The sequence below is a fragment of the Gossypium hirsutum genome, chromosome D05 (assembly GCF_007990345.1).
Source record: "Gossypium hirsutum isolate 1008001.06 chromosome D05, Gossypium_hirsutum_v2.1, whole genome shotgun sequence".
NCBI classification, from domain to species: domain Eukaryota; kingdom Viridiplantae; phylum Streptophyta; class Magnoliopsida; order Malvales; family Malvaceae; genus Gossypium; species Gossypium hirsutum.
Genome location: NC_053441.1, coordinates 65,283,537 through 65,427,715, shown reverse-complemented (window position 1 = coordinate 65,427,715; position 144,179 = coordinate 65,283,537). Strand labels below are relative to the sequence as shown.

Below are 144,179 nucleotides of genomic sequence, written 5' to 3'. Positions count from 1 at the left end.
ACAATGTAAGTTTAAGGGTTATTTGATAAACAATGTAGGTTTAAGGGCTAAAAAAAGATGAAAAATTAAATTAAGGGCTAAAATAGTTTTTTTTATTATAAAGTTAAGAGTGAAATGAGTTTTGGGGAAAATATAAAAAAAAGTGAAATGGGAATGTTTGTACTAATACACATGGCATTATTGGACAATAGACAATAACTAAAATGTTGCGTTTATATTGTTGTTAATTTGTGTGGAATTATTGGACATTCTTCTGCCATACATACTAAGTGAATAGACATTCACATTGTTTACGTATTATAAGGAAGAAGACTAAATTAATCTACTTTGTAATCTCATCAATTTTAATTTTCTCAGTTGTTTTAAGAGTTCAAATGAAACACAAAATCTTAGTAAAAAAAGTGTATCCAATTTTAAGAATGAAAAATATATGGTAAAAAAGAAGACTAAGTGGTGGTTGATGATTGTGAAAAATACAAAAATTTTGTAAATCTAATATCGACCATGGCTCAAAATCAAACATTGGTTTTGGGAGGAAAGTGGTGTTGTTAGGTTATGGATGTGAAGTAGTGTTTGGATCGGCTTTCGGATATGTTGGTTTCCAAACTGGTAAGCCAAAGTGGATTGTGAGTTTGGTTGAAGATGATATTGAGAAGGGGCGAAGTAGAAAGCCGAAGTCCAAGAATGGCAACAATGGAAGAAGAAGGATATAGGGAGAGGAAATGGTGTTCAATGAATAACTCAATGAATAAAGTAGGATTGAATATGATTATATCTATTGAATCACAAATCATCGTCCTGTTTGAGCTCCAATGCCTTACCATAATCAGTTGGGAACTACAAGCATATACTTAACCCTGCAGATAACAACTCAATGAGTTGTCCAACAAAGACATTTAGAATTACAAAAGATTGAATTATTCAAGTTTGAGTTGCAATATTTATAAACATGTGATGATGAGAATTCATGAAAATAAGGTATGGTTTAAGGTTTCATGATGTTTAAAATTACAAAACAATAGTAACTAATAAAAGTTATATGGACAAAGCTGGGGTTAATGATGAAATTGAACTCAAACATCAATTGGTGGATCACATGTGTTTATTGCCTTTAGCTACCTTATTGTCTTCTTCCTCTATTTACTTTATAGCTACCTTATTGGTGGATCACTCTTCCAATGATAATCACTCTTCAACCATAGACTGTAACGGTTTGTACCATAACCAAATCACAGACTGTAACCAAAACCTCATGTCTTCTTGAACTTGTCCTCTTCTCTAAGGTCTCTCAGTCTTGGTTCTTGTCATTTGCAAGGAAAATTCCCAAGAGACAATTTGCTCAACTTTGGACGCAGCCAAAACCTCAGTCTTGATCTTTTGAAGTTCAATCGGAGCAGCAATCTTGAACATTTGGATCTATGGAGGATGTCCTTCTCTACAGAATTGATTGATTCCGTTGATTATCTACAGGCCCTAAAGTTCTTGGTCCTATCAGAAAATTCGTTCATTCAAGGATTGTCTATCTCAATCACTAATTTATCTTCTCTGGAGCACTTAATTATTGTAATGGCAAACTGTTTTGGAGGATTGCCTGACTGGATAGGGAATCTTGTGCCCATGAAGTTTTTGGATCTCACCTATTCCAACTTATCAGGACCAATTCCATCGTCAGTTCTAAACCTAACACAGACTGAATACTTGAATATGGCTAAAAATTCATTAGAAGGTTCCATTCCAGATGAGGTAACCGCTTTTCCTAATCTAATATATTTATACTTATTTGACAATTTACTCAATGGAACATTTCCGTCGTAGTTGTATACTACTCCCTCAAAGAAAATATCTCTCTCTCAAAATCAATTCAGTGGGCATATCAAAGAATTTCAATCCAAATCACTAGGTTTCTCTCCCCTGTATTGCAAGAATTTAATGCATACTAGCACGGAGGAACAAGATGAAGATGAAGATCAAGTTGGAGGTGGAGGTGAAGATAAGGAAGAGCTAGAACCCTAACTACGATGAAATCCTACTTGTAACTGACACCCACCAAGTTGTGGCACACATTCGGGCCAACAACGCCGATGATTTTTTTATTTTAAATTTTTCTCATGTAAATTATCATTTAGTTTGTTAATGATCAATTTGTATTGTATTAAAAATTTTCATCCATAATGTGTTTATTCCAATTTTATCAAAAAATTATTTTCGACTGTATTTTAAATCAAAAAATACATGTAGAATTACAAAAGATTCAATTATTCAAGTTTGAGTTGCATTTATAAACACGTGATGATGAGAATTCATGAACATAAGGTATGGTTTGAGCCCTTTTGCCATATGCATTTATGTTGCAGATGTTCAGACATGGAATAATTCAACCTGCCTTTGTGTTTTCTTAATTTTGTGCCAAACCTATATATGTATTGACAAATTTAAGAGTAATATTTACAATAGCATTGCAGAGTAACATATTTAAGATTGGATTACACAGTCAAAAGATTGCAGCAACGATGAGATTAATCCAATTACAGGAATTGATATCCTAAATGGCTTTTAGGTACGTAGCTTCATTGACGGTACAAACGAGTTAAAAATTCCAGCATTCATGTCTTTGTTTTCCCTCAAGTAAACGTAGTCAATACTGCAAATGGTGTGGAAGTATTGTACATTGTGGCCCAAATGTCCAAAATTTCCACACTGCTTGTAAATTAAGTTTGGGAGAGAGAGATAGGAGGAAGCAACAGCAAGTGTGAAGTCAATAGACAATTGATAGTCTTAGTCTTGGTCTTTTTTTGTGGAGTTAAAAGTGTAGTCAATAAACTATTGATAGTCTTAGTCTTTTTTTGTGGAGTTAAAAGTGTAGTCAATAGGCAATTGATAGTCTTAGTCTTTGTTTGTGGAGTTAAAAGTATAGTCAATAGACAATTGATAGTTAAATCTGTAGCAGTCTTCTTCCTCTTTATTCTTTTGTGTGGAAAATTATTTTACTTCTTTGATAAAAAGAAGTAATCAATTTTATGAATGAAAAATAAATAGTAAAAAAGAAGTAGTTGTTGATCACTAACAACATGATGACTGTGGAAATACAAAAATTCTCATATATGTGTTGAATTCTACATAATGTAAATGTCCTGCATTGCATGTGAATTCTGCAATAGACCAAACTTTACGTGTTATAGTCCTCTAAACTGAGTTAATGAAAAGTAACAATTCTTATCAAAATTAGTTATACTCTTAATTTATAACAAAGGAAAGAGTAATTTGAGTTTAACTCAAAGATTAATATGTCATCAATGGGCGATGGTGTGACTCTACCATGTCAGCGATTATTGATCATGTGGCATTATCACATCAACAAACAGTGTTGGCTTGGTATCTGTTAACAATTATGTAGGTGTTGCCATTAACTTCTAAGGGTCAACATCAGCCACGTAGGTGCTAGTTTTATTAGTCTTTTTCATCATTTTATTTGGGTGATTTAATGAACCATATAAGTTTCAAGGCTAAAAGAGACAAAAAAAAAATAGAAAGCTAAAATGACTTTTTGTTTGTAAAGTTAAAAAATGCCAAATAAATCATTATGTCTTTTTGGTTTTAATTTTTTACTTGATTAAAAGAGAAATAATTAACGAACGAATAATTACTACTTCCAGATAAATTTATCAGAATTTATAACAAATGAGATTTTAGATTTGAACTATGAGCTTATATATATATATATACATATATAAAAGTATACACGTTTTTATTGAATCGGTGGATTAAAATTCCAGCAGTCTTCTTCTTCAAACGTAGTGAATAGAGCACAATTTTATTCTTTACATGTTTTTTAGTTGTTTAGGGACTTCAAATGAAATATAAGATTTTGCTAAAAGAAAAGCATCCAATTTTAAGAACGAAAAATATATGGTAAAAAGAAGACTAAGTGGTTGTTGATGATTGTGAAAACTACATAAATGTTGTGGTATTATTTGTTGCCTATAAATACCATTCCTATCCTTCCTCTTCCTCTACAAACATAAAATGGCCCCCTATATCTTTCTCTGCCTATTCCTCTTTTTTCCCCATTTTTATGCTTCTTTTTCTTCTTCAAGATCTCACTCCTGCTCTTCACTAATCCAGTTTAAGGACTCTTTTTCCGTAACAGAGGATGCTTCTTCTTATTGCAATGAGATTGCTGGCCATAAATCTTATCCCAAGACAAATTCATGGAAGGAGGGTACAGATTGCTGCTCATGGGATGGGGTCACTTGTGACCACCTAAATGCTCATGTTATTGCCCTTGACTTGAGCTGCAGTTGTCTATATGGCAACTTCCCTTCCAATTCCACTCTCTTCCTTCTTCCTCACCTTCAAAAACTCAACCTTGCCTACAATGATTTTAATTTTTCCAAAATTCCATCCGAGTTCGGTCGGTTTACGAGCCTATTCTACCTCGACCTTTCTTATACAAGGTTTGCAGGAGAAGTCCCATCCCAAGTCTCCCACCTGTCAAAATTGGTTTCACTTGATCTCTCCTCTTCGATTTTTGTGTATGAGCAATTTACAATTGACAAACATGCTCTGGAGGGTCTTGTTCACAATCTAACCGAGGTCAGACATCTGTTTTTGGATGGAATCAACATGTCTTCTGTTAATGCTCATGTCTTCATGAATCTATCCTCTTCTCTAAGGTCCCTCAGTCTTGCTGGTTGTGATTTGCAAGGAAAATTCCCAAAAAACATTTTTGATTTGCCAAACCTCAATCTCCTCAACTTGGGAGATAACCAAAACCTCAATCTTGGTCCTTTGAAGTTGAATCGGAGCAGCAATCTTGAACATTTGGATCTGTCGTGGATGTCCTCCTCTACAGAATTCATTGATTCAGTTGATAATCTACAGGCCTTAAAGTACTTAGATCTATCAGGAAATTCTTTCTTTCAAGGATTGTCTGTCTCAATCACAAATTTATCATCTTTGGAGTACTTGATTATTAGAGGCGCAAAATTTTTTGGAGGATTGCCTGACTCGATTGGGAATCTTGTGTCGTTGAAGTTTTTAGTTCTCTCCCATTCCAACTTATCAGGACCGGTTCCAAGATCACTGGGGAATCTCTTGCAACTCACTCATTTAGACTTGTCGCAGAACCAATTGAGTGGACAAATTCCAAGATCATTGGGGAACCTCTTGCAACTCACTGATTTAGACTTGTGGCAGAACCAATTGAGTGGACAAATTCCATTGTCAATTCTAAACCTAACCCAGCTGGAATACTTGAAAATATCTGAAAATTCATTAGAAGGTTCCATTCCAGATAAGGTAACCGCTTTTCCTAACCTAATATATTTATACTTAGATAACAATTTACTCAATGGAACACTTCCGTCATGGTTGTATATTGCTCCCTCCTTAAAGACAATATCTCTCTTTCAAAATCAATTCAGTGGGCATATTAAAGAATTCCAATCCAAATCACTAAAACATTTATATCTAAATAATAATAAACTCCAAGGTCCTCTTCCATCTTCAATATTCCAACTTCTCAATCTTACCCACCTCTTTTTATCCTCAAATAATCTTAGTGGTGTCATAGAGTCTCGCATGTTCTCAAACCTTTCAAATCTCGAATATGTTGACCTTTCATATAACAGCCTATCCTTAACATCTAATACTACTTCTAGTGTTAATCATATATTGCCTAATCTTACAGACTTACTTTTGTCATCTTGCAATCTTAGTGAATTCCCCCAATTTTTGAAAGGGCTTAAAAGTTTGGAAAGGTTAGACCTCTCTTGCAACAAAATTGAAGGCAAGATTCCACAGTGGATGCAAGAGGTGGGGAATGACTCTTTGACTTACTTAAATGTATCTCATAACTCTTTGACAGAAGTTGAGCACTTTCCATGGACAAATATTGCGGTTTTTGACTTAAGCTTCAATTTGATCCGTGGAAATCTTCCGATTCCAGCTTCGACGATCAATGTCTTTCTGATCTCAAATAATAGTTTCAATGGAGAGGTCTCTTCTTTAATATGCAATGTCACTTTTCTTCAAATTCTAGATTTGTCCCACAATAACTTGAGTGGAACAATTCCGCAATGTTTTGGAAATTTGAGCAACAGCCTTCAATTCTTGAATCTGAAGAAGAACAAGTTCTATGGGACGATTCCTCCAACATTCGCAAAGGGATGCCAATTGAGTAATTTCAACTTAAATGGAAATCTGTTAGAAGGGCCTTTGACACCATCCATCCTTAATTGTAATGGTCTGGAAGTGCTAGATCTTGGTAACAACAAGATCAATGATACATTTCCTCATTGGTTGGGAAGTCTTCCACAGCTACAAGTTCTTGTATTGAAGTCAAATCATATGCATGGTTCCTTATGTGTCAATAGCTCCAAGTCTAGCCCTTTTTTCTCTAAAATCCAAATTTTTGATCTCTCAAGTAATTATTTTTCTGGACCCCTACCAGTGAGATACATCAACAGCTTCAAGGGTATCATAAATCTAGAGAAGATTGGGAGTACAATGTCGTACATGGGAGTGTATGTTCAGAGTGGTAGTGGCTTTTATACCTATTCCATTGGAATTGTTATGAAAGGACAATATATGGAATTGGTGAAAATTTTCACCATGTGGATGATCATTGATCTATCAAACAATCAGTTTGAAGGGGGTATTCCAAAGGTTATTGGGAAGCTTAACTTACTGAAAGGGCTCAACCTTTCTCATAATAACCTTAATGGTGGTATCCCCACCTCAATAGGGAATTTGACAAGTCTTGAATGGTTGGACCTATCTTCAAACAGGTTGTCTGGGACGATTCCAAATAGATTGGCAGATCTGGCATTTCTTTCGTCCTTCAATGTTTCTGAAAATCAACTCCATGGTCAGATTCCTCAAGGAAAACAATTCAACACATTTGGAAATGATTCGTATGAAGGGAATAAGGGACTATGTGGGTTTCCGGTCTCCAAAGGTTGCGACATCGTTGAGCCAGCACCTCCAAATGTGCTTCAAAAAGATGGCTCAAAATCAAGCATTGCTTTTCGTTGGAAAGTGGTGTTGATAGGTTATGGATGCGGAGTGGTGTTCGGAATGTCCGTGGGATATGTTGTTTTCCTAACTGGTAAGCCGAAATGGTTGGTGAATTTGGTTGAAAACCAACAAGAGAAGAGGCGAAGAAGAAAGTCAAAGAAAGGAAATCGAAGCAATAGGCGAAGAAGGATCTAATTACTACAAATGACGTTTAAGAATTAGAGTTGTATTTTCATAATTTCTTGTTCTGTAGACCGCTTTGCCTATGGTGAAGGGTTGCATTGGTACGTGTCTGTCTTTATTATCGCACCAATTCCTCTGTCTTTCATTGCATTTCGTACTATCAGTAATGGTTTGTTTGAGTGTAACATTTTGTACGGTGGTGTTGTTTATGTCTTCTTTCATGACTTTCAATTTAGTCTCGGTAATCTTTGCTACTGCTCAGTAAAGGAGAAAGGAGAACAATATGTGTCAATGATCTGTGTTGTATTTTCATAATTTTTTTACAAGTTAGCAGTAAAAGGTTTGGTTATCTGGAGAAGGTAATAATATATAGCAGAGTTGAAGGGATGATGTAATGAATTGAAACATGGAAGAATGCAGACTGTAAAAGGTACATATAGGTTGCTTTAATTGGTGGATGTAAACTCCTTTTTTCCTTTAGTTAAGCTTATTAATTGAATTGGTGATTCAAAGATGGACTAATTTCTAGCTAGCAGTCTGCTTGCCATCTCATTGGCAAACCTATATGTAATAGGTGGTTTCTGTGCAAATTTTGATTGTTTGTGGTTGAGGACACTTACACACACACACACATTTTGTAGCCATGTAAGTGTTATATGGAACTTAAAATTGAATTGAATTTTATTTGATTATCATAGCACCCGTAAAAGTGAGAATTTAATAAGACATTTGATGAGTGTTATGTAATTTGCAACGCCAGAAAGCAATCAAATTAAAGCAAAAAGGAGTTTAAAGGGACCAAGGATGAAATTTTATCAAAAGTGAAACGCTACAAAGTTTGGCAAAAACAACATAAATTAATTTATGTGCAGGTTTTACTTAGCGGTAATTATGGTGCAGAAATCTTGTGGGGTTAATATCAACTCTAATTTCACCCAAGTGAATGGGCATATTCTGCCAGCACCAGGGTAGGTGAATATGCCTGTGTATTGTTCCTTGATAGAACAAACATTTGTGTGTGTTGTTGAGAGTTACATTTTATACGAGATCTTGCTGCTATTTGAGTTCTCTTGAGTGGGCAATGGTGAAGATATCTTTCCAAGGAATGGACGTTAGAATTTTAACAATAAGGTCATTGCCCTTTGTAATCTTTCAGCCTTCTATCCTGTAGTTGTTTTATCCATTGATTTCTTTAACAGTTTATGTATGCTTTCAGAAAATTGGCGGAGCCATCTAGGATTGAAAGATGAGCTGTTGTGATCCAAACAACATTGCAAGGGATTTGAACCGTTTTCAGCGTATTGATCCTCCATTTGATGTATTCAATGAGATGAACCAGAATAGACGCCTTTCACCTATGTTTCCTTCTTTGAAAAATGTTTTGAACAGGTACAATCTAAAGTTCCTGGAGCTAATAGGCTTGCAAGTCCCTGTGATTAGGATTCCAAATGTGATCAAGGAATTTGCAATCTAAAATGTTGCATCAACATCTTTATCATTAACTTGGATAAAACATTTCTACTATAATAGGCTTGCAAGTTCCTTGATGAGAATTGAAATCCTAAGTTTGCACAAAAAAACCATCCTACCAAGTTTTTTCCAGCAAGGATCTCCTGACAATGTGCTTCCTGGTGATTTTTTAATAAAGATCAGGCAGGACAACTCTTGTAGTCGTTAAAGCTGGTGATTATTCTAGGGTGCAGGTACTGTCATTGACAACAAAGTATGCCTTCAGAACAAAGTATTCCTATGGTGAAAGGTTGCATTGCCATGCATCTGTCTTTATTATTGTAACCATTCATCTATATTTCATTGCATTATGTAGTATTCGTAAAGGTTTGTTTTAAATGTAACATTTTGTATGGTTCAACTATTTTTGTCTTCTTTCATGACTTTCATTTTTTAGTCTCAATAATCTCTGCATTCAAGATTTTGTCAGTAAAAAGCATAGTTCTATGGACATAGTACTATAGGGAATTCAAACATTAATTGCTGGATCAAATGTCTAGCAATCTTCATGCTCATCTCATCATCTTTTTCTCGAGTTAAACATAGTCAATACTGTACAAATTCCTTCCGTGTGGAAAATAATTTGGCATTTTGCAAATTTCCACAGTGCTTGTGGATGACCTTTGGTTGACAGCTATACATATAAAGGAAGGAAACAAGACCATGTCAAAATTTTCAAAAATTAGTCATTGATTTTTGAACGGTTAAACTTTCGTATTCTATTTTTCAAAAGTGTAAATTCTCAAATAATGTAAATTAGTCCTAAAACTCAAGTTTTGAAATATTTACAATTTAACCCCTTATAGTTTCAAACTTTACTATTTTATGCTCAACTTTCTAAATTTTCATATTTCATAGTCATATAATTTAGTTACTACATCGATATTTTATATTTCACCACTCAAACCCTTACTTCATTTTGGTCCTTACTTCAATTTTATCAAATTAAATCATTTTTCAACTTACTCATCCAAATAGTATTCAAAATAAATATTTATCACTTTCAACTTAATTAAACATAAATTTATATTCTCTAGTGTACAAAATTAATAATTAAGCTTAATTAAGTAAATTAAGATTAATTAAAACTAAAATATGATTAATTAAAATATATATAAGTTTTATGAAATAAACTCAAGTAAACAATGAAAACATAACAAAATTTCAAATATATGTTTATTTCATTAAAAATAATTTTTATGAAATATTTTCACCAAAATTTGTCAAACACCAAAAAATATTAACTTTTTCAGAAACTAAAATTATTTTTTAAAAATCATTTTTAGTGTAACAAACGGAGTGTTAGTCCATATTGTAAATTATTTTGTGGGTGTGGAATTCTGGTACATTATGCTGCAAATGACTGAAATTTCCTTATTGCTAGTCGATCAAGTTTGGTTGACGGTAATAGGAAGCAAGACCAAGTGAAGTGAATAGACATTGTAGTCTTGGTATTTGAGCAAGACCAACTAATCTATTTTGAAATTGAATGCACTGATGTGAAATTGAGGGACCACTAAACAATGTTGATGCGTGTTTTGATAAAATTGGTGGATCCCATCTCTTTAGTAATTTCTTTATGGATGTAGCTGCTTTCACACCGGTGGAGGATGATGAATCATTTGACAATCAAACACAGAATTTTTAAATACAAAAATGAACGGGGACAGATATATTGAATTCATTATTGAAATTATAATCAAATTTAATATATTTTTTATTGGCTTAAGGGCGTAAAAAATTTTCAAATTTTTTTATAAAAATAAAAATTAAGTCCCTCATTTTTTATACTCAATTGAGCACTTGAACTTTTAAAATGTATCAAAAATACCTCATACTTCTTTAGAAAAAGTAATTAAACCCCTATTTTTTTCTACTTAATTGGGTACTTGAACTTTCATAATCCATCAAAAATATCTTAATTTTTTTCAAAAAAACAATTAAGCCCCTGTTTTTTTCCCACTCAATGGGTACTTGAACTTTCATAATGCATCAAAAAGGCCTTAAAGTTTTTCAAAAAAGCAATTAAGTCCCTACTCTTATTAAAATTAGAAAAAAATCATAAAAAATAAATTTTAGAAAAAAGGCCTTGTTTGCTAGGAAAGAGAGTGAATAGAGCACCATTTTCTTCTTCTGCGTGGAAAATAAGTTGGCATTATGCCAATTTCCACATTCATACATAGAAAGGAAGCAAGACCAAGTCAATATACTTTGTAATCTCATCAATTCTTCTTCTTTCTTTAGGGAGTTCAAATGAAGTACAAATTTTTGGTAAATCAACTCTTCATTTTTATGAATAAAAATTATATGGTAAAAAGGAAGTGGTGTTCTATGGTAAAATTTTACAAATTTTTATATATTTTTAATAAATTTTTAATATTTGATTTTTATTAAAATTTAATAATATTATAGATTTTATTGATTTTAATTTTTTTTCTAATTTTTAATAAAAGTAGGGGCTTAATTGCTTCTTTTTTTTTTAAGTTTGAGGGTCTTTTTGATGCATTTTGAAAGTTCAAGTACCCAATTGAGTGCAAAAAAAAAGGGGCTTAATTGCTTTTTTTGAAAAGGTTTGAGGGCCTTTTTGTTGTATTTTGAAAGTTCAAATATCCAAATGAGTGCAAAAAAAAAATAGGGGTTTAGTTGCTATTTTTGAAAAAGTTTGAGGACTTTTTGCACCCTTAAACCTTTTTTCTTTTTCTAAATTTAATATAGAACCAACTTTGAGTAAAGACTTGGGAAATTTAATTAGCAAAATTTCTTTCCATGTAAAAATTTCCCCTATTTCTTGTTTGAATTTAAAGCAATACAATATTTTTCTAGCAAGTAATAGAAAATGACAGTCTAATATTAATTCCAAGCAATACAAAATTTCCGGTCCAGTGGAGAATTTGTTTCTTAGATAGTACAATTCTTCAACTTTTATGGCATAAGTTTGAATAAAGGGACTAAATTTTTAAAGTGTTGTTTACTTTAAAATCTATTAATATATACACACTTAGGGACCATAAATATATATTTAATTTGTATGCTCTAGATTAGAGTAAAAGGAATTAGTGTTGAAGTTTGGGTTATTCAATTGTTGGAATTCATGTGTGTATTGTTTTTGAGTATCTGGGTCCTTGTCGTGTTTTGTTGGTTGGCTATGGCCTTCTTCTTGTTTCCACTGTTTGTGGTCTTTGTTTCTAAGTCATAAGTGACAATATAGAGAGAGAAAATTTGACCGCGAGTCTTAAAACTTGAATTTAAAATAATTTCTAAAAAATATTTATATGAACATATTGGAAAAAAAAGTTCATTTTGTCTCAAATCTTAGGGGAAAACTTACATGAAACAACCCTTCCATCTATATGACAAGTTGGCTCGATTCCCGTGGAAAACTTTTTGAACTTCTGGAAGATTAAAGTAAAATTGCACCCTTAATGGAAGACAAATGTCTACTTCTGTGCTAACTATATGAACCAAGACTAAAAAATAAATTTTTACACTTTTGATATAACCAATAAAAGAAAAATATATAGCACAAAATTAATTTTACTCAATTGATTAGTTAATTCAATTCTATCGGAACTTATTTTATATGTACTTTCGAATTAAAGTAAAGTAAGAGGAATGTAAAGAAATAAATGAAAACATGTTTTCCTAAGTCCAAATCTAGCTCATTTTCAGCATTTAGGAGGGCGAACGACAACAAATAGCTTTTGTGGGGAGTAATTATGAGCATTGGTCTTCAAAGTAGCCAAACCGGCCTCGAACTCAAGGTTTTTGCATTTTGCACTTCAAGTGCTTGCAGCATCAATGAGACACCACCTCCAAATGTGCTGGAAAAGGATGGCTCAAACGCAAACATTGCTTTTGGTTGGAAAGTGGTGTTGATAGGTTATGGATGCGGGGTAGTGTTTGGAATGGCCATGGGATGTGTTGTTTTCCAAACCGGTAAGGCGAAAAGGTTCGTGAATTTGGTTGAAAACCAACATGAGAAGAGGCGAAGAAGAAAGCCAAAATATAGCAATCGCATCAATGGATGAAGAAGGATCTAGTTGGTGCAAATGAAGTTAAAGCATTTGTGCTGTGTCTTCATAATTTCTTGTTTAGTAGTCTGTCAGAAAGTTTTTCCCATGGTGAAAAGTTGCATTAGTATGGTGTTTTTATGATATTGTACCAATTCCTCTGTATTTCATTGCATTTCGTACTACTTGTAAGGGTTTAGTTCGAGTGTAACATCTTGTATGGTGCAACTATGTATGTCTTCTTTCTTGAATTTCAATTTTTAGTAAACATTATACTGCTCACCATAATAAAAAAATGCATGTAGAATTACAAAAGATTCAATCATTCAAGTTTGAGTTGCATTTATAAACACGTGATGATGAGAATTCATGAACATAAGGTATGGTTTGAGCCCTTTTGCTATATGCATTTATGTTGCAGATGTTCAAACATGGAATAATTCAACCTGCCTTTGTGTATTCTTAATTTTGTGCCAAAATTTAAGAGTAATATTTACAGTAGAAGTGCAGAGTAACATATTTAAGATTCGATTACACTGTCAAAAGATTGCAGCAACGTAAGATTAATCCAATTATAGGAATTGATATCCTAAATGGCTTTTAGGTACGTAGCTTCATTGACGGTACAAACTAGTTAAAATTTCCAGCATTCATGTCTTTGTTTTCCCTCAAGCAAACGTAGTCAATACTGCAAATGGTGTGGAAGTATTGTTCATTGTGGCCCAAATGTCCAAAATTTCCACATTGCTTGTAAATTAAGGAGGAAGCAACAGCAAGTGTGAAGTCAATAGACAATTGATAGTCTTAGTCTTTTTTTGCGGAGTTAAAGTATAGTCAATAGAGAATCGATAGTTAAATTTGTAGCAGTCTTCTTCCTCTTTATTCTTTTGTGTGGAAATTTATTTGGGACCAAACTTGACGTGTTATAAGGAATAAGACTTTGTAATCTCAGGAATGTTAATTATTTTACTTCTTTGGTAAAAAAAAGTAATCAATTTTATGTTAAATTTGTAGCAGTCTTCTTCCTCTTTATTCTTTTGTGTGGAAATTTATTTGGGACCAAACTTGACGTGTTATAAGGAATAAGACTTTGTAATCTCAGGAATGTTAATTATTTTACTTCTTTGGTAAAAAAAAGTAATCAATTTTATGAATGAAAAATATATGGTAAAAAGGAAGTAGTTGTTGATCACTAACAACATGATGATTGTGGAAATTATACAAAAATTCCCATATATGTGTTGAATTCTGCATAATGTAAATGTCTCGCATTGCATGTGAATTCTGCAATACACCAAACTTTACTTGTTATAGTCGTGTAAACTAAGTTAATGAAAAGTAACCATTCTTATCAAAATTAGTTATACTCTTAATTTATAACAAAGGAAAGAGTAATTTGAGTTTAACTCAAAGGTTAATATGTCATCAATGGGTGATGGCGTGGGTGATGGCGTGGCTCTATCATGTTAGCGATTATTGATCATGTGGCATTGTCACGTCAACAAACAGTGTTGGTGTGGTATCTGTTAACAACTACGTAGGTGTTGCCATTAACTACTAAGGGTCAACATTAGCCACGTAGGTGCTAGTTTTGTTAGTCATTTTCATCATTTTTTTGGGGTGATTTAACGAACCATATAAGTTTCAAAGCTAAAAGAGATAAAAAAAATGGAAAGCTAAAATGACTTTTTATTTGTAAAGTTAAAAAATGCCAAATAAATCATTATGTCTTTTTAGTTTTAATTTTTTTACTTGATTAAAAGAGATATAATTAACGAATGAAAAATAACTATTTCCAAATAAATTTATCAGAATTTATAACAAATGAGATTTTAGATTTGAATTATGAGTTTATAAATATATATATATAAATATACATGTTTTTATAGAATCAGTGAATTAAAATTGTAGCAGTCTTCTTCCTCAAACGTAGTGAATAGAACACAATTTTGTTCTTTTGTGTGGAAAAGAATTTTCACATCAATTAGCTTTGGTTGACAGGCAAGTGAATAGCCACACACATTCTTTACGTGTTATAGAGAAGACTAAATGAAAGACAAGATTTTGCTAAAAAAAAATCCAATTTTAAGAATGAAAAATATATGGTAAAAAGAAGACTAAGTGGTTGTTGATGATTGTGAAAAATACAAAAATTTTGGAAATCTAATATCCATAGCTTTTCAATGTAAAAGAAAAAAAAGACTGTAACACCAATGTTGTGGTATTATTTGTTGCCTATAAATACCATTCCTATCCTTCATCTTCCTCTACCAACATAACATGGCCCCCTATCTCTTTCTCTGCCTATTCCTCTTCTTTCTCCATCTTTATGCTTCTTTTTCTTCTTCAGGATCTCACTCCTGCTCTTCACTAATCCAGTTTAAGGACTCTTTTTCTATAACAGAGGATGCTTTTTCTGATTGCAATGAGATTGCTGGCCATAAATCTTATCCCAAGACAAATTCATGGAAGGAGGGTACAGATTGCTGCTCATGGGATGGGGTCACTTGTGACCACCTAAATGCTCATGTTATTGCCCTTGACTTGAGCTGCAGTTGGCTATATGGCAACTTCCCTTCCAATACCACTCTCTTCCTTCTTCCTCACCTTCAAAAACTCAACCTTGCCTACAATGATTTTAGTCTTTCCAAAATTCCATCCGAGTTCGGTCGGTTTACAAGCCTATTCTACCTCAACCTTTCCAATACAGGGTTTGCATGAGAAGTCCCATCCCAAGTCTCCCACCTGTCAAAATTGGTTTCACTTGATCTCTCCGGTTGGGCTCATGAAAACACAATTGACAAACATGCTCTGGAGGGACTTGTTCACAACCTAACCATGGTCAGACATCTGTTTTTGGATGGAATGGGCATGTCTTCTGTTAATGCTCATGTCTTCATGAATCTATCCTCTTCTCTAAGGTCTCTCAGTCTTGCTGGTTGTGATTTGCAAGGAAAATTCCCAAAAAACATTTTTGATTTGCCAAACCTCAATCTCCTCAACTTGGGAGATAACCAAAACCTCAATCTTGATCCTTTGGAGTTCAATAGGAGCAGCAATGTTGAACATTTGGATCTGTCGTCCATGTCCTTCTCTACAGAATTCATTGATTCAGTTGATAATCTACAGGCCTTAAAGTACTTAGATCTATCAGGAAATTCTTTCTTTCAAGGATTGTCTGTCTCAATCTGTTGGTGCAAGAGGCAGCAACAGACTGTTTTCAATCTTACTTGTTTAGCAAGCCTCGAGCCTTGCTAAAGAAACAAACTCAGAAGCAAGAACAGAAACACATGCGAATGGAAAACAAAAGAAATTGAGAGAGAGTATTTTGAATGAAAAGAACTGATATTTTCATTAACAACTCAGGAAGGCATAATGCCATTACATATATTAGATAACAACAACAAAATGAACAAGTCTTTACCTAATGACATACCTAACACCACTAAATTTACATTGGAAATTGTTAATCAGCTTACTTAAGTTTCTTTGCTGATTTTTCAGTCAATCAATCAACAAAACATCATAAGGTTTACCAACTTAGTTCAACATGAACTAGATTACAAAATGATAATTAAAAAATACAATCAAAACATAACAAGTAGTTAGGCAACTTCAAGCTCCAGTTTCTGCACTTCATAGCTCGACTGCTTGCTGCCACTTCTCCTTGCATGGCCACCTTTGTATGTCTTGCATGGGAACTAAATTGAACACTCCTCCTTAGTTTCCATGCTAGTGACACCTAATTGCCTTCTTAATTTAACAAATTTAGACACATTGAGTGCCTTTGTAAAGATATCAGCAATTTGCTCTTCTGAATTGCAATGAACCAGCTCGATTTCATGAGCTTGCTCCATCTCCCTTATGACATGTAGCTTGATGTTGAAGTGCTTTGTTCTACCATGAAAGATAGGATTCTTTGCAATTGCAACAGCAGATTTGTTGTCACAGTAAATCTCTGTTGCCTTTCCTTGATTTTGATTTAAATCAGCTAGGATTTTTCTAAGCCATATGGCTTGATTTACAGCAGATGCAGCAGCAACATATTCAGCTTCTGCTGTTAACTGTGCTACCAGACTTTGCTTTTTAGAACTCCAGCAAAACATGCCTGAGCCAAGACTAAAGGCATATCCAGATGTGCTTCTCATGTCATCACAAGATCCAGCCCAGTCACTATCAACATAGCCTATCAGCTTCATGTTTTCAGCCCTTTTGAACAATACACCATGATCAATGGTGCCTTTGATGTATCTAAGCACTCTTTTAGCTGCTTGAAAGTGCTGATCATTGCAGCAATTCATGTATCTGGATAGCACACTAACAGCAAACATGATATCGGGTCTTGTTGCAGTCAAATACAACAGACTACCAATGAGACTTTTGTACATAGTCTCGCAAATTGGTTCACCACTCCCTTGCCTCGAAAGCTTCACTCCAACAGCCATTGGTGTGCTTGTTGGCTTGCAGTTCTTCATAGAGAACTTATCCAGGATCTTCATAGTAAAAGAACTTTGACTAAGAAAGATTCCCTTTGCTGTTTGCTTCACTTCCATTCCAAGGAAGTAGTTCATTCTGCCTAAATCAGACATTTCAAACATTTCCATCATTTTTCTTTTGAAATCTTCCAGCATTCTTCTATCTCCTCCAGTCACCAATAAATCATCAACATAGAGTGATAGGATAAGCTGAGTTTCAGCTTGGTTCTTCTTCACATACAGTGTTGGTTCACTGAGACTTCTCTCGAATTCTAAACTGAGGAAGTAAGAATCAATTCGAGCATACCAGGCTCGAGGAGCCTGTTTCAGGCCATACAAAGCCTTTTTTAGTCTGTACACCTTGTGTTCTTTGCCAGCGACCACAAATCCTTGAGGCTGTTCGATGTAGATCTCTTCTTCTAGGAAACCATTGAGAAATGCAGACTTAACATCAAGCTGATGAATGGTCCACTGATGTTGAGCAGCCAAGGCAATTATAATTCTAACTGTGTCAAGCCTGGCTACTGGTGCAAATGTCTCCAGATAGTCCAGACCATACCTTTGGCTAAAACCTTTGACAACAAGCCTGACTTTTAGCTTGTTCAGACTGCCATCTGCATTCTGTTTTGCTCGATAGACCCATTTTACTCCAATGGTCTTCTTTCCAGTAGGTTTATCAACTAGCTCCCATGTCTGGTTCTTCTCAATCATGTTGATTTCATCGACCATAGCTAGTTTCCAGCCTTCATCTGCCTCAGCCTCTTCAAAACTGCTAGGTTCTGCTATTGCAACCTGTGCCCTTTCATAAATATCATCTAGGGGCCTTGTGCCTCTCACAGGCACATCATCAACATCCATTTCAGGTCCTAGCTGCTCAAGTTCAGCTTGATTAGGCACCAGGTCTTCTGAAGCAGCTTCTGGTTCATTCTTTTTCCAATTCCAGCAAGCCTTCTCATCGAAGATGACATCTCTGCTTACTTGAACTATGTTTGTCAAAGGATCCAGCACCCTGTAGCCCTTCTTAACTGAGCTATAGCCTACTAGAACACCTGGTTGAGCCCTTTCAGAGAGCTTGTCTCTCTTTGCTGCTGGTATTTGTGCATAACAAGGCAACCAAACATCTTCAGATGTGCCAAGGAAGGCTTGAAACCGGACCAAGCCTCGAAAGGTGTTTTGGATGCAAGAGCTTTGGTAGGAAGCCTATTTTGAAGGTAGACAGCAGTGTTTACTGCCTCAGCCCACATGGTCTTGGGCAGTTTCTTCTCAAACAGCAGGCACCTGGCCATATCCATCAAGCTTCTGTTCTTTCTTTCTGATACTCCATTCTGCTGAGGTGTGTAAACATTTGTAAGCTGGTGTTTGATACCAGCATCATTGCAAATGGCTTGAAACTGAGCTGAAGTGTACTCAGTGCCATTGTCTGACCTTATCGATTTCAGCTTGCAACCTGTTTCTGTCTCTACTGCAGTTTTAAACTTCACAAACACTTGAGCTACCTCAAACTTGTGTTTTAAGAAGAAAATCCAGCAAAACCTTGTAAAATCATCAATGAAGAGGATGAAATACCTATTTTTGCTGAGTGATTCAGTCCTCATCGGGCCACATACATCAGAGTGCACCAGCTGCAGTTTTTCAGTAGCTCTCCAAGCTGAATTTGTAGGAAATGGCAGTTTTGCCTGTTTCCCCATCTGGCAAACTTCACACACATTATCATGCTCCACTGAGCTAGTAAAGTTCTCTGCCAAGCCTTCTTTGGCCATTCGAGCCAATGATCTGAAGTTGGCATGCTCAAGCCTTTGATGCCAAAGCTTGGAATCATCAACAGAGGCTGTATATGCAGACTTTGAGTCATTTGGCCAGTGTACCTCAAAGCATTTGTCAGTCATTGTGACTGTCATAAGGCTTGATCCACTTGGATCAGCAATGTGGCACTGTTTGTTTTTGAACACAACAGAATAACCTTTCTCGAGCAATTGAGCTATGCTGAGAAGGTTTCTGTCGATTTCTGGCACTAACAGCACATTTGGAATGATCTTGTTGCCTGTGGGGGTACATATCAGCACCTCTCCTCTTCCTTCAGCCCTTATGAACTGACCATTTCCAACCTTGACCTTGGTTTTGCAACTTCTATCCAAGGTTTTAAATAAGGAGGCATCTGGTGACATGTGGTTAGTGCAACCACTGTCCAATAACCAGCCTTTTGAGCATTTCTTCTCAGCAGCTAAGCAGGACACAGCAAAGACCTGCTCTTCTTGGTCACTACTGTCCTCAGCTACCTGAGCTTCAACCTTTGGTTGTTGAAATTGGCTCTGCCTTGGCTTGGTTCTATTTTTGCAAACCCTTTCAACATGACCTTTCTTCTTGCAGTATTGGCATACTGCATCTGGCCTGAACCAGCATCTGCCTTCTGGATGACCTGGCTTTTTACAATATCTGCAGGGCTGGTCATTGCTCCTTGCAGCATCAGGCTTAGGTCTGCTTTTCCAAGGCTTTTTACCTCTAGGAGCATTGATGCTCGAGGCTTCTCTGGCCTTGACATTGAATGCACCTTCCTGGTTGTCTTCAGTTCTGCTAGCTCTCCTTTGTTCCTGAGCATAGAAGGTGTTGATTAGCTCAGTCAAAGAGATGGTAGCAAGATCTCTTGAGTCATCTAGAGAGGATATCTTGGCCTCATATCTCTCAAGCAAAGTGGAGAGGACTTTCTCCACTATCCTTGCCTCATCAAAGTGCTCACCTAGGAGCCTTATACTGTTAACCACTGCCATGATTCTGTCTGCATACTGCTTCACTGTTTCTTCTTCCTTCATTTTCAGGTTCTCGAAATCCCTTCTCAAATTCAACAGCTGCTGTTGCCTTGTTCTCTCAGTGCCTTGAAACTCCTCCTTAAGCTTATCCCAAGCCTGTTTTGGAGTCTCACAGGCCATGATTCTAGTGAAGATGACATCTGACACACAATTCTGGATGCAGGACATGGCTTTGTGCCTTTTGGTCCTCTCATCAGCATATTGCCTGATCTGAGCTACTGTGGGATTAGCCCTCAGTGGTGCTGGCTCAGCATCTGTGTTGACAACTTCCCACAGATCGAAGGCCTGTAGGTAAGTCTTCATCTTGACCAGCCATATGTGAAAGCCTTCTCCATTGAAGGCTGGTGGGGCTGCTGGTGAAAATCCTGAAGAAGCCATCAGGTTCCTTGGTTTGAAGCAACAGGTCCACTAAGACAAGGGCTCTAGATACCAATTGTTGGTGCAAGAGGCAGCAACAGACTGTTTTCAATCTTACTTGTTTAGCAAGCCTCGAGCCTTGCTGAAGAAACAAACTCAGAAGCAAGAACAGAAACACATGCGAATGGAAAATAAAAGAAATTGAGAGAGAGTATTTTGAATGAAAAGAACTGATATTTTCATTAACAACTCAGGAAGGCATAATGCCATTACATATATTAGATAACAACAACAAAATGAACAAGTCTTTACCTAATGACATACCTAACACCACTAAATTTACATTGGAAATTGTTAATCAGCTTGCTTAAGTTTCTTTGCTGATTTTTCAGTCAATCAATCAACAAAACATCATAAGGTTTACCAACTTAGTTCAACATGAACTAGATTACAAAATGATAATTAAAAAATACAATCAAAACATAACAAGTAGTTAGGCAACTTCAAGCTCCAGTTTCTGCACTTCATAGCTCGACTGCTTGCTGCCACTTCTCCTTGCATGGCCACCTTTGTATGTCTTGCATGGGAACTAAATTCAACACAATCATAAATTTATCATCGTTGGAGTACTTGATTATTACATACGCAAATTTGTTTGGAGGATTGCCTGACTCGATGGAGAATCTTGTGTCCTTGAAGGTTTTAGATCTCTCTTATTCCAGCTTATCAGGACAGGTTCCAAGATCATTGGGAAACCTCTTGCAACTCACTTATTTAGACTTGTCGGTGAACCAATTGAGTGGACAAATTCTAAGATCATTGGGGAACCTCTTGCAACTCACTCATTTAGACTTCTGGCAGAACCAATTGAGCGGACAAATTCCAAGATCATTGGGGAACATCTTGCAACTTACTTATTTAAACTTGCGGCAGAACCAATTGAATGGACAAATTCCAAGATCATTCGGGAACCTCTTGCAACTCACTCATTTAGACTTGTCGCAGAACCAATTGAGTGGACAAATTCTAAGATCATTGGGGAACCTCTTGCAACTCACTCATTTAGACTTGGGATGGAACAAATTGAGTGGACAAATTCCATTGTCAATTCTAAACCTAACGCAGCTGGAATACATGAAAATATCTAATAATTCTTTACAAGGTTCCATTCCAAATAAGGTAACCGCTTTTCCTAATCTAATATATTTATACTTAGATGACAATTTACTCAATGGAACACTTCCGTCATGGTTGTATACTGCTCCCTCCTTAAAGACAGTATATCTCTCTCAAAATCAATTCAGTGGGCATATTAAAGAATTCCAATCCAAATCACTAGAATTGATAGCGTTAGAGAATAATAAACTCCAAGGTCCTCTTCCATCTTCAATATTCCAACTTCTCAATCTTGCCCACCTCCTTTTATCCTCAAATAATCTTAGTGGTGTCATAGAGTTTCGCATGTTCTCAAATCTTTCAAATCTCAAATATCTTGACCTTTCATATAACAGCCTATCCTTAACATCTAATACTACTTCTACTGTTAATCATATATTGCCTAATCTTACAGACTTACTTTTGTCATCTTGCAATCTTAGTGAATTCCCCCAATTTTTAAAAGGGCTTAAAAGTTTGGAAAGCTTAGACCTCTCTTGCAACAAAATTGAAGGCAATATTCCACAGTGGACGCAAGAGGTGGGGAATGACTCTTTGACTTACTTAAATGTATCTCACAACTCTTTGACAGAAGTTGAGCACTTTCCATGGAAGAATATTGAAGTTCTTGACTTAAGCTCCAATTTGATCAGTGGAAATCTTCCGATTCCATTTTCGACCATCAATTTCTTTTTGATCTCAAATAATAGTTTCAATGGAGAGGTCTCTTCTTTAATCTGCAATGTCAGTTCTCTTCGAATTCTTGATTTGTCCCACAATAACTTGAGTGGAACAATTCCGCAATGTTTTGGAAATTTGAGCAACAGTCTTCGATTCTTGAATCTGAAGAAGAATAAGTTCTATAGGACGATTCCTCCAAAATTTGCAAAGGGATGCCGATTGAGTAATTTCAACTTAAATGGAAATCTGTTAGAAGGGCCTTTGACACCATCCATCCTTAATTGTAGAGGTCTGGAAGTGGAAATCTGTTAGAAGGGCCTTTGACACCATCCATCCTTAATTGTAGAGGTCTGGAAGTGCTAGATCTTGGTAACAACAAGATCAATGATACATTTCCTCATTGGTTGGGAAGTCTTCCACAGCTACAAGTTCTTGTATTGAAGTCAAATCATATGCATGGTTCCTTGCGTGTCAATAGCTCCAAGTCTAGCCCTTTTTTCTCTAAAATCCAAATTTTTGACCTCTCCAGTAATTATTTTTCTGGACCCCTACCAGTGAGATACATCAACAGCTTCAAGGCTATCATAAATCTAGAGAAGATTGGTAGTACAGTGTCGTACATGGGGGTGAATGATCCTGGAGGTCGTGGCTTCTATACCTTTTCCATTGGAATTGTTATGAAAGGACAGGAGAGGGAATTGGTGAAAATTTTCACCATGTGGATGATCATTGATCTATCAAACAATCAGTTTGAAGGGTGTATTCCAGAGGTTTTTGGGAAGCTTAACTTACTGAAAGGGCTCAACCTTTCTCATAATAACCTTAATGGTGGTATCCCCACCTCAATAGGGAATGTGACAAGTCTTGAATGGTTGGACCTATCTTCAAACATTTTGTCTGGGACGATTCCAAATAGATTGGCAGATCTGCCATTTCTTTCGTCCTTCAATGTTTCTGAAAATCAACTCCATGGTCAGATTCCTCAAGGCAAACAGTTCAACACATTTGGAAATGATTCATATGAAGGAAATAAGGGACTATGTGGATTTCCGGTCTCTAAAGGTTGCAACATCATTGAGCCAGCACCTCCAAATGTGATTGAAAAGATGGCTCAAAATCAAACATTGCTTTTGGTTGGAAAGTGGTGTTGATAGGCTATGGATGCGGAATGGTGTTCGGAATGTCCGTGGGATATGTTGTTTTCCAAACTGGAAAACCAAAATGGTTGGTGAATTTGGTTGAAAACCAACAAGAGAAGAGGCGAAGAAGAAAGTCAAAGGAAGGCAATCGAAGCAATAGACGAAGAAGGATCTAATTACTGCAAATGATGTTCAAGAATTAGTGTTGTATTTTCATGATTTCTAGTTCTGTAGACCGTTTTGCCTATGGTGAAGGGTTGCATTGGTATGTGTCTGTCTTTATTATTGGACCAATTCCTCTGTCTTTCATTGCATTTCGTACTATCTGTAATGGTTTGTTTGAGTGTAACATTTTGTATGGTGGTGTTGTTTATGTCTTCTTTCATGGATTTCAATTTAGTCTCAATAATCTTTGCTACTGCTCAGTAAAGGAGAAAGGAGAACAAAATGTCTGGTGGAACTAAGAAAACAGAATGAGAAATTTTGACAGAAACTTAAACATAAAGCATTGATATCTTGCTCAACAAACAAAACAAAAACAGCAAAAGCTTTGTGAATAAAAATGCTTAAGTAAAGACCAAATGAAGAAGAATTTTCTGAAAGATTTCATTACATTTGAATGAAGGCACAATGCCATTACATATAGCAAGCAATCAGCTGGTCAAAAATAAGAAAATGTTACCTAAACACATATCTAACTCCACTAAGTGGCTTAGTAACTTGATAAACATTGCTTGCTCACTTGGTAAAGTTGATTTATCAATCTATCAGCACCTAATTACATCAAGCATATCAACAACTTAGTTTATATCTAAGTAATAAAATATCTATTTGAAAGTAACAAAACAGCAGCATAAGCTTCAGCTGCAACTTCCATGGCTCGGACAACTTGGTCTGCTTCTTGGTCTGCATGCAAGCCAACTTCAACAATGTCTCAATGATCTCTGTTGTATTTTCATAATTTTTTTACAAGTTAGCAGTAAAAGGTTTGGTTATCTAGAGACGGTAATAATATATCGCAGAGTTGAAGGAATGATGTAATGAATTGAAACATGGAACAATGCAGACTGTACATATAGGTTGCTTTAATTGGTGGATGTAAAGTCCTTATTTCCCTTAGTTAAGCTTATTAATTGAATTGGTGATTCAAAGATGCATGAATTTCTAGCTAGCAGTCTGCTTGCCATCTCATTGGCAAACCTATACATAATGGGTGGTTTCTCTGCAAATTTGGATTGTTTGTGGTTGAGGACACTTAAACACACACACACACTTTGTAGCCATGTATGTGTTATATGGAACTTAAAATTGAATTGAATTTGATTTGATTAACATAGCACTCGTAAAAGTGAGAGTTTAATAAGACATTTGAAGAGTGTTATGTAATTTGCAACGCTAGAAAGCAATCAAATTAAAGCAAAAAGGAGTTTAAAGGGACCAAGGATGAAATTTTACCAAAAGTGAAACGCTACAAAGTTTGGCAAAAACAACATAAATTAATTACTGAAAAATGTAAACTAATCAGAAATGCAAAAAACAAAATAGATAAAGGATCCTTCCACAAAATACAACAGTAAAATGCAAATCTATTGTATCAAACACTGAATACTTAATGAAATACAATATTCCACAACAAAAGATCAATTATGTGAAGAATGAATAAAACTAATTTTTACTTACAAAAATAGATTTACTTACAGGAGCATGACTAGATGGCTCATGGCTATTCTTAACCTCTCTCGCCTCTGTTGGATGGGAAACCATTGGTTCATGAGTTGAACCAGAATCACCATTGAAGAAATTGCTATGGAAGTTTGGATGATGAAGAGACGATTTTTCGTTTGTTCTAGATGATGGTAGAAATGGCCCATTATAACCATATTAAAAAATTTTAAAAATAGAAAAAAATCAGTCAAATGGCCTGATAATTTCTTTTCAAAATTGTTCACTTTGATTCTTCAAGCATATTTAACTTATTTCAAGAAAGTATTGGAAAAAAAGTATGGCATACAAATATAATCCTAATAGGAATGAATTGTTGAAGAAGGTTTTTAAGTGCAGGAAGCATGTCAAGGTGCTTATCAGTTTCGTTGTATTTAAAATTAGTTCTAAATAAATAAGAGTGACATATAATGAAAATTTTAAGGTTAACAATTTTTACACAACATTCGCCTCAATAAACAAGTAATTTATTTTATTTTCTTAAGAAATAGGTGACAATATAGAGAGAGAAAAATTGACCACGAGTCTTAAAACTTGAATTTAAAATAATTTCTAAAAAGTATTTATATGAACATATTGGAAAAAATGTCCATTTTGTCTCAAATTTTAGGGGAAAACTTACGTGAAACAACCCCTCCATCTATATGACAGGTTGGTTTGGTTCTCGTGGAAAGCTTTTTGAACTTCTGGAAGATTAAAGTAAAATTGCACCCTTAATGGAAGACACATGTCTACTTCTATGCTAACTATAAGAACCAAGACTAAAAAATAAAGTTTTACGCTTTTGATATAACCAATAAAAGAAAAATAGCACAAAATTAATTTTACTCAATTGATTAGTTAATTCAATTCTTTAAGAACTTATGTTATTTGTAGTTTCGAATTGAAGTAAAGTAAGAGGAATGTAAAGAAATAAACGAAAACATGTTTTCCTAAGTCCAAATCTAGCTCATTTTCAGCATTAGGAGGGCGAAAGCCAACAAATTGCTTTTGTGGGGAGTAATTATGAGCATTGGTCTTGAAAGTAGCCAAACCGGCCTCGAACTCAAGGTTTTTGCATTTTGTGCTTCAAGTGGTTTTGATGTCGGAAAAGTAATTATTTTCATCAATGGCATTGCATTCTTTCTTGATGTCATTATACAATGAGTTGTTTATCATCTCCCAAAAGAAAAGGAAATCAATTCTTGCAATATCGTCTAGCTTTTTACGAAGTGGTTCCCAACTGTTCAAAATACTTACAATTAGAAAAATAAAATAAAATTCACAATAAAACCTTTAAATTAACATTGAATTGAACCTAAGAATGTTTACTAGAAAGTTGAGTTGCAACATATGTTATTTTTGTTCTATCAAGGCCCAATAAAATTCCTAAAGATATTTCAGGATAATTTTAGCTTTTTTATGTTAGCGTCGATACTTAATCTAAATCAAAATTTATTGTCTGTGATGTAAGTAATGAACAATAATTGAAGTCGTAATGATTTAATCCAAAACGTAGATGTCGATATCCTAATCCAATCTAATAAATATCATAAGTCATCTTGAATTAGGCAAGTTACTCAACGATGATAATTTCTAACTAATCCTTCTATGCAAATATATTGTAAAGTGGCAATTAAATTTGATTGTTTAGATAAAATTTTATTTACAACCAATCCTTTGAGGTTAAATTTGGATTGCTTGGATTGCTTGTTGTTGTCAATCAAAGCATTAGCAAGATTTGGTACGAAGTGTCCTAAAAATAAAAATCCACAAATTTAATTCAAGTAATGGACATGTTATATTGTTGGTATTGTTGTATAGAAACTTACCCATAAATGATATTAAGTCAAGATCATTTGATTGTTATATTTCTATTCTATAATTATTTTTTAAATTTTTTTTAATTTAATAAGAAATTTGATTAATTATTTGAGTCTGAATCTAAAAATAATAATGTTTCAAGCTTTATATGTAAAAAATAAAGTATAATATATATTAGCACTGTTAGAGTTGTGTGACTCGAATTTTTGTTTAAAAAAAATACACTGGTAAAAATACAGTTGGTACGGACCATGCCGCACAAGGAAAATTCGTATAGAACTACACTTCTTTTATTTGATATTGATTAGAATAAGGTTTTTCAATCGTTAAATAAATTTAGTTGAAATTTCTCTTGTACCATTCGAATTCGACATTAGTAAATTTTTTTCTCCTTTGCCCGTGGCTTTCTCAAGAGGGTTTTCACGTAAAATCTCTGTGTTTTATTTTTCCTGTTCTTATTGCTTTGCGATCGTTCTATATTATCATTATCAACGTTAGTTTTAACAAGAGCAAAATTATATGCTAGAGATCACATTATATATATTTTAGTTAGTCATTAAGTATAGTTTGGTTTATTAAAAATATGTTGATATACAACCAAATGAGAGAAAAAAAAAACCCAGAAATTGTTCACTGCAAAACTTGATCTAGCTATATATAGATCTTTGGACTTGAAGACTAGATATTTTTAATACCATTTTTGCATGAATTTAAGTAATATTTTATCTGTACAAAACAAAAAATTGAAAAATATCAATATATAATACCCAAACTATTTTATTTAATAATGAAGAATATATATTTTGATCTTACTAGTACTATCATCTCCGTTCTTGTAATCACTACTTGAGTTTGAATATGACCATCCATATCCAATAAGGGAGTCGATGAACAATAGATTTGACATTGAAACATATATTATATGGAAATAGAAAAAAAACCAATATAAGAAAGACAATGCAATTCATTTAAAGTACACGATGAAAACAAGATGTACTGTAACATTTTATTGTTCTAACACATTTAATATTTTTTGATAATGTATATGGATATCAAAGAAATAACTATGAAACATGATATTTTAGTTTTAATTTTAATTTTTTTTAGATTTATACATATTTAATTATTTTTATATTTTTAGATTTAAATGAAGTTTTGACCTAACAATATTATAAGTCAACTTTTTCATCCATTTTGAGTGATTTGATAAACAACGCAAGTTTAAGGACTAAAAAAGATGAAAAATAAATTGAGGGCTAAAATGATTTTTTTTAGTAAAGTTAAGAGGACCAATCATTGGATACACATCATCACCTATATATGTTTACAAGTACCTCAGTTTCACAGGATAGATCAAATAGTTTACACAAATTTCTCATTAACAACTGAAAATGTGAAAATTCTTTTAAAATTAGAATGGATGTCCATAATTATCCCACTTCTTCAATTATATATTAATACACCAAATTGTTCTTTTTTGCGTCTGGAATTATACATTCAATTAGCTCCTTTCCACACTGCTAACTTCAGCATAAACCATTTGATTGTTAGCATGGTGGTGTCATGGGACTCAAAATTTAAAGACTAAACCTAATTGGTCTCAGATTTGATGTTACCTAATTAGGGGGATTGATATCCTTAGCGGCTTTTAGTCGACGGTACGAACAAGTTAGTGGATACTGCTTATTGTTGTTAATTTGTGTGGAATTACTGGACATTCTTCTGTAATTGTTCGAACTTTCCTCATTGCTTGTGGATTAGGTTTAGGTGACAGTGATAAGTGGAAGCAAGAGTTTAAGTGATGTGAATAGAAAACTTCCTCACCTAATCGCCTTTTTCTCGAGTAAACATATATACTCAATACTGCAGAATTTTCATATTTGTGTGGAATTCTGCATTATGCAAATGTCCAACATTGCTTGTGGATTAATTAATCAATCCATGTGTATATCAAGTTAACTTTGTTGACATGATCGTGTATACCAACTTTCAGCTAGTTTTAACAGATCTGCTGGAACTAAGTAAACAAAATTAGTGAAGATGACAGTTGCTTGAGCTAGAAGGCTCGATGTCTTGCTGAGCAAACAAGAAAATCAGCCAAGACTCTCTGGACAAATTGCTCGAGTAAAACCAGAAAATGAATAACAATTTTGATGGATTTTCATTACAAATGAATTGAGGCATAATGCCATTACATATACCATGCATTCAGCTGGTCAAAATGAGACAGACACCACCTAATCATCAACCTAATTCCACTAAGTAGCCTTGAAACTTATGAAAACATAACTTGCACACATAGGTAAGCTGATTTATCAATCTATCAGCACCTAATTACATCAAACATATTACCAACTTAGTTCAGATCAAACCAAGCAACAAAACATTAACTTAAAGTAACAAAAAATGAACAGCAGCGTGAACTTCAGCTGCAACTGCATGGCTCGAGCAGCTTCTCTGCTTCTTGTCTGCATGCAGACCAACTTCAACAAGATCAGACTGAGTAAGGCTAATTTGTCCAGAAGTTGCATCATGCAAAACTATTTAATGGCTTTTAGGTAGCTTGGTCAACGGTAAAAAATGAGAAAATTAGTCAAATTTCTTCCATTTTTATAGTTAAAAATTGGATTTTGTGCGTCAACATGAAGTACATGTGGCATGTACATGCAACTGTCTGATTATTTTGACATTTACACTAATTTTAACGGTAAAAATGAAAAAAAAATATTTAATAGACAAGACCAATTACCTCTTTTATCTAGCATACAAGAATTATTCTATACATCTTTCAATAAATGGGCAAAATTACATCCACACATTCTCCACATTTCGGATCTAGCCAATTGGTCACAAGCATACATGTCCCACTACCCTCATATATCGAAATTTTGGTTGTAGTGCATGTACTCTTTTAACTTTTGGTATTTCAATATTCAAAGATCTGATTTGATTATTTTATTTTGTGTTCTGTTGTGGGACATAGAGGTAGTGATAAGCCCCAAAATAGTTCCACTTGGCACATCTCCATACATTTCAAGCATACCAAAATCTGCAGGCAAGCAATACAAGACAAGTTCCAGCCACTTCAACATTTGGCTCCTGTTCATTACCAACAGAAAAACAAAAAACATTTTTTATATTTAATTGGAGGTCAAAAACACATAAAAAGACAACCGGACAGCTAGTATTTCACCCAATCTTCACAACATGTTTGTGTGCGTGCAGATACTTAACTTTCCAGAATCTTTTAACGCATATTCTATTATAAAATCACATATTACTATTTAAATAATTAATAAATTATTTAAAGTATGAAAATATACATATTTTTTTATTGGCTTAAGAGTGTAAAAAACTCTCAAATTTTTTCAAAAAAAAAATTAAATCCCTCATTTTTTTTACACTCAATTGAGCACTTAAACTTTTAAATTGCATAAAAAATACTCTCAAAATTCTTCAGAAAAAGTAATTAAACCGTTATTTTCTTTTCCACTCAATTGGGTACTTGAACTTTTTCATCATGTTTTTTGGGTGATTTATTACTATATAAGTTTCGAGGCTAAAAGAGACAAAAGGGAAAAAAAAGAAAAAGAAAAGCTAAAATGACTTTTTGTTTGTAAAGTTAAAAAATGCCAAATAAATTATGTCTTTTTAATTTTAATTTTTTACTTGATTAAAAGAAAAATAATTAACGAATGAAAAATAGCTATTCCCAAATAAATTTATCAGAATTTATAACAAATGAGATTTTAGATTTGAATTATGAGGTTATATATATATATATAAGTATACCCGTTTTTATGGAATCGGTGGATTAAATTCCCAGCAATCTTCTTCCTCAAACGTAGTGAATAGAGCACAATTTTGTTCTTTCGGGTGGAAAAGAATTTCTGTTAAGATATGATACGAACTAATCTTTTATTAAACTCTTGAAAACTTCAGTACAAAGTTGCTGTTTATTTATAGAGCAGGAAGGTTAAACTGCACTAACTGACTTTAACAACAGACGTAATAGTTTGTTTATTAACTAACTAGTTAACTGATTATAGTTATAACATTCTCCTGGTTCGGTTTGAATTTTTCACTTTGATCACACAGTTGAACTTTTAAATCCTGTCGAAAACCAGCAAACTGCTTTGGAGGTATGGGTTTTGTGAGAACATCAGCTATCTGTCTTGCAGAGGGAACAAAATTGACCTGGAGAGCTCCTGCAGTAACTTTTTCTCGTATGAAATGATGGTCAATCTCGACGTGCTTCATGCGTGCATGATGGGTTGGATTGGCGGCCATGGAGACAGTAGACGTGTTGTCACACCAGACAACTGGTGTTTGACACAAAGAGACCCCGACCTCGTCAAGTAACTGTTTAATCCATAATAACTCAGCAACGCAATTAGCCAAACTGCGATACTCAGCCTCAGAAGTTGACCGAGATACAACTGATTGCTTTTTAGAGCACCATGCAACTGGATTGGGACCAAGGTAAATTACGTACCCCGTGGTGGAACGCCTATCTTCAACCGAGGCAGCCCAATCTGCATCCGAGTAACCCACTAACTCGCACTGCCCTTTGGAAAAAAATAAACCATGGTCCATAGTCCCAATGAGATATCTCAGAACACGTTTTACTGCTTTCCAATGATCATCACTAGGAGAGTTCATATATTGACTTAGCTTGTTGACGCAAAAGGCCAAGTCGGGACGTGTAACACACAAATATTGAAGCATGCCAACTATGCTTCGATATAGCTGACCATCAGCAAACAATGAATGACCATCAGATGTAACAAGTTTTTGGTTACTCACCATGGGTGTTGGAGTGGATGCAGCTCCTGTCATCTCCGTTTTCTGAAGAATCTCTGAAACATACTTTCTTTGACTGAGGAACAGTCCCTGAGTTGTGTGATGAACCTCAATCCCTAAGAAGTAGTTCAGTTGCCCCATATCTTTGAGTGCAAATTTTTCGTGCAGTAAGCGAACAACAGTGTCTATCTCCTCATCAGAACTCCCTGTGATTACAATATCATCAACATATGCCATAAGCAGTAATAGATGTCCACCAGATGAGCGAATGAACAAAGATGGATCTGCTTTTGAAGCCCGAAAACCAAGATGAGAAACAAGATGCTGTTTGAGTGTCTGAAACCAAGCACGAGGGGCTTGTTTCAGCCCGTAAAGCGCTTTGGTCAGTCTGCACACAAGTGTCTGCCCATTAGCTCCTTTTATTTCAAACCCAGGAGGTTGAGCCATATATATCTCCTCTGTCAGATCACCATTAAGAAAAGCGTTATTCACGTCAACTTGCCTTAGAACCCAGCCATGCATGACTGCAATAGATAAAACAGTTCTAATTGTTGCTGCTTTAACAACGGGGCTAAATGTGTCTCGAAAATCAAAACCCGGGTGTTGAGAAAACCCTTTGGCCACCAACCGCGCCTTATACCGCTCCACAGTGCCATCAGCCCACTTTTTGACCTTAAAAAGCCATTTGCAGCCAATAATCTTTCGATTGTCAGGGAGAGGGCAGAGATCCCACGTCTTGTTGCGAAGTAGGGCCTGTAACTCCTCTTGAACAGCAGTTTGCCAGCAGCCATGTTGCATGGCATCATGAATATTAGTAGGAGTCTCTGGAACCTCATGACTAACACTACTAAGATATGCCTTTGGTTTATAAATACCCGCTTTGCTTCTGGTAGTCATTGCATGTGAGTTTACAGGCAACGAACTAGGTTCAGTAGGAATAGTAGGGCCAACTGAAGACTGGTGTAAGCTGGTATGTAACCGAGAACCATGATCTGAATTAGTGCTGTCAGAAAGCAAATTATTACTGAAGGAGACCATTGGACTGTGCTGTCGAGCTAAAGTATTACAAGGCTCAGGTAAAACTGATGTAGTGGATGGAGCTGAAACAGTTGGGCTGGAATGAAGAACCAGCAACTTGGAGCTAGAAACAGAAGCAGGAGGTTGAGCAACTGTTGTCTGGGAGGGAGACTGTTTGAACGGAAACTCTCCTTCATGAAACGTAACATGGCGAGAGATATACACCCGACCATCAACTGCCTGACAACGATAGCCTTTATGACTAGGGGAATACCCTAGAAATGTACATGGACTGGATCTAAACTGCAACTTGGAGTTATTAAATGGCCGTAGATTAGGAAAACACAAGCAACCAAATACCCGTAGAAAACAATAGTTGGGACGCTCATGAAACAACTTTTCATAAGGGGATACCCCTAAGGGAGAAGTAGGCAACCTGTTCACCAAAAAAACAGCACTAGAAAACGCATCATTCCAGTAGGTGATGGGTAGACTTGCGTGAGCCATCATAGAGAGACCGGTTTCAACAACTTGCCTGTGTTTGCGCTCTACCAGACCATTCTGTTGAGACGTATATGGGCATGTGACACGTCGAATAATACCATGATGTAACAGATAACCAGCCAAAGATTGAAACTCTCCACCACCATCAGTTTGCAAAGCTTTCAACTTGTACCCAAGAAGTCGTTCAGCTTGTCTATGAAAAAGAGGAAACACACTTAGAACATCAGACTTTCTTTTAAGAAAATATATCCACGTATATCTTGAATAGGCATCTGTGAAAGCAACATAGTAGCGAAAGCCATTTGATGTGACTGGAGCAGGTCCCCAAACATCAGCAGCTACTAGTTGTAATGGGGCAGTGTATTCAGAATTAGAGTGTGCAAAAGGTTGCTTGCGTTCCTTCCCTAAATGACAAGCAACACAACAAGCAGTATTTTTATTTTCAACAACTGAGATATTACATTGAGTCAACGCTTTTTTAAGCGTGGCATTACAGGGATGCCCTAGTCTATAATGCCAAACATCAAGTGGTACCATAGTGCTGGCAGTTAAACAGTGAGCAGAGTTCATCTTTGAGTCAGACGCATTCGAGTGTAGCTTGTATAACCCGTCACTTACAGAACCAGCAAGAAGAACCTTTCTCGTCTGTAGATCACGTACTTGGCACTGTGTGGGATAAAACTCAAACATCACATTATTATCCTTGGTAAATTTGGAAACAGAAAGCAAATTCTTTGTTATGCCAGGAACATGCAGCAACGACTTCATAAGCAAAGGTCGTGATCGAGTAATTAAGGATGATTGACCCATTGACATAACAGGAAGAGCGGATCCATTACCCACATAAACTTTACCTGGACCGTTGTACGGTATAGTTTCACTGATTGATGCCCCTGAATTGGTCAGATGATGAGTGGCTCCAGAGTCGGGGTACCAGGCATTATCCGCCACCGTTCCAGGAGTTGTAAGAAAGGCTTGAGACTGTAGAATTGGAGTGGATGCAGAGACCTGAGACACGTTACCATGCTGTGGAGAGGCAGGAAGAAATGGATTAGACCAGTTAGAAATTTGAGTAGGTGGACAACACCAACCTGGGGAAACATTCGGATTCACTGCAGGTGTAGGGCCGACCCAAGATGGAGTCGGATAACCTGCTCCAAACATACTGAGATTTGCTTGAGGGGCTGAAGAAGGTCTGTAACCTATACTTTTATATGACGCATCGAAGCGATGGTAACACCGATCAACAAGATGCCCGGTCTTCCCACACAACTGACATTGCACTCTTGACCCATACGAACGACCACGCCCACGTCCTCTGTTATTAGAAGAAGGTCGATAATCTGGTGTGGATACATTCTCATTCACAACATTCGGAACCTGACTAGATACTAAATTTGCCGAACTAGGAACCTCACATACGATAACTTGTTGTCGTGTCTCAGCATCAAGAAGAATGGTTGTAACTCCTTGGAGCGTATACGGAACCTGGCTGGAGGTGACAATCGTGATGACGGACTCATACTCAGGTGGCAAGCCATTAAGAATGGCAGTGATGTGCTCATGATCACTAATAATTTCCCCACAGCTCGCAAGACTATCACAATAGGTTTTGATTTTCACAAGAAAATCTTTCATAGAGAGATCTCCTTTCCTTTGTGCATGCAAGGCTCTCCTATACGACATCAACCTAGATGTTGTCTTGCTACCATACAAAGTAACAATGGCATTCCAGATTTGAGCACTGGAATCCATACCAATAAGATGCGGCAATACACCCGGACTTACAGAAGATAACAGCCAGGAGGCAAGAGCGCAGTCTTGTTGCTCAAACCTGGCAAACTCCGGATTCTCCTGAGGAACCCCACTTTGATCCATAACCTGTTGAGGCGGAGCAGTCGTGCTTAAGTCAAGAAAATGCTGTAGACGATGGGTTTTGAGCGCCAAAAGAATCTGCTGACGCCATAGCAAATAGTTATTATCATCAAGCAATACGCTGATTTTCTTGGTTGCAAAAAAACGACTATCAACAATTCCATCAGCAAGATTAGACACCATTGTATAAGCAGCGGATTGCACACCAGAAGGACTGGAAGGCAGATCCATCAAACACAAAAATAAGAAAAGAAGAAAAAAAAACTACAAGAAGTAATAAACCTCTGATACCATGTTAAGATATGATACGAACTAATCTTTTATTAAACTCTTGAAAACTTCAGTACAAAGTTGCTGTTTATTTATAGAGCAGGAAGGTTAAACTGCACTAACTGACTTTAACAACAGACGTAATAGTTTGTTTATTAACTAACTAGTTAACTGATTATAGTTATAACAATTTCCACAATAATTAGTTTTGGTTGACAGGCAAGTGAATAGATAAACACATTCTTTATGCGTTCTTGAATGGAGACCTTCGAGAAGAGATCTACATGTTGCAGCCTCCGGGGTTTGAACAGCAAGGCGCCAATGGTCAACAGCTAGTGTGTCGACTTAGAAAGGCCCTGTATGGTCTCAAACAGGCACCAAGGGCGTGGTTTCACAAGTTGCGAGAGTTTTTGGTCGATTTGCAGTTTAAAGCATCCAAAGCTGACAGTTCTTTGTTCATTCTACAGTCGGGTTCGAGGATGGTCTATGTGTTAGTTTACGTGGATGATATTATCATCACAGGGAATGATGATGTATTCATAAACGAGTTTGTCACTCAGCTAAATGAGAAGTTTTCCCTGAAAGATCTAGGCAAGCTGCATTATTTCTTAGGCATAGAAGTGAGTTATACTACTCAAGGAGTGTTTCTTACTCAGAAAAAGTATGTTGCTGATCTTCTTCAGAAAGCTTCTATGGATAAAGCTAATGGTTTACCAACGCCTATGGTCACCACGAGCCGATTGTCAGCCTATGAAGGAAGTCCTGTTGAGGATGAACGTCAATACAGAAGTATTGTTGGTGCTGTCCAATACGTTGTCATCACTAGGCCTGACATAGCATATTCAGTGGATAAGGTGTGCCAGTTTATGCACAAACCTTTGGATCTGCACTTTAAGGTAGTGAAGAGAATTTTAAGGTATTTACAAGGAACTTTGGACTATGGGTTGAAATTCACCCGAACTTCAAGGTTTTTACTTGAGGGATATTCGGATGCCAGCTGGGGCTCAGATGTGGATGATCGGAGGTTAACATCGGGTTTTTGTGTGTTTCTCGGAGGGAATCCAATATCTTGGAGTTCCAGGAAGCAGCAAGTTATTTCAAGATCAACAGCAGAAGCTGAGTACAGGAGTGTGGCTCTTGTCACTGCCGAGGTTGTGTGGATTCGGGCGTTGCTAACTGAGTTGGGTATCTCAGTACCAACGAAGGCCGTGGTATGGTGTGACAGCTCAGCAGCAGTTGCAGTTGCAGGAAATCCAGTCATGCACTCTAAGTTTAAGCATGCCGAAATGGACTTACTCTTCGTCAGAGAGAAGGTTGCAGATGGAGTACTTCATGTAGGGCATATATCTGCGTCTGACCAGACTGCAGATATACTAACAAAGCCTCTGTCAGTAGGAATGTTCTCTAAGTTTCGCGACCGTCTCTGTATGGTTAGTACTAGTGGGAAAAATCTTAGTTGAAAATAGAAAATTGTTGTGTACGGGGCATGTTAGGGGTAATAGTAGTTACTACTGTTAGTTAACAGTTAGAGTTGTTGGTAGTTTCTGTTACAGTAGGTTAGTCAGTTACTATTCCCTACATGTATTAAATACGTGCATGCTTCTCTGAAATAATTCAAGATTGTTTCCATTCTGGAAAACTAATGAAAACAGAAGATTAATAGGTGTTAATAATAATAACAAGATTAACAATAGAAAACTAATAAAGCAAACAATATATTACTACAAATGTAGCGTACAAAATATTGAAAGAAAACTAATAATATGAATGACACTATTATGACCAGTATTGAAATTATAATATAAACGTAAGACATGTTTTCTTTTCTTTTTCTAAATTTAATTTACAACCAACTTTGAGTAAAGACTTGGGAAATTGAATTAGCAAAATTTCTTTCCATGTAGTTTTTTCTCCTATTTCTTGTTTGAATTTAGAGCAATACCAAATTTTGTGGCAAGTAATAGAAAATGACAGTCAATTCATTGCAAACAATACAAAATTTGCAGTGGAATTCATATCTTTTAGGTAGCTTCATTGAGGGTATAAACAAGTTAGAATCTCCAGTCTTAATTTGTGTGGAATGATTGGACATTCTTCTGCAATCTTAGAAATTGGTGTTGTTATTATGGAGTTCAAAGGTTAATATTTGATGCTTGCAGATTTGAGGTGGAATGTAGATGAACTGAAGGCTGTTTTAACTTTTGTCTTGTAAGCTATATATAAACAAATATTTTTTTAGCTTTTGCTTATGAAATGTTGAAATAGTAAGTTTATATTCCTTAATTAATAAAAAGTGAGATGGAGATAGTCAAACGTCAATTTCCACATTGAAATTGAATCCAAACATTAATTGGTGGATCACATGTCCTGTATTTTGTCAAGTTAAAGGGAGTGAATAGAGCACCATTTTCTTCTTCTGCGTGGAAAATAAGTTGGCATTATGCCAATTTCCATGTTCATAGATAGAAAGGAAGCAAGACCAAGTCAATATACTTTGTTATCTCATCAATTCTTCTTCTTTCTTTAGGGAGTTCAAATGAAATACAAATTTTTGGTAAATCAACTCTTCATTTTCATGAATAAAAATTATATGGTAAAAAGCAAGTGGTGTTAATAATAATAAAAAGATTAACAATAGAACACTAATAAAGCAATTTAGTCTATGATCTGCGCAATATATTACTACAAATATGCCGTACAAAATATTGAAAGAAAACTAATAAAGAAATCCAAAATTTTAACAAGTTCCGCAAATAATGTTTATGATTTGCTTTAAATTGGTATGCCAAATTAGGCTCTCCATAACACTTAAAAGCTTATTTTCGAGCAATTTAGATATCTTTATTGCGTTTTTATTTTTCAACTTATTCATCCAAATAGTATTCAAAATAAATATTTACCACTTTCAACTTAGTTAAACTTAAATTTATATTCTCTAATGTTCGAAAGTAACAATTAAGCTTAATTAAGTAAATTAAGATTAATTAAAACTAAAACATGATTAATTAAAATATAAATAAGCTTTATGAAATAAACTCAAGTAAACAATGAAAACATAACAAGATTTCAAATATATGTTTTTTTAATTGAAAACAATTTTTATGAAATATTTTCTTCAAAATTTGTCAAACACCAAAAAATATTTTACCCCAATTTATTCAAACACACAAAAAAATTAACTTTTTCAGAAATCAAAATTATTTTTTGTCAAACAAACGAAGTGTTAGTCCATATTGTAAATTATTTTGTGGGTGTGGAATTCTGGTACATTATGCTGCAAATGACTGAAATTTCCTTACTGCTATAGTCGATCAAGTTTGGTTGACGGTAATAGGAAGCAAGACCAAGTGGAGTGAATAGATACTGTAGTCTTGGTTTTTGAGCCAAACTAACTAATCTATTTTGAAATTGAAAACACTGATGTAGAATTTTTAAACATAAAATTAACGGGGACAGATATACTGAAATCATTATTGAAATTATAATCAAATTTAATATATTTTTTATTGGTTTAAGGGCGTAAAAAATTCTTAAATTTTTTATAAAAATAAAAATTAAGTCTTTCCTTTTTTTTACACTCAATTGAGCACTTAAACTTTTAAAATGTATCAAAAATACCTCAAACTTCTTCAAAAAAAGCAATTAAACTCCTATTTTTTTCTACTCAATGGGGTACTTGAACTTTCATAATACATCAAAAAGATCTTAATTTTTTTCAAAAAAGAAATTAAGCCCCTGCTATTTTCCCACTCAATTGGGTATTTGAACTTTCATAATGCATCAAAAAGGCCTTAATTTTTTTCAAAAAAGCAATTAAGTCCCTACTCTTATTAAAAATTAGAAAAAAAATCATAAAAAATAAATTTTAGAAAAAATTATTAAATTTTTATTAAAATTTAATAATTTATTATAAATTAGAAAATTTTTTGGAAAAATAGTCAAAAAATAAAAAATTGTAAAATTTTATAAAGATCATAAAAAAATATAAAATCCATCAAAAAGTCCTTTTAACAATTAACTTTAACTATTGATCGTTAAAGGTAACTTTGAGTAAAGACTTGGGAAATTGAATTAGCAAAATTTCTTTCCATGTAGTTTTTTCTCCCATTTCTTGTTTGAATTTAGAGCAATACAAAATTTTGTGGCAAGTAACAGAAAATGACAGTCAATTCATTCCAAACATTACAAAATTTGCAGTGGAATTCATATCTTTTAGGTAGCTTCATTGAGGCTATAAACAAGTTAGAATTTGCAGTCTTAATTTTTGTGGAATTCATATGAATGTAGTGGATGCTGCAAATCGTTGTTAATTTGTGTGAAATTATTGCACATTCTTCTGCAATTGCTAGAAATTGGCTGAACAAAAGGCACACTTAACATTTCATGGTTTTCAATTTTTCTCTTTATTTTTAGAGTTTTAGTTTTCTTCTCCATAACTCTAGGGTTTAATTCATGTTTTCTTTTAGTTTTTCTTGGTTCCAATAATAGTAGTTAGTTAAGTTAATTATCACTGTAGCTAGGATTTATTTGCTTGTTTAGTACCTTTAACTCTTTGTATTTTCAGCTTAATCCTTGGTTTTAATATAAATCAATTCCCTTCATCATTAAAAATCTGATTTCTAAGGTTTTTTTTTTTTTTTTTTTACATTTCCTTTGCTACCATTGTAATTGTTTTCAAGCTTTTCTCATTGTTCTCATGTTTTCTAGTTATGCCTATTTTGTGTGATTGTTGTATTTTTGTTTGTTTAAATATGATTATGGTAACTAAATCTGAAGTGAAATTTGGCATTATGAAAATGTCCAACATTGCTTAATCCATGTGTATGTTTTATTTATTCAAATGATTAATAGCTAATTTGATCCTTAAATTATAGTTCAAAAAGTATTTTTATATTTTCAAATTTTCATAAAAATAATTGTAACAAAATTTAAAAATCTTAAAAATAAATAAAAAATTTATATAAAAAATCAATTGGTGCAAGAAAAAAAAATTTCCAACTAATTTTTCCACATCCAATCTCATAAATAATCAATCTTTGAACTTTCACAAAAAAAATATTAAATACCCATTTACTTTAATTTTGCTTGTTTTTCATTTGCTTTATTGATTTATGCTCTCTTCATATTAACTTTCTTTGCCTGTTTTTTTTTTCTCCTTTTCCATGTAGATCGACGTCGACTCTACAATTCTTAGATCATTATAAACATAATATATGTTTTATTTATAGCTGAAAGTAAAACCTTGAGTTGAAATTTGACAGAAAAAATTGTGGGTTTAGAGAAGAAGAAGAGCACTTCGTATTTAAATTTCCACATTGCTTGTAAATTAAGTTTGGGTGAGAGAGATAGGAGGAAGCAACAGCAAGTGTGAAGTCAATAGACAATTGATAGTCTTAGTCTTAGTCTTTTTTTGTCAAGTTAAAGTGTAGTCAATAGACAATTGATAGTCTTAGCCCTTTTTGTGGAGTTAAAAGTATAGTCAATAGACAATTGATAGTCTATATTCTTTTGTGTGGAAAATTATTTGGGACCAAACTTGACGTGTTATAAGGAAGAAGACTTTGTAATCTCATGAATGTTAATTATTTTACTTCTTTGGTAAAAAAAAGTAATCAATTTTATGAATGAAAAATATATGGTAAAAAGGAAGTAGTTGTTGATCACTAACAACATGATGATTGTGGAAATACAAAAATTCCCATATATGTGTTGAATTCTGCATAATGTAAATATCCAGCATTGCATGTGAATTCTGCAATAGACTAATTACGTGTTATAGACCAATTCTTATCAAAATTAGTTATACTTTTAATTTATAACAAATGAAAGAGTAATTTGAGTTTAACTCAAAGGTTAATATGTCATCAATGGGCGATGGCGTGGCGCTACCATGTCAACAATTATTGGTCATGTGGCATTGTCACGTAAACAAACAGTGTTGGTGTGGTATCTGTTAACAACTATGTAGGTGTTGCCATTAACGACTAAGGGTCAACATCAGCTATGTAGGTGCTAGTTTTGTTAGTCTTTTTCATCATTTTTTTGGGCTGATTTAACGAATCATATAAGTTTCAAGGCTAAAGAGACAAAATAAATCAATAAATAAAAAGCTACAATGACTTTTTGTTTGTAAAGTTAAAAAATGCCAATAAAATCATTATGTCTTTTTAGTTTTAATTTTTTACTCGATTAAAAGAGAAATAATTAACGAATGAAAAATAATTATTCTCAAATAAATTTATCAGAATTTATAATAAATGAGATTTTACATTTGAATTATGAGGTTATAAATATATATATATAAGTATACAGGTTTTTACGGAATCGGTGAATTAACTTCCCAGCAGTCTTCTTCCTCAAACGTAGTGAATAGAGCACAATTTTGTTCTTTTGTGTGGAAAAGAATATCCACATTAATTGGCTTTGGTTGACAGGCAAGTGAATCTATGGTACAAAGTCAATCTACTTTGTAATCTCATAAATCTTAATTTTTTTAGTTATTTTGGGAGTTCAAATGAAATATAATATTTTGCTAAAAGAAAAGCATCCAATTTTAAGAATGAAAAATATATGGTAAAAAGAAGACTTAGTGGTTGTTGATGATTGTGAAAAATACAAAAATTTTGAAAATCTAATATCCATAGCTTTTCAATGTAAAAGAAAAAAAGACTGTAACACCAACGTTGTGGTATTATTTGTTGCCTATAAATACCATTCATATCCTTCATCTTCCTCTACAAATATAACATGGCCCCCTATCTCTTTCTCTGCCTATTCCTCTTCTTTCCCCATCTTTATGCTTCTTTTTCTTCTTCAGGATCTCACTCCTGCTCTTCACTAATCCAGTTCAAGAACTCTTTTTCCATAACAGAGCAAGCTTCTTTGTTTTGCGGCCTTAAATCTTATCCCAAGACAAATTCATGGAAGGAGGGTACAGATTGCTGCTCATGGGACGGGGTCACTTGTGACCACCTAAATGCTCATGTTATTGCCCTTGACTTGAGCTGCAGTTGGCTATATGGCAACTTCCCTTCCAATACCACTCTCTTCCTTCTTTCTCACCTTCAAAAACTCAACCTTGCCTACAATGATTTTAATCATTCCAAAATTCCATCCGAGTTCGGTCTATTTAGAAGCCTATTCTACCTCAACCTTTCCAATACAGGGTTTGTAGGAGAAGTCCCATCCTAAGTCTCCCACCTGTCAAAATTGGTTTCACTTGATCTTTCTTGGATGGAGGAACAATTTCCAATTGACAAATATGCTCTGGAGGGACTTGTTCACAACCTAACCGAGGTCAAACAGCTGTTTTTGGATGGAATGGACATGTCTTCTGTTAATGCTCATGTCTTCATGAATCTATCCTCTTCTATAAGGTCTCTCAGTCTTGTTGGATGTGATTTGCAAGGAAAATTCCCAAAAAAACATTTTTGATTTGCCAAACCTCAATCTCCTCAACTTGGGAGGCAACCAAAACCTCAATCTTGATCCTTTGAAGTTCAATCGGAGCAGCAATCTTGAACAATTATATCTGTGGTCCATGTCCTTCTCTACAGAATTCATTGATTCAGTTGATAATCTACAGGCCTTAAAGTACTTAAATCTATCAGGAAATTCTTTCTTTCAAGGATTGTCTGTCTCAATCACAAATTTATCATCTTTGGAGCAATTGATAATTTCATGCGCAAATATTTTTGGAGAATTGCCTGACTCGATGGGGAATCTTGTGTCCTTGAAGTTTTTAGTTCTCTCCGAGTCCAACTTATCAGGACCGGTTCCAAGATCATTGGGGAACCTCTTGCAACTCACTCATTTAGACTTGTCGCAGAACCAATTGAGTGGACAAATTCCAAGTTCATTGGGGAACCTCTTGCAACTCACTCATTTAGACTTCTCGCAGAACCTCTTGCAAGTTCGGGAGCCGATTACGCACGAGGAAGGATTAGCACTCTCGATACGCCCAAAATTGGTACCTAGTTGATTAATTAATGTCTTAAATGCCGAATATCGAAAACTCAAAAAGATTAAAAATACGATCTTTTTATTAAAAAAAATTTGTATAAATCAAAATGCATGCTAAGACCCCCTTCATTTCGGGAGATAGAATGTCACATCCAATGAGTTAGGATGTGATGTTTCGCATCCTCGAAAATGAGCTTGTCTTTTGATTTTTTTTAAACTCATGCAGTGAAGTTTAAAAAGGATATTCAATTGTTTAAGTCAGATGAAAAATCGAAGCCCAATACGTTAGGGCACAATTTCTCAAAATTCCAAGCATTAAATATTGCCTTTATTATTTTTTTAGAAAAAATCATCATCTCGAGAAAACAACATGTCATATCCAATACGTTAGGACACAACGTATCGAATTCCCGAGAATGAACTTTTTATTTATGTGTTTTGATTAAAAAATATTCTCGATTTTTTAGATTCAACGAGGAAAATTGGAACCCAATACGTTAGGGCTCAATCTTCTCGAAGATCCCAAATGCCGAGTATTGCGTTACCTTATGGATAAATCGATTTTAGTGCTTAAATTAAACGTAATCCCCTTTTTTAAAAAATGATGGAATGATAATGTAACGCGAAATGATAATTCATAAACCAAAATGTATACTAATGAATACAAATAATCAATTAATACAAATAAGCAATACAATACACATGAGGGCAATAATCTTACATCACACGTAAATCTCAACATTAATATTTAAAAGCGAATAAAAAAACTAAGAAACAAGCAAATTAACACATTATATATGAAATAAGTAAAAAAATACGTAAATATGAAATCGACGATATATTAGGTATATATATGTATAATAATAATAATAACTTAATACAAATTATATATAAAATAGTATTATATAAAAATATTATTGATTTTTAAAGCACAAAAGTATATATAAATTAACATTTTAAGAAAAAATTATTATAAAAATAAACTCATTAAAAATGTATAGAGAATATTGAATTAACATAAAAATATATACAAATGCATTAGATAAGAAAAAGAAATAAAATAAGAGTATATAATAAAATAAAATAATGTACATACATAAAAATAAGTAAATATATAAACTAATAATAGTAATACCAATAGTAATAATAAACTAAATAATTCTATAGCAATAATAACAAACAAAGAACTAAATTGGCATTAAAGAAGTAATTCAGGGGAAAATCTAAAATAAATAAAAGGAAAGGATTAAATTACAAAGCGCGAATAACATGGGGGACTAAAATAGGAAATATTCCTTGCCCACGAAAATGCAGCGCTGCAAATGGACTAAAAATGAAGTCAGCAAGAAATTATGTAGCCCAATTTGAAGTATCAAAAGAAACTGAATTAAAACAAAGTGCAAAGGTGGAGAACCTAGCGCACAAATATCCCACCAAAGTGAAAACACGCGGATCCTCCCAGGGTCGGGTCACCGCACGGATCTCGGCCCTATACGACGCCGTTTTGAAACAACTGAAATGGCATTAACGTCGTCGTTTCATACACCATATATAAGTCAACATAAACCCTAAACATTAGCAGACACTCCATTTCTAAAAAAAATCTAACCAACCCCAAAATCTACTCTGTGCGCCGCTTTTGATTCGACCATTGCCCACCCCATTTTGATTTGAATCAGAAGGGATGAAGGCTCCTGGCGGCGCAATATGTAGGTGAGAACTTCCCTTTTTTTTTTTAATCTTTTAATCAACAAATAAAAACAAATCCAAGGAAAAAGAAAAAAAAGAAGTAGAAATCGGAAATCACCTTAAAAATATGCTGCTATTTGATTCTTTTTTTTCTTTCGAATGCGTAATCCCTTTTACAGTATCCCAAATGGCTTTATATAACCGAAAAATGATAAAAAGAAAAAAATACAAAAAACTAATTATTTTTTAGCTGTCAATCTGTTATTTTGCTTCTCTTGTTGCTTGCTGTTTATTGTTCGTTGCAGGTACATGCCAGCTTGGAGGCGCACGCGCGCGGAGGCTCGACACGCGCGTAGGGCAGTCTGCAGCGCTTGGGCCACTGTTGCGGCGGCTGAAACTGTTGCTAGGGTTTCTATTGTTTTTAGTGTTGTGGGCTGCAAGCTGCGCTTTTGGGGTTTGTATTGGGTTAGGGTTTAGTTGGGTTTGTAATTAGGTAGTGCATTTGGGTTTTGGGCCCGCTACTTATTGGGTTTGTAGTAATAAAACTGGACTGTTATTAAAATTTTAATTTGGTTAATTATGGGCCGGGCAAAATGGGTTATTACAGCGTTAATTTGTTTGGATGATTTGATAAATAACGTAAATTAAAAGTTTAAAGAAGCGAAAAATTAAATGGAGAGTTAAAATGATTTTTTTTAAAATAAAATTGAAGGACCATATAAGTGATAACTAAAATGTTGCGTTAATTTGTTTGGAATTATTGGACATTCTTTTGCAATGCTTCCAAAGTTTCTCATTTCTTAGAAAATTTTAATACATGTTTTATTTTAAAAATTTTTAAAATTTAAAAATCGATTAATTGTTTATATGATATCGATATGTATGTTCCGTCAATAAAGTTAACAAATGTTAACTTTTTTATCTATTCTAGGATGATTTGATAAATAACATAAATTTAAAAGCTCAAAGAGGCAAAAAATTAAATGGGGAGTTAAAATGACTTTTTTAAAAAAAAATAAAATTGAAGGACCATATATAAGTGATAATGTCAAATTTTTTTTACAAAATTTTATCTAAAAGAAGATGTAGTTTACCGGATAGTTTTCTTGCAGTTAATAGAAAATGACATATTTAATGCCAACCGATTAAAGTTTTGTGGAAAATATGCTTCTTGGATAAAATTATTCAACACACATGCCTTGAATTTTATGCAATAAAATAAATGAATATTGGCCACACATGCTTTGAATTTTAAGTAGTCCACAAATTTGTTCTTTTGTGTGCAAATTTCTACATTGCTTGACAGCCATACATACTAAGTAAATAGACACTCACATGCTTTACGTATTATAAGGAAGAAGACTAAGTCAATCTAATTTGTAATCTCATCAATCTTAATTTTCTCAGTTGTTTAGGGAGTTCAAATAAAATACTAAATTTTAGTAAAAAAATGTATCCAATTTTGTGAATGAAAAATATATGGTAAAAAAGATTTGGTATCGATACTTCGGCCCGGGTATCAATACTCCATACATTGCTTTTGGTTGGAAAGTGGTGTTGATAGGTTATGTATGCGGGATAGTGTTTGGAATGGCTATGGGATGTGTTGTTTTGCAAACCAGTAAGGCGAAAAGGTTTGTGAATTTGGTTGAAGACCAACATGAGGAGAGGCGAAGAAGAAAACCAAAATATAGCAATCGCATCAATGGATGAAGAAGGATCTAGTTGGTGCAAATGAAGTTAAATCCTTTCTGCTGTTTCTTCATAATTTCTTGTTTAGTAGTCTGTCAGAAAGTTTTTCCTATGGTGAAAAGTTGCATTGGTATGTGTCTGTCTTTATGATATTGTACCAATTCCTCTGTATTTCACTGCATTTTGTACTATTTGTAAGGGTTTAGTTCGAGTGTAACATCTTGTATGGTGCAACTATGTATGTCTTCTTTCTTGAATTTCAATTTTTAGTAAACATTATACTGCTCACCATAATAAAAAAATGCATGTAGAATTACAAAAGATTCAATCATTCAAGTTTGAGTTGCATTTTGTACTATTGTAAGGGTTTAGTTCGAGTGTAACATCTTGTATGGTGCAACTATGTATGTCTTCTTTCTTGAATTTCAATTTTTAGTAAACATTATACTGCTCACCATTAAAAAAATACATGTAGAATTACCAAAGATTCAATTATTCAAGTTTGAGTTGCATATGGTATGGTTTGAGCCCTTTTGCCATATGCATTTATGTTCCTGATGTTCAAACATGGAATAATTCATCCTGCCTGTGTATTCTTAATTTTGTGCCAAACCTATATATGTATCGACAATTTTAAGAGTAATATGTACAATAGCACTGCAGAGTAACATATTTAAGATTCCATTACAGTGTCAAAAGATTGCAGCAACGATGAGATTAATCCAATTACAGGAATTTATATCCTAAATGGCTTTTAGGTACGTAGCTTCATTGACGGTACAAAGGAGTTAAAATTTCCAGCGTTCATGTCTTTGTTTTCCCTCAAGTAAACGTAGTCAATACTGCAAATGGTGTGGAAGTATGTACATTGTGGCCCAAATGTCCAAAATTTCCACATTGCTTGCAAATTAAGTTTGGGTGAGAGAGATAGGAGGAAGCAACAGCAAGTGTGAAGTCAATAGACAATTGGTGGTCTTAGTCGTAGTCTTATTCTTTTGTGTGGAAAATTATTTGGGGCCAAACTTGATGTGTTATAAGGAAGAAGACTTTGTAATCTCAAGAATGTTAATTATATTACTTCTTTGGTAAAAAAAAAGTAATCAATTTTATGAATGAAAAATATATGGTAAAAAGGAAGTAATTGTTGATCACGAACAACATGATGATTGTGGAAATACAAAAATTCCCATATATGTGTTGAATTCTGGATATGTAAATGTCCCGCATTGCATGTGAATTCTGCAATAAACCAAAGTTTACGTGTTATGGTCCTTTCAACCGAGTTAATGAAAAGTAACCACTCTTATCAAAATTAGTTATACTCTTAATTTATAACAAGGAAAGAGCAATTTGAGTTTAACTCAAAGGTTAATATGTCATCAATGGGTGATTTAACGAACCACATAAGTTTCAAGGCTAAAAGAGATAAAAAAATGAAAAGTTAAAATGACTTTTTATTTGTAAAGTTAAAAAATGCCAAATAAATCATTATGTCTTTTTAGTTTTAATTTTTTACTTGATTAAAAAAGAAATAATTAACAAATGAAAAATAACTATTCCCAAATAAATTTTTCAGAATTTATATAACAAATAAGATTTTAGATTTAAATTATGAGGTTATATATATATATAGGTATACACGTTTTTATGGAATCGGTGGATTAAATTTCCAACAATCTTCTTCCTCAAACGTAGTGAATAGAGCACAATTTTGTTCTTTCGTGCGAAAAAGAATTTCCACATTAATTAGCTTTGGTTGACCTGCAAGTGAATAAATACATACATTCTTTACGTGTTATAAGAAAAAAGACTAAGTTAATCTACTTTGTAATCTCATCAATCTTAATTTTTTTAGTTATTTAGAGAGTTAAAATGAAATACAATATTTTGCTGATGATTGTGAAAAGTACAAATATTTTGAAAATCTAATATCCAATTTTAAGAATGAAAAATATATGGTAAAAAGAAGACTAAGGATGAGTTTGGATGGGCGATTGGGTGCGGTGTGTTTAACTTACTTTTTGTCTCAAGCTACAGTTTCGCTACATTATTTAATCTCACCACCACTGTTATTTTTACACTAACTGCAGGTAAACGCACCGCTCATCTAAACTTACCTAAGTGATTGTTGATGATTGAGAAAAATACAAAAATTTTGAAAATATAATATCCATAGCTTTTCAATGTAAAAGAAAAAAAAGACTGTAACACCAATGTTGTGGTATTATTTGTTGCCTATAAATACCATTCCTATCTTTCTTCTCCCTCTACAAACATAACATGGCCCCCTATCTCTTTCTCTGCCTGTTCCTCTTCTTTTCCCATCTTTATGCTTCTTTTTCTTCTTCAGGATCTCACTCCTGCTCTTCTCTAATCCAGTTCAAGAACTCTTTTTCCATAACAGAGCAAGCGTCTTTGTTTTGCGGCTTTAAATCTTATCCCAAGACAAATTCATGGAAGGAGGGTACAGATTGCTGCTCATGGGATGGGGTCACTTGTGACCACCTAAATGCTCATGTTATTGCCCTTGACTTGAGCTGCAGTTGGCTATCTGGCAACTTTCCTTCCAATACCACTCTCTTCCTTCTTCCTCACCTTCAAAAACTCAACCTTGCCTACAATGATTTTAATCATTCCAAAATTCCATCGGAGTTCGGTCGGTTTACAAGCCTATTCTACCTCAACCTTTCTGATGCAAGGTTTGCAGAAGAAGTCCCATCCCAAGTCTCCCACCTGTCAAATTGGTTTCACTTGATCTCTCCTCTTGGATTTATGACTATGCGCAATTAACAATTGAAAAACATGCTCTGGAGGGACTTGTTCACAACCTAACCGAGGTCAGACATCTATTTTTGGATGGAGTCAACATGTCTTCTGTTAATGCTCATGTCTTCATGAATCTATCCTCTTCTCTAAGGTCTCTCAGTCTTGCTTATTGTGATTTGCAAGGAAAATTCCCAAAAAGCATTTTTGATTTGCCAAACCACAATCTCTTCAACTTGAGGCGCAACCAAAACCTCAATCTCGATCCTTTGAAGTTCAATCAGAGCAGCAATCTTGAACATTTGGATCTGTCGTGGGTGTCCTTCTCTACAGAATCCATTGATTCAGTTGATAATCTACAGGCCTTAAAGTACTTAGATCTATCAGGAAATTCTTTCTTTCAAGGATTGTCTGTCTCAATCACGAATTTATCATCTTTGGAGTACTTGATTATTAGAGAAGCAAATTTTTTTGGAGGATTGTCTGATTCGATGGGGAATCTTGTGTCCTTGAAGTTTTTAGATCTCTACAAGTCTAACTTATCAGGAATGGTTCCAAGATCACTGGGGAACCTCTTGCAACTCACTCATTTAGACTTGTCGTGGAACCAATTGAGTGGACAAATTCCAAGATCATTGGGGAACCTCTTGCAACTCACTCATTTAAGCTTGTTGTGGAACCAATTGAGTGGACAAATTCCAAAATCATTGGGGAACCTCTTGCAACTCACTCATTTAGACTTGGGAGGGAACAAATTGAGTGGACAAATTCCATCGTCAATTCTAAACCTAACGCAGCTGGAATACTTGGGAATAATTAAAAATTCTTTAGAAGGTTCCATTCCAGATGAGGTAACTGCTTTTCCTAATCTAATATATTTATACTTAGATAACAATTTACTCAATGGAACACTTCCGTCATGGTTATATACTGCTCCCTCCTTATGGGAGATAGATCTCTCTCAAAATCAATTCAGTGGGCATATCAAAGAATTCCAATCCAAATCACTAAAATATATACTGTTAGAGAATACTAAACTCCAAGGTCCTCTTCCATCTTCAATATTCCAACTTCTCAATCTTACCCAACTCAGCTTATCCTCAAATAATCTTAGTGGTGTCATAGAGTTTCGCATGTTCTCAAGCCTTCCAAATCTAAAAGTTCTCGACCTTTCATATAACAGCCTATCCTTAACATTTAATACTACTTCTATGGTTAATCTTAGATACTTATATTTGTCATCTTGCAATCTTAGTGAATTCCCCCAGTTTTTAAAAGGGCTTAAAAGTTTGGATAGCTTAGACCTCTCTTGCAACAAAATTGAAGGCAAGATTCCACAGTGGATGCAAGAGGTGGGGAATGACTCTTTGACTTACTTAAACGTATCTCACAACTCTTTGACAGAAGTTGAGCACTTCCCATGGAAGAATATTGAATTTCTTGACTTAAGCTCCAATTTGATCAGTGGAAATCTTCCGACTCCAGCTTCGACCATCAATGTCTTTTTGATCTCAAATAACAGTTTCAATGGTGAGGTCTCTTCTTTAATATGCAATACCAGTTCTCTTCAAATTCTTGATTTGTCCCACAATTACTTGAGTGGAACAATTCCGCAATGTTTTGGAAATTTGAGCAACAGTCTTCGATTCTTGAATCTGAAGAAGAATAAGTTCTATGGGACGATTCCTCCAAAATTTGCAAAGGGATGCCGATTGACTAATTTCAACTTAAATGGAAATCTGTTAGAAGGGCCTTTGACACCATCCATCCTTAATTGTAGAGGTTTGGAAGTGCTAGATCTTGGTAACAACAAGATCAATGATACATTTCCTCATTGGTTGGGAAGTCTTCCACAGCTACAAGTTCTTGTATTGAAGTCAAATCATATGCATGGTTCCTTGCGTGTCAATAGTTCCAAGTCTAGCCCTTTTTTCTCTAAAATCCAAATTTTTGACCTCTCAAGCAATTATTTTTCTGGACCCCTACCAGTGAGATACATCAACAGCTTCAAGGCTATCATAAATCTAGAGAAGATTGGTAGTACAGTGTCGTACATGGGTGTGAATGATCCTCAAGGTGGTGGCTTCTATACCTATTCCATTGGAATTGTTATGAAAGGGCAATATGTGGAATTGGTGAAAATTTTCACCATGTGGATGATCATTGATCTATCAAACAATCAGTTTGAAGGGGGTATTCTAGAGGTTTTTGGGAAGCTCAACTTACTGAAAGGGCTCAACCTTTCTCATAATAACCTTAATGGTGGTATCCCCACCTTAATAGGGAATTTGACAAGGCTTGAATGGTTGGACCTATCTTCAAACAGGTTGTCTGGGACGATTCCAAATAGATTGGCAGATCTGCCATTTCTTTCGTCCTTCAATGTTTCTGAAAATCAACTCCATGGTCAGATTCCTCAAGGCAAACAGTTCAACACATTTGGAAATGATTCATATGAAGGAAACAAGGGACTATGTGGATTTCCGGTCTCTAAAGGTTGCAACATCATTGAGCCAGCACCTCCAAATGTGCTTGAAAAAGATGGCTCAAAATCAAACATTGATTTAGACTTGTCGTAGAACCAATTGAGTGGACAAATTCCAAGTTCATTGGGGAACCTCTTGCAACTCACTCATTTAGACTTGTCGCAGAACCAATGGAGTGGACAAATTCCAAGTTCATTAGGGAACCTCTTGCAACTCACTCATTTACACTTGGGATGGAACAAATTGAGTGGACAAATTCCATTGTCAATTCTAAACCTAACGCAGCTGGAATACTTGGCAATATCTAAAAATTCTTTAGAAGGTTCCATTCCAGATGAGGTAACCGCTTTTCCTAATCTAATATCTTTAGACTTATCTGACAATTTACTCAATGGAACTGTTGGTGTAAGAGGCAATAGCAAGATGGTTTCAGCTTGCTTGCACAGCAAGTGTCGAGCCTTGCTGAATAAGCTATTGAAGAAGAAGAAAGAAATTTTGCAATGGAGAACAGAAAAGAAAGAGATAAAATTGAATGAAAATGAGCTGAATTTTCATTAACACCTTTTTACAAGGCATAATACCAATACATATATGAGATAACAACAGCAAAACAAACAAGTTGCCACCTAATAACATACCTAACACCACTAAATTGCCTAGTAACTTGGTAAACTTGATTGAAAACATAAACTTCTACCTAAACTTGTCATTCAGCACCTAATTACATCAAAATACAGTTACCAACTTAGTTCAAAACAAACTAAAATACAAAATGTTCATTTGAGTAACCAAATGAAACAATGCAGTTTCAGTTTGCTGTTAAAGCACGATCCCTGCTTGGCCACCTTGCATGGTCACCTCGGCTGCTGCATGGGGGTTGACTTCAACACTCCTCCTCAGCTTCTATGCAGCAGACTCCTAGTTGCTTCCTTAGGTTTAGAAATCTCGATGTACCAAGTGATTTTGTGAAGATATCGGCGATCTGACCTTCTGAGCTGCAATGAATTAGCTCGATCTCTCAAGCTTGTTCCATTTCTCTTATCACATGGAGTTTAATGTGAAAATGTTTTGTCCTGCCATGGAAGACAGGATTTTTAGCAATAGCAACTGCTGACTTGTTGTCACAATGTATCACAGTTGCTTCCTTCTGCTGTAGATTCAAATCGCTCAAAATTTTTCTCAGCCACATAGCTTGATTAACAGCATTGGCAGCTGCTACATACTCTGCTTCTGCTGTCGACTGAGCCACCATTGTTTGTTTTCTTGAGCTCCAACAAATCATAGCTGAGCCAAGTGTAAAAGCATAGCCAGAAGTGCTCTTCATGTCATCCTTTGAACCAGCCCAATCGCTATCAGTGTAGCCAATCAGTTTCAACTCTCCAGCCCTTCTAAACTGTATTCCATGGTTTAAGGTACCTTTGATGTATCTTAGTACCCTTTTGCCAGCCTTGTAATGTTGCTGGTTACAGCAGTGCATGAACCTTGATAGCATGCTCACAGCAAACAGAATGTCAGGTCTTGTTGCTGTTAAATACAGCAAACAACCAACAAGGCTTCTATAAAATGATTCATTGACAGGCTCATGTTCTTCTTGGCTCGACAATTTTATGCCAACTGCCATAGGTGTGCATGTTGGCTTGCAATTTTGCATTGAAAACTTGGATAAAACTTTCAAAGCAAATGTCTTTTGTCCTAAAAAGATTCCTTGATCAACTTGTTGTATCTCTATTCCAAGGAAATAAGTCATCAACCCCAAATCTGACATCTCGAACATCTCCTTCATTTTTCCTTTGAAATCTTCTAACATAGTCTTGTCTCCTCTTGTTACAAGGAGATCATCCACATAAAGAGACACAATAAGCTGTGTTTCTGCTTGATCCTTCTTAACATAAAGAGTTGGTTCACTAGGACTTCTTTCGAATCCTAAGCTGATCAGGTATGAATCAATTCGAGCATACCAGGCTCGAGGGGCCTGTTTTAGGCCATACAAGGCCTTTCTTAGCCTATACACCAAATGTTCCTTACCAGGCATTATAAAACCTGAGGGTTGCTTGATATATATCTCCTCTTCTAAGAATCCATTGAGGAATGCAGACTTGACATCCATTTGGTGGATTGTCCACTGGTTCTGAGCAGCAACTGCAATCAGTAATCTGATTGTATCGAGTCTGGCTACTGGAGCAAATGTTTCCATGTAGTCCAGACCATACCTTTGACTGAAGCCCTTTACAACTAGCCTGGCCTTTAGCTTGTTTAAACTTCCATCCGCATTGTGCTTCACTCGATAGACCCATTTTACACCAATGGTCTTTCTGTTGGCAGGCTTTTCAACCAACTCCCATGTCTGATTCTTCACAATCATGTTGATTTCATCAACCATAGCCTGTTTCCAACCTTCATCTGCTTCAGCTTCTTCAAAACTACTTGGTTCTGCTATAGCAACTTGTGCTCTTTCATAAATTTCATCTAGGGGCCTTGTGCCTCTCACAGGCACATCATCAACATCCATTTCAGGACCAAGGTGCTCGAGTTCAGCTTGATTAGGCACCAGGTCTTCTGAAGCAGCTTCTGGTTTACTCTTCTCCCAATTCCAGCAAGCCTTCTCATTAAAGATGACATCTCTGCTCACTTGGACTTTGTTTGTCAAAGGATCCAGCACCCTGTAGCCCTTTTTAACTGAACTATAGCCTACTAGAACACCTGGTTGAGCCCTTTCAGAGAGCTTATCTCTCTTTGCTGCTGGTATTTGTACATAACACAGGCAACCAAACACCTTCAGATGTGCCAAGGAAGGCTTGAAACCAGACCAAGCCTCGAAAGGTGTTTTGGATGCAAGAGCTTTAGTAGGAAGCCTATTTTGAAGGTAGACAGCAGTGTTTACTGCCTCAGCCCACATGGTCTTGGGCAGTTTCTTCTCAAACAGAAGGCACCTGGCCATATCCATCAAGCTTCTGTTCTTTCTTTCTGATACCCCATTCTGCTGAGGTGTGTAGACATTTGTAAGCTGGTGTTTGATACCAGCATCATTGCAAATGGCTTGAAACTGAGCTGAAGTGTACTCAGTGCCATTGTCTGACCTTATCGATTTCAGCTTGCAACCTGTTTCTGTCTCTACAGTAGTTTTAAACTTCAAAAACACTTGAGCTACCTCAGACTTGTGTTTTAAGAAGAAAATCCAGCAAAACCTTGTAAAATCATCAATGAAGAGGATAAAATACCTGTTTTTGCTGAGTGATTCAGTCCTCATCGGGCCACATACATCAGAGTGCACCAGCTGCAGTCTTTCAGTAGCTCTCCATGCTGCATTTGTAGAAAATGGCAATCTTGCCTGTTTCCCAATCTGGCAGACTTCACACACAGCATCATACTCCACTGAGTTGGTGAAGTTCTCAGCCAAGCCCTCACTGGCCATTCGACCCATTGACCTGAAGTTGGCATGTCCAAGTCTTCTATGCCAGAGTTTAGAGTCATCTATAGAGGCTGTATATGCTGTCTTTGAGTCATTTGACCAATGAATCTCAAAACAATTATCAGTCATTGTGACTGTCATAAGGCTTGATCCACTTGGATCTGCAATGTGGCACTGTTTATCCTTGAATACAACAGAATAACCTTTCTCAAGCAATTGAGCTATGCTGAGAAGGTTTCTGTCAATCTCGGGTACCAAAAGCACATTTGGTATGACCTTGTTACCTGTAGGAGTACATATCAGCACCTCTCCTCTTCCTTCAGCCTTTATAAACTGTCCATTTCCAACCTTGACCTTGGTTTTGCAACTTCTATCCAAGGTTTTAAACAAGGAGGCATCTGGTGACATGTGGTTAGTGCAACCACTGTCCAATAGCCAACCTTTTGAAAATTTCTTCTCAGCAGTCAAGCAAGAAACAGCAAAGACCTGCTCCTCTTGGTCACTACTTTCCTCAGCTACTCGAGCTTCAACCTTTGGTTGTTGAAATTGGCTCTGCCTTGGCTTGGTTCTATTTTTGCAAACCCTTTCAACATGGCCCTTCTTCTTGCAGTGCTGGCATACTGCATCTGGCCTGAACCAACATCTGTCTTCTAGATGGCCTAGCTTCTTGCAATATCTGCAGGGCTGGTCATTGCTCCTTGCAGCATCAGGCTTAGGCCTGCTTTTCCAAGGCTTTTTGCCTCTTTGAGCATTGGTGCTCGAGGCTTCTCTGGCCTTGGCTTGAAATGCACCTTCTTGGTGATCTTCAGCTCTACTAGCTCTCCTTTGTTCCTGAGCATAGAAGGTGTTGATTAACTCAGTCAAAGAGATGCTAGCAAGGTCTCTTGAGTCCTCTAGGGAGGATATCTTTGCTTCATATTTCTCAGGCAAAGTGGAGAGGACTTTCTCCACAATTCTTGCCTCATCAAAGTGCTCACCTAGGAGTCTTATACTGTTAACCACTGCCATAATTCTATCTGAATACTGCTTCACTGTTTCTTCTTCCTTCATCTTCAAATTCTCGAAATCCCTTCTCAAATTCAACAGCTGCTGTTGCCTTATTCTCTCAGTGCCTTGAAACTCCTCCTTAAGCTTGTCCCAGGCCTGTTTTGGAGTCTCACAGGCCATAATTCTGGTAAAGATGACATCTGATACACAGTTCTGAATGCAGGACATGGCTTTGTGCCTTTTGGTCCTCTCATCAGCATGTTGTCTGATCTGAGCTACTGTGGGATTAGCCCTCAGTGGTGCTGGCTCAGCATCTGTGTTAACAACTTCCCACAGATCAAAGGCCTGCAGGTAAGTCTTCATCTTTACCAGCCATATGTGAAAACTTTCTCCATTGAAGACTGGTGGGGCTGCTGGTGAAAATCCTGAAGAAGCCATGAGGTTCCTTGGTTTGAAGCAACAGGTCCACTAAGACAACGGCTCTAGATACCAATTGTTGGTGCAAGAGGCAATAGCAAGATGGTTTCAGCTTGCTTACACAGCAAGTGTCGAGCCTTGCTGAATAAGCTATTGAAGAAGAACAAAGAAATTTTGCAATGGAGAACAGAAAAGAAAGAGATAAAATTGAATGAAAATGAGCTGAATTTTCATTAACACCTTTTTACAAGGCATAATACCAATACATATATGAGATAACAACAGCAAAACAAACAAGTTGCCACCTAATAACATACATAACACCACTAAATTGCCTAGTAACTTGGTAAACTTGATTGAAAACATAAACTTCTACCTAAACTTGTCATTCAGCACCTAATTACATCAAAATACAGTTACCAACTTAGTTCAAAACAAACTAAAATACAAAATGTTCATTTGAGTAACCAAATGAAACAATGCAGTTTCGGTTTGCTGTTAAAGCACGATCCCTGCTTGGCCACCTTGCATGGTCACCTCGGCTGCTGCATGGGGGTTGACTTCAACAGGAACACTTCCATCATGGTTGTATACTGCTCCCTCCTTAAAGGAAATATCTCTCTCTCAAAATCAATTCAGTGGGCATATCAAAGAATTCCAATCCAAGTCACTAGAATATTTATATCTAGACAATAATAAACTTAGTGAATTCCCCCAATTTTTAAAAGGGCTTAAAAGTTTGGAAAGCTTAGATCTCTCTTGCAACAAAATTGAAGGCAAGATTCCACAGTGGATGCAAGAGGTGGGTAATGACTCTTTGACTTACTTAAACGTATCTCACAACTCTTTGACAGAAGTTGAGCACTTCCCATGGAAGAATATTGAAGTTCTTGACTTAAGCTCCAATTTGATCAGTGGAAATCTTCCGATTCTACCTTCGACCATCAATGTCTTCTTGATCTCAAATAATAGTTTCAATGGAGAGGTCTCTTCTTTAATATGCAATGCCACTAATCTTCAAATTCTTGATTTGTCCCACAATTACTTGGGTGGAACAATTCCGCAATGTTTTGGAAATTTGAGCAACAGCCTTCTAGTCTTAAATCTGAAGAAGAACAAGTTTTATGGGAAGATTCCTCCAACATTTGCAAAGGGATGCCAATTGACTAATTTCAACTTAAATGGAAATTTCTTAGAAGGGCCTTTGACACCATCCATCCTTAATTGTAGAGGTCTGGAAGTGCTAGATCTTGGTAACAACAAGATCAATGATACATTTCCTCATTGGTTGGGAAGTCTTCCATTTTTACAAGTTCTTTTTTTGAAGTCAAATCATATGCATGGCTCCTTGCGTGTCAATAGCTCCAAGTCTAGCCCTTTTTTCTCTAAAATCCAAATTTTTGACCTCTCAAGTAATTATTTTTCTGGACCCCTACCAGTGAGATACATCAATAGCTTCAAGGGTATCATAAATCTAGAGAAGATTGGGAGTAAATTGTCGTACATGGGGGTGTATGATTCGAAAGGTAGTGACTTTTATACCTATTCCATTGGAATTGTTATGAAAGGGCAATATATGGAATTGGTGAAAATTTTCACCATGTGGATGATCATTGATCTATCAAACAATCAGTTTGAAGGGGGTATTCCAGAAGTTTTTGGGAAGCTTAACTTACTGAAAGGGCTCAACCTTTCTCATAATAACCTTAATGGTGGTATCCCCACCTCAATAGGGAATTTGACAAGTCTTGAATGGTTGGACCTATCTTCAAACAGGTTGTCTGGGACGATTCCAAATGGATTGGCAGATCTGCAGTATCTTTCGTCCTTCAATGTTTCTGAAAATCAACTCCATGGTCAGATTCCTCAAGGAAAACAATTCAACACATTTGGAAATGATTCATATGAAGTGAATAAGGGACTATGTGGGTTTCCGGTCTCGAAAGGTTGCAACATCATTGAGCCAGCACCTCCAAATGTGCTTGAAACAGATGGCTCAAAATCAAACATTGATTTTGGTTGGAAAGTGGTGTTGATAGGTTATAGATGCGGAGTGGTGTTCGGAATGTCGGTGGGATATGTTGTTTTCCAAACTGGTAAGCCGAAATGGTTGGTGAATTTGGTTGAAAACCAACAAGAGAAGAGGCGAAGAAGAAAGTCAAAGAAAGGCAATCGGAGCAATAGACGAAGAAGGATCTAATTACAGCAAATGATGTTGAAGAATTAGTGTTGTATTTTCATAATTTATTGTTTTGTAGACCGTTTTGCCTATGGTGAAGGGTTGCATTGGTACGTGTCTGTCTTTATTATCGTACCAATTCCTCTGCCTTTCATTGCATTTCGTGCTATCTGTAATGGTTTGTTTGAATGTAACATTTTGTATGGTGGTGTTGTTTATGTCTTCTTTCATGACTTTCAATTTAGTCTCGATAATCTTTGCTACTGCTCAGTAAAGGAGAAAGGAGAACAAAATGTGTCAATGATCTCTGTTGTATTTTCATAATTTTTTTACAAGTTAGCAGTAAAAGAAAATTTAAAATTCTAAAAATAACCTCTAACCTTAAATTCTAATTTCATAATTATTTTATTTAATAATTTCAATAATTCAATCATTTAATTTTATATATGTTTCAAGATGACCAACCTTCAGTATTCGTCAAACCAACCACAAAATTAAGGTGTCATGCTCAAATTTCATTTTGTTGTCAAGTCCACATTTCCAAGTCAGGAGGAAAACAAATTAAATGAAATCATTAATCAAAATAGCTACATGGCATTAACAGAGTAGTTATTTTTAATATTTAAGGAAATAATTGAAAATTAGAATTACGTGAATAATTAACATAAAAGGAAATGAGCTTGATGTGTGTCCATATAGAATGATGCTCTATTACTTAATTATGATGGTGGTAGATATATAATGAGTTTTATTGAAATGTGATAGGTGCTATCTTGAAATATCGCCATATTTTAAAATATACTTATAGAGGTATAATAATTTTTCCCTAATTGATGGAAATTTATAAAGTGATCCTCTTGAAATAAATAAGTTTATGTTCTTGTAGTATGGTGAGCACATAATGCATTTAGTTTTAATGATTAAATTTGAGGAGGCAAGTTGGAGAGACAAACGTTAATAATTGAGATTGAGAAGATAAATTGAAGAATCGAGCTAAACGAGGCAAATCTTTGAAAAGATTTTGGCTTTTATAGGCTTGGCGATCCCTATATGGCAAATGACAATTTTGGTTTGGCGAAATAAAATGCTGAATTTGGTATAGTTGACCTAAACAAGTGAATAAGACACCTTAAAGGTGAATTATAGAATATGATTAATTATGTTGTTAATAGTAAAGAGATAACTCTAGCTCCTTACACAAGTGAGATAAGTCGAAGGCTTCCTTGGGTCTTAAATTGGCATCCCTTTTGGGTCTTGAGGTAGGACATTGTCCAATATTACTCTATTCAAACACCTTTTTAGCATAGATAAATTGTCACTTTTAGTGGCTCTTCACAACATCTATGGTGTGAACATTATTATCAACCTTCCCGAATGTATAACTTAATTATTATAACAAATATCACTAATTTAAACACACTTAATTAAAATAAAAACAAAATATCAAATTATATCCCATTAAAATAAAATAATTAATATCTAAATTAATCTTTTGTTGTGGACCTTGCTTTTTGAAGAGGATAAATGAGAGTGTGGGATCTTGTGAATTTGTGTATTGGACTTGGGAAAAGTGAAAGGCTTTTAAAACTGGATTCTTTCATGATTCTTTTTCTCCTTTCAAGTTTGGTTTGGTAAAAGGCTTGAAAATCTTAATTTAATTATGCAATTGATTCACAAATTTATTTTAGTTATTTATTATAAGGTAAACTACACCTCAAGTACTAATCTAGTAGAAAATTTATGTTTTGGTCACTTAACTTTATAATATTAAAAAATTCATATCTTTTAGGTAGCTTCATTGAGGGTATAAACAAGTTAGAAATTGCAGTCTTAATTTGTGTGGAATTGATATGAATGTAGTGGATGCTGCAAATTGTTGTTAATTTGTGTGGAATGATTGGACATTCTTCTGCAATTGTTAGAAATTGGTGTTGTTATTATGGAGTTGAAAGGTTAATATTTGATGCTTGCAGATATGACTTTGTGTGCAATTGATATGAATGTAGAATGTAGATGAACTGAAGGCTGTTTTAACTTTTGTCTTATGAAGATATGGGATGTGACCAATATTATTTTAGCTTTTGCTTATGAAATGTTGAAATAGTAAGTTTATATTCCTTGATTAATAAAAAGTGAGATGGAGATAGTCAAACATTCATTGGTGGATCACATGTCTTGTATTTTGTCAAGTTAAAGGGAGTGACAAGAGAGCACCATTTTCTTCCTCTGCGTGGAAAATAAGTTGGCATTATGCCGATTTCCACATTCATACATATAAAGGAAGCAAGACCAAGTCAATATACTTTATAATCTCATCAATTCTTCTTCTTTCTTTAGTAAATCAACTCTTCATTTTTATGAATAAAAATTATATGGTAAAAAGGAAGTGGTGCTAATAATAATAATAATAATAATAATAATAATAATAATAATAATAATAATAATAATAATAATAATAGATTAACAATAGAACACTAATAAAGCAATGTAGTCTATGATCTGCACAATATATTACTACAAATGTACCGTACAGAATATTGAAAGAAAACTAATAAAGAAAATCGAAATTTTAACAAGGTTCCGCAAATTATGTTTATAATCTGCTGTAAATTGATATGTTAAATTAGGCTCTCCATCACACTTAAAAACTTATTTTCAAGCAATTTAGATATCTTTGTCGTTTTTTTATTTAGTTTTAGTTCTTTATATTAATAAATGATTAGTGTCCATTTTGATACTATTTTGAGATCTGAGATGGCCAAATGGCATCCGAGGAATCTGATGAGGTTGGTGAGTGATGCAGAGATCCCATGGTGGCTCAGAAGGATCGAAAATGTCACCTAGAAAGAGGGTACCGCAATATCATTGATGGGAGGAGACAAAAAAATAACCGTAGGGGTAATCCTTTTCCCCCTAACCAAAATTAGACCATCAAAGACAATTTGGTCACTATTTTTGGATCTGTAATTTGCTAGAAAGGGCAAAAAATTGGCTGAACAAAGGGCACACTTAACATTTCACGGTTTTCAATTTTTCTCTTTATTTTTAGAGTTTTTGTTTTCTTCTTCATAACTCTAGGGTTTAATTCATGTTTTCTTTTAGTTTTTCTTGGTTCCAATAGTAGATAGTTAAGTTAATTATCACTGTAGCTAGGGTTTATTTGCTTGTTTAGTACCTTCAACTCTTTGTATTTTCAGTTTAATCCTTGGTTTTAATATAAATCAATTCCCTTCATCATTAAAAATTTGATTTTTAAGTTTTTTTTTTTACATTTCCTTTGCTACCATTGGGGTTATAGAAAAGAAATATGTGTTTAGAAATAAATAAACAAAATAAATTTGCAAAACAATTTCTAGGCAAAATAGTATGAAGTTGTTGATGTGATTGAAGGTGTTCTTCAATGGTGGAAAACAAATGGAATTTAATTTGAAAATTTTAAGATTTTTTAAATAATAAAAATTTGTATTAGTTTAAAAAATTTTAGTTTTAATTTGAAGATATTTTTAGATTTATACATATTTAATTATTTTTATATTTTTTAGATTTAAATGAGGTTGCATATGTATGCACGTTAGCAAAGTTAATAGATATTAATTTTTTCATCTGATAAACAATGCAAGTTTAAGGGTTATTTGATAAACAATATAAGTTTAAGGGTTAAAGAAGATGAAAAATTAAATTAAGGGCTAAAATAACTTTTTTTTCTTTATAAAGCTAAGAGTGAAATGAGTTTTTGGGAAAATGAAAAAAAAAAAAGGAAATGGGAATGTTTGTACTGATACACATGGCATTATTAGACAGTAGACAATAACTAAAATGTTGCGTTAATTTGTTTGAAAAATTAAATGGAGAGTTAAAATCATTTTTTAAATAAAATTGAAGGACCATATAAGAGATAATGTCAAATTTTTTTTACAAAATTTCATCTAAAGAAGAAGATGCAGTTTATCGGATAGTTTTCTTGCAGCTAATAGAAAATGACATATTTAATGGCAACCGATTAAAGTTTTTAGCGGTATTTGAATCAAAAACGTCAAAAAAAATCGAGTGTTCACCGCGAATTTAAACAAACTCATGAACTCGAGAAAATAAAAAAGACTGTAACACCAATGTTGTATTATTTGTTGCCTATAAATACCATTCCTATCCTTCATCTTCCTCTACAAACATAACATGGCCTCCTATCTCTTTCTCTGCCTATTCCTCTTCTTTCCCCATCTTTATGCTTCTTTTTCTTCTTCAGGATCTCACTCCTGCTCTTCTCAAATCCAGTTTAAGGACTCTTTTTTCATAACAGAGTATGCTTCTTCTTATTGCAATGAGATTGCTGGCCTTCAATCTTGTCCCAAGACAAATTCATGGAAGGAGGGTACAGATTGCTGCTCATGGGATGGGGTCACTTGTGACCACCTAAATGCTCATGTTATTGCCCTTGACTTGAGCTGCAGTTGGCTATCTGGCAACTTCCCTCCCAATACCACTCTCTTCCTTCTTCCTCACCTTCAAAAACTCAACCTTGCCTACAATGATTTTAATCTTTCCAAAATTCCATCCGACTTGGGTCGGTTTACAAGCCTATTCTACCTCAACCTTTCCAATACAGGGTTTGCAGGAGAAGTCCCATCCCAAGTCTCCCACCTGTCAAAATTGGTTTCACTTGATCTCTCCTGTTGGGCTGATGCACAAACAATTGACAAACATGCTCTGGAGGGACTTGTTCACAACCTAACCGAGGTCAGACATCTGTTTTTGGATGGAATGGACATGTCTTCTGTTAATGCTCATGTCTTCATGAATCTATCCTCTTCTCTAAGGTCTCTCAGTCTTGCTTTTTGTGATTTTGTTGAAAGCTGGACTGCAATGCAACATGGAGCCAGAAGCTTGCTGCTGTCGAGACCAGCAGCTATCGAGCTCAGCTCATTTTGCTTGGTGCGCACGAATGGTTTTTGAACCGAATAAAGCAACTAACTTTGCTGTTTTGTTTTGATGTAATTTGGTTCGGTTCAATTTTAGTTTGTTTGTAATACTAGTTAAACTTAAGTTAGTGATAAGATCTTTTGATGTAATGGCTGATTGGTCAGCAATATTTGATTATTTTTTGGCTAGTGATTAGGTTTGTATTAGTTGGGGCAGTTAAACACATTAGGTAACTGTCAATGTACATTGTAACTCCTTTTATATTTCAAATTTGAATGAAAAATTTGGAATGTTCAGTTACAACTTTGCTGAGTATTCAATTTTTGTTCAATTTTTGCTTTGCTTTGTTTTTCTTTGCTTCGATTCTTCTTGCTTCAGTCTTGCAAACACAGTATTGTAACTTTGTTTGATGTTTGCTGCTGCTATTGTTTCAACAAATGGTATCATGAGCCCGAGTCTTTGAGGAGCCTTTGTATGCAATCTGTTGTGTTCGAATCAAAACCAACAGCAAGTTCAAAATTTGGTAAGATCGAAGCACTTAAAATCAGTTTAGCAGAATGAGTTTCACTCCACCACCTCCACCAGTGTTTACTGGAGAAAACTATCACATTTGGATAGTTAAAATGAAGACTTATCTCCAGGCACATGATCTTTGGAGTGTGATCGAGAATGATGCTGAACCACCTCCATTGAGAGCCAATCCCACCATTGCACAGATGAGGCAACATACTGAGGAGCGAGCCAAGAAGCATAAGGCTATGGCCTGCTTGCAAAATGGAGTCTCTGATGTGATATTTACTCGCATCATGGCCTGTGACTCACCAAAGCAGGCTTGGGAGAAGCTGAAGGAGGAGTTCATGGGGACTGATAAGACAAGGCAACAGCAAGTGATCAACCTCAGGAGAGACTTTGAAAATTTAAGGATGAAGGAGTCTGAGACCATCAAGCAGTACTCAGACAGGATAATGGCCATTGTCAACAGCATTAGCCTCTTGGGAGTAGACTTCACAGAGAGCAGAGTTGTTGAAAAGGTCATTACAACTCTCCCTGAGAAATTTGAGTCAAAAATCTCTTCACTTGAGGACTCGAGGGACTTATCAGCCATTTCATTGTCTGAGCTGATGAACTCCCTGTATGCACTTGAGCAAAGGAGGGCAAATAGGCAGGAGGAGAATCCTGAAGCTACTTTCCAGGCTAAAGCCAGTGAAGGCTCGAGTGTGAGTGCAAAAGGAAAGAAGCCCTGGCATAATAGAAGGGTCAAGTCAGGAAAAGATGAAGCAAAAAGGGTGTTCCCACCATGTGTTCATTGCAAGAAGACAACACATTCAGAAAAGTATTGCTGGTTTAGGCCAGATATTTAGTGTAGAAAGTGTAAGCAGTTTGGCCATGTGGAGAAGGTGTGCAAGGGCAAACCAAGGGAGGCTGCTCTGCAACAAGCTAGACCTGCTGAGGACATTGCTCAGGAGGAGCATGTGTTCACAGCAACTTGTTTTGTTGGCACAACCAAGGCCAGCAATGATTGGCTACTAGACAGTGGTTGCTCACACCATATGGCAGCAGACGAGAAGCTGTTTAAGGGCCTAGACAGAAGCTTCCACTCGAGGATTAGAATTGGAGATGGCAAGCTGATTGAGGCTAAGGGCAAGGGCAGTGTGCTGGTTAGCACTGGTTCAGGTAACAAGCTGATCACAAATGTGCTTTTTGTACCTGATTTAGACCAGAATTTGCTTAGTGTAGGCCAATTAGTTGAAAAAGGCTATACATTGGTTTTCAAGGATGGTTGTTGTACTGTTCAAGACATGAATGGTCTGGAGTTAATCTCAGTCTCTATGACTGATAGATGCTTCATGTTGGATGTTAGCCAAGTAGAAAGAAAGGCATACACCATCCTTGCTGATAACACTGATTTGTGGCATAAGAGACTAGGCCATGCCAATTTTAGATCTCTTGATTTGCTACATAGGCTGAATTTAATTGATGACATTTCAAAAATTGAGGTTAGTGGGAATGTTTGTGAGGTTTGTCAGCTTGGTAAGCAAGCTAGACTACCTTTTGCTGCTGACAGTGCTTGGAGAGCTCAAAACAAGCTCGAATTGGTGCACTCTGATGTTTGTGGCCCTATGAGAACACCTTCAATCAGTGAGAATAGGTACTTTGCCCTGTTTATAGATGATTTAACAAGGTTGTGCTGGGTCAACTTCTTGAAGCAAAAGTCAGATGTGTTTGAAGCCTTCTGCAAATTCAAGGCTTATGCTGAAAATCAGTCAGGCTGCAAAATTAGAGCCTTGAGAACTGATAATGGCTCTGAATATGTGTCTGAGAGATTTCAGAAGCTTTGTGACAGTGCTGGGATTCACCATCAGCTCACAACAGTCTATACTCCTCAACAGAATGGAGTCTGTGAGAGAAAGAATAGGACTGTACTGAACATGGCCAGGTGCCTCATGTTTCAAGGCAAGCTTCCAAGTCAGTTTTGGGCTGAGGCAGTCAACACCTCAGTGTATCTGCTCAACAGACTGCCAACTAGAGCAATCAAGGATAAGACTCCTTTTGAGGCTTGGCATGGAGTCAAACCTGTGGTAACACACTTAAAAGTGTTTGGCTGTGTATGTTATGCACTTATTCCAGTAGAGAAAAGGACCAAGCTTGAGAGCAGAGCAACTCCAGGAATCTTTGTTGGCTACAGCAGCAACAAGAAGGGCTATAGAGTGTATGATCCTACAGCAAAGAAGGTTTTAGTCAGCAGGGATGTGAAGTTTGATGAGGAAAAGGTGTGGAATTGGAATGGTGTTGAGGCTGACTTGTCTGAATTGGACCAGTTAGACTTGGTTGCTGAACCTGCAGAAGAAGGACCAAGTAATGATGCTATCGATGATATACCAGTGAGGGGCACCAGAACTTTAGCTGATGTGTATCAGAGGTGCAATGTTGCTGTGATTGAGCCCTCAGACTTTGAAGAGGCTGCTAAGAACAGAAGCTGGATGAAAGCTATGGAAGCTGAGTTGGAAATGATCAACAAAAATCAGACTTGGGAGTTGGTGAGCAGACCAGAACACAAGAGGGTCATAGGAGTTAAATGGGTGTACCGGGCCAAATACAATGCTGACGGCTCACTGAACAAGCACAAGGCCAGGCTTGTGGTGAAGGGCTACAGTCAGCACTATGGTGTTGACTACCTAGAAACTTTTGCTCCAGTGGCAAGACTGGATACAATTAAGCTGCTGTTTGCTTTAGCAGCTCAAAAGCAGTGGAGAGTTCACCAATTGGATGTCAAATCAGCATTCCTGAATGGTTTTCTCAAGGAGGAGATCTTCATCGAGCAACCTGAAGGTTTTGAAGTTGTTGGATATGAAGACAAAGTGTATAAGTTGAGAAAGGCCCTCTATGGCCTGAAACAGGCACCAAGGGCCTGGTATGACAGAGTTGATGCTTACCTGACCAAACTTGGATTTGTAAAGAGCCTTAGTGAGCCTACTCTGTATGTTAAAAGGTCAGAACATGAAACCTTGCTGATTGTCTCCTTGTATGTGGATGATTTGCTTGTGACAGGGAGCAAAATTGAGCTCATTGATCAGTTCAAGGTCCAAATGCAGCAAGTGTTTGAGATGATAGATTTGGGGATCATGACTTACTTCCTTGGCATGGAAGTGCACCAGTCTGATCGAGGTATCTTCATCAGCCAACACTCATTTGCTTTGAAGATCCTAGACAAATTTTGCATGCATAACTGTAAAGCAGTCAGCACACCTGTGGCTCAAGGAGAAAAGCTGACTAGCAGTGGTGATCAGCAGAGGGTTGATGAGAGGCACTATCGAAGCCTAGTTGGTTGTCTGTTGTATCTAACAGCAACCAGGCCAGACATCATGTTTGGTGTCAGCCTGTTATCGAGATTTATGCATTGTTGCAATGAGGCACATTTGAAGGCAGCAAAGAGGGTCCTTAGATACATCAAGGGCACTGCTAGTTTTGGTGTAATGTTTGAAAGTGGGAACCAACTGAAACTAGAAGGCTACTCTGACAGTGACTGGGCAGGATCCCTTGATGACATGAAGAGTACCTCTGGATACTTCTTCACACTTGGATCGGGCATGTTTTGCTGGAGTTCAAAGAAGCAACAAACTGTTGCTCAGTCCACAGCTGAAGTAGAGTACATTGCTGCAGCAGGAGCAGTTAATCAGGCCATTTGGCTAAGGAAGCTGCTTCATGACCTTAATGAAACTCAAGATGAAGCAACTAAAATTTGGGTGGATAATCAGTCTGCAGTTGCAATAGCCAAGAACCCTGTGTTCCATGGTAAGACTAAGCATTTTAAAATCAAATTGCATTTTGTTAGAGAGGCTGAACAAGCAAAGGAAGTCAGCCTTGTGCATTGCAGCTCAGGAGCACAATTGGCTGACATAATGACCAAGCCCTTAGGGGCTGCTCGATTTGAATCTTTGAGAAGTGCAATTGGAATGTGTTGCATACAGTCCAAGGAGGAGTGTTGAAAGCTGGACTGCAATGCAACATGGAGCCAGAAGCTTGCTGCTGTCGAGACCAGCAGCTATCGAGCTCAGCTCATTTTGCTTGGTGTGCACGAATGGTTTTTGAACCGAATGAAGCAACTAACTTTGCTATTTTGTTTTGATGTAATTTGGTTCGGTTCAATTTTAGTTTGTTTGTAATACTAGTTAAACTTAAGTTAGTGATAAGATCTTTTGATGTAATGGCTGATTGGTCAGCTATATTTGATTATTTTTTGGCTAGTGATTAGGTTTGTATTAGTTGGGGCAGTTAAATACATTAGGTAACTGTCAATGTACATTGTAACTCCTTTTATATTTCAAATTTGAATGAAAAATTTGGAATGTTCAGTTACAACTTTGCTGAGTATTCAATTTTTGTTCAATTTTTGCTTTGCTTTGTTTTTCTTTGCTTCGATTCTTCTTGCTTCAGTCTTGCAAACACAGTATTGTAACTTTGTTTGATGTTTGCTGCTGCTATTGTTCCAACAGATTTGCAAGGAAAATTCCCAAAAAACATTTTTGATTTGCCAAACCTCAATCTCCTCAACTTGGGAGGAAACCAAAACCTCAATCTTGATCCTTTGAAGTTCAATCGGAGCAGCAATCTTGAACATTTGGATCTGTCGTTCGTGTCCTTCTCTACAGAATTCATTGATTCAGTTGATAATCTACAGGCCTTAAAGTACTTAGATTTCTCAGGAAATTCCTTCTTTCAAGGATTGTCTGTCTCATTCACAAATTTATCATCTTCGGAGTACTTGATTCTTGGAGGCGCAAATTTTTTTGGAGGATTGCCTGACTGGATGGGGAATCTTGTGTCCTTGAAGGTTTTAGATCTCTCCCTTTCCAACTTATCAGGACCGGTTCCAAGATCACTGGGGAACCTCTTGCAACTCACTCATTTAGACTTGTCGCAGAACCAATTGAGTGGACAAATTCCAAGATCATTGGGGAACCTCTTGCAACTCACTTATTTAGATTTGTCGCAGAACCAATTGAGTGGACAAATTTCAAGATCATTGGGGAACCTCTTGCAACTCACTCATTTAGACTTGTCGCAGAACCAATTGAGTGGACAAATTCCATTGTCAATTCTAAACCTAACCCAGCTGGAATACTTGGGAATATCTGAAAATTCTTTAGAAGGATCCATTCCAGATGAGGTAACCACTTTTCCTAATCTAATATATTTAGGCTTATCTGACAATTTACTCAATGGAACACTTCCGTCATGGTTGTATACTGCTCCCTCCTTAAAGGTTATAATTCTCTCTCAAAATCAATTCAGTGGGCATATCCAAGAATTCCAATCCAAATCACTAGAACATTTATATCTAAACAATAATAAACTCCAAGGTCCTTTTCCATTTTCAATATTCCAACTTCTCAATCTTACCTTGCTCGTTTTATCCTCAAATAATCTAAGTGGTGTCATAGAGTTACGTATGTTCTCAAACCTTCCAAATCTAAAATATCTCGACCTTTCATTTAACAGCCTATACTTAACATCTAATACTACTTCTACTGTTAATCTTAGAAGCTTATTTTTGTCATCTTGCAATCTTAGTGAATTCCCTCAGTTTTTAAAAGGGCTTAAAAGTTTGGAAAGGTTAGACCTCTCTTGCAACAAAATTGAAGGCAAGATTCCACAGTGGATGCAAGAGGTGGGGAATGACTCTTTGACTTACTTAAACGTATCTCACAACTCTTTGACAGAAGTTGAGCACTTTCCATGGAAGAATATTGAATTTCTTGACTTAAGCTCCAATTTGATCCGTGGAAATCTTTCGATTCCAGCTTCGACCATCAATGTCTTTTTGATCTCAAATAACAGTTTCAATGGAGAGGTCTCTTCTTTAATATGCAATGCCAGTTCTCTTCAAATTCTTGATTTGTCCCACAATTACTTGAGTGGAACAATTCCGCAATGTTTTGGAAATCTAAGCAACATCTTTCAAGTCTTGAATCTGAAGAAGAACGAGTTCTATGGGACGATTCCTCTAACATTTGCAAAGGGATGCCAATTGACTAATTTCAACTTAAATGGAAATCTGTTAGAAGGGCCTTTGACACCATCCATCCTTAATTGTAATGGTCTGGAAGTGCTAGATCTTGGTAACAACAAGATCAATGATACATTTCCTCATTGGTTGGGAAGTCTTCCATTTTTGCAAGTTCTTGTTTTGAAGTCAAATCATATTCATGGTTCCTTGCGTGTCAATAGCTCCAAGTCTAGCCCTTTTTTCTCTAAAATCCAAATTTTTGACCTTTCAAGTAATTATTTTTCTGGACCCCTACCAGTGAGATACATCAACAGCTTCAAGGGTATCATAAATCTAGAGAAGATTGGGAGTAAATTGTCGTACATGGGGGTGTATGATTCGAAAGGTAGTGACTTTTATACCTATTCCATTGGAATTGTTATGAAAGGGCAATATATGGAATTGGTGAAAATTTTCACCATGTGGATGATCATTGATCTATCAAACAATCAGTTTGAAGGGGGTATTCCAAAGGTTATTGGGAAGCTTAACTTACTGAAAGGGCTCAACCTTTCTCATAATAACCTTAATGGTGATATCCCCTCTTCAATAGGGAGTTTGACAAGTCTTGAATGGTTGGACCTATCTTCAAACAGGTTGTCTGGGACGATTCCAAATAGATTGGCAGATCTGTCATTTCTTTCGTCCTTAAATGTTTCTGAAAATCAACTCCATGGTCAGATTCCTCAAGGAAAACAATTCAACACATTTGGAAATGATTCATATGAAGGAAATAAGGGACTATGTGGATTTCCGGTCTCGAAAGGTTGCAACATCATTGAGCCAGCACCTCCAAATGTGCTTGAAAAAGATGGCTCAAAATCAAACATTGCTTTTGAATGGAAAGTGGTGTTGATAGGTTATGGATGCAGAGTAGTGTTCGGAATGCTGGTGGGATATGTTGTTTTCCAAACTGGAAAGCCGAAATGGTTGGTGAATTTGGTTGAAAACCAACATGAGAAGAGGCGAAGAAGAAAGTCAAAGAAAGGCAATCGCAGCAGTGGACGAAGAAGGATCTAATTACTGCAAATGATGTTCAAGAACTAGTGTTGTATTTTCATAATTTCTTGTTTTGCCTATGGTGAAGGGTTGCATTGGTATGTGTCTGTCTTTGTTATTGTAGCAATTCCTCTGTCTTTCATTGCATTTCGTACTATCTGTAATGGTTTGTTTGAGTGTGACACTTTGTATGGAGGTGTTTTATGTCTTCTTTCATGGATTTCAATTTAGTCTCGATTATCTTTGCTACTGCTCAGTAAAGGAGAAAGGAGCAATCAAGTAGTTTAAAAACTTTTAGTTTTAATTTTAAGATATTTTATAGTTTTTAGATTTAAATAAATTGCATATGTATGCACCTTAGCAAAGTTAATAAATATTAAATTTTTCATCCGATAAACAATGTAAGTTTAAGGTTATTGATAAACAAAGTAGGTTTAAGGGCTAAAAAAGATGAAAAACTAAGGGAGTTCTCTTTTGGAAAAAAAAAACAAAGAGAAATAAAAAACAGGAATCAGTTTTTTTTAAAGGTGATTTTTTTCCCTTTTTTTATTTTTTTATTTTGAAGCATTATAAAAATAAAAAATGAGAGGCCTTTTTACCTTTGTAGCCGTCGTCGGAGTGTTTGGAGGTCGAGGATCTGCATGTGAGAAAAAAAAGGATATTTTTGGACTCTCCTCCTCCATGCATGACGCCGGCGCTGGCGACTAGCGGCCGGCGTGGTAGCCAATGGCAGGATCTTGGGCCGGTGCCCGAAGAGGGGGAGAGGAATTGAGAGTGTTTTTGAAAATTGCAAGTAGTCTCAAGGTCAATATCCTTCTTTTTTTAATACATTCTAGTTCATGGATACCACAATTAATATGAAATTCGACTCTCAATAGTTTTTCGATAATTTTATTATCTGTAAATTACTACTCATTTGTAGTAGAAAATTCTGCTGCATTCATTTTTTTTCCTTTGGTTTTTATGCAAGTCAAGATTTGATTATCATTGGTTACAGCTTAAAGATGAAATAGAATTGAAGAATAAAAGAAATACAGGTCAACGGCGTGCTCTTGTGTTTATTTTCTTCCAAATGTTTGGTTACAACAAAAATGTTGTCAGCAGTGAGTTGGTAATTTTGACAAACTTAAGTTTTGTTTTCTGTTTTCCATATCAAACAAATTCCAACCAGAGTTGTTTTTTTTTTTTTTCTTTTCATGATTTTGTTCTACGTTGAAAATCTGCAAGGATTTGTTGGTAAGCCGCAAACATCATGGGAAATGGTCGTTGTTTTCATATAGAAGTTAGTAGTGTAAACTATATTAAAAAACCTTATTGCTTGAATTTAATTGAGACTTCATATTAAAATTAGTTTTAGAATTTAGGATGTTAAATGGATTTTGAATTGGTTTGTTTCATTTAGAGTAGATTTTTTTAAAAGGGAATATGGGAGGGGATGAAATAGATTTTCTTTTTTTTTTTTTACGATGATTAACTGTAGCCCCCCTAAAATGAATTTTTTTTCATTTAGGCCATTTATAATTTATAAAATTTTAAATTAATAATGGTAAAATTGCACTTTGCCCCCCAAATGATAAAAAAATTGATTTAATCCTCTAAAAATTATAAAGATATAGGCTATTAAAACGAAGAAATTATATTTTTACTATCATAAAAATATATAATTTAATTTCGGTTACCCCAAACTAATTTTCTAACTTCGCCCCTGCTCCCCCTAAGTTTTATTTCTGGATCCGTCACTGAAAAAAATAACGTGGTTAAACAATAGATCTCTCTAAAAATCAATTCAGTGGGCATATCAAAGAATTCCAATCCAAATCACTAGAATCGATAGAGTTAGAGAATAATAAACTCCAAGGTCCTCTTCCATCTTCAATATTCCAACTTCTCAATCTTACCCACCTCGTTTTATCCTCAAATAATCTTAGTGGTGTCATAGAGTTTCGCATGTTCTCAAACCTTCCAACTCTAAAACTTCTCGACCTTTCATATAACAGCCTATCCTTAACTTTTAATACTACTTCTACTGTTAATCTTACAAGCTTATTATTGTGCAAGTTCATAATTATTTTGTTTTTGGCTATGCAGTATGTTGATCCTGTTTGTGAAAGGTTGGACACTAACCATTGTATACGATATAGGCTATCAAGGGGTGCTACTAAATATCAGGATGGCAAGCATTATAGAGTATGTCATAGTGGTAAAAGTACCATGGAGGCCCTTATACTAGGAGTCATATTGCATTTCACCCCTTTACTAAAAAAATGGGCAAATTAATCCCTGTAAATTAGATTAAAAAGCAAACCAGCCCTTCTGTTACAAGTTCCATCCATTTCTACTGTTAAAAATTGGTCCATATACATTAGCATGAGGTACACGTGACACATTATGTGTAACTGTTTGGTTATTTTATCAACTGCACCAGTTTTTAACAGTAGCAATGGATGAAATTTTTAACAGAAAGTCTAGCTTACTCTTTAATCTAACATATAGGGACTAATTTATCCAGTTTTTGAGTAAAGGGGGCAAAAGGCAATCTAACTCCTAACATAGGGGCCTCCATGATACTTTTACCATGTCATAGTCAATCTCTTCCCTTCAAAACATTTTGCTTTTGGTTTTCTCCTCCTTAGTTTCTACAATACTATGTGAATTAATATATGAGACAGTGCCTTTACAAGCTGCTACTTAAAAAGAAGCCTTATTGTTAACAAATAGTTCCTGTTGGCAGGATCTTTCAAAGCTAAACAGGGATCCAACCAAGATTTTATATGTGAGTGCTCATGCATTTGATTCTAGCCTTCAACCACAAAATTGTGTCCCTATTAAGCCATATAAGCTCGAGACTGATGATACCGCACTTTTAGACCTTATTCCATTTCTTGAATGTAAGTCTTATGTTGTTGCTTTTTCCTCTGCACATCGCCTTTGTTCAAATTTTATGTTTCTTATATTCATTTGTTGATTATAGTACCATTTGTTTTGATTTGTTCACAGATGTAGCCCGCAATGGTCCGGCTGATATCAGACAAGTATTGCAATCATATTAAAGAAAAGACATCGCGAAAGAGTTTCTCGAGCGTTCTAAAGAGTATCAAAGGTGAATTATCTTCTTACATTTGTGTATTGTCAAGTAAAATCTGACTTCGATATGCCATTTTTATAACATTGATAAATGCTCACTGCCTTTGATGACACAGGCAAGTTCAAGAACAGAAACAACAAGGTCGGCTCTGGCGGCGCTGAGGAAAGGGTTATCTATAGTTGATGATTGCAGTTTTCGGAGACCATTCAGCACAGAAGAATGTGAAAGACAGTACATATCAAGTTTTCCAGTAAAACAGCCATTTATGATAAAAAGATCATACATTGATGAATCTTTGCATTGCATCATTTAAATTGTCTGATGAAAGAATTTGTAAATTTTTCTGCCGAGATGTAGGCAGGCTTTCAATATGTTATACTGTTGTTGAAATTAAAAATTTTGCCACAGCAAATGAAATCAAAATCTAGTTCCTTTCTCTACAAGAATAAACTTGTTTAAAGGGTACTCCAATCTGAGTGAAGTAACTCATCTTTTATTAATACAGTTCTTTCTTTTGTACTTTGCATGCTTGAAATTTAGTTTCTTTATTTTTTCTCTAATTTAAAAAAAAATAATTTTTTTTCCAATCTCAAAGTGATATGTTATCATACAATCCAGATCAAATTGAAAAAATCTGCAAAGTTTTAAGACTGGTGGGAGAAGTTAGAAAGTTAGCCCAAATAGAAAAATCCCAGGTATGGATCTATGGGCATCACACTGGTGGACTTCGTCCCAATTCGCTAAGCTACAAAATTTTATTTCATCAATTCTTAAAATTTTTTAATTTTTATCGTCGTCGTACTTACATTTCTGGTTTGTCTTCTCTCATTATCAGCTGTTGTATGCCAAAGCCTCTGCAGCTTCTAAACTACCCTTCAAAAATGTCTCTTTTAGGCTCTCCTTTTTCACCACTTAGGCACTTACTCCATCTTATTTCCTCACCTCTATTTTCCTTCACTATCTCGTGTACCACACATCAAAAGACAAGTTCTTTAACTTTCACCCTCTTTCTTAAACCCTTTGTGAAAACCTGAAATTTTCCCATTTTGAGGCTAAATATTGTATGTTTAGGTATAAAGGAAAGTACCCATTTTCCTTTATTCATTGGTGATTCTCTTGGTCCAGTGAATCATAGTCATATGTTGCTCCCTTTTGGTTCTTTCAAGCCTGGACTTTAGTCGTCATGGGGTTTTTCTCTTACTACCTGCAGATCTTCAAGGCTCAGCTATTACTGAGTTCTGGTTAGTTTTTTTCCCCCTTATTTCCTTCTATTTTTTATTATTATTCCTTGAAAGTTCAACTGGAGGTTGATGGTGACCTCTTTGGGATAATGCAGTTAATCATTTGTTTATTTTGAAGGGAGCAAAGTCATTAATTTAGCAAATTTTCTGAGATGCCTAGTTCTTATTCTTCTGTGGTAGAAAAAGCATTTTTAAGATAATAGCTTATTGCCATATTGAAGCTGTTTACTGAATGAAGGAATATATGGTGGTTGTCTTTTTGGCAGCTAATGTACCATTTTGGAAGAACCCTTTGCCAGTTTCATTGGGCATTTTTTGGCTATGTGAGTAAGTAGTGAAGCAAATTGTGTATTGTCTATCAAAATGTTTGGAAATGGTCATTGTTTCGAGTGGCAGGAGGAATTTTGTTGAATTTAGTTCCCATGCAAGACATGCAAAGGTGGCCATGCAAGGAGAAGTGGCAGCAAGCAGTCGAGCTATGAAGTGCAGAAACTGGAGCTTAAAGTTGCCTAACTACTTGTTATGTTTTGATTGTATTTTTAATTATTATTTTGTAATCTAGTTCATGTTGAACTAAGTTGGTAAACCTTATAATGTTTTTTGTTGATTGATTGACTGAAAAAATCAGCAAAGAAACTTAAGCAAGCTGATTAACAATTTCCAATGTAAATTTAGTGGTGTTAGGTATGTCATTAGGTAAAGACTTGTTCATTTTGTTGTTGTTATCTATTATATGTAATGGCATTATGCCTTCTGGATTTGTTAATGAAATATCAGCTCTTTTCATTCAAAATACTCTCTCTCTCAATTTCTTTTGTTTTTCATTCGCATGTGTTTCTGTTCTTGCTTCTGAGTTTGTTTCTTCAGCAAGGCTCGAGGCTTGCTATACAAGCAAGATTGAAAACAGTCTGTTGTTGTCTCTTTTCACCAACAATTGGTATCTAGAGCTTCATTCTTAGTGGACCTATTTTATCAAACTAAGAAAGCTGAATGTCTTCCTCAAGTTTTTCACCAGCAGCCCCACCAGTCTTCAATGGAGAAGGCTTCCACATATGGCTGGTCAAGATGAAGACTTACCTACAGGCCTTTGATCTGTGGGAAGTTGTCAACACAGATGCTGAGTCAGCACCACTGAGGGCCAATCCCACAGTAGCTCAGATTAGGCAACATGCTGATGAGAGGACCAAAAGGCACAAAGCCATGTCCTGCATTCAGAATTGTGTGTCAGATGTCATCTTCACTAGAATTATGGCCTGTGAGACTCCAAAACAGGCATGGGATAAGCTTAAGGAGGAGTTTCAAGGCACTGAGAGAACAAGGCAACAGCAGCTATTGAATTTGAGAAGGGATTTTGAGAACCTGAAGATGAAGGAAGAAGAAACAGTGAAGCAGTATGCAGATAGAATCATGGCAGTGGTTAACAGTATAAGGCTCCTTGGTGAGCACTTTGATGAGGCAAGGATAGTAGAGAAAGTTCTCTCCACTTTGCCTGAGAGATATGAGGCCAAGATATCCTCTCTTGAGGACTCAAGAGACCTTGCTACCATCTCTTTGACTGAGCTAATCAACACTTTCTATGCTCAGGAACAAAGGAGAGCTAGCAGAGCTGAAGACCACCAGGAAGGTGCATTCAATGCCAAGGCCAGAGAAGCCTCGAGCATCAATGCTCCAAGAGGTAAAAAGCCTTGGAAAAGCAGGCCTAAGCCTGATACTGCAAGGAGCAATGACCAGCCCTGCAGACATTGCAAGAGGACAGGTCATCTAGAAGACAGATGCTAGTTCAGGCCAGATGCAGTATGCCAACACTGCAAGAAGAAAGGCCATGTTGAAAGGGTTTGCAAAAATAGAACCAAGTCAAGGCAGAGTCAATTTCAACAACCAAAGGTTGAAGCTCGAGTAGCTGAGGACAGTAGTGATCAAGAAGAGCAGGTCTTTGCTGTTTCTTGCTTAGCTGCTAAGAAGAAATGCTCAAAAGGCTGGTTATTAGACAGTGGTTGCACTAACCACATGTCACCAGATGCCTCCTTATTTAAAACCTTGGATAGAAGTTGCAAAACCAAGGTCAAGGTTGGAAATGGTCAGTTCATAAGGGCTGAAGGAAGAGGAGAGGTGCTGATATGTACCCCCACAGGCAACAAGATCATTCCAAATGTGCTGTTAGTGCCAGAAATTGACAGAAACCTTCTCAGCATAGCTCAATTGCTCGAGAAAGGCTATTCTGTTGTGTTCAAGAACAAACAGTGCCACATTGCTGATCCAAGTGGATCAAGCCTTATGACAGTCACAATGACTGACAAATGCTTTGAGGTACACTGGCCAAATGACTCAAAGTCTGCATATACAGCCTCTGTTGATGATTCCAAGCTTTGGCATCAAAGGTTTGGGCATGCCAACTTCAGATCATTGGCTCGAATGGCCAAAGAAGGCTTGGCAGAGAACTTTACTAGCTCAGTGGAGCATGATGATGTGTGTGAAGTTTGCCAGATGGGGAAACAGGCAAGACTGCCATTTCCTACAAATTCAGCTTGGAGAGCTACTGAAAAACTGCAGCTGGTGCACTCTGGTGTATATGGCCCGATGAGGACTGAATCACTCAGGAAAAATAGGTATTTCATCCTCTTCATTGATGATTTTACAAGGTTTTGCTGGATTTTCTTCTTAAAACACAAGTTTGAGGTAGCTCAAGTGTTTGTGAAGTTTAAAATTGCTGTAGAGACAGAAACATGTTGCAAGCTGAAATCGATAAGGTCAGACAATGGCACTGAGTACACTTCAGCTCAGTTTCAAGCCATTTGCAATGATGCTGGTATCAAACACCAGCTTACAAATGTCTACACGCCTCAGCAGAATGGGGTATCAGAAAGAAAGAACAGAAGCTTGATGGATATGGCCAGGTGCCTGCTGTTTGAGAAGAAACTGCCCAAGACCATGTGGGCTGAGGCAGTAAACACTGCTGTCTACCTTCAAAATAGGCTTCTTACCAAAGCTCTTGCATCCAAAACACCTTTCGAGGCTTGGTCCGATTTCAAGCCTTCCTTGGCACATCTGAAGGTGTTTGGTTGCCTGTGTTATGCACAACTACCAGCAGCTAAGAGAGACAAGCTCTCTGAAAGGGCTCAACCAGGTGTTCTAGTAGGCTATAGCTCAGTTAAGAAGGGCTACAGGGTGCTGGATCCTTTGACAAACATAGTTCAAGTGAGCAGAGATGTCATCTTCGATGAGAAGGCTTGTTGGAATTGGGAAAAGAATAAACCAGAAGCTGCTTCAGAAGACCTGGTGCCTAATCAAGCTGAACTTGAGCAGCTAGGACCTGAAATGGATGTTGATGCTGTGCCTGTGAGAGGCACAAGGCCCCTAGATGATATTTATGAAAGGGCATAGGTTGCAATAGCAGAACCTAGCAGTTTTGAAGAGGCTGAGGCAGATGAAGGCTGGAAACTAGCTATGGTCGATGAAATCAACATGATTGAGAAGAACCAGACATGGGAGCTAGTTGATAAACCTACTGGAAAGAAGACCATTGGAGTAAAATGGGTCTATCGAGCAAAACAGAATGCAGATGGCAGTCTGAACAAGCTAAAAGCCAGGCTTGTTGTCAAAGGTTTTAGCCAAAGGTATGGTCTGGACTATCTGGAGACATTTGCACCAGTAGCCAGGCTTGACACAGTTAGAATGATAGTTGCCTTGGCTGCTCAACATCAGTGGACCATTCATCAGCTTGATGTTAAGTCTGCATTTCTCAATGGTTTCCTGGAAGAAGAGATCTACATCGAACATCCTCAAGGATTTGTGGTCACTGGCAAAGAACACAAGGTGTACAGACTGAAAAAGGCTTTGTATGGCCTGAAACAGGCTCCTCGAGCCTGGTATGCTCAAATTGATTCTTACTTGCTCAGTTTAGAATTCGAGAGAAGTCTCAGTGAACCAACACTGTATGTGAAGAAGAACCAAGCTGAAACTCAGCTTATCATGTCACTCTATGTTGATGATTTATTGGTGACTGGAGGAGATAGAAGAATGCTGGAAGATTTCAAAAGAAAAATGATGGAAATGTTTGAAATGTCTGATTTAGGCAGAATGAACTACTTCCTTGGAATGGAAGTGAAGCAAACAGCAAAGGGAATCTTTGTTAGTCAGAGTTCTTTTACTATGAAGATCCTGGATAAGTTCTCTATGAAGAACTGCAAGCCAACAAGCACACCAATGGCTGTTGGAGTGAAGCTTTCGAGGCAAGGGAGTGGTGAACCAATTTGCGAGACTATGTACAAAAGTCTCATTGGTAGTCTATTGTATTTGACTGCAACAAGACCCGATATCATGTTTGCTGTTAGTGTGCTATCCAGACACATGAATTGCTGCAATGATCAGCACTTTCAAGCAGCTAAAAGAGTGCTTAGATACATCAAAGGCACCATTGATCATGGTGTATTGTTCAAAAGGGCTGAAAACATGAAGCTGATAGGCTATGTTGATAGTGACTGGGCTGGATCTTGTGATGACATGAGAAGCACATCTGGATATGCCTTAAGTCTTGGCTCAGGCATGTTTTGCTGGAGTTCTAAAAAGCAAAGTCTGGTAGCACAGTCAACAGCAGAAGCTGAATATGTTGCTGCTGCATCTGCTGTAAATCAAGCCATATGGCTTAGAAAAATCCTAGCTGATTTAAATCAAAATCAAGGAAAGGCAACAGAGATTTACTGTGACAACAAATCTGCTGTTGCAATTGCAAAGAATCCTATCTTTCATGGTAGAACAAAGCACTTCAACATCAAGCTACATGTCATAAGGGAGATGGAGCAAGCTCATGAAATCGAGCTGGTTCATTGCAATTCAGAAGAGTAAATTGCTGATATCTTTACAAAGGCACTCAATGTGTCTAAATTTGTTAAATTAAGAAGGCAATTAGGTGTCACTAGCATGGAAACTAAGGAGGAGTGTTGAATTTAGTTCCCATGAAAGACATACAAAGGTGGCCATGCAAGGAGAAGTGGCAGCAAGCAGTCGAGCTATGAAGTGCAGAAACTGGAGCTTAAAGTTGCCTAACTACTTGTTATGTTTTGATTGTATTTTTAATTATTATTTTGTAATCTAGTTCATGTTGAACTAAGTTGGTAAACCTTATGATGTTTTTTGTTGATTGATTGACTGAAAAAATCAGCAAAGAAACTTAAGCAAGCTGATTAACAATTTCCAATGTAAATTTAGTGGTGTTAGGTATGTCATTAGGTAAAGACTTGTTCATTTTGTTGTTGTTATCTATTATATGTAATGGCATTATGCCTTCTGGATTTGTTAATGAAATATCAGCTCTTTTCATTCAAAATACTCTCTCTCTCAATTTCTTTTATTTTTCATTCGCATGTGTTTCTGTTCTTGCTTCTGAGTTTGTTTCTTTAGCAAGGCTCGAGGCTTGCTATACAAGCAAGATTGAAAACAGTCTGTTGTTGTCTCTTTGCACCAACAAGTTTATTTCACAAGAGTGTGGTAATTGTGTGGTTCAATATTTCTTGAAGGCTTCCACTAGTGAATCTGTCTGTGCAGTTATCAGTTCTCAAAGGAGTGTTAGGTATATGTTTTATGTTGTTGCTGAGGAGTTTGTGAGGGTATATGCGGCTGAGAATTCAAATCATGCTGGTTTCACATGGAGGTCGAGGAGAGAGGTTGTAGATTGGCTTACATCCATGATCTAGTATGTAATCGAACCTTTTGGTCTTTGAATTCTGTCATTTCCTTGGCATCAAAGATAATAAATCGCAATAGCATGCATTGATCTCAATGTACTTATAAAAATAATCCCATAGCAAAGCAGTTTAGATTTCGGAACTGAACTAAAACTATGCTTATCAAGCATCAGAAAAGCTTAACAATTAAGCTTTGCATCTTCAGTTGTCTTTTATATAGGAGTTCAATAATACATCTAGGTCCTGTATGAGTTATGTCTGCTAGTTGAGTGTGTGCTTGGCTTGGCTTTGGCTCTTGGCTTTGCATTGTGACTTTTTTATTTGGCTGAGATATAATCCTTTACTTTTCAAAAATAAAAAAAATACATGTCCTCTTTTTTAATTTTTTCCAAATTTAATCTAGAATCAACTTTGGGTAAAGATTAAATATGACTGGAAAATTGATGTAACAAAATTTCTCTCCTTGAAGTTTCCTGTTGATATATATATATTCTTTTTCCTTTTTCTTGTTTGAATTTAAAGCCTATGGATGAATTAGAAATGCAATTTCCCCTGTAGTTTTCTTGCAAGTAATAGAAAATGACATACAAATTGATGGGTGTCGAATCCACCAATATAAACCTACGCCTAATTTGCGATTTAAACAGTATAGGGAGTAGGGTCGATCCCTCAGAGACTGGGTTTACTGCAAATTGTTTCTATTTTGACCAGATTTATGTTGGGGCAGTTGTCGTGCCCAAGAAGTTCGGGGGGATAAAATTTGAAGACCTGAAATAAATAAATAAAATGCGTGAAAAGATAAAGTTGAAAACAGAATAATTAAAATAGTTAAATAAATATGAAGAAAATTTAATTAGAATAAGCTCAGCTTTAGGCACGAATTTTCCTCATCTTTGAACCGATTCTCAAAATTAGATGAACTCCTCTTTTCCAATAAGCTAGTTATAGCTACCAAGGACGCCTCAAACACCAACTCTTCCTTGTGTAAATTAGTTATGGAACGTCCAATAACTAACCCTTACCGATCGAACAACCACGAAATGTTCGTGATTTAGAACTCCGGCAGCTTTGCGTTCTAGAAAACCCTAGCTCGAACCAATGCCCTCAACCACGTGGGACATTTAAATCCGGTTACTACTTCCCTTGACGGAACCAAACAGCAATCTCCAATTGGCACGCCAATGTGTTCACAGAAAACCGATTAGAATCGATCTTTTCGGAATTCCAACTGTACGTCTAACCACACTAAATCAAACGACGTCTTTTTTAACTTAATGTTGATCTGACTTTGTGAGTTGACAAAATCATACTCTTAATCCGGAGAAATAATAAGTACTGAAATTTAGGAGTTAATTTGCTCGGGTTCGTAACTCACGGGTTTTGACGAGGCTAATTCCGACCTAAAGCTGGAAATGAATTTAGTTGGCTAAGGTTTGGGGCATGTTGGTATTGGATAAATTAAATAAGGTAAAATGGGTGAAAGGAATGGGTGGCGTGATTTAGTTTGGGGGGCTGGAATTTTGGAGGTGTAATAAAGTGAATTAGCTACTGGAGATGGAAAGAAAGTTTGAAAAAAAAATTGAAAATGGTTTAAGTGGTAACAAGCTGGAAATTAATGGATTGAAAGTAAATGAAACTAAAAACAACAAATAAATTTGTGAGTAGAAAAGAGAGAATGTATTGAAAGATGAAAGCTTGATTTATGACTTGATTCAAGACTTGATGATTAAAATGAACAATGTAGCCTCTATTTATACTAGTGGCCTTGTTAAATTAAAAGCCAACTAGTATAGAAAATTAAGGAAAAATATTCCATGATATAAAAAAATCCCAAAATAATCTCCCACTAAGTCAACAAAAATTTCAGCTAATTAATCTGGAAAAATTCTGCTTTGGCCCTCCTTCTTTGCTTCTCTCTTCAATCTAGCCCAATTGTTTCCTTTTTCTTCTATTTAGCCCCAAATTGCACCCCTGCACAAAATTCAACAAAAACATGGAAAAATTAGTGGTGCACTCTCATAAATTAACCAATTTAATTACATAAAATATGTAACTTTAGCATTTAATCACAAATTTTCTAGTCTTTTGGAAAATAAGTTTGTTAGATAATATTGTTCAACATATATAGGATACACATGTTTTCTATAATACAATCATTGAAGTGTTATTTACTCTGAAACTATGAACTTTTCCTGCTTTGAATTACTGTACATTGTGGTGACTTGTAGATTCGGTTTGGGTGACATTGACAGTTTTGGTCTTCCTCACACTCTTAGCTTTTCTCCATCAGAGATAAAAACACGATGCTTATCCACAATTTCCATAAATTTCTTAGATTCTTCATTATCAATGGACTATATTCTTAGTTTCATATCGGTTTTGTTCTTCCTATAAATAGGGTTCTCATAATTCATACCATGATAATCTTATTTCAAAACATAGCATGGCCTCCTTACTCACACCCTATCACTTCTTTACCTATATATATTTTTATGGTGTGTCTAACGTTTAGCTATATGTCTTTATCTTTAGTATGGCATTTCAATAACGTGTAAGGATCTATTCTCAAAGTTAAACTCTTACGTAGTTGCAGCTGTTTATGTCTTCTTGAATGACTTCAACTGTTTTCCTACTAAAAAATCTCCCCCATCAAAATATATCTAATGGTATTAATGATGGAATTAACAGGTTATGTTTATAGCTAACAAGACAATCAAGCTGCAGAGATATATATTATAAACTCATGAGCTTAATATGATTTATTGTGGTTCTGAATCTACATTGTTTTTCGTTATTTATTCACTATCATTCTTGATTATTTAACTCAAATTGTATTTACCAAATACAAAACAATAATCGATTCTTCGTTGGTGCATGTTCTTGCTCATTTCTTGTCTTCAAATTTGAGGTTGTCTCCTTTCAAGATTTTTGCCAATAATAGTACATAACAGAGCTGCATGACGAATGACTTCAAAGATAAATTGGTGGATTTAATGTCCTTATTGCTTTTAAATAGCTGGTTTAAAGAAGATAGAATTGTAGCAGTCTTTCTTCTTGAGGTAATAGCAAGAGTTGAAGTCAATAGACGCTGCCAGTCTTCGACCAAACTTTACGAGTTATATGGTCATTTGAACTGAGTTAATTCCAGAGATATTGGCAGATCCGGCATTTCTTTTCTTCTTAAACGTTTCTGAAAATCAACTCCATGGTCAGATTTCCAATACATTTCGAAACAATTCATATGAAGGAAACAGAGACTATGTGGATTCCCAGTCTCCAAAGGTTGCAGCATCAATGAGACACCGCCTCCAAATGTGCTGGAAAAGGATGGCTCAAAAGCAAACATTGCTTTTGGTTGGATAGTGGTGTTGATAGGTTGTGGATGCGGGGTAGTGTTTGGAATGGCCATGGGATATGTTGTTTTCCAAACCGGTAAGGTGAAAAGGTTTGTGAATTTGGTTGAAAACCAACATGAGAAGAGGCGAAGAAGAAAGCCAAAATATAGCAATCGCATCAATGGATGAAGAAGGATCTAGTTGGTGCAAAAGAAGTCAAAGCATTTCTGCTGTGTCTTCATAATTTCTTGTTTAGTAGTCTGTCAGAAAGTTTTTCCTATGGTGAAAAGTTGCATTGGTATGTGTCTGTCTTTATGATTGTACCAATTCCTCTGTATTTCATTGCATCTCGTACTATTTGTAAGGGTTTAGTTCGAGTGTAACAACTTGTATGGTGCAACTATGTATGTCTTCTTTCTTGAATTTCAATTTTTAGTAAACATTATACTGCTCACCATAAAAAAAAATACATGTAGAATTACAAAAGATTCAATTATTCAAGTTTTGAGATGCATTTATAAACATGTGATGATGAGAATTCATGAACATAAGGTATGGTTTGGGCCCTTTTGCCATATGAATTTATGTTCAAACATGGAATAATTCAACCTGCCTTTGTGTATTCTTAATTTTGTGCCAAACCTATATATCTATCGACAATTTTAAGAGTAATTTTTACAACAGCATTGCAGAGTAACATATTTAAGATTCGATTACACTGTCAAAAGATTGCAGCAACGATGAGATTAATCCAATTACAGGAATTGATATCCTAAATGGCTTTTAGGTACGTAGCTTCATTGACGGTACAAACTAGTTAAAATTTCCAGCATTCATGTCTTTGTTTTCCCTCAAGTAAACGTAGTCAATACTGCAAATGGTGTGGAAGTATTGTACATTGTGGCCCAAATGTCCAAAATTTCCACATTGCTTGTAAATTAAGTTTGGGTGAGAGAGATAGGAGGAAGCAACCGCAAGTGTGAAGTCAATAGACAATTGATAGTCTTAGTCTTAGTCCTTTTTTGTCGAGTTAAAGTGTAGTCAATAGACAATTGATAGTGTTAGTCTTAGTCTTTTTTTTGGAGTTAAAGTATAGTCAATCGACAATTGATGGTCTTTTTTTGTGGAAAATTATTTGGAACTAAACTTTACGTGTTATAAGGAAGAAGACTTTGTAATCTTAAGAATGTTAATTATTTTACTTCTTTGGTAAAAAAAGTAATCAATTTTATGAATGAAAAATATATGGTAAGGAGGAAGTAGTTGTTGATCACTAACAAAATTATGATTGTGGAAATACAAAAATTCCCATATATGTGTTGAATTCTTCAAAATGTAAATATCCCGCATTGCATGTGAATTCTGCAATAGACCAAACTTTACGTGTTATAGTCCTTTAAACTAAGTTAATGAAAAGTAACTATTCTTATCAAAATTAGTTATACTCTTAATTTATAACAAAGGAAAGAGCAATTTGAGTTTAACTCGAAGGTTAATATGTCATCAATGGGTGACGGCGTGGCGCTACCATGACAACGATTATTGGTCATGTGGCATTGTCACGTCAACAAACATTGTTGCTGTGGTATCTGTTAACAATTAAATAGGAGTTGCCATTAACTACTAAGGGTCAACATCAGCCACGTAGGTGCTAGTTTTGTTAATCTTTTTTATCATTTTTTTGGGGCGATTTAACGAACCATATAAGTTTCACGGCTAAAAGAGAAATAATTAACGAATGAAAAATAACTATTCCCAAATAAATTTATAAGAATTTATAACAAATGAGATTTTAGATTTGAATCATGAGGTTATATATATATTTATATATAAATATACACGTTTTTATGGAATCGGTGGATTAAATTTCCAGCCGTCTCCTTCCTCAAACGTAGCTGAATAGAGCACAATTTTGTTCTTTTGTGTGGAAAAGAATTTCCACATTAATAAGCTTTGGTTGACAGGCAATTGAATAGACACATACATTCTTTACATGTTATAGGGAAGAAGACTAAGTCAATCTACTTTGTAATCTCATCAATCTTTATTTTTTTAGTTGTTTAGCGAGTCCAAATGATATACAAGATTTTGTTAAAAAAAAAGAAAGAAAAATATATGGTAAAATGACGACTAAGTGTTGATGATTGTGAAAAATACAAATATTTTGAAAATCTAATATCCGTAGCATTTCAATGTAAAAGAAAAAAAAGACTGTAACACCAATGTTGTGGTATTATTTGTTGCCTATAAATACCATTCCTATCCTTCTTCCTCTACAAACATAACATGGCCTCCTATCTCTTTCTCTCCCTATTCCTCTTTTTTCCCCATCTTTATGCTTCTTTTTCTTCTTGGGGATCTCACTCCTGCTCTTCATTAATCCAGTTCAAGAACTCTTTTTCCATAACAGAGCGTGCTTCTTTGTCTTGCGATCATATTACGGGCCTTCAATCTTATCCCTTAGCATTTTCCTCTCTTTCATGATTTTTATTTTTATTTTATTTTAAAGCTTGTTATATTAGATTTACATTAATTTTCTTGTTGTTCTTTAATTAACTTTTAATTCATTTAGCTTGCTAATATGGACGTTAGTATTTGCATAACGTGGGATATGAGATTGTTGCTCTTATATGATGTATTGTATTGCTTACTCGTATTCATTGATTCCTTGTCAATCATTAGCGTATATTTTAGTTTACGAATTATCACTTCGGGTTGTATGTTATTGTTCCATCGCATTTTATTCGTTTAAAAGGTTGCATTTAATCAAAGTATAGAAATCGTTTTATTCAAAGGTTTTCAAAATAACGTAATACCCGGTATCCAAGATTTTCGAGAAGAATGTGCCCTAACTTACTGGGCTCCAATTTTCCTCGTTGAATTTAAGTAACTGAGTATCATTTTTTAATTAAAATATAAAAATTTCAAATCAAAGCTTATCTCGGGAATTCAAAACGTTGTGTCCTAACTCATTGGATATGACCTTTCAATATCTCGAGACGAGGTTTTTTTTTAAAATAAAGGCAAACTTATATATCGTCATAATATTGATGTTCTTGACTTAAGCTCCAATTTGATCAGTGGAAATCTTGAATGGCTATTTTTGTCATCTTGCAATCTTAGTGAATTCCCCCAATTTTTAAAAGGGCTTAAAAGTTTGGAAAGCTTAGACCTCTCTTGCAACAAAATTAAAGGCAAGATTCCACAGTGGATGCAAGAGGTGGGGAATGGCTCTTTGACTTACTTAAATGTATTTCACAACTCTTTGACAGAAGCTGAGCACTTTCCATGGAAGAATATTGATGTTCTTGACTTAAGCTCCAATTTGATCAGTGGAAATCTTCCGATTCCAGCTTCGACCATCACTGTCTTTTTGATCTCAAATAATTGTTTCAATGGAGAGGTCTCTTCATTAATATGCAATTCCACTTATCTTCAAATTCTTGATTTGTCCCACAATTACTTGAGTGGAACAATTCTGCAGTGTTTTGGAAATTTGAGCAACAACCTTCAATTCTTGAATCTGAAGAAGAACAAGTTCTATGGGACGATTCCTCCAACATTTGCAATGGGATGCCAATTGAGTAATTTCAATTTAAATGGAAATCTGTTAGAAGGGCCTTTGACACCATCCATCCTTAATTGTAGAGGTCTGGAAGTACTAGATCTTGGTAACAACAAGATCAATTATACATTTCCTCATTGGTTGGGAAGTCTTCCACAGCTACAAGTTCTTGTACTAAAGTCAAATCAAATGCATGGTTCCCTGTGTGTCAATAACTCCAAGTCTAGCCCTTTTTTTCTCTAAAATCCAAATTTTTGACCTCTCAAGTAATTATTTTTCTGGACCCCTACCAGTGAAATACATCAACAGCTTCAAGGCTATCATAAATCTAGAGAAGGTTGGTAGTACAGTGTCGTACATGGGGGTGAATGATGGAAATGACTTCTATGCCTATTCCATTGGAATTGTTATGAAAGGACATGATGTGGAATTGGTGAAAATTTTCACTATGTGGGTGATCATTGATCTATCAAGCAATCAGTTTGAAGGGGAGATTCCAAAGGTTATTGGGAAGCTTAACTTACTGAAAGGGCTCAACCTTTCTCATAATAACCTTAATAGTGGTATCCCTACCTCAGTAGGGGATTTGACAAGTCTTGAATGGTTGGACCTATCTGTAGTTGAATGATTAATATTTGGAGAAATAAAATAAAGAAAATGATAAAGAATATAATGGAGAAGAGAAATAAATTTTGTATGAAAAAATTCTTTCAAATAATCTTTTATTTCAAGCACACAAAGTTAATAATTCTTCATCACATACAACTCTTTATATAGGAGTTGTAAGTGACTATTCATCTATATCACTATATGCTAGGAGTTGTGACTATTCATGCATGTGTGTATCTTTTCATATTCAAGCCTCTTAACTTTTCATCTTCAAGTCTCTTCACTATTCATATTCAAGTTTTTTCACTTTTCATATTCAAGTCTCTTCACTCTTCTAACTTTTCATAATTTATTTGTGCAAGGTTAATTTAATTATGTGCCAACAATGCCTCCCTTAAATTAAACTTGCTTTGAACTCCCAACCTTTCAACATTTTTCTTGAAGACTTGTCCACTTAGAGGCTTTGTGAAGATATCAGCCATCTGATCTTCTGTCTTGCAATATTCAACTTGAACATCACCATTATTCACTAGTTCCCTCAAGAAGTGATATCGAATGCGAATGTGTTTTGCCCTTCTATGAAGAACTGGATCTTTTGTGACCGAAATAGTAGAACTATTGTCACAAAACAAAATTGTTGACTTGCTTTGCTTCTGCTTAAGACTTTCCAAAATTCCACGTAACCAAATCAATTAACATCCTGCAAAGATGCAGCGATATATTCAGCTTCTGTAGTCGAAAGCGCCACAATTGATTGTTTCTTTGAACTCCATGAAACTGCACCACTACCAAGGTGAAAAACATAACCAGAAGTGCTTCTGCTATCATCAATGCTTCCTGCTAAATCACTATCCGTATAACCAATGAGATCAACTAATGTATTAGCTTTATAGAAAATTCCATAATCAATGGTTCCCTTCACATATCTCAATATTCTCTTGGCAGCCTCCCAGTGATTGGAGTAAGGTTTCTCCATGAATCTACTTACCAAGCTAACAGCATACATGATATCAGGCCTTGTCGAAGTCAGATACATCAACTTCCCAACCAAACTTCTGAATATGGTGGAATTGACAAGCTTTCCTTCACCCTCTTTAGATAACTTCAGACCTGTAATGCATGGAGTAGAGACTGGATTCGCATTTTCCATCATGAATTTTTTTAGAACTTCCTTTGCGTAGCTCTCTTGTGAAATAAAAATTCCTTTCTCGGATTGATGAACTTCAATGCCAAGAAAATGATGAAGTTCTCCCAAATCTGTCATCTTAAATTCTGCCATCATTGAGTGCTGAAATTCTTTCAACATCTTCACATCATTTCCTGTGAAAATAAGATCATCAACATAGAGACTTACAACCATGAATCTTCCTTGATAATTGCCTTTGATGTAGAGAGTATGCTCATATGGAGATTTCTGGAATCCACACTTCTGAAAATAAGAATCGATGCGGCTGTACCATGCTCTGGGTGATTGCTTCAACCCGTACAAAGCTTTCTTCAACTTGTAAACTTTTTCTTCTTCTCTTTTTTTGACAAACCCTGGTGGTTGATCAACATAGACTTCTTCTTTGAGAACACCATTCACAAACGCAGATTTTACGTCCATTTGGAACATTTTCCAATTGTTTTGGGCAGCAAGAGAAATAAGTAACCGAACTGTCTCAAGTCTTGAAACTGGAGCAAATACCTCTGTAAAATCTTCTCCTTCCTTTTGCTTGTATCCTTTTGCAACCAGTCTTGCCTTGTACTTGTTGATAGAGCCATTCGGATTCATCTTTGTCTTGTACACCTATTTGACTCCAATTGAATTCTTGTGCGGCGGTAAATCTGTGAGTTCCCATGTATCATTGTTTTCAATTGAGCAAATCTCTTCTTTCATGGCTTTCCTCCATATTTCTTCTTGATATGCATCATCAAAAGAAATTGGATCTTCTCCTGCAAAGAAGGCAAAGAATACAGCATCATTTTGCACAACTTCATCCGTTACATCATATAACTCTTGGATGCTTCTCGTTTTTCGGATCGGGCTGGATGAAGAAGAATTTGATGAAGAACTTGGGGAAGCAGGAGGATTTTCTACTTGAGCATCATCTTCAGCATTCTCAATTACTGCCTCTTCTTCTTCTTCAAGTTCAAAAGGAAAAATTGGCAAATTTTCCTTTTCAACTTCCATATCTTCAAACATGGAATTTTCATCAAACCGAACATCTCAGCTTATCACAATCTTCTTTGTCACCGGATTATACAACTTGTATGCCTTACTTCTTTCACTATAGCCAATGAAAATGCATTTCTCTGACTTGTCATCCAACTTGCTTCTCATTGCATCTGGAATATGAGAGTAGGCAACACTCCCAAATACTCTAAGATGACTAACACTAGGCTTTATACCATACCACGCCTCATGTGGTGTGCAATTCTCCAAGCTTCTTGTCGGTGATCTGTTTATAAGATAAACTGCACAGGAAACAGCTTCAGCCCAAAATCTTCTTGATAACCTCTTCTTCTTAAGAATACATCTAGCCATTTCCATAATTGTTCTATTCTTTCTTTCACACACACCATTTTGCTGAGGTGTATGACGGACTGTCATTTCATGCCGGATGCCACTATCTCGGCAATATTTCTCAAATTCTTTTGAAAAATATTCACCTCCACGATCTGTACGCAAGGTGTTAATTTTCAACCCAGTAAAGTTCTCCACTTCTGCCTTGAAATCTTTGAATCTCTGAAAAGCCTCTGATTTTTCTTTGACACAATACACCCATAACTTTCTTGAGTAATCATCAATGAAAGAGATAAAGTAACGATTACCTCCTAAAGATGAAACTGTCATTGGACCACAAAGATCTGAGTGAATAAGTTGCAATGGTCTTCTTGCTTTCCACGAGGATTGAGAAGGAAAAGCAATTTTGTGTTGCTTTCCAAGTTGACATGCTTCACAAACATCATCAAACCGATCGATTTTTGGTAAACCTCTAACCATCATCTTCCTTGAAAGCATCTCCAAATTTCCATAGTTTAAATGTCCATATCTATCATGCCATAACTTTGAAATTCCTTTATGAGCACCAATAAAACAAGACATATTCTGATTTTGAAGGGTAAGAGAGAAAAGATTATTTGATGCCACTCCAACTCTAGCAACAACCTGATTTTTCTTTGATAAATAGCAAGCCATGTCTCGAAAATGAATATCATACCCCTTCTTCAAGAGATGCCCAATGCTAAGTAGATTATTTTTAAGACCAGGAACAAAATAAACTTCAGACATTTTCTCTACCCTTCCTTGCTTTGTTTTGAACTCCAACTCACCAACACCGCTAACTTTGTAAGCTTTGCCATCTCCTACTTTTACTTCTCCACAATCAGATTCAAAGAACTTCGAAAATAAATTTTTGTTACCTGTCATATGCTTGCTAGCACCACTGTCTATGTACCAAACATCATCAATCTCTCCACCATGAGATACGAGCAACAAAGTTTCTTGCTTTTGCTCTTGATTATTTTGTACTATATTAGCTTCATTTTTCTCTTCTTTTTTGTACCAGCATTCACTTGCCAAATGACCAGGTTTGCTACAATTATAACATTCAAAATAGCCACGACCTCTTCCTCTTTGATTTCCACGTCCACGTCCTCTTTGTGATCCTCTAAAATTTTGACTTTGGTTGGCTTCTTTCCATCCATTCTCCATGCTTACATCTTCACCTCTTTCACGAGCATTTGAGCCTCTTCCTCTAAAATTTCTTCCTCTTCCACGACCACGATCTCTCCCTCTTTGATTTTTAAAATCTCCCTTATTCTCATTTAGAGACAACTTTGACTGAAGTGCTTGATCTAGATTTACTTCCTTTTTCTTCTTGTTTAATCTTTCTTCATGGGCTTGCAACGAACCTGTGAGTTCATCAATAGTCATGGTACTCAAGTCCTTTGATTCTTCAATGGCAACCACAATGTAGTCAAATCTGGAATCTAAAGAACGGAGGATTTTCTCAACACCACGAATATCATCCATAGTTTCACCATTTCTTTTTAATTGATTGACTATGGACAAAACCCGTGAACAGTAATCAGAAACTGATTCTGACTCTGTTTTTTGCAATCTTTCAAACTCTCCTCGAAGAGTTTGCAACCGAACTCTTTTCACCTTTTCATCTCCTTTGAATGAATTTTGTAAAAATTCCCATGCTTGTTTTGCCGTGGTGGCACAAGCTATTTTTTCCCAAGTCGCTTCATATGATTGAACTCCTTGATATATCCAAAATAAGGCTTGCTGATTTTTCTTCCTTGATTTTCTTACTCTCTTTTTGAACTTGTATTAATCCTTCCTCCTCTTCACCCGCAACTTCATTATAACCTTTTTCAACAATCTCCCAAACTTCTAGAGATCCAAGAAGAGCCTTCATTTGGATACTCCATTTGCCATAATTTTCTTTGGTTAATTGGGGAACGGAAGAAAGAGGAATAGAATTGTTCATTTCGATTGAACAAGGTTCTGATACCAATTTGTAGTTGAATGATTAATATTTGGAGAAATAAAACAAAGAAAATGATAAAGAATATAATGGAGAAGAGAAATAAATTTTGTATGAAAAAATTCTTTCAAATAATCTTTTATTTCAAGCACACAAAGTTAATAATTCTTCATCACATACAACTCTTTATATAGGAGTTGTAAGTGACTATTCATCTATATCACTATATGCTAGGAGTTGTGACTATTCATGCATGTGTGTATCTTTTCATATTCAAGCCTCTTAACTTTTCATCTTCAAGTCTCTTCACTATTCATATTCAAGTTTTTTCACTTTTCATATTCAAGTCTCTTCACTCTTCTAACTTTTCATAATTTATTTGTGCAATGTTAATTTAATTATGTGCCAACACTATCTTCAAATAGGTTGTCTGGAACAATTCCAAATAGATTGGCAGATCTGCCATTTCTTTCGTCCTTAAATGTTTCTGAAAATCAACTCCATGGTCAGATTCCTCAAGGCAAACAATTCAACACATTTGGAAATGATTCATATGAAGGGAATAAGGGACTGTGTGGGTTTCTGGTCTCGAAAGGTTGCAACATCATTGCGCAACACCTCCAGATGTGCTTGAAAAAGATGGCTCAAAATCAAACATTGCTTTTGGTTGGAAAGTGGTGTTGATAGGTTATGGATGCGGAGTAGTGTTCGGAATGTTGGTGGGATATGTTGTTTTCCAAACTGGAAAACCGAAATGGTTGGTGAATTTGGTTGAAAACCAACATGAGAAGAGGCGAAAAAGAAAGTCAAAGAAAGGCAATCGCAGCAGTTGACGAAGAAGGATCTAGTTAGTGGAAATGATGTTCAATTACACGCTTTGTTTATTTCAACATTTATATTAATATTTTATTTTATATGTACTACTTATTTAGATGAACATGTATTATTTTGCATCTTATTTATTCTTTATTTTCTTCATTTTTTTATTGCAAGTTTTCCTATATATTATTTGTGCCAAATATTTTATACATACAATTTAGTGTTTGAATTTTCCTCTCTTTCATGATTTTTATTTTTATTTTATTTTAAAGCTTGTTATATTAGATTTACATTAATTTGCTTGCTGTTCTTTAATTAACTTTTAATTCATTTAGCTTGCTAAAATGGATGTTAGTATTTGCATAATGTGGGATATGAGATTGTTGCTCTTATATGATGTATTGTATTGCTTACTCGTATTCATTGATTCCTTGTCGATCATTAGCGTATATTTTAGTTTACGAATTATCACTTTGCGTTATACGTTATTGTTCCATCGCATTTTATTCATTTAAAATGTTGCGTTTAGTCAAAGTATTGAAATCATTTTATTCAAAGTTTTCAAAATAACGTAATACCCGGTATCCAATATTTTCGAGAAGATTGTGCCCTAACTTATTAGGCTCCAATTTTCCTCGTTGAATTTAAGTAACCGAGTATCTTTTTTTTTTTAAATAAAGGCAAACGTATATATCATCTTTGGAACTTTGAGGAAATTTGTCCTAACTTACGGGTTTTTGATTTCCTCATTGAACCAAGATGGTCAAACATTTTTAGTTTTCAAATACATAAAGTTTCAATAAAGGGTTTTAAAGGCTAGATTATGCTCGGAAATCTAAATGTTGCATCCTAACTTATGGGATACGACATTTTGTTGACTCAGGATGAGAAGACCTTTCTACATATGATCAAATTTATACAAATATTGTTTAAAAATATGTCATTAATAAAAGGGGATTGTTTTTAATCTTTTTGAATTTTCGACATTCGACTTTAAGACATTAATTATGCAATTCGGTATCAATTTTGGGCGTTATGAGGGTGCTAATCCTTCCTCATACGTAATTGACTCCCAGACCCATTTTTTTATTCGTAGACCAAAATTGTTTTAAGGTGATCCGATCACACCTCAAAAAAAATATCGGTGGCGACTCCCATTTTTTCGTTTTCGTTTTCAAAATAAAAGTAACACTTTTTTTTTGTTTTCAAAAAGTGGTTTCAACACTTAAAAATAAATAAAAATTTTATATAAAAAATCAATTGGTGTAAGAAAAAAATTCCAACTAATTTTTCCACATCCAATTTTATAAATAATCAGTCTTTGAACTTTCACAAAAAATATTAAATACCCATTTACTTTAATCCTGCTCGTTTTTCATTTGCTTTATTGATTTATGCTCTCTTCATATTATCATTCTTTGCCTTTTTTTTCATCCTTTTTCATGTAGATCGGCGTCGACTCTACTATTCTTAGATCATTATAAATATAATATACGCTTTATTTATAGCTGAAAGTAAAACCTTGAGTAGAAATTTGGCAGAAAAATTTGTGGGTTTGGAGAAGAAGAAGAGCACTTCATATTTAAATTTAAAAAAATCTAAAATTCCAAAATCGAAAGTTACTCAAAACCCTAAACAATCTAATAATTGGAGTTATAGAAAAGAAATATGGGTTTAGAAATAAATAAAACAAAATAAATTTGCAAAACAATTTCTAGGCAATACAGCATGAAGTTGTGATTAAAGGTGTTCTTCAACGGTGGAAAACAAATGGAATTTAATTTGAAAATTTTAAGATTTTTTAAATAATAAAAATTTGCATTAGTTTAAAAAATTTTAGTTTTAAGTTTAAGATATCTTTAGATTTATACATATTTAATTATTTTTATATTTTTTAGATTTAAAAGAAGTTGCATATGCTTGCACATTAGCAAAGTTAATAGATATTAATTTTTTCATCGGATAAACAATGTAGGTTTAAGGGCTAAAAAAGATAAAAAATTAAATTAAGGCCACACATGCTTTGAAGTTTTAAGTAGTGCACAATTTTGTTCTTTTGTGTGCAAATTTCTACATGCCTCGACAGCCATTCATACTAAGGGTATATTTGGTTCACTGTAATGGAATAGAGCTGTAATCAGTAATTCAATTGTTTGGTTGAATGGAACGGAATAGAACTGTAATGGTATTCTTGTGTTTGGTTGAATGGAATGATGTTGTAATTGCATAAGGAAAAAACTAAAATGACTAGAATACCCTTAGCAGAATCTTTTTTAAGTAGATGATTTTTGTTATTGTTATTAAATTTTAAAAAGATTATTATTAAAAATAATTTAATAAAGATAATAAATAATTTAACCATATTTTAACATAATTATTATTAAATATAATTTAATAAAATTCTTAATATAATTACTATTATATGAATTTACTAAAATCATAATATATAATACTATAAAAATAATATATAATCTAAATTATTATTTTTAAACTGCAATAGATATTGAATGTGCTAAAATATCATTAGTGAAACAAATAATTTTAATTATTCTACAATGAAATATTAGATATTAGAAGTAATAAATAACTTGAGAATTATATTTCACATCCCAACATAATATTCATATATTAATAAAAAGTTACACAATTTCATTAGTTTAGATGTCATAATCGATATGATTTTACAACATCAAAAAGTTACAACATTGTAATGACATTCTATCATGTCATTATACCATGCATCCAATTTCCAGCAATAAAACACTTCAATTTACAACATTTATACACTCAATTACAGCCATAAAACATCTCAATTTCCAGCAACTAAACAATTCAATATGCATTACTTAAAACACTTCAATTTGCAACACTTTAACACTTTAAACATGAAAAAGGCAATCTGTAAAACAAGCATTTACAGCAACTACAAGAATGAAGGGCACCACAACACTATCAAATTGGAAGCGTCCTTTTTTTAAAACTTGCCTCAGCATCCCGCTTAGAGGCCTCAATGGCAGCTTGAATCATTTGTTCTTCAATGTCATCGCCATAGTCTAGCAAATTATCAAAGGCAGGAGCGCTGGGTGTAACATGCTGGTTGTTACAGTTATCATTCTGCCACCTTGGCTGCGCAATTGAGTCGTCACCTACTTCACCAATTGTAACAGTCTCATGGGAATTCGGGCCGAGAGCTTGTGCAGTTTCAGAGGCATCCTCAACAACAGGAGCATGACTAGATGGCTCATGGCTATTCTTAACCCCTCTCACCTCTGTTGGATATGTATCAATTGGTTCATGAGTTGAACCAGAATCACCATCGAAGAAACTGCTATGGAAGTTTCGATGATGAAGAGACGATTGTTCGTTTGTTCTAGATGATGGTAGAAATGGAAGGGACTGGCCCATTTGGTACAACTTCATTTGGATCATTTATATCCATGGCATAATCTACAGAAACTATGGTTGATGTTGGCCTTATTTTTGTAGGAAACATGAGAAAACAAACAAACCAATAAAGCTATAAACCTAGAATTACTTATCATAACAAAATATTAGCATAATTCATAAATATATACCTATCACCCTCGCTGAAATATGCATTTACAGCTGTATTGAGTTGCCAGCATGCTCCTGGTCCCAAGTGAAACAATTAACAGATAACAATGACATGTTATATCTAACTCAATTTTATGATAAAATGCAAAGAATCCAAAACTCTAAGAAAACGCAACCCAAATAGACATTAATATGATGGTAAGAAGCATTTTCCAGCAATCTCAGACATTTGTCTCCAAAAAGACCCTTAACAAACCTAAGAATCTACTAGCTAGAATTAAACCTCAAATCAACCATCCCCGGTCACTCAGGAGTTTAGCTGCAAAGCGAGTAGCAATGACGCATATGAGCTTCACTTTTAAATCGCTTACTGACTTCTCGGTGTTAGCTGCCCATGTTTATGAAAGCATGACTTAGGCATGGAGGTTTAAAAAAACTTGTCCATTATCGCTGGCCAAACATTGCATACATTTTTCTGAAGCCATGAAAAGAATACAACTCTATATTCAAAACATTTACAACTTTTAGCTTTTCCCCTTTCCAGTGTCCAGTCAACCATCCAATTTCTTCGTTCTTGTTCATTTTTTAAACCCAGTTCATTTGACTAATATAAGTTAAATCCTTGTAAAACAACTAATTGAAAAGAAAAATAATAAAATTTTCAAATAAGTCATTCGAACCTTAAATTAACCCTTTGATTATAGTCATTGGCTAAAACCCAAGTCCAATTACAACCAATAAAAATTCAGTTATCTTCAACAAACGAATGAAACGATGATCAGAAAAATAAATCAACAACATTAAGCAGTATATTATAAACCCTAAAAAAATTAAAAAAGAAGAAGAAGAAATCAGCCCATCATTGATCAACCTACAATCAGAAGCCAATTCGATAATCCAGTTAAAAATTTTAACAAAATGAAATTAAGATTTAATTAAAGATTTTCCAAAAACTACCTCTAGCATGGAAATATTATAAGTGAATAGACACTCACATTTTTTTTTACGTATTATAAGGAAGAAGACTAAGTCAATCTATTTTGTAATCTCATCAATGTTAATTTTCTCAGTTGTTTAGGGAGTTCAAATGAAATACAAAATTTTGGTAAAACAATGTATCCAATTTTGTGAATGAAAAAGATATGGTAAAAAGGAAGTGGTTGTTGATGAGTATTGAAAAATATAGGTTTTCAATGTCAGCATTTCAAACTCTTCCAATAACAATCTTTATACCATAAAAGAAACAACACTGTAACAGTGGTGTTGTGGTATTAATCATCAAAGCTTTTGTTTAATATTGGATTCTATTTGTTGCCTATAAATACCATTCCTATCCTTCATCTTCCTCTACAAACATAACATGGCCCCTATCTCTCTCTCTGCCTATTCCTCTTCTTTCCCCATCTTTATGCTTCTTCTTCTTCAGGATCTCACTCCTGCTCTCACCACGAAGCTGCTTCTCTAATCCAGTTCAAGAATTCATTTTCGATCACTCAGACAGACCATGCTGCTTTGTATTGCGATGATTTTGACGGCCTTAAATCTTATCCCAAGACAAATTCATGGAAGGAGGGTACAGATTGCTGCTCATGGTATGGGGTCACTTGTCATCACCTTAATGCTCATGTTATTGCCCTTGACTTGAGCTGCAGTTGGCTATATGGCAACTTCCCTTCCAATACCACTCTCTTCCTCCTTCCTCACCTTCAAAAACTCAACCTTGCCTACAATGATTTTAATCTTTCCAAAATTCCATCCTAGTTCGGTCGGTTTTCAAGGCTGGTGTATCTTAACATCTAAAAAACGTTATTTACAGGAAAAGTCCCATCCCAAATCTCCCACTCGTCAAATTTGGTTTCACTTGATCTCTCTCATAATGTTTTTTCTCACCAATTAACTCTTGATAAAATTCTTTGGAGGGACTTGTTCACAACCTAACTGAGGTGACACATCTTTTTCTTGTTAGAATTATCATGCCTTCTATTAATCCTAATGTTTTCATGAATCTATCCTCTTCTATAAAGTCTCTCAGTCTTGGTGGTTGTGATTTGCAAGGAAAGTTCTCAAGAAACATTCTTCATTCGCCAAACCTCAATTTGCTCAACTTAGGATACAACCGAATCCTTAGTCTTGATCTTCTGAAGTTCAATCAGAGCAGTAATTTTGAACATTTGGATCTGTCATGGATGTCCTCCTTTACGAAATTGATTGATTTGATTGACAACCTGCATGTCTTGAAATATTTGTCTCTCTCTAATTCCAATTTACGGGGATCAATTTCGAGATCATTGGGGAACCTCTTGTGGCTCATATATTTAGACTTGTCATGGAACCAATTGATAGTCAATAGACAATTGATAGTCTTAGTCTTTTTTTGTCGAGTTAAAGTGTAGTCAATGGACAATTGAAGGTCTTAGTCTTTTTTGTGGAGTTCAAAGTATAGTCAATAGACAATTGATTGTTAAAAGTATTCTTTTGTGTGGAAAATTATTTGAGACCAAACTTGACGTGTATAAGGAAGAAGACTTTGTAATCTCACGAATATTAATTATTTTACTTCTTTGGTAAAAAAAAGTAATCAATTTATGAATGAAAAATATATGGTAAAAAGAAAGTAATCAATTTATGAAAATTATTTGATGATTGTGGAAATACAAAAATTCCCATATATGTGTTGAATTCTGCATAATGTAAACGTCCCGCATGGCATGTGAATTCTGCAATAGACCAAACTTTACGTGTTATAGTCCTTTAAACTGAGTTAATGAAAAGTAACTATTCTTATCAGAATTATTTATACTCTTAATTTATAACAAAGGAAAGAGTAATTTGAGTTTAACTCAAAGGTTAACATGTCATCAATGGGCGATGGCGTGGCGCTACCATGTCAGCGATTATTGACCATTTGGCATTGTCACGTCAACAAACAGTGTTGGTGTGGTATCTGTTAACCACTACGTAGGTGTTGCCATTAACTACTAGGGTCAACATCAGCCACGTAGGTGCTAGAATTTGTTAGTCTTTTTCATCATTTTTTTTGGAGTGATTTAAGGAACCATATAAGTTTCAAGGCTAAAAGAGATAAAAAAAAAATGGAAAGCTAAAATGACTATTTGTTTGTAAAGTTAAAAAATGCCAAGTAAATTATTATGTCTTTTTAGTTTTAATTTTTTACTCGATTAAAAGAGAAATAATTAACGAATGAAAATAGCAATTCCCAAATAAATTTATCAGAATTTATAACAAATGAGATTTTAGATTTGAATTCGGGCTGAGAGCTTGTGCAGTTTCAGAGGCATCCTCAACAACAGGAGCATGACTAGATGGCTCATGGCTACTCTTAACCTCTCTCACCTCTGTTGGAAGTGTAACCATGGGTTCATGAGTTAATAATAATAATAATAATAATAATAATAAGATTAACAATGTCTACTGCATGCAAGCCAACTTCAACAATGTCTCAATAATCTCTGTTGTATTTTCATATTTTTTTTACAAGTTAGCAGTAAAAGGTTTGGTTCTCTGGAGACGGTGATAATATATAGCAGAGTTGAAGGAATGATGTAATGAATGGAAACATGGAACAATGCAGACTGTAAAAGGGTACATATAGGTTGCTTTAATTGCTAAAACAGAAATAGTAATGTTCACTCCAATTTAACCAAAATTAATCATATTTCTTGGGAAATTGAATTAGCAAAATTTCTGGAGACGGTGATAATATATTGCTTTTAGGTACGTAGCTTCATTGACGGTACAAACTAGTTAAAATTTCCAGCATTCATGTCTTTGTTTGCCCTCAAGTAAACATAGTCAATACTGCAAATGGTGTGGAAGTATTGTACATTGTGGCCCAAATGTCCAAAATTTCCACATTGCTTGTAAATTAAGTTTGGGTGATAGAGATAGGAGGAAGCAACAGCAAGTGTGAAGTCAATAGACAATTGATAGCCTTAGTCTTTTTTTGCGGAGTTAAAGTATAGTCAATAGCCCATTTCAGCCAACCAAAGTCTTATTAGTCTGTTTTTGTCGAGTTAAAGTGAAGTCAATAGACAATTGATAGTCTTAGTCTTTGTTTGTGGAGTTAAAAGTATAGTCAATCTGTTTTTGTCGAGTTAAAGTGTAGTCAATAGACAATTGATAGTCTTAAGTCTTTGTTTGTGGAGTTAAAAGTATAGTCAATCTGTAGCAGTCTCCTTCCTCTTTATTCTTTTGTCTGGAAAATTATTTGGGGCCAAACTTGACGTGTTATAAGGAAGAAGGCTTTGTAATATCATGAATGTTAATAATTTTACTTCTTTCGTAAAAAAAAAAGTAATCAATTTTATGAATGAAAAATATATGGTAAAAAGGAAGTAGTTGTTGATCACGAACAACATGATGATTGTGGAAATACAAAAATTCCCATATATGTGTCGAATTCTGCATAATGTAAATGCCCCGCATTGCATGTGAATTCTGCAATAGGCCAAACTTTACGTGTTATAGTCCTTTAGACTGAGTTAATGAAAAGTAATCATTTTTATCAAAATTAGTTATACTCTTAATTTATAACAAAGGAAATAGTAATTTGAGTTTAACTCAAACATCAAAGGAAATAGTAATTTGAGTTTAACTCAAACATCAATATGTCACCAATGGGCGATAGCGTGGCGCTACCATGTCGGTGATTATTGATCATGTGGCATTGTCACGTCAACAAACAGTGTTAGTGTGGTATCTGTTAACAACTACGTAGATGTTGTCATTAACTACTAAGGGTCAACATCAGCCACGTAGGTGCTAGTTTTGTTAGTCTTTTTCATTATTTTTTTTGGGTGATTTAATAGAGATAAAAAAATGAAAAGTTAAAATGACTTTTCATTTGTAAAGTTAAAAAATGCCAAATAAATCATTATGTCTTTTTAGTTTTAATTTTTTACTCGATTAAAAGAGAAATAATTAACAAATGAAAAATAGCAATTCCAAAGAAATTTATCAGAATTTATAACAAATGAGATTTTAGATTTGAATTATGAGGTTATATAAGTATACACGTTTTTTATGGAATCGGTAGATTAAATTTCCAGCAATCTTCTTCCTCAAACTTAATGAATAGAGCACAATTTTGTTCTTTTGGGTGGAAAAGAATTTCCACATTAATTAACTTTAGTTGACAGGCAAATGAATACATACACACATTCTTTACGTGTTATAGAGAAGAAGGCTAAAGAATTTCCACAAGATTTTGCGAAAAGATAGCATCCAATTTTAAGAACGAAAAATATATGGTAAAAAGAAGACTAAGTGACTGTTGATGATTGTTAAAAATACAAAAATTTTGAAAATCTAATCTCCATAGCTTCTCAATGTAAAAGAAAAAAAGACTGTAACACTGCGGTATTATTTGTTGCCTATAAATACCATTCCTATCCTTCATCTTCCTCTACAGACATAACATGGCCCCCTATCTCTTCCTCTGCCTATTCCTCTTCTTTCCCCATCTTTATGCTTCTTTTTCTTCTTCTGGATCTCACTCCTGCTCTTCACTAATCCAGTTTAAGGACTCTTTTTCCATAACAGAGGATGCTTCTTCTTATTGCAATGAGATTGCTGGCCATAAATCTTATCCCAAGACAAATTCATGGAAGGAGGGTACAGATTGCTGCTCATGGGATGGGGTCACTTGTGACCACCTAAATGCTCATGTTATTGCCCTTGACTTGAGCTGCAGTTGGCTATATGGCAACTTCCCTTCCAATTCCACTCTCTTCCTTCTTCCTCACCTTCAAAAACTCAACCTTGCCTACAATGAGTTTAATCTTTCCGAAATTCCATCCGAGTTAGGTCGGTTTACAAGCCTACTCTACCTCGACCTTTCCAGTACAGGGTTTGTAGGAGACAAACATGCTCTGGAGGGACTTGTTCAAAACCTAACCGAGGTCAGACATCTGTTTTTGGATGGAATGGAGATGGCTTCTGTTAATGCTCATGTCTTCATGAATCTATCCTCTTCTCTAAGGTCTCTCAGTCTTGCTGGTTGTGATTTGCAAGGAAAATTCACAAACAACATTTTTGATTTGCCAAACCTCAATCTCCTCAACTTGGGAAACAACCAAAACCTCAATCTTGATCCTTTGAAGTTGAATCGGAGCAGCAATCTTGAACATTTGGATCTGTCATGGACGTCCTTCTCTACAGAATTCATTGATTCAGTTGATAATCTACAGGCCTTAAAGTCCTTAGGTCTATCAGGAAATTCTTTCTTTCAAGGATTGTCTGTCTCAATCACAAATTTATCATCTTTGGAGCAATTGATAATTTCAGGCGCAAATTTTTTTGGAGGATTGCCAGACTCGGTGGGTAATCTTGTGTCCTTGAAGTTTTTAGATCTCTCCTATTCCAACTTATCAGGACCGGTTCCAAAATCACTGGGGAATCTCTTGCAACTCACTCATTTAGACTTATCGGGGAACCAGTTGAGTGGACAAATTCCAAGATCATTGGGGAACCTCTTGCAACTCACTTATTTAGGCTTGTGGCAAAACCAATTGAGTGGACAAATTCCAAGATCATTGGGGAACCTCTTGCAACTCACTTATTTAGGCTTGTGGCAGAACCAATTGAATGGACAAATTCCATTGTCAATTCTAAACCTAACGCAGCTGGAATACTTGAGAATAGCTGGAAATACATTAAAAGGTTCTATTCCAGATGAGGTAACCGCTTTTCCTAATCTAATATCTTTAGACTTAACTAACAATTTACTCAGTGGACAACTTCCATCATGGTTGTATACTGCTCCCTCCTTAAAGGATATAAAACTCTCTCAAAATCAATTCAGTGGGCATATCAAAGAATTCCAATCCAAATCACTAGAATTGATAGCGTTAGAGAATAATAAACTCCAAGGTCCTCTTCCATCTTCAATATTCCAACTTCTCAATCTTACCAAGCTCATTTTATCCTCAAATAATTTTACTGGTGTCATAGCGTTTAGTATGTTCTCAAACCTTCCAAATCTCGAATCTCTTGACCTTTCATATAACAGCCTATCCTTAACATCTAATACTACTTCTACTGTTAATCTTACAAGGTTGTTTTTGTCATCTTGCAATCTTAGTGAATTCCCCCAATTTTTAAAAGGGCTTAAAAGTTTGGAAAGCTTAGACCTCTCTTACAACAAAATTGAAGGCAAGATTCCACAGTGGATGCAAGAGGTGGGGAATGTCTCTTTGACTTACTTAAACGTATCTCACAACTCTTTGACAGAAGTTGAGCACTTTCCATGGAAGAATATTGAAGTTCTTGACTTAAGCTCCAATTTGATCAGTGGAAATCTTCCGATTCCAGCTTCGACCATCAATGTCTTTTTGATCTCTAATAATAGTTTCAATGGAGAGGTCTCTTCTTTAATATGCAATGCCGCTTTTCTTGAAATTCTTGATTTGTCCCACAATAACTTGAGTGGAACAATTCCACAATGTTTTGGAAATTTGAGCAACAGCCTTCTATTCTTGAATCTGAAGAAGAACAAGTTCTATGGGACGATTCCTCCAACATTTGCAATGGGATGCCAATTGAGTAATTTCAACTTAAATGGAAATCTGTTAGAAGGGCCTTTGACACCATCCATCCTTAATTGTAATGGTCTGGAAGTGCTAGATCTTGGTAACAACAAGATCAATGATACATTTCCTCATTGGTTGGGAAGTCTTCCACGGCTACAAGTTCTTGTATTGAAGTCAAATCAATTGCATGGTTCCTTATGTGTCAGTAGCTCCAAGTCTATCCCTTTTTTCTCTAAAATCCAAATTTTTGATCTCTCAAGTAATTATTTTTCTGGACCCCTACCAGTGAGATACATCAACAGCTTCAAGGCTATCATAAATCTAGAGAAGATTGGTAGTACAGTGTCGTACATGGGGGTGAATGATGATGGAGGTGACTTCTATACCTATTCTATTGGAATTGTTATGAAAGGACAAGATAGGGAATTGGTGAAAATTTTCACCATGTGGATGATCATTGATCTATCAAACAATCAGTTTGAAGGGGGTATTCCAAAGGTTATTGGGAAGCTTAACTTACTGAAAGGGCTCAACCTTTCTCATAATAACCTTAATGGTGGTATCCCCACATCAATAGGGAATTTGACAAGTCTTGAATGGTTGGACCTATCTTCAAACAGGTTGTCTGGGGCGATTCCAAATAGATTGGCAGATCTGCCGTTTCTTTCGTCCTTAAATGTTTCTGAAAATCAACTCCATGGTAAGATTCCCCAAGGCAAACAATTCAACACATTTGGAAATGATTCATATGAAGGAAATAAGGGACTGTGTGGGTTTCCGGTCTCGAAAGGTTGCAACATCATTGACCCACCACCTCCAAATGTGCTTGAAAAAGATGGCTCAAAATCAAACATTGCTTTTGGTTGGAAAGTGGTGTTGATAGGTTGTGGATGCGGAGTAGTGTTCGGAATGTCCGTGGGATATGTTGTTTTCCAAACTGGAAAGCCAAAATGGTTGGTGAATTTGGTTGAAAACCAACATGAGAAGAGGCGAAGAAGAAAGTCAAAGAAAGGCAATCGCAGCAGTAGACGAAGAAGGATCTAATTACTGCAAATGATGTTCAAGAATTAGTGTTGTATTTTTCATAATTTCTTGTTTGTAGACCGTTGTGCCTATGGTGAAGGGTTGCATTGGTATCTGGCTGTCTTTATTATTGTACCAATTCCTCTGTCTTTCATTGCATTTCGTACTATCTGTAATGGTTTGTTTGAGTGTGACATTTTGTATGGTGGTGTTGTTTATGTCTTCTTTCATGGATTTCAATTTAGTCTCAATAATCTTTGCTACTGCTCAGTAAAGGAGAAAGGAGAACAAAATGTCTGTAGGAACTAAGAAAACAGAATGAGAAATTTTGACAGAAACTTAAGCATAAAGCATTGATATCTTGCACAACAAACAAAACAAAAACAGCAAGAGCTTTTTGAATAAAAATGCTCAAGTAAAGACCAAATGAAGGCACAATTCCATTACATATACCGAGCAATCAGCTGGTCAAAAATAAGAAAATGTTACCTAAACACGTGCCTAACTCCACTAAGTGGCTTAGTAACTTGATAAACATTGCTTGTACACTTGGTAAAGCTGATTTATCAATCTATCAGCACCTAATCACATCAAGCATATCAACAACTTAGTTCATATCTAACTAAGTAATAAAATATCTATTTGAAAGTAACAAAACAGCAGCATAAGCTTCAGCTGCAACTTGCATGGCTCGGACAGCTTGGTCTGCTTCTTGGTCTGCATGCAAGCCAACTTCAACAATGTCTCAATGATCTCTGTTATATTTTCATAATTTTTTTACAAGTTAGCAGTAAATGGTTTGGTTATCTGGAGACGGTAATAATATATAGCAGAGTTGAAGGAATGATGTAATGAATTGAAACATGGAACAATGCAGACTGTAAAAGGGTACATATAGGTTGCTTTAATTGGTGGATGTAAAGTCCCTATTTCCTCTACTTAAGCTTATTAATTGAACTGGTGATTCAAAGATGCATGAATTTCTAGCTAGCAATCTGCTTGCCATCTCATTGGCAAACCTATATATAATGGGTGGTTTCTCTGCAAATTTGGATTGTTTGTGGTTGTCGACACTTAAACACACACACATTTTGTAGCCATGTAAGTGTTATATGGAACTTAAAATTGAATTGAATTTTATTTGATTATCATAGCACTCGTAAAAGTGAGAATTTAATAAGACATTTGAAGAGTGTTATGTAATATGCAAAGCTAGAACCAAGGGTAGGTGAATATGTCTGTGTATTGCTCCTTGATAGAACAAACATTTGTGTGTGTTGTTGAGAGTTACATTTTATACTAGATCTTGCTGCTATTTGAGTTCTCTTGAGTGGGCAATGGTGAAGATATCTTTCCAAGGAATGGGCGTTGAAATTTTAACAATAAGGTCATTGCACTTTGTAATTTTTCAGCCTTCTATCCTGTAGTTGTTTTATCCATTTATTTCTTTAACAGTTTATGTATGCTTTCAAAAAATTAGCGGAGCCATCTAGGATTGAAAGATGAGCTGCTGTGATCCAAACAGCATTGCAAGGGATTTGATTGGTTGTGGTGAAATGAAAGGAATTGTAAGTCAGCATCCTCTTTTTTATGTACGCTGTTATGGTTTGCTGGTTGGCATAGGAGTAGTTATAAAATTCAAGTTGGTGGCTGAAGTTCTTTCCATTGTCCCTTTTTCAGCGTATTGATCCTCCATTTGATTATTAATTCAATGAGATGAACCAGAATAGACGTCTTTCACCTATGGTTCCTTCTTTGAAAAAATGTTTTGAACAGGTACAATCTAAAGTTCCTGGAGCTAATAGGGTTGCAAGTCCCTGTGGTTAGGATTCGAAATGTGATGAAGGAATTTGCAATCTAAAATGTTGCATCAACATCTTTATCATTTGGATAAAACATTTCTACTATAATAGGCTTGCAAGTTCCTTGATGAGAATTGAAATCCTAAGTTTGCACAAAAAAACCATCCTACCATGTTTTTTCCAGCAAGGATCTCCTGACAATGTGCTTCCTGGTGATTTCTTAATAAATGTCAGGCAGGATCACTCTGGTAGTCGTTAAAGCTGGTGATTTCTATAATCATCAATCAACAAAAACAGAAACAAAATTATAAAGATAATTGTAATATCAAACAGTACACATATGTACTCATAATTAAGGATTTTAATCCAACATTATATTCATCAGCACTACGTAAATGTATCACTCCATCTTTTTTTTAAAATTATTTATATAATAAGCTTATGATCAACAAAATATAAAAAAAGTACTATTGACATTGCTTTAGACTATGTATTAATATATTCAATTATACTAATTATACAAAATGCATATAACAAAACTATAAAAAGTGTTTGGGAAGGTTCAAGCATTAATCAATTTATTTGCTCCAGCAAACCTTAACATTCCAAATGGATTAATAAAAATACTTGTTACACATATTGGGTTTTGCTATTTAGAGCTATCTTTATTTGTTAATTTCATGTATGAAATTTGAAAACAAAAATATGATGAATGATTTTATGAAAATAATAATTATTTTCTTGCATAATAGAAAATTTTATGATGTTTATGCATCATAAAATAATACATATCAAAATAAATTATTACAACAACAAGTCTTATTATGGTGAATGATGGATTCAACATAAATCATGACCATGTGTGTAACACTCCAAAATAGAGTCTAAGAGTTTCGAATGTATTTTGGGAATCTTAGCTGCTCAAAATTCGTAAGCTTGGTATTCGATAATTTTTTCGGCAATGACTATTAGAGAATTGAGTTTGTTGACACCATTTTTTTTGATGAAAAACGGGGTCAACTTGGGTTTTGAAAACGAAAACGGGAGTCGCCACCGATCCTTTTTGATGAGGTGTGATCGGATCACCTCGAAAGTGGTTGTTTTTAATAAACGATTTGATTTTATTAAAACAACAAGTTTGGTCCACGAAATTCAGAAAACGGGTTCGGGAGTCGGTTACGCACGAGGAAGGATTAGCACCCTCGATACGCCCAAAATTGGTACCTAGTTGATTACTTAATGTCTTAGTGTCGCAAAACTGAAAACTTTAGAGGGATTTAAAATACGATCCTTAAAAAAAACTCGAATGGCATGGATTAAAATTCAAGAGGATATTTGGCAATTTGGTTAAACGAGAAAAATCGACACTCAGCACCTTAGGGCATGTTTTCTCAAATTTCCAAACGCAAAACATTGCCTTGTTTTAAAATTTTAAAAGGATATTTGGCAATTTGGTTAAACGAGAAAAATCGACACCCAGCACCTTATGGCATGTTTTCTCAAATTTCCAAACGCAAAACATTGCCTTATTTTAAAATTTTAAAAGGATATTAACCATTTGGTTGAACGAGAAAAATCGACACCCAGCACCTTAGGCATGTTTTCTCGAATTTCCAAACGCAAAACATTGCTTTATTTTAAAATTTTAAAAGGATATTAAGCCATTTGGTTGAACGAGAAAAATCGACACCCAGCACCTTAGGGCATGTTTTCTCGAATTTCCAAACGCAAAACATTGCCTTATTTTAAAATTTTTAAAAGGATATTAAGTCATTTGGTTGAACGAAAAAAACGACACCCAGCACCTTAGGGCATGTTTTCTCGAATTTCCAAATGCCAAATATTGCCTCATTTAAAAAAAAATTCTCTTTTTTGAAGTATGATGTTAGTATATATAATGGGATAATAAACATGATAATGTGAACAAAGATAATAAGAACAAAAACGAATAAAGAAAGATCGTGTATACCATAACAAATAAATAAATAAATAAAACATATAAATGGACATATAAATAAATACATAAATGAACATAAAAAAATAATAAAGAAAAATAGATGAAAATCATAAAATATGGACATATATATATACATTTAAGGGAAATATATATGTATGTATATACATAAAATTATAAAAATATAAAAAAATATATGTATGTACATATTTTAAAATTATTATATAAAATATATATGTATATGTGAGTAAGTATATACCTATATACATATGTAACTATCATAATAAAAAAAAAATATAAGTAGATATATATATATGATTCATAAAATATAAAGAACATATACAAAATACATATTTAAAATATGAAGAATATGTAAGTACATATATATATTTATGAAAGTAAAATACAAATATAAACATGTATATAGATATGTATAAAAATTGTGAAATATAAATATATATAGGTACGTATATGTATATATAGATAGATTAAAAAAATGCATATTACATATGTTTATTATAAAATCACATGTATGTATATAAATATAAGTAATTAAAATAATAATAATAATACTATAATAAGATAAATACATTAAAAAATTTACATAAATAAGTATAAATGGAAATACGATGATAATAATAATAATAATAATAATAATAATAATAATAGAATAATGAACAAAATAATAAAAATGCTACAAAGGCTTAAATTAAAGTAAAAGTAAAAATACTGGGCGAATTCGAAATAAATAAAAACAGAAAGGACTAGATTGTGACACGCGCCAAAAGAGGAGGGACCAAAAGAGTAAATAAACCAAAGTCCTAAAACACGGTGCTGCAGTGGACTAAATTGATAGAAAAATAAAACTTTTAGGCCGAATTAAAAATAAAAGAAAATAGCGAAATAGGACCAAACTGTAATACGCTGAAAAATAGGAGGGACTGCTTACATAAATAACCCATTTAAAGAAAACACGCGGATCCTCCCCTGGGTCGGGTCACCGCGCAGGACTGGGAGTGAAACGACGTCGTTTTGGGTGTTTTGGAGCTTAGCCAAAACGGCGCCGTTTCACTGGGGTATAAAAATTAGTGTTTTGAGAAAAAAAAATCATTTGAACATTGAAAAAAAATAACAGAAGAAAGAAAAAAAAACTCTCTGGACTAAGTCCAGATTCCGGCCAAGGCCCCCCGCACAGGCGTCACACCGGCGTCGCGCCGGAAATTTCAGAAAAAGAGACGATTGTTCGTTTGTTCTAGATGATGGTAGAAATGGAAGGACTGGCCCATTTGGTACAACTTCATTTGGATCATCTATATCCATGGCATCATCTACAGGAACTATGGTTGATGTTGGCCTTTTTTTGTAGGAAACACGAGAAAACAAACAAACAAACAAAGCTATAAACCTAGAATTACTTATCATAAAAAATATTAGGATAATTCATAAATATATACCTATCACCCTCGCAGAAATATGCATTTACAGCTGTATTGAGTTGCCAGCATGCTCCTGGTCCCAAGTGAAACAATTAACAGATAACAATGAGATGTTATATCTAACTCAATTTTATGATATGATGCAAAGAATCCAAAACTCTAAGAAAACGCAACCCAAATAGACATTAATATGATGGTAAGAAGCATTTTCCAGCAATCTCAGACATTTGTCTCCAAAAAGACGCTTAACAAACAACAGAATCTACTAGCTAGAATTAAACCTCAAATCAACCATCCCCGGTCGCATATGAGCTTCACTTTTAAATCGCTTACTACATTCAATGAGACTTCTCGGTGTTAGCTGCCCATGTTTATGAAAGCATGACTAAGGCATGGAGGTTTAAAAAAACTTGTCCATTATCGCTGGCCAAACATTGCATACATTTTTCTGAAGCCATGAAAAGAATACAACTCTATATTCAAAACATTGACAACTTTTAGCATTTCCCCTTTCTGGTGTCCAGTTAACCATCCAATTTCTTCGTTCTTGTTCATTTTTTAAACCCAGTTCATTTGACTAATATAAGTTAAATCCAAGTAAAACAACTAATTGAAAAGAAAAATAATAAAATTTTCAAATAATTCATTGGAACCTTAAATTTGTTGGACAAAAAACAGCAGCAACAATGAACAACAAAGAGCATAAGCTCATGAAAACAGCAAGCAAAAATTGATGGGCTAAAAATAGCCGAATGAGAAGTGCACACTTTCATTTCCATTACAAAATATATAAGAATTACAAAAGTGAAATGTTTACCTAACAATTTCCACTAAATTTGGCAACTTGCCAATTAATAATTAAAAAGATGAAAGCATTATAGCTATCATTATGAAAGCATATTAGCTATTATTATGAAACCAAGTTGCATATCAACTTGTTTCAATTTAGCTATCATTACAAATATTAAAAATAAACAAAATAAACAAAATGCACCAAGTTGCTCCTTTGTTGCTTTACAGTCCATGTTCAACAAAATTAACCCTTTGATTATAGTCATTGGCTAAAACCCAAGTCCAATTACAACCAATAAAAATTCAGTTATCTTCAACAAACGGATGAAACGATGACCAGAAAAATAAATCAACAACATTAAGCAGTATATTATAAATTAACCCTAAAAAAATTAAAAAAGAAGAAGAAGAAATCGGCCCATCATTGATCAACCTACAATCAGAAGCCAATTCGATAATCCAGTTTAAAATTTTAACAAAATGAAATTAAGATTTAATTAAAGATTTTCCAAAAACTACCTCTAGCATGGAAATATTATAAGTGAATAGACACTCACATTTTTTTTTTACCTATTATAAGGAAGAAGACTAAGTCAATCTACTTTGTAATCTCATCAATGTTAATTTTCTCAGTTGTTTAGGGAGTTCAAATGAAATACAAAATTTTGGTAAAACAATGTATCCAATTTTGGGAATGAAAAAGATATGGTAAAAAGGAAGTGGTTGTTGATGAGTATTGAAAAATATAGGTTTTCAATGTCAGCATTTCAAACTCTTCCAATAACAATCTTTATACCATAAAAGAAACAACACTGTAACAGTGGTGTTGTGGTATTAATCATCAAATCTTTTGTTTAATATTGGATTCTATTTGTTGCCTATAAATACCATTCCTATCCTTCATCTTCCTCTACAAACATAACATGGCCCCTATCTCTCTCTCTGCCTATTCCTCTTCTTTCCCCATCTTTATGCTTCTTCTTCTTCAGGATCTCACTCCTGCTCTCACCACGAAGCTGCTTCTCTAATCCAGTTCAAGAATTCATTTTCGATCACTCAGACAGGCCATGCTGCTTTGTGTTGCGATGATTTTGCCGGCCTTAAATCTTATCCCAAGACAAATTCATGGAAGGAGGGTACAGATTGCTGCTCATGGTGTGGGGTCACTTGTCATCACCTTAATGCTCAAGTTATTGCCCTTGACTTGAGCTGCAGTTGGCTATATGGCAACTTCCCTTCCAATACCACTCTCTTCCTTCTTCCTCACCTCAAAAACTCAACCTTGCCTTCAATGATTTTAATCTTTCCAAAATTTCATCCGAGTTCGGTCGGTTTACAAGCCTATTCTACCTTAACCTTTCCCCATCTTTATGCTTCTTTTTCTTCTTCAGGATCTCACTCCTGCTCTTCACTAATCCAGTTTAAGGACTCTTTTTCCATAACAGAGTATGCTTCTTCTTATAGCAATGAGATTGATGGCCATAACTCTTATCCCAGGACAAATTCATGGAATGAGGGTACAGATTGCTGCTCATGGGATGGGGTCACTTGTGACCACCTAAATGCTCAAGTTATATATTGCCCTTGACTTGAGCTGCAGTTGTCTATATGGCAACTTCCCTTCCAATACCACTCTCTTCCTTCTTCCTCACCTTCAAAAATTTAACCTTGCCTACAATGATTTTAATCTTTCCAAAATTCCATCCGAGTTCGGCCGGTTTACAAGCCTGGTGTATCTTAACATCTCAGAAACGTTATTTGCAGGAAAAGTCCCATCCCAAATCTCCCACTCGTCAAAATTGGTTTCACTTGATCTCTCTCATAATGTTTTTTTCTGACCAATTAACACTTGATAAAATTCTTTGAAGGGACTTGTTCACAACCTAACTGAGGTGAGACATCTTTTTCTTGATAGAATTATCATGCCTTCTATTAATCCTAATGTTTTCATCAATCTATCCTCTTCTATAAAGTCTCTCAGTCTTGGTGGTTGTGATTTGCAAGGAAAATTCTCAAGAAACGTTCTTCATTCGCCAAACCTCAATTTGCTCAACTTAGGATACAACCGAAACCTGATTCTTGATCTTCTGAAGTTCAATCAGAGCAGTAATCTTGAACATTTGGATCTGTCATGGATGTCCTCCTTTTCGAAATTGATTGATTTGATTGACAACCTGCACGTCTCGAAATATTTGTCTCTCTCTAATTCCAATTTACAGGGATCAATTTCGAGATCTCTGGGGAACCTCTTGTGGCTCATATATTTAGACTTGTCATGGAACCAATTGAGTGAACAAGTTCCATTGTCAATTGTAAACCTAACACAGCTTGAACACTTGAGAATAGCTGAAAATTCTTTAGAAGGTCCCATTCCAGATGAGGTAGCTGCTTTCCCTAATCTAATATCTTTAGACTTATCTAACAATTTACCCAATGGAAAACTTCTGTCATGGTTGTATAATGCTTTCTCCTTAATGGAAATATCTCTCTCTCAGAATCAATTCAGTGGACACATCAAAGAATTCCAATCCAAATCACTAGAATGATAGTGTTAGGGAATAATAATCTCCAAGGTCCTCTTCCATCTTCAATATTCCAATTTCTCAACCTTACCTGGCTCCTTTTATACTCAAATAATTTCAGTGGTGTCATAGAGTTTGGCATGTTCTCAAATCTCCCAAATCTCGAATATCTTGACCTTTCACTAAACAGCCTATCCTTAAGCTCAAATAATGTCAGCCAATTCCCCCGATTTTTGAAAGGGTTAAAAAAGTTGAAAACTTTGGAGCTTTCTAACAATAGAATTGAAGGGAAGATTCCACAATGGCTGCAAGAAGTGACGTGTGACTCTTTGAGTTACTTAAATTTATCTCACAATTCATTGACAGAAGTTGAGCAACTTCCATGGAAGAATATTAATATTCTTGACTTAAGCTCCAATTTGATCCATGGAAATCTTCCAATCCCATCTTCGACAATCAACGTGTTTTTTACTTCAAACAATAGTTTAAGTGGAGAGGTCTCTTCTTTGATAGGCAATGTGAGTGCTCTCCAAATTCTTGACTTGTCCCACAATAAATTGAGTGGAACTATTCTACAATGTTTTGGAAATTTGAGCAACAACCTGGAATTTTTGAATCTAAAGAAGAACAAGTTTTATGGATTGATTCCTCCAACATTTGCAAAGGAATGCCAATTGAGTAATCTCAACTTAAATGGAAATCAATTTGAATGGCATTTGTCACCATCCATCCTCAATTTTAGGTCTTTGGAAGTGCTAGATGTTAGGAACAACAAGATCAATGATACATTTCCTCATTGGTAGGGAAGTCTTCCACGGCTACAAGTTCTTGTACTAAAGTCAAATGAAATGCATGGTTCCTTGCATGACCATAGCTCCAAGTCTAGTGCTTGTTTCTCTAAAATCCAAAATTTTGACAATTCAAGTAATTATTTTTCTTGACCCCTGCTAGTCTTCGACCAAACTTTACGAGTTATATAGTCTTTTGAACTGAGTTAATTCCAGAGATATTGGCAGATCCGGCATTTCTTTCCTTCTTAAACGTTTCCGAAAATCAACTCCATGGTCAGATTCCTCAAGGCAAACAGTTCAATACATTTGGAAACAATTCATACGAAGGAAACAGAGACTATGTGGATTTCCAGTCTCCAAAGGTTGCAGCATCAATGAGACACCACCTCCAAATGTGCTGGAAAAGGATGGCTCAAAAGCAAACATTGCTTTTGGTTGGAAAGTGGTGTTGATAGGTTATGGATCCGGGGTAGTGTTTGGAATGGCCATGGGATGTGTTGTTTTCCAAACCGATAAGGTGAAAAGGTTCGTGAATTTGGTTGAAGACCAACATGAGAAGAGGCGAAGAAGAAAGCCAAAATATAGCAATCGCATGAGTGGATGAAGAATGATCTAGTTGGTGCAAATGAAGTTAAAGCATTTCTACTGTGTCTTCATAATTTCTTGTTTAGTAGTCTGTCAGAAAGTTTTTCCTATGGTGAAAAGTTGCATTGGTATGTGTCTGTTTTTATGATTGTACCAATTCCTCTGTATTTCATTGCATTTCGTACTATTTGTAAGCGTTTAGTTCGAGTGTAACATCTTGTATGGTGCAACTATATATGTCTTCTTTCTTGAATTTCAATTTTTAGTAAACATTATACTGCTCGCCATAATAAAAAAATACATGTAGAATTACAAAAGATTCAATTTTTGAAGTTTGAGTTGCATTTATAAACACGTGATGATGAGAATTCATGAACATAAGGTATGGTTTGAGCCCTTTTGCCATATGCATTTATGTTGCAGATATTCAAACATGGAATAATTCAACCTGCCTTTGTGTATTCTTAATTTTGTGCCAAACCTATAAATCTATCGACAAATTTAAGAAAAATATTTACAATAGCATTGCAGAGTAACATATTTAAGATTCGATTAAACTGTCAAAAGATTGCAGCAACGATGAGATTAATCCAATTACAGGAATTGATATCCTAAATGGCTTTTAGGTACGTAGCTTCATTGACGGTACAAACTAGTTAAAATTTCCAGCGTTCATGCCTTTGTTTTCCCTCAAGTAAACGTAGTCAATACTGCAAATGGTGTGGAAGTATTGTACGTTGTGGGCAAATGTCCAAAATTTCCACATTGCTTGTAAATTAAGTTTGGGTGAGAGAAATAGGAGGAAGCAACAGCAAGTGTGAAGTCAATAGACAATTGATAGTCTTGGTCTTGGTCTTTTTTTGTCGAGTTAAAGTGTAGTCAATAGACAATTGATAGTCTTAGTCTTGGTCTTTTTTAGTGGAGTTAAAAGTATAGTCAATAGACAATTGATAGTTAAACCTGGAGCAGTCTTCTTCCTCTATTCTTTTGTGTTGAAAACTATTTGGAACCAAATTATTTGAGTTTAACTCAAAGGTTAATATGTCATCAATGGGCGATGGCGTGGCGCTACCATGTCTGCGATTATTGATCATGTGGCATTGCCACGTCAACAAACAGTGTTGGTGTGGTATCTGTTAACAACTACATAGGTGTTGCCATTAACTATTAAGGGTCAACATCAGCCACGTAGGTGCTAGTTTTGTTATTTTTTCATCATTTTTTTGGGTGATTTAATGAACCATATAAATTTCAAGACTAAAAGAGATAAAAAAAATAGAAAGCTAAAATAATTTTTCGTTTGCAAAGTTAAAAAATACCAAATAAATCATTATGTCTTTAGTTTTAATTTTTTACTCGATTAAAAGAGAAATAATTAACGAATGAAAAATAGCAATTCCCAAATAAATTTATCAGAATTTATAACAAATGAGATTTTAGATTTAAATTATGAGGTTATAAATATATATATATATAAGTATACACGTTTTTATGGAATCAGTGGATTAAAATTCCAGCAGTCTTCTTCCTCAAACGTAAAGAATAGAGCACAATTTTGTTCTTTTGCGTGGAAATTCTTTACGTGTTACAAGGAAGAAGACTAAGTCAATCTACTTTGTAATTTTATCAATCTTAATTTTTTAGTTGTTTAGGGAGTTCAAATGAAATACAAGATTTTGCTAAAAGAAAATAATCCAATTTTAAGAATGAAAAATATATGGTAAAATGAAGACAAAGTGGTTGTTGATGATTGTGAAAAATACAAAAATTTTGAAAATCTAATATCCATAGCTTTTCAATGTAAAAGAAAAAAGACTGTAACACCAATGTTGTGGTATTATTTGTTGCCTATAAATACCATTCCTATCCTTCATCTTCCTCTACCAACATAACATGGCCTCCTATCTCTTTCTCTCCCTATTCCTCTTCTTTCTCCATCTTTATGCTTCTTTTTCTTCTTCAGGATCTCACTCCTGCTCTTCACTAATCCAGTTTAAGGACTCCTTTTCCATAAGAGAGGATGCTTCTTTTGATCATTGCGATTATTTTGCTGGCCTTAAATCTTATCCCAAGACAAATTCATGGAAGGAGGGTACAGATTGCTGCTCATGGGATGGGGTCACTTGTGACCACCTAAATGCTCATGTTATTGCCCTTGACTTGAGCTGCAGTTGGCTATATGGCAACTTCCCTTCCAATACCACTCTCTTCCTTCTTCCTCACCTTCAAAAACTCAACCTTGCCTACAATGATTTTAATTTTTCCAAAATTCCATCCGAGTTCGGTCGGTTTACAAGTCTATTCTACCTCAACCTTTCCAATACATGGTTTTCAGAAGTCCCATCCCAAGTCTCCCACCTGTCAAAATTGGTTTCACTTGATCTTTCTGGGTTTGATGAACTATTAACAATTGACAAATATGCTCTGGAGGGACTTGTTCACAACCTAACCGAGGTCAGACGTCTGTTTTTGGATGAAATGGACATGTCTTCAGTTAATGCTCATGTCTTCATGAATCTATCCTCTTCTCTAAGGTCTCTCAGTCTTGTTGGTTGTGATTTGCAAGGAAAATTCCCAAAAAACATTTTTGATTTGCCAAACCTCAATCTCCTCAACTTGGGAGGCAACCAAAACCTCAATCTTGATCCTTTGAAGTTCAATCGGAGCAGCAATCTTGAACAATTGATAATTTCAGACGCAAATATTTGTGGAGGATTGCCTGACTCGATGGGGAATCTTGTGTCCTTGAAGTTTTTAGTTCTCTCCCATTCCAACTTATCAGGACTGGTTCCAAGATCACTGGGGAATCTCTTGAAACTCACTCATTTAGACTTGTAGGAGAACCAATTGAGTGGACAAATTCCAAGATAATTGGGGAACCTCTTGCAACTCACTCATTTAGACTTGTCGAAGAACCAATTGAGTGGACAAATTCCAAGATCATTAGGGAACCTCTTGCAACTCACTCATTGAGACTTGTGGCTGAACCAATTGAGTGGACAGATTCCAAGATCATTGGGGAACCTCTTGCAACTCACTCATTTAGACTTGGATCAAATAAATTGAGTGGACAAATTCCATTGTCAATTCTAAACCTAACGCAGTTGGAATACTTGGAAATATCTGAAAATTCTTTAGAAGGTTCTATTCCAGATGAGGTAACCGCTGTTCCGAATCTAATATATTTAGTCTTATTTGACAATTTACTCAATGGAACACTTCCGTCATGGTTGTATACTGCTCCCTCCTTAAAGGGTATAATTCTCTCTCAAAATCAATTCAGTGGGCATATCAAAGAATTCCAAACCAAATCACTAGAATATTTAGATCTAGAAAATAATAAACTCCAAGGTCCTCTTCCATCTTCAATATTCCAACTTCTCAATCTTACCTGGCTCCTTTTATCCTCAAATAATCTTAGTGGTGTCATAGAGTTTCGCATGTTCTCAAACCTTCCAAATCTAAATCATCTCGACCTTTCATATAACAGCCTATCCTTAACATCTAATGCTACATCTAGTGTTAATCATATATTGCCTAATGTTTCAGACTTACTTTTGTCATCTTGCAATCTTAGTGAATTCCCCCAATTTTTAAAAGGGCTTAAAAGTTTGGAAAGCTTAGACCTCTCTTGCAACAAAATTGAAGGCAAGATTCCACAGTGGATGCAAGAGGTGGGGAATGGCTCTTTGACTTACTTAAACGTATCTCACAACTCTTTGACAGAAGTTGAGCACTTTCCATGGAAGAATATTGAAGTTCTTGACTTAAGCTCCAATTTGATCAGTGGAAATCTTCCGATTCCAGCTTCGACCATCAATTTCTTTTTGATCTCAAATAACAGTTTGAATGGAGAGGTCTCTTCTTTAATCTGCAATGCCACTTCTCTTCGAGTTCTTGATTTGTCCCACAATAACTTGAGTGGAACAATTCCGCGATGTTTTGGAAATTTGAGCAACAGCCTTGAATTCTTGAATCTGAAGAAGAACAAGTTCTATGGGACGATTCCTCCAAATTTTGCACAGGGATGCCGATTGACTAATTTCAACTTAAATGGAAATCTGTTAGAAGGGCCATTGACACCATCCATCCTTAATTGTAGAGGTCTAGAAGTGCTAGATCTTGGTAACAACAAGATCAATGATACATTTCCTCATTGGTTGGGAAGTCTTCCATATTTGCAAGTTCTTGTATTGAAGTCAAATCATATGCATGGTTCTTTGCGTGTCAATAGCTCCAAGTCTAGCCCTTTTTTCTCTAAAATCCAAATTTTTGACCTCTCAAGTAATTATTTTTCTGGACCCCTACCAGTGAGATACATCAACAGCTTCAAGGCTATCATAAATCTAGAGAAGATTGGTAGTACAGTGTCATACATGGGGGTGCATGATTATGGAGTTGGCTTCTATACCTATTCCATTGGAATTGTTATGAAAGGACAAGATAGGGAATTGGTGAAAATTTTCACCATGTGGATGATCATTGATCTATCAAACAATCAGTTTGAAGGGGGTATTCCAAAGGTTATTGGGAAGCTTAACTTACTGAAAGGGCTCAACCTTTCTCATAATAACCTTATTGGTGATATCCCCACCTCAATACGGAATTTGACAAGTCTTGAATGGTTGGACCTATCTTCAAACAGGTTGTCTGGGACGATTCCAAATAGATTGGCAGATCTGCCATTTCTTTCGTCCTTCAATGTTTCTGAAAATCAACTCCATGGTCAGATTCCTCAAGGCAAACAATTCAACACATTTGGAAATGATTCATATGAAGGAAATAAGGGACTGTGTGGGTTTCCGGTCTCGAAAGGTTGCAACATCATTGATCCAGCACCTCCAAATGTGCTTGAAAAAGATGGCTCAAAATCAAACATTGCTTTTGGTTGGAAAGTGGTGTTGATAGGTTATGGATGCGGAGTAGTGTTCGGAATGTCCGTGGGATATGTTGTTTTCCAAACTGGAAAGCCAAAATGGTTGGTGAATTTGGTTGAAAACCAACATGAGAAGAGGCGAAGAAGAAAGTCAAAGAAAGGCAATCACAGCAGTAGACGAAGAAGGATTTAATTACTGCAAATGATGTTCAAGAATTAGTGTTGTATTTTTCATAATTTCTTGTTTGTAGACCGTTTTGCCTATGGTGAAGGGTTGCATTGGTATCTGGCTCTCTTTATTATTGTACCAATTCCTCTGTCTTTCATTGCATTTCGTATCTGTAATGGTTTGTTTGAGTGTGACATTTTGTATGGTGGTGTTGTTTATGTCTTCTTTCATGGATTTCAATTTAGTCTCGATAATCTTTGCTACTGCTCAGTAAAGGAGAAAGGAGAACAAAATGTCTGTAGGAACTAAGAAAACAGAATGAGAAATTTTGACAGAAACTTAAGCATAAAGCATTGTTATCTTGCTCAACAAAAAAAACAAAAACAGCAAGAGCTTCGTGAAAAAAAATGCTTAGGTAAAGACCAAATGAAGAAGAATTTTCTGAAAGATTTCTTTACATTTGAATGAAGGCACAATGCCATTACATATAGCAAGCAATCAGCTGGTCAAAAATAAGAAAATGTTACCTAAACACATACCTAACTCCACTAAGTGGCTTAGTAACTTGATAAACATTGCTTGTACACTTGGTAAAGCTGATTTATCAATCTATCAGCTCCTAATTACATCAAGCATATCAGCAACTTAGTTCATATCTAAGTAAGTAATAAAATATCTATTTGAAAGTAACAAAACAGCAGCATAAGCTTCAGCTGCAACTTGCATATCTCGGACAGCTTGGTGTGCTTCTTGGTCTGCATGCAAGCCAACTTCAACAATGTCTCAATGATCTCTGTTGTATTTTCATAATTTTTTTACAAGTTAGCAGTAAAAGGTTTGGTTTTCTGGAGACGGTAATAATATATAGCAGAGTTGAAGGAATGATGTAATGAATGGAAACATGGAACAATGCAGACTGTAAAAGGGTACATATAGGTTGCTTTAATTGGTGGTGTAAAGTCCTTATTTCCTCTAGTTAAGCTTATTAATTGAATTGGTGATTCAAAGATGCATGAATTTCTAGCTAGCAGTCTGCTTGCCATCTCATTGGCAAACCTATATATAATGGGTGGTTTCTCTGCAAATTTGGATTGTTTGTGGTTGAGGACACTTACACACACACACATTTTGTAGCCATGTAAGTGTTATATGGAACTTAAAATTGAATTGAATGTTATTTGATTATCATCGCACTCGTAAAAGTGAGAATTTAATAAGACATTTGAAGAGTGTTATGTAATTTGCAACGCTAGAAAGCAATCAAATTAAAGCAAAAAGGAGTTTAAAGGGACCAAGGATGAAATTTTACCAAAAGTGAAACGCTACAAAGTTTGGTAAAAACAACATAAATTAATTACTAAGTTTGCACAGAAAAACCATCCTACCAAGTTTTTTTCCAGCAAGGATGTCCTGACAATGTGCTTCCTGGTGATTTTTTAATAAATATCAGGCAGGACAACTTTTGTAGTCGTTAAAGCTGGTGACTTTTTTAGGGTGCAGGTACTGTCATTGACAACAAAGTATGCCTTCAGAAGAATAATGATTTCTATAATCATCAATCAACAAGAACAGAAACAAAATTATCAAGATAATTGTAATATCAAGCATATACATATGTACTCATAATTAAGGATTTTAATCCAACATTATATTCATAAGCACTACATAAATGTATCACTCCATCTTTTTTTTTAAAATTATTTATATAATACGCTTATGATCAACAAAATATAAAAAAATTACAATTGGCATTGTTTTAGACGATGTATCTAATATATTCAAATATACTAATTATACAAAATGCATATAACAAAACTATAAAAAGTGTTTGGGAAAGTTCAAAGCATTAATCAATTTATTTGCTCCAGCAAACCTTAACATTAGAAAACAAAATCTAGTTCCAAATGGATTAATAAAAATACTTGTTACACATATTGGGTTTTGCTATTTAGAGCTATCTTTATTTGTTAATTTCATGTATGAAATTTGAAAACAATAATTTGATCAATGATTTTATGAAAATAATAATTATTTTTTAGATATTAGGTGATTTAACTAATTATTACAACGATAAGCCTTATTACGGTGAATGATGTATTAATTCAACATGAATCATGACCATGCGTGTAACACCCCAAAATAGGGTCTAAGAGTTTCAATTTTTTTTAGGAATTTTAGCCTATATGTACTCAAAATTTCGTAAGGTTAGTATTCGATAATGTTTTCGACAATGGCTATTAGGGAATTGAGCCGATTTCTGAAAATGAGTTTTAAATACCTAAAATTTAGAAAAAGAACTAATTTGTAACAAAGTTAAAATAGTGAGCACTTAGATTGAAGTTTTACCAATGTTTTAAATTGAACCTAATAAACCCCATTCCCTGTTCTATTTCACAATAGTTACTCTCCAAAGTTTGCTATTGCCGTCCTTTGCTATTCCCTTGATCTTTCAATTAATTTTTATTCCCAAACCATAGTACTTTGATTTCTTATAATTCCAAGAAAAACACTCAAAAACGCCATAGATTTCATCTTCTTCTTCAATTGTGGGTTTTTCAAATTTACTTCAAAACTCGTTTAATCTTTCATCAAAGGTAACCATTTACTTTCTCATTAGTTTTTAATGTTATCTAGACTTTAAAATTGAGATTTTAGTTATGAAATTGCATGTTTTAATTTAAACCTAAAAATTGGGTCATTAATGGTGGAATTCGAGATTGTGGATGAAAATGTGATTTAAAAGTGTTTTTCAACTTGTTTTAACTTAATTAGAAGTTTTTTAAAATTACTTCTAAGTTTCATTATAGATTTCCCGTGTTTTAATGAATTTTCATTATTATGGTCAAAATTTGTGGAAAAATGTTATACCTTGAAACTTGTAGTTTTGTGTGGTTTAAAGATTGGAGTTTAGCTATAAATGAATATGGGGGATGACTGAAACTTGTTTCATGTGAAAATGTTTAAGTGTAGATTGATATATTTGCATTTTAAGTTCGTCATGCTAAAGGGTTTGGTTACATTAGAAGGTAGCTTAGGCTTTTATTTTGGTTAGTTTAAGTGGGTCCTTGGCTGTCATTTGACTGTGAGTATTGTGTGATTGTCATGTGTGAAGCCTCGGATTCATTAAAGCCTTCTACGAGTTAGAGGAAGAGCTAGTTTGAGCTCTCGATTCATTGTGGTTTGAAATTGTTGCTCATAGATGATTCGTTGTTTAATTGATGAGAATTTAGTGGTAGCCTAAATTCCTACTCTAAATTCCAAGAGTAAGTGAGAGTAAGTTTTCTCGCGCATACGATTAAATGCGATATATGTACGCTTGTGAAATTGTGAAATTATGAATATATATGAGATTGCTATGACATATGTTATAAGCTTATGATGACTAATGTGAAAGTGAATATGAGGGTGTGTTTTTCATGCCATGTGACAGTAAATATATGAGTATGTTATTCATGCCATATGACAGTGTTTATAACGGTGGTATCCCCACTTCAATAGGGAATTTGACGAGTCTTGAATGGTTGGACCTATATTCAAACAGGTTGTCAGGGACAATTCGAAATAGATTTGCAGATCTGGCATTTCTTTCGTCCTTCAATGTTTCTGAAAATCAACTCCATGGTCAGATTCCTCAAGGCAAACAGTTCAACACATATGGAAATGATTCATATGAAGGAAACAAGGGATTATGTGGATTTCCGGTCTCAAAAGGTTGCAACATCATTAAGCCACCACCTCCAAATGTGCTTGGAAAAGATGGTTCAAAATCAAACATCTCTTTTGGTTGGAAATTGGTGTTGATAGGTTATGGATGCGGAGTAGTGTTTGGAATGGTCGTGGGATATGTTGTTTTCCAAATTGGTAAGCCAAAATGGTTGGTGAATTTGGTTGAAATCCAACATGAGAAGAAGCGAAGAAGAAAGTCAAAGGATGGCAGTCGCAGCAATGGACGAAGAAGGATCTAGTTAGTGGAAATGATGTTCAAGTGTGTATGTTGTATCTTCATAATTTCTTGTTTTGAAGTCTGTCAAATTTTTTTTCCTATGGAGAAAGGTTGCATTGCAATGCATCTGTCTTTATATTTGTAACAATTCATCTATATTTCATTGCATTACAAAATGTAACATTTTGTATGGTTCAACTATTTATGTCTTCTTTCATGACTTTCATTTTTTAGTCTCAATAATCACTGCATCTAAGATTTTGTCAGAAAAAAGCATAGTTCTATGACCCTGACTTCAATTTTATCAAATTAAATCATTTTTCAACTTATCCAAATAATACTCAAAATAAATATTTATCACTTTCAACTTAATTAAACATAAATTTATATTCTAATGTACGAAGTTAACAGTTAAGCTTAATTAAGTAAATTAAGATTAATTAAAACTAAAACATGATTAATTAAAATATATATACATAAGCTTTATGAAATAAACTCAAGTAAACAATGAAAACATAACAAAATTTATCTAAACACCAAAAAAAATTAACTATTTCAGAAACAAAAATTATCTTCTAACCATTTTTCAAAAATTACTTTCTAAAAATCATTTTTTAAAAATCATTTTTAGTGAAACAAAGGAGTGTTAGTCCATATTGTAAATTATTTTGTGGGAGTGGAATTCTTGTACATTATGCTGCAAATGACTGAAATTTCCTTACTGCTAGTCGATCAAGTTTGGCTGACAGCGATAGGAAGCAAGACCAAGTGAAGTGAATAGATATTGTAGTCTTGGTATTTGAACCAGACTAATTAGTCTGTTTTGAAATTGCTAAACAATGTTGATGCGAGTTTAGGTAAAATTGGTGGATCCCATCTCCTAAGTAATTTCTTTATGAAAGTAGCTGCTTTCACACTGCAAATATGGATAGTTTGTGGTGGAGGATGATGAATCATTTCACAATCAAACACACTATTTTTAAAAACAAAATTAATACATGTTTTTTTTATTGGCTTAAGGCAGTAAAAAACTTTCAAATTTTTCAAAGAAAAAATAATTAAAAAATCTAGCAGTCTTTTTCCTCTAACTTAGTGAATAGAGCACAATTTTGTTCTTTTGTGTGAAAAAGAATTTTCACATTAATTAACTTTGGTTGACAAGACATTCTTTTAAATGTTATAGGAAAGAAGACTAAGTCAATCTACTTTGTAATTTCATCAATTTTAAATTTTTTAGTTGTTTTGAAAGCTGAAATGAAATACAAGATTTTGTTAAAAAAATAGAATGAAAAATATATGGTAAAAAGAAGACTAAGTGGTTGTTGATGATGGTGAAAAACACAAAATTTTTGAAAATCTAATATCCATAGCTTTTCAATGTAAAAGAAAAAAAAATACTGTAACACCAATGTTGTGGTACTATTTGTTGCCTACAAATACCATTCCTATCCTTCTTCTTCCTCTACAAACATAACATGGCCCCCTATCTCTTTCTCTGCCTATTCCTCTTCTTTCCCCATCTTTATGCTTCTTTTTCTTCTTCAGGATCTCACTCCTGCTCTTCCCTAATCCAGTTTAAGGACTCTTTTTCCATAACAGAGGATGTTTCTTCTTATTGCAATGATTATGCTGGCCTTAAATCTTATCCCAAGACAAATTCATGGAAGGAGGGTACAGATTGCTGCTCATGGGATGGGGTCACTTGTGACCACCTAAATGCTCATGTTATTGCCCTTGACTTGAGCTGCAGTTGGCTATATGGAAACTTCCCTTCCAATACCACTCTCTTCCTTCTTCCTCACCTTCAAAAACTCAACCTTGCCTACAATGATTTTAATCTTTCCAAAATTCCATCCGAGTTCGGTCGGTTTACAAGCCTATTCTACCTCAACCTTTCTTATACAGGGTTTGCAGGAGAAGTCCCATCCCAAGTCTCCCACCTGTCAAAATTGGTTTCACTTGATCTCTCCTCCTCTGTGTTTGGTGAACAAACAATTGACAAACATGCTCTGGAGGGACTTGTTCACAACCTAACCGAGGTCAGACATCTGTTTTTGGATGGAATCAACATGACTTCTGTTAATGCTCATGTCTTCATGAATCTATCCTCTTCTCTAAGGTCTCTCAGTCTTGCTGGTTGTGATTTGCAAGGAAAATTCCCAAAAAACATTTTTGATTTGCCAAACCTCAATCTCCTCAACTTGGGAGGCAACCAAAACCTCAATCTTGATCCTTTGAAGTTGAATCGGAGCAGCAATCTCGAACATTTGGATCTATCGTGGATGTCCTTCTCTACAGAATTCATTGATTCGGTTGATAATCTACAGGCCTTAAAGTACTTAGATCTATCAGGAAATTCTTTCTTTCAAGGATTGTCTGTCTCAATCACAAATTTATCATCTTTGGAGTACTTGATTCTTAGAGGCGCAAATTTTTTTGGAGGATTGCCTGACTCGATGGGGAATCTTGTGTCCTTGAAGTTTTTAGATCTCTCCTATTCCAACTTATCAGGACCGGTTCCAAGATCACTTGGAAACCTCTTGCAACTCACTCATTTAGACTTGGGATCAAATAAATTGAGTGGACAAATTCCATTGTCAATTCTAAACCTAACGCAGTTGGAATACTTGGAAATATCTGAAAATTCTTTAGAAGGTTCTATTCCAGATGAGGTAACCGCTGTTCCGAATCTAATATATTTAGTCTTATATGACAATTTACTCAATGGAACACTTCCGTCATGGTTGTATACTGCTCCCTCCTTAAAGGGTATAATTCTCTCTCAAAATCAATTCAGTGGGCATATCAAAGAATTCCAAACCAAATCACTAGAATATTTAGATCTAGAAAATAATAAACTCCAAGGTCCCCTTCCATCTTCAATATTCCAACTTCTCAATCTTACCTGGCTCCTTTTATCCTCAAATAATCTTAGTGGTGTCATAGAGTTTCGCATGTTCTCAAACCTTCCAAATCTAAAACATCTCGACCTTTCATATAACAGCCTATCCTTAACATCTAATACTACATCTAGTGTTAATCATATATTGCCTAATGTTACAGACTTACTTTTGTCATCTTGCAATCTTAGTGAATTCCCCCAATTTTTAAAAGGGCTTAAAAGTTTGGAAAGCTTAGACCTCTCTTGCAACAAAATTGAAGGCAAGATTCCACAGTGGATGCAAGAGGTGGGGAATGGCTCTTTGACTTACTTAAACGTATCTCACAACTCTTTGACAGAAGTTGAGCACTTTCTATGGAAGAATATTGAAGTTCTTGACTTAAGCTCCAATTTGATCAGCGGAAATCTTCCGATTCCAGCTTCGACCATCAATTTCTTTTTGATCTCAAATAATAGTTTCAATGGAGAGGTCTCTTCTTTAATCTGCAATGCCACTTCTCTTCGAGTTCTTGATTTGTCCCACAATAACTTGAGTGGAACAATTCCGCGATGTTTTGGAAATTTGAGCAACAGCCTTGAATTCTTGAATCTGAAGAAGAACAAGTTCTATGGGACGATTCCTCCAAAATTTGCACTGGGATGCCGATTGACTAATTTCAACTTAAATGGAAATCTGTTAGAAGGGCCATTGATACCATCCATCCTTAATTGTAGAGGTCTGGAAGTGCTAGATCTTGGTAACAACAAGATCAATGATACATTTCCTCATTGGTTGGGCAGTCTTCCATTTTTGCAAGTTCTTGTATTGAAGTCAAATCATATGCATGGTTCCTTGCGTGTCAATAGCTCCAAGTCTAACCCTTTTTTCTCTAAAATCCAAATTTTTGACCTCTCAAGTAATCATTTTTCTGGAGCCCTACCAGTGAGATACATCAACAGCTTCAAGGCTATGATAAATCTAGAGAAGATTGGGAGTACAATGTCGTACATGGGGGTGTATGTTCAGAGAGGTAGTGGCTTCTATACCTATTCCATTGGAATTGTTATGAAAGGGCAATATATGGAATTGGTGAAAATTTTCACCATGTGGATGATCATTGATCTATCAGACAATCAGTTTGAAGGGGGTATTCCAGAGGTTTTTGGGAAGCTTAACTTACTGAAAGGGCTCAACCTTTCTCATAATAACCTTAATGGAGGTATCCCCACCTCAATAGGGAATTTGACAAGTCTTGAATGGCTGGACCTATCTTCAAACAGGTTGTCTGGGACGATTCCAAATAGATTGGCAGATCTGCCATTTCTTTCGTCCTTCAATGTTTCTGAAAATCAACTCCATGGTCAGATTCCTCAAGGCAAACAGTTCAACACATTTGGAAATGATTCATATGATGGAAATAAGGGACTATGTGGATTTCCGGTCTCGAAAGGTTGCAACATCATTGAGCCAGCACCTCCAAATGTGCTTGAAAATGATGGCTCAAAATCAAACATTGCTTTTGGTTGGAAAGTGGTGTTGATAGGCTATGGATGCGGAGTGGTGTTCGGAATGTCCGTGGGATATGTTGTTTTCCAAACTGGTAAGCCGAAATGGTTGGTGAATTTGGTTGAAAACCAACAAGAGAAGAGGCGAAGAAGAAAGTCAAAGAAAGGCAATCGAAGCAATAGACGAAGAAGGATCTAATTACTGCAAATGATGTTTAAGAATTAGTGTTGTATTTTCATAATTTCTTGTTCTGTAGACCGTTTTGCCTATGGTGAAGGGTTGCATTGGTATGTGTCTGTCTTTATTATTGTACCAATTCCTGTGTCTTTCATTGGATTTCGTACTATCTGTAATGGTTTGTTTGAGTGGAACATTTTGTATGGTGGTGTTGTTTATGTCTTCTTTCATGATTTTCAATTTAGTCTCCATAATCTTTGCTACTGCTCAGTAAAGGAGAAAGGAGAACAAAATGTCTCAATCATATCTGTTGTATTTTCATAATTTCTTTACAAGTTAGCAGTAAAAGGTTTGGTTATATGGAGACGGTAATAATATATAGCAGAGTTGAAGGAATGATGTAATGAATGGAAACATGGAACAATGCAGACTGTAAAAGGGTACATATAGGTTGCTTTAATTGGTGGTGTAAAGTCCTTATTTCCTCTAGTTAAGCTTATTAATTGAATTGATGATTCAAAGATGCATGAATTTCTAGCTAGCAGTCTGCTTGCCATCTCATTGGCAAACCTATGTACAGTGGGTGGTTTCTCAGCAAATTTGGATTGTTTGTGGTTGAGGACACTTACACACACACACACACATTTTGTAGCCATGTAAGTGTTATATGGAACTTAAAATTGATTAACATAGCACTCGTAAAAGTGAGAATTTAATTAGACATTTGAAGAGTGTTATGTAATTTGCAAAGCTAGAAAGCAATCAAATTAAAGCAAAAAGGAGTTTAAAGGGACCAAGGATGGAATTTTACCAAAAGTGAAACGCTACATAGTTTGGCTAAAACTACATAAATTAATTGCTGAAAAATGTAAACTTAACAGAAATGCAAAAAACAAAATAGAAAAAGGATCCTTCCACAAAATACAATAATAAAATGCAAATCAATTGTACCAAAAACTGAATACTTATTGGATTACCAGAAATACAATACTTCCACAACAAAAGATCAACTATGTGAAGAATGAATACAACTAATTTTTACCATACAACACCCATTATCAGAAATCCACCAATCCACATGTGATGTGTGAACAATGATAGTTGTGTACCGTAGTCAATAGTTAGATATGGATAAGGGGGCATGGAATACGTAAGGTGAGCTACAACAATGGTTAAAGAGCCTAACATAACTAAGTTAAGAGATCATTGAGCATGCCATGGTGTTGTTACGATTTCATATAGTTCTTTATGTCCTTGGCCTATGAATGTACTTTTATGAGCCTCTAAAATATCTTTTAGGCTATGCCCATTGCCCCAATTGGTCTTATACATGTGACGTACTATTAGGAAAAGAATTGTAATAGCTAAATGATGGTGTGCAATACCAGTCAACCATGGACCCCCAATCATTGGATTTAATCATCCACGAAAAGTAAGAAATAATTTTGCATATTTTGACCAATTCAAGGAAAAAAATGGGGTTGTTCCCTCATCAAAACTAGGATAAAGTTGAGCCAAAAGATCATGATTCAATATAAATTCATGGGGAAGTGGGATCTCTTTAGAGTCTACTAAAGCATTTAAAAATTATTTTATTGGTAAAGAGACATGTACTTGATGCCCTGCCCAAGAAAGGGAAATAAGCCCCGGTAACCTTGCTAAATGGTGATTCAACATAAATTCTACATCTTGGAACCAAGCCAATTTTGGGTTCGCTTTGTGATAATAGAACCAACAAGCAAAACACATTAAGTCCGCAAAGACCAATGCACCAATTGTCGTACAATAGAATTGTAATTCACTAGTTATTCTAGATGCTCGTCAAATTTGGAAAAAAAAATCCAGAGGTTATTTGTATTCCTCGGAAACCCCAACTCATATCGCCATTCAAGATTTCTTAGCCCACTATTAGCCAAACCACCTAGGTGCTAAGTCTAGTGTGAGTAAGATCGCTAAGCCCCTTTCCATTTGCTGGAACTTGAAATTGTTCAACTTTTTTGATAATAAGCTTACGGGAAAACTAGGTTTCTCTCCCCTGTATTGCAAGAATTTAATCCATACTAGCACGGAGGAACAAAATGAAGATGGAGATCAATTGGAGGTGGAGGTGAAGAAAAGAAAGAGCTAGAACCCTAACTACGATGAAATCCTACTCGTAACTAACACCCACTGGGTTGTGGCACACATTTGGGCAAACAACACCGATATTTTTTTTATTTTAAATTTTTCTCATGTAAATCGTCATTTAATTTGTTAATGATCAATTTGTATTGTATTAAAAATTTTCATCCACAATGTGTTTATTCCAATTTTATCAAAAAAATATTTTCGACTATATTTTACAACAATAATATATACTTATTTACAATCTAAAAAAAAAATATTTCTATTTTATTCTACTGTATTTTAGTGCATGTACTCTTTTAACTTTTGGTATTTCAATATTCAAAGATCTGATTTGATTATTTTATTTTGTGTTCTGTTGTGTGACAGAGGTAGTGATAAGCCCCAAAATAGTTCCACTTGGCACATTTCCATACATTTCAAACATACCAAAATCTGCAGGCAAGCAATACAAGACAAGTTCCAGCCCCTTCAACATTTGGCTCCTGTTCATTACCAAAGGAAAAAAAAACATTTTTTATATTTAAATGAAGGTCAAAAACACATAAAAAGACAACCGGACAGCTAGTATTTCACCTAATCTTCACAACATGTCTGTGTGCGTGCAGATCCTTAACTTTCCAGAATCCTTTAACGCATATTCTATTATAAAATCACAGATTACTATTTAAATGATAAATAAATTATTTAAAATATGAAAATATACATCTAAAATTATTTAAACAAATCTTTTGTTTAGTATTGGATATTATAATTTGTTTCACTTTTCAACTGCTGTTGTTGTTGCCTATAAATATCATTCTCCATCATCTTACTCTAAAAACATAACATGGCCTCCTTATACTCTTTCTCTGCTTATTTCTCTTCTTTCCCCATCTTTATGCTCAGGGATTTAAATAGCGGTCCGTTACCGAAATAGCGGCCGTTATATAGCGGTAACGGCACCGTCCGAAACCGTTACTGCCGAAACCCGCTATACCCGCAATACACAATAAGTAATGTAAAATTCACGACCGCGATACCCGCAGTGACCGCAATAGCGTCCGTTATGTCCGCGACTGCGACAAACGCGACGCGACCGAAAACGCGACCGCGACCGCAATTTAAATCCCTGTTTATGCTTCTTCTTCAGGATCTCACTCCTGCTCTCACCCTGAAGCTGCTTCCCTATCCAGTTAAAGAATTCTTTTTCCATCACTCAGACAATGCTTACTGCTTTGTATTGCGATGAGATTGCTGGCCTTAAATCTTATCCCAAGACAAATTCATGGAAGGAGGGTACAGATTGCTGCTCATGGGATGGGGTCAGTTGTGATCACCTTAATGCTCATGTTATTGCCCTTTGTTCAAAGGTGGCAACACAGCAGCAACATGCAAGAAACCATGCAACAGAGCTGCAGCATGCAAGTAACCAGGAACACAGCTGAAGCATGCTAATATCCATGGTGTAATTCGACTGTAGAGTTTTTGCACAGTTGACTTTTTGCTAGCTTATGTTGTAATCATTTTTATTTGATCAGCTAAGGTTTAATTGTGTGCTTAGCTGATTTGGTAGTGACTTAGGTTGTCATTAAGCTGATGTAATAGCTTAGATACTTGCACAAGCAAGCTTTGTTTTCTTTCAATGTAATTTTTGAACTACTTATGTATTTGTTTTTACTCAATTTTAAGTAATGAAGTTAAGTTTTGCTCTTCATCATCAAGCTTTTGTTTTTGCTTCTGTTTTTCATTTTTCAAACACAAAAAACTTTGTTTTGTTCCTTGCTGTTAATCGAAAATTCCAACACCCTTGACTTGAGCTGCAGTTGGCTTTTTGGCAACTTCCCTTCCAATACCAGTCTCTTCCTTCTTCCTCACCTTCAAAAACTCAATCTTGCCTTCAATAATTTTAATCATTCCAAAATTCCATCTGAGTTTGGTCGATTTACAGGCCTACACTACCTCAACCTTTCTCATACAGGGTTTGTAGGAGTAGTCCCATCGCAGGTCTCCCACCTGTCAAAATTGGTCTCGCTTGATCTCTCTTGGATTGATGAACAATTAACAATTGACAAATATGCTCTGGAGGGACTTGTTCACAACCTAACCGAGCTAAGACATCTTTTCTTGGATGGAATCGACATGTTTTCTATTAATCCTCATGTCTTCATGAATCTATCATCTTCTCTAAGGTCTCTCAGTCTTGATAGTTGTGATTTGCAAGGAAAATTCCCAAAAAACATTTTTGATTTCCCAAACCTCAATTTGCTCAACTTGCGAGGCAACCGAAACCTCAATCTTGATCTTTTGAAGTTCGACCGGGGCAGCAATCTTGAACATTTAGATCTGTCGAGGATGTCCTTCTCTACAGAATGGATTAATTCAATTGATAATCTAGGCCTTAAAGTACTTAGGTCTATCAGGAAGTTCTTTCTTTCAAGGATTGTTTGTCTCAATCACAATTTGATCATCTTTGGAGGACTTGATTATTTCAGATGCATATTTTTTTGGAGGATTGCCTGCTCGATAGGGAATCTTGTATCCTTGAAGTTTTTGGATCTCTCCCATTCCAACTTATCAGGACCAATTCCAAGATCTTTGGGAAACCTTTTGCAACTCACTCATTTAGATTTGGGATGGAACAAATTGAGTGGACAAATTCTATTGTCAATTCTAAACCTAATGCAGCTGGAATAATTGAAAATAGCTGGAAATTCATTAGAAGGTTCCATTCCAGACGAGGTAACCACTTTTCCTAATCTAATATCTTTAGACTTAACAAACAATTTACTCAATGAAACACTTCCATCATGGTAGTATTTTGCTCCCTCCTTAAAGACAATATATCTCTCTCAAAATCAATTCAGTGGGCATATCAAAGAATTCCAATCCAAATCACTAGAATATTTATATCTAAAAAATAATAAACTCCAAGGTCCTCTTCCATCTTCAATATTCCAACTTCTCAATCTTACCTCCCTCAGCTTATCCTCAAATAATCTTACTGGTGTCAGAGAGTTTAGCATGTTCTCAAACCTTCCAAATCTCGAACTTCTTGACCTTTCATATAACAGCCTATCCTTAACATCTAATAGTACATCTAGTGTTAATCATATAATATTGCCTAATCTTACAGACTTATCTTTGTCATCTTGCAATCTTAGTGAATTCCCCCAATTTCTAAAAGAGCTTAAAAGTTTAAGAGGTCTAGACCTTTCTTACAATAGAATTGAATGCAAGATTCCACGGTGGATGCAAGAGGTGAGGAATGACTCTTTGAGATACTTAAATGTATCTCACAACTCTTTGACAAAAGTTGAGCAATTTCCATGGAAGAATATTGGAACTCTTGACTTAAGCTTCAATTTGATAGTTGGAAATCTTTTAATTCCAGCTTCGACGATCAATGTCTTTTTTGTCTCAAATAATAATTTCAATGGAGAGGTCTCTACTTTAATATGCAATGCCAGTGCTCTTCGAATTCTTGATTTCTCCCACAATAACTTGAGTGTAACAATTCCGCAATGTTTTGGAAATTTGAGCAACAGCCTTGAATTCTTGAATCTGAAGAAGAACAAGTTTTATGGGACGATTCCTCCAACATTTGCGAAGGGATGCCAATTGAGTAATTTAAACTTAAATGGAAATCTGTTAAAAGAGCCTTTGACACCATCCATCCTTAATTGTAGAGGTATGGAAGTGCTGGATCTTGGTAACAACAAGATCAATGATACATTTCTTCATTGGTTGGGAAGTCTTTCATTTTTGCAAGTTCTTGTATTGAAGTCAAATCATATGCATGGTTCCTTGCGTGTCAATAGCTCCAAGTCTAGCCCTTTTTTCTCTAAAATCCAAATTTTTGACCTCTCAAGTAATTATTTTTCTGGACCCCTACCAGTGACATACATCAACAGCTTCAAGGCTATCATAAATCTAGAGAAAAAAGGTATTGCAAGGCCATACATGGGTGTGCAAGATTATACTAGTGGCTTCTATGCCTATTCCATTGGAATTATTATGGAAGGACAATATATGGAATTGGTGAAAATTTTCACCATGTGGATGATCATTGATCTATCAAACAATCAGTTTGAAGGAGAGATTCCAAAGGTTACTAGGAAGCTTAACTTACTGAAAGGGCTCAACCTTTCTCACAATAACCTTAATGGTGGTATCCCCACTTGAATAGGGAATTTGACAAATCTTGAATAGCTGGACCTATCTTCAAACAGGTTGTCTAGGACAATTCCAAATAGATTGGTAGATCTGGCATTTCTTTCGTCCTTAAGTGTTTCTGAAAATCAACTTCATGGTCAGATTCCTCAAGGCAAACAATTCTGTTGGTGTTTAGAACTCGAACTTTAATGGTTGATCGAGAGATTTGAAGCAGAAAGAAAAGACAGGAAGTTTTAAGATAGAAAATAATTGAAGACAGGAATAATTAATTGATTTGCACCTCAACTATTTTGTTTTTCTCGATCATCGCAAGCTCGTCCTTCACTGCAGCCATCCAATGTTGACTATTTTTTTGCATCATGATACCCTGCAGGCTCACAAATAGCCATGTTACATCTTTGGTAAATGTCGGAGAGCAGCCTTGTACCTCTAACAGGTGCATCATCAGCCAAAACATCTTACCCTTCATCTTCAAGCTCTTCTAACGTGCTGCCAATGGTAAAACAATTTGGTGCACTAGAAGTTTGGTTCGTATTGATCGAGTCTTCCCAATTCCATTGCTCATTTTCAACAAAATAAACATCTTTGCTTACAATAACACGTCCAGTGTGTGGTTGAAAGACTCTGTAAGCTTTAGATACAGTGCTATACCCAACAAAAATGCCAGCTTTTGCCTTTTTGTCAAGCTTATCATGCTTGACCTGTGGAATGTAAGTGAAACACAAGCAGCCAAACACTCTAAGAAACTTTAAAGAAGGTTTGTAACCATACCAAGCTTCAAATGGCGTCTGATCCTTCACAGCTTTTGTTGAAATCCGATTTTACAAGAACACAGCAGTGTTTGCAGCTTCTCCCCAAAAGCTTTTGGAAAGATTCTTCTCATGAAGCATACATCGAGTCATCTCCATTATGAATCTGTTCCTCCTTTCACTGACTCCATTTTGTTGTGGAGTGTATGGCACCGTCAACTGATGCTCAATTCCAGCCTTTTCACAAAACCTATTAAAGGCTTCTGAAGTGTACTCCTTGCCATTATCAGATCTTAAAATCTGAATCATGCATCCACTTTCATTCTCAACTCTACCTTTAAATTTCTAGAACACACTAGCAACTTCTGATTTTTGCTTCAACAAAAAAATCCAACATATTCTTGTTAGATCATCGATAAAGGCTAAGTAATAGAGGTTACCATTTAACGAAGGCGTTCTCTGAGGACCACAAAGATCAGTATGAACAAGCTGTAACTTCTTCGAGGCTCTCCAGGCTTGTTTAGGAAAGGGTTGTCTATGTTGTTTCCCAAATTTGCAAGCTCAACAATGAGGTAGATCATCATCAATATCTGTAAGTCCTTCCACTAGCTTCTTCGACTGCATTTGAAGCAATCCCCGATGGTGAAAGTACCAAAGTCTCTTGTGCCAAGTCTCAGTAGCACTAACTCTGGATTTAAAAGCCATTTGCTCCTTTTCCATTGGATTAAGAGCAAAAAATTTTCCCTTCATTTTGACATTGAACAAGTCTCTGCCATTAACATCTCTGATCAAGCACTGCTTATTCTCAAATAGCACTTTATAGCTTTTATCCAGCAACTGACCAACACTTAAGAGATTTTGATCAATTTTAGGTACAAACAAAACATCTGAAACGAATTTTGTACCTTCATAGCTTGTAATAGCTACTGTGCCTTTTCCCTTGACTTCCAAGTACTCACCATTTCCAATCCTCACTCTTTTGACTTCAGTGTTTCTTAATTCCTCGAAGAGCTCCTTGTCATACGTCATGTGATTTGTGTACCCACTATCAATCAACCAGCTCTCACTTGATTCTTTGCCTGAGAAACAAGTAACCATGAACAATTGATCTTATTCTTCTTGATCAGCTACCTGTGCATCTACTTCTTGCACCTGGCCTTTGACCTTACAAATCACTGCTTCATGTCCAAGTTGATTGCATTTGGAGCATTTGGCGTCAGGTCTTTTCCAACATTTGAATGGTGGATGACCTTTCTTCTCACAATGGTGACAAGGTGGGTAGGATTTCTTGACACCTCCTATTTTGCTCTTCTGATAATTGCCTGATGAATTTTCTCCACTCGTCGACTGGTTCTTAAAATTTTTCTTCTTTTTATATCTGTTGTTGTCTTGATGCTTGACAGGTAAGGCACCTTTTATCACTCCCTCTTGCCTCATGGATCTTCTTTGCTCTTGTGCTTGTAAAGCATTCAAGAGCTCTGTAAGAGAGATTTTTGATAGGTCTTTAGTGTTCTCCAGAGTAGTAATGGTGGCTTCAAACTTCTCTGGAACAGTGACCAGCAGCTTTTCTACGATTTTAGAGTCGTTCAACTCAAAACCAAGCAATCTCACCTTGTTGGCAATGCTGAGAAGTCTGTCAGACTATTCTTTCACTGACTCAGACTCCTTCATCTTCTGCAACTCGAAATCCCTGATTAGATTCAGGACTTTCATTCCACGAATCCTCTCATCTCCTTCATACTCAGCCTTGAGGTAATCCCAGATTTCCTTTACTGATTTCAGAGACATTACTCATGTGAAAATCATTTGAGACACAGCTGCAAATAAGCAAGCTTTTGCCTTTGATTTCCTTGTCTTCTTTTCCTTTTGTGTTTTAATCTGTGCTACAGTAGGATTTGCTGGAAGAGGTGGGACCTTGTAATCCTCTTCTACAGGTTCCCAAAGATCCAAAGCCTCCAAGTAAGTCTCCATGCGAACTGCCCACATCTGGTAATTGTCTCCATCGAAGACTGGTGGTGCAGCAACTGAAAAACTAGACCCTCCTTCCATTTTAACACGCAAATAACCTCACAGATCCCTCAAGAAAACAGCTCCGGTACCAATTTGTTGGTGTTTAGAACTCGAACTTTGATGGTTGATCGAGAGATTTGAAGCAGAAAGAAAAGACAGGAAGTTTTAAGATAGAAAATAATTGAAGACAGGAATAATTAATTGATTTGCACCTCAACTATTTAAATACAAAAGTTCAAGCTTAAAATATAAAAAAAAAGTTCTAAAAAATCTGCTAAAAATTTGGTAACAATATACCAAACAAATCAAAAACTAAGCTCCTAAAGTCAAGAAGAATTATTCAAACTTAGTAACAGAAAAAATTTAAATGGCAGCAATCTTAAACACATGATCTTAACAAATTCAACACATTAAAAAGATTCATATGAAGGAAACAAGGGACTATGCGGATTTTCGGTCTCGAAAGATTGCAACATCATTGAGCTACCACCTCCAAATGTGCTCGAAAAAGATGGTTCAAAATCAAACATTGCTTTTGGTTGGAAAGTGGTGTTGATAAGTTATGGATGTGGAGTAGTGTTCGGAATGGCCGTGGGATATGTTGCTTTCCAAATTGGTAAGCCGAAATGGTTCGTGAATTTGGTCGAAAACTGACATAAAGAGGCGAAGAAGAAAGTCAAAGAATGGCAATTGCAGCAATGGACAAAGAAGGATCTAGTTGATGTAAATGATGTTCAAGCATTTATGTTGTATCTTCATAATTTCTTGTTTTGAAGCCTGTCGAAATGTTTTTTTCCTATGGTAAAGGGTTGCACTGGCATGCATCTGTCCTTATTTTTGTTACAATAGTTAATCTGTATTTTATTGCATTACGTACCATCTGTAAGGTTTTATTTTGAACGTAACATTTTGTATGTTGTAACTATTTATGTCTTCATGAATTTCAATTTTTAGTCTCAATAATATCTGCTTTCTAGACTTTGTCAGTAAAAGCTTAGTTATATGGGCATAGTAATATAATGAATTAAAACATCAATTGGTGAATCAATTGTCATTATTTACTTTAGTTAGCTTATTAATTGGTGGATCAAATTTCTAGCAATCTTCTTGCTCATCTCATCATCTTTTTCTCGAGTAAGCATAGTCAAAACTATAAAATTTTCTTCTTTGCATGGAAAATGAATTGGCATTATGCAAATTTCCACAATGCTTGTGGATTACCATTGGTTATTTTTTTTCTCAGTCGAGAAAAATAATGTAAAACCGAGAAAGACTTTGGAACTACCAACATCTTTCAAAGACAACATGAATACACTAGTATTACTACTGGTAGCCAAAGACAAAATCCTCCGGAAAACTAAAGCTATGGTACATTAAACAAAATTCACCACCAAGCTTAAAAAAGAAGAAGAAGATTTCGATATACCAGCTTTCACAAAAGTATCCTCTATACCATTACCTTGTCTGTGAATATCTTCGAACTGAAATTGAGCCAACTAGATAGTGTCACAGTCAACATCCCCAAACAATTTCTGTAACGACCATAGCCTATAATTCCTATTCATAAGCCATTCCAATTTTGTTTGTAAATCATGTTATACTTTGACTATGGTATGTTCTATTGTTTAATTCAATGTTTGAAGTTGAATCTATATGTGACAAGCGTTGTTATCTGTCCTAACATCCTATAACTCGAGTTCGGTGACCGGGTTAAGGATATTACACCATTACATTTTTAGTCCTTTTGTTGTAGACTCCATGTGTGCTTTTCAGTAAGCATAAATAGCCAATCTCCAACATCGATGGTCTAGTGATTGATGATCCTTCCATAGCTTGCAACTATCGACACCAGGAATCTCCACTAGAAATGTTAAGTAGGAGACCATGATACCAATTGTTGACTTGAAATAGTTGCAAAGTAACAAGAAAAGTACGAGCAAAAATAATTGTAGTAGTGGGCACTTCGGCAAGCACTATGATAACACAAAGTCAAATAGGGGATTTTCGAAGATTATATCTTTTATCATTAACTTCTCCCCTTGAGAACTTAGTTTATAAAATCACAACACAAAAGATTTTACAATCAAGTGTACTCTTACAAATAATGTTCCTCACTCGAACAAATAAGTGCTCTCAAAATTAATTTATCAACTTGTACAAGTCCCTCAATTAGAATTTTGATATTTGCTAGCATATGAAAATGTATCACAATCCCTATTAAACAACGGCTAAATCAACTGCATACAATATAATTATAAAACCAAATTCACAAATGGTGTTATTTGAACATTTTACATAGGCTATTTTTTTATGTAGGGGATTATTTTCCTTTTCAGAATTAAATCCACATATGATGGTAATTAAACCAAAAAAACTCACTTTTTTTTAAATGGTATTTAAAATATTTTTAAAAAATGTAAATTATAAAAAGTATAAATTAAATTTAATAAAATAAATATTTTTTATTAGTGGGATCTTGTGAATTAAATAAAAATTATTCTAAGTAATTTTGGTTAAAATTGAGTATAACGTTTGAAATTCATATATACTAGGGGTGGGTTTGGATGGGCGGTGCGTTTACCTGCGGTTAGTGTAAAAACAGCAGTGGCGGTGAGATTAGATACTGTAGCGATACTGTAGCGTGAGACAAAAAATAAGCTAAACACATTGCACCGCACCCAATCGCCCATCCAAACCCACCGTAGCTCTCAATCCACCTAACAGTTCTCAACAACCACAAAGCAAACGGGGATAGGCAAGGGCCTGACCCCCTCAAATGATAAATTATCAATTTAGTTCCTTGAATTTTTTTAAATTATAAGTTAATTTAATGGTAAATTTTGTTTTAGCCCCCTAAATTAAGTTGAAAAAAAATTCAATTTCATCTTTTTAAAATTATAAACTAGCAATCATATACGAAGATAAAATTGTATTTTAATCCCTTTAAAATTTTATAGTTTAATTTTGATCCCTCAAAAATAAACTTATAACTTCGTCCTTGATTCCCAAACAATCCTATAATGCAGACAGAACTTGAGCTTGTTGTGATCGCAAGAAGAGTAACAAGAAAGTTCATATCAAACAAACATTTGTTAGAAGAAGATAAATTAATTTATAAAACCAAGACGTCAATCAGATGTCATATATAACACCAAATAAATTAAAGTCAATGGACAATGTCCCATTCAGAAGAAAATAAAACCTCAAGTGGAGGAAGCTTACAATCTAAAATTAATTTACAACAAATGGAACATTTAGTTTATGGACAGAATGGTGTTTAAAACCTTGACCATTCTAATTTTTATGTGAAGAAATTCTTATTTATTCAATTATTTTGTAGAATTAAATCTCACTTTTTGTAAACCGATACAATTAGTCATTTATACTTATATTGTGTAGGTAGTTTAGAATTCACCAAATTTGATAGGAAAGAAGTGGAAGGACCAAAGAATTAGGCTAATATTAGGAGGAGTAGCTGCTCCATTTGATCAAGGACAATATTAGAATGAAGTTATTTGGTCTGAAGGGAATTGCAGTGTATACAATTAGCAGAAGAGTTTATGAAGGTTGGGAAATTCTAGAATTGATCTTCATATATAGGGAGATCCCTATAATATTGATTTTCATATATAGGGAGATTGCAGTATATACAAATTGAAATTCATGTATACTGTTATCAGGACTCAAGACTTATTCTCAATTCACTTCATTTTCTTAGGTAGATACATATAAACGAAAAAGAAAAACGCAGGGGAGGAAAACATCCAATCTAAGATTAATTTAAAGCAATTGGATCATTTAATTTTACAGACAGAATGGTGTTTACAACGCTGACCAGTCTAATTATTACGTAAAGTTATTCGTATTTATCCAAGTATTCGTAGACCAAGTTTGTGTTGCCTTGTCAAAATTTGCTTTGTTTTTTATATTACTAGTCAGAAATCAAGTTGGTATTACATAAAATGTTTTGGACAATAAATTATTTTCATGTCTGCGGGTATTTTCAGTATAAATGTGTCTGTTTTGTTAATAGAGATGAAGCAACAAATCTATAGCTTTCATCTACATTTCGCCCCAGAAATTAAAGTACAGCAGAGACAATGAGAGGAACATTGATGTTGAGTTGGGTTCTGATCATCTGCCTCTCCCTAGTAGCAGTGCAGAGCCAATACTACTCGGAGACCCTACCATATCGTCCCAGGCCAGTTAAGGTCACCAATCTTCACTTCTTTATGCACGAATTTACGGGTATTACAGCAGTCCAGGTAGCCCAAGTTAACATCACAAGCAGCGACAATAATTCATCAGTGCCATTTGCCTCCCTAGTTGCCGTTAATGATCCCCTCAGGACTGGTCCTGAGCCTGACTCGGAGCTGATTGGAAATGTTCAGGGTATTGCGCTCCTGGCTGGAACGAATGCATCAAGCACGCAATACATAGATTTTGGATTCAATACCGGTAAGTTTAACGGCAGCTCTCTAAGCGTATTTTCAAGGGGAGAACCTGGGCTTGCGGTGGTCGGAGGAAGAGGACGATTCATGATGGCAACAGGGGTTGCACTATTTAACCCTATCCTTATAAATGCCACCAATGTCATCATTGAATTCAACGTTACTGTAATTCATTACTAAGATGTTATCTACAGATTGTGAAAAAGTCATATCATTCTGTCACGCTTGATTAGAATAAATGTATGAGATATATATCTTCATCTGATTAAAAGTTAAAATTCTCATACTTGATCATTGTATTTTATCATTATATTACAAATAAAGATTAAATTCTTAGCTGCAAAAATTTATCTTCATCTCTAATAGAGATTGGTTTATGCAAAAATTTGAAAAGTTTGTTTACAAGGAAACAATTATCATATGGTGTCAATGTCAAATATTACAACGAAGCAACAAGTTTTCTGGACTCTTTGGCCTCGACTACAGCAAAGCCATCATGAAAACTTAAAGAAACTAAAGTGGAAACCGGTGTGTTTGATTCCTTCGCGTTTGAGTATTCGACATGTTTACTTTGCTCAATATATCATAACTAATATATTCAGATGAATAAAACTTGAGATGTTGGAATGACTTCAATTCCCAAGAAATGATTTAGATCACCAACATCTAAACTGGAAATTCTCTCGTCCAAAGTTTGAATAAAGTTAGAGAGAAAAGCTTTATTATTTTCATTGATTCCAAATTTTGTCTGATTCGACAAATTTAAGTATAATATCAAATTTAGCTATCAAACTCAATTTGATTTTTCTTCTTCTTTTTAGTTAAAATTGAGCCTCAACTTTTAAACCAAAAGGAGTCAATTTAACCACCAACCTTTTTAAATGAGTTGAATAATTAATTTTTAATGAAAATATTAATTAAAACGTGAACTTCTTAAATATCA

The 144,179-nt window shown here is 35.1% G+C and overlaps 13 protein-coding genes and 2 long non-coding RNA genes across 15 annotated transcripts; 14 read left to right on the top strand and 1 right to left on the bottom strand.

Annotated features, from left to right (window-relative positions):
- Window positions 1-1,039: 1,039 nt before the first annotated feature.
- On the top strand, window positions 1,040-7,212 carry LOC107931714 (receptor-like protein 53). Its single transcript, XM_016863649.2, has 3 exons — window positions 1,040-1,211; window positions 1,316-1,743; window positions 4,123-7,212. Exons 1-3 carry the CDS (start codon window positions 1,040-1,042, stop codon window positions 7,210-7,212), a joined length of 3,690 nt encoding a protein of 1,229 aa, XP_016719138.2.
- Window positions 7,213-21,030: 13,818 nt separating this feature from the next.
- LOC107902181 (receptor-like protein 19) lies at window positions 21,031-22,367 on the top strand. The gene is made up of 2 exons (XM_041092849.1): window positions 21,031-22,233; window positions 22,338-22,367. The coding sequence occupies exons 1-2, from the start codon at window positions 21,031-21,033 to the stop codon at window positions 22,365-22,367; spliced, it is 1,233 nt and encodes a 410-aa protein (XP_040948783.1).
- Window positions 22,368-22,868: 501 nt separating this feature from the next.
- On the top strand, window positions 22,869-23,342 carry LOC107902180 (putative receptor like protein 25). The gene has a single exon (XM_041092848.1). It carries the CDS (start codon window positions 22,869-22,871, stop codon window positions 23,340-23,342), a length of 474 nt encoding a protein of 157 aa, XP_040948782.1.
- Window positions 23,343-44,601: 21,259 nt separating this feature from the next.
- On the top strand, window positions 44,602-45,543 carry LOC121217018 (uncharacterized). Its single transcript, XR_005913216.1, has 2 exons — window positions 44,602-44,999; window positions 45,281-45,543. It is a non-coding gene; the product is annotated as an uncharacterized lncRNA (long non-coding RNA).
- A 3,404-nt stretch (window positions 45,544-48,947) lies between these two features.
- On the top strand, window positions 48,948-49,457 carry LOC107902178 (receptor-like protein Cf-9). The gene has a single exon (XM_016828400.2). The coding sequence runs from the start codon at window positions 48,948-48,950 to the stop codon at window positions 49,455-49,457; it is 510 nt and encodes a 169-aa protein (XP_016683889.2).
- Window positions 49,458-57,258: 7,801 nt separating this feature from the next.
- On the top strand, window positions 57,259-63,858 carry LOC107931706 (receptor-like protein Cf-9 homolog). Its single transcript, XM_016863642.2, has 3 exons — window positions 57,259-58,897; window positions 58,988-59,086; window positions 63,152-63,858. Exons 1-3 carry the CDS (start codon window positions 57,259-57,261, stop codon window positions 63,856-63,858), a joined length of 2,445 nt encoding a protein of 814 aa, XP_016719131.2.
- A 39,319-nt stretch (window positions 63,859-103,177) lies between these two features.
- On the top strand, window positions 103,178-106,333 carry LOC107902176 (receptor-like protein 9DC3). Its single transcript, XM_016828397.2, has one exon. It carries the CDS (start codon window positions 103,178-103,180, stop codon window positions 106,331-106,333), a length of 3,156 nt encoding a protein of 1,051 aa, XP_016683886.2.
- Window positions 106,334-106,706: 373 nt separating this feature from the next.
- Window positions 106,707-112,271, bottom strand: LOC121217017 (uncharacterized). Its single transcript, XR_005913215.1, has 3 exons — window positions 111,523-112,271; window positions 108,285-108,385; window positions 106,707-107,067 (listed from the first exon to the last, which is right to left on the bottom strand). It is a non-coding gene; the product is annotated as an uncharacterized lncRNA (long non-coding RNA).
- Window positions 112,272-113,001: 730 nt separating this feature from the next.
- LOC107902173 (receptor-like protein 47) lies at window positions 113,002-116,213 on the top strand. The gene is made up of 6 exons (XM_016828395.2): window positions 113,002-113,029; window positions 113,286-113,510; window positions 113,688-113,866; window positions 114,165-114,748; window positions 114,940-115,560; window positions 115,823-116,213. Exons 1-6 carry the CDS (start codon window positions 113,002-113,004, stop codon window positions 116,211-116,213), a joined length of 2,028 nt encoding a protein of 675 aa, XP_016683884.2.
- Window positions 116,214-118,087: 1,874 nt separating this feature from the next.
- Window positions 118,088-119,654, top strand: LOC107902172 (receptor-like protein 9DC1). Its single transcript, XM_016828394.2, has one exon. The coding sequence runs from the start codon at window positions 118,088-118,090 to the stop codon at window positions 119,030-119,032; it is 945 nt and encodes a 314-aa protein (XP_016683883.1). The 3' UTR covers window positions 119,033-119,654.
- LOC107902171 (receptor like protein 22-like) lies at window positions 119,635-120,557 on the top strand. Its single transcript, XM_041092847.1, has 2 exons — window positions 119,635-120,434; window positions 120,506-120,557. Exons 1-2 carry the CDS (start codon window positions 119,635-119,637, stop codon window positions 120,555-120,557), a joined length of 852 nt encoding a protein of 283 aa, XP_040948781.1.
- Window positions 120,558-120,611: 54 nt separating this feature from the next.
- LOC107903451 (receptor-like protein 9DC1) lies at window positions 120,612-125,408 on the top strand. The gene is made up of 5 exons (XM_041092846.1): window positions 120,612-121,243; window positions 121,322-121,417; window positions 122,690-122,739; window positions 123,700-123,833; window positions 124,706-125,408. Exons 1-5 carry the CDS (start codon window positions 120,625-120,627, stop codon window positions 125,202-125,204), a joined length of 1,398 nt encoding a protein of 465 aa, XP_040948780.1. The 5' UTR covers window positions 120,612-120,624; the 3' UTR covers window positions 125,205-125,408.
- A 1,249-nt stretch (window positions 125,409-126,657) lies between these two features.
- LOC107902200 (receptor-like protein 35) lies at window positions 126,658-129,768 on the top strand. Its single transcript, XM_016828422.2, has one exon. The coding sequence runs from the start codon at window positions 126,658-126,660 to the stop codon at window positions 129,766-129,768; it is 3,111 nt and encodes a 1,036-aa protein (XP_016683911.2).
- A 3,308-nt stretch (window positions 129,769-133,076) lies between these two features.
- On the top strand, window positions 133,077-136,035 carry LOC107902169 (receptor-like protein Cf-9). The gene is made up of 4 exons (XM_016828391.1): window positions 133,077-133,278; window positions 133,802-134,256; window positions 134,346-134,592; window positions 134,987-136,035. The coding sequence occupies exons 1-4, from the start codon at window positions 133,077-133,079 to the stop codon at window positions 136,033-136,035; spliced, it is 1,953 nt and encodes a 650-aa protein (XP_016683880.1).
- A 6,770-nt stretch (window positions 136,036-142,805) lies between these two features.
- On the top strand, window positions 142,806-143,507 carry LOC107903450 (dirigent protein 4). Its single transcript, XM_016829500.2, has one exon. The coding sequence runs from the start codon at window positions 142,886-142,888 to the stop codon at window positions 143,414-143,416; it is 531 nt and encodes a 176-aa protein (XP_016684989.2). The 5' UTR covers window positions 142,806-142,885; the 3' UTR covers window positions 143,417-143,507.
- Window positions 143,508-144,179: the final 672 nt, after the last annotated feature.

Coding starts and splice junctions, on each gene's coding strand:
- LOC107931714 (XM_016863649.2), top strand. CDS start 1,040: ATGGACAAAGCTGGGGTTAATGATGAAATTGAACTCAAACATCAATTG. Junction 1,212..1,315: donor TTCAACCATAGACTGTAACG/GTTTGTACCATA, acceptor GTCATTTGCAAG/GAAAATTCCCAAGAGACAAT. Junction 1,744..4,122: donor AAGGTTCCATTCCAGATGAG/GTAACCGCTTTT, acceptor TCACTAATCCAG/TTTAAGGACTCTTTTTCCGT.
- LOC107902181 (XM_041092849.1), top strand. CDS start 21,031: ATGGAGAATCTTGTGTCCTTGAAGGTTTTAGATCTCTCTTATTCCAGC. Junction 22,234..22,337: donor ATAATAGTTTCAATGGAGAG/GTCTCTTCTTTA, acceptor TTTGAGCAACAG/TCTTCGATTCTTGAATCTGA.
- LOC107902180 (XM_041092848.1), top strand. CDS start 22,869: ATGAAAGGACAGGAGAGGGAATTGGTGAAAATTTTCACCATGTGGATG.
- LOC107902178 (XM_016828400.2), top strand. CDS start 48,948: ATGGCCCCCTATCTCTTTCTCTGCCTGTTCCTCTTCTTTTCCCATCTT.
- LOC107931706 (XM_016863642.2), top strand. CDS start 57,259: ATGGTCACCTCGGCTGCTGCATGGGGGTTGACTTCAACAGGAACACTT. Junction 58,898..58,987: donor AAGAAGAAAGTCAAAGAAAG/GCAATCGGAGCA, acceptor ATTGTTTTGTAG/ACCGTTTTGCCTATGGTGAA. Junction 59,087..63,151: donor ATTTCGTGCTATCTGTAATG/GTTTGTTTGAAT, acceptor TTTCTTCTTCAG/GATCTCACTCCTGCTCTTCT.
- LOC107902176 (XM_016828397.2), top strand. CDS start 103,178: ATGGCCCCCTATCTCTTCCTCTGCCTATTCCTCTTCTTTCCCCATCTT.
- LOC107902173 (XM_016828395.2), top strand. CDS start 113,002: ATGGTAAAAAGGAAGTGGTTGTTGATGA. Junction 113,511..113,687: donor TGCCCTTGACTTGAGCTGCA/GTTGGCTATATG, acceptor TTTCTTCTTCAG/GATCTCACTCCTGCTCTTCA. Junction 115,561..115,822: donor CCATCCATCCTCAATTTTAG/GTCTTTGGAAGT, acceptor AGTTAATTCCAG/AGATATTGGCAGATCCGGCA.
- LOC107902172 (XM_016828394.2), top strand. CDS start 118,088: ATGGCCTCCTATCTCTTTCTCTCCCTATTCCTCTTCTTTCTCCATCTT.
- LOC107902171 (XM_041092847.1), top strand. CDS start 119,635: ATGTTCTCAAACCTTCCAAATCTAAATCATCTCGACCTTTCATATAAC. Junction 120,435..120,505: donor TTGCGTGTCAATAGCTCCAA/GTCTAGCCCTTT, acceptor GACCCCTACCAG/TGAGATACATCAACAGCTTC.
- LOC107903451 (XM_041092846.1), top strand. CDS start 120,625: ATGAAAGGACAAGATAGGGAATTGGTGAAAATTTTCACCATGTGGATG. Junction 121,244..121,321: donor AAAGAAAGGCAATCACAGCA/GTAGACGAAGAA, acceptor TCTTGTTTGTAG/ACCGTTTTGCCTATGGTGAA. Junction 123,834..124,705: donor CGTTTAATCTTTCATCAAAG/GTAACCATTTAC, acceptor GCCATATGACAG/TGTTTATAACGGTGGTATCC.
- LOC107902200 (XM_016828422.2), top strand. CDS start 126,658: ATGGCCCCCTATCTCTTTCTCTGCCTATTCCTCTTCTTTCCCCATCTT.
- LOC107902169 (XM_016828391.1), top strand. CDS start 133,077: ATGCTTACTGCTTTGTATTGCGATGAGATTGCTGGCCTTAAATCTTAT. Junction 133,279..133,801: donor AACAGAGCTGCAGCATGCAA/GTAACCAGGAAC, acceptor GTCGATTTACAG/GCCTACACTACCTCAACCTT. Junction 134,593..134,986: donor AAGGTTCCATTCCAGACGAG/GTAACCACTTTT, acceptor CTAATCTTACAG/ACTTATCTTTGTCATCTTGC.
- LOC107903450 (XM_016829500.2), top strand. CDS start 142,886: ATGAGAGGAACATTGATGTTGAGTTGGGTTCTGATCATCTGCCTCTCC.